At 40.8% G+C, this 118,702-nt stretch overlaps 2 protein-coding genes across 6 annotated transcripts; one reads left to right on the forward strand and one right to left on the reverse strand.

Annotated features, from left to right (window-relative positions):
• Positions 1-16,635: 16,635 nt before the first annotated feature.
• On the reverse strand, positions 16,636-53,837 carry HSPBAP1 (HSPB1 associated protein 1). Of its 5 annotated transcripts, XM_032692598.1 has the most exons (9): positions 53,699-53,778; positions 51,532-51,623; positions 41,683-41,868; positions 35,968-36,152; positions 31,767-31,903; positions 28,428-28,599; positions 21,233-21,316; positions 18,207-18,317; positions 16,636-17,998 (listed from the first exon to the last, which is right to left on the reverse strand). In XM_032692598.1, exons 2-9 carry the CDS (start codon positions 51,614-51,616, stop codon positions 17,441-17,443), a joined length of 1,518 nt encoding a protein of 505 aa, XP_032548489.1. In that variant the 5' UTR covers positions 51,617-51,623; positions 53,699-53,778; the 3' UTR covers positions 16,636-17,440. The 5 variants fall into 5 exon arrangements, with proteins under 5 accessions (XP_032548489.1, XP_032548491.1, XP_032548493.1 ...); XM_032692600.1 differs by lacking the exon at positions 51,532-51,623 and having other exon boundaries at positions 53,699-53,837; XM_032692602.1 differs by lacking the exon at positions 21,233-21,316.
• Positions 53,838-54,139: 302 nt separating this feature from the next.
• SLC49A4 (solute carrier family 49 member 4) lies at positions 54,140-118,416 on the forward strand. The gene is given in 10 exon segments (XM_032692604.1): positions 54,140-54,412; positions 54,415-54,534; positions 73,333-73,426; positions 85,911-86,179; positions 91,671-91,800; positions 96,902-97,010; positions 97,632-97,699; positions 102,580-102,707; positions 113,101-113,283; positions 116,475-118,416. Coding segments are annotated over 10 exon segments (1,428 nt in total). The 5' UTR covers positions 54,140-54,201; the 3' UTR covers positions 116,591-118,416.
• Positions 118,417-118,702: the final 286 nt, after the last annotated feature.

Genomic DNA, 118,702 nt, shown 5'->3' on the forward strand with positions numbered 1-118,702 from the left:
ACAGGGCAGGTGACAGCCACTACTGGACCCGTGGTGAAACACAGCTATGCTGCCTGATCCCAGCATGTCACTGGGATAAACTGGTGTCTCCTCCCAGCTGTGCTGGGGGGAAATTTTGCTGCAGCAGGCTGTGCACATGTACATGAGATCTTTAAATATTTATAAAGTAGTAAATGATGTCGAGGTGATGGGCAAGAGACTCCGAACCAAGAAGGTTCCCAAAGCCATTTGCACACTGGCTCCCTTGGCAAGCCCTTGCAAAGTGGCTTCTGGGACCCTTGGCAATGCCAGCACAGAGCTGTAGTTCAGACTGAGAAGAGAGAGGACACCCCAGGAGGAAATAAAGTAAATAGTCCATAAATAAATCCCCCACATCAGAACAAGCTCCCCCAACCCCTCTCTCTCCCCAGAAGTGGCTGCTCTGCACACCGGCTGCAATTTATTGTTGTCACCATGGGAAATGTAAAGCATAGCAGCTGTTCATCGCTTACTGCTTTATTCCCCTTCCCGCTCCCTTAATTTCTTTGCCGAGACTGCAAATAAAACAGCAGACAAGTGGTGGCTGTGCTGCTGTCCCTGTGCTCAAAGGCAGGATGGGCAGAGATTGCCAGAGGGGCAGAGATGCCTCAAGCCCCAGCATGGCCCCAAAGAGAGGAGCTGCTGCCGGTACCAGGCACGGAGTGGGGATGAGCATGCAGGTCTGTGCCTTGTCTTGGCACACAAGAACCTGTGTGATGGGGCAGAGTGAGCATCTCCAAGCAGTCACCTCAGGGACAGGTCACACACAGGGGACAGGCTCTGGCACAAGGTTTCATCAGGAGCAGGCCAGACATAGGATGGGGTCAGTAACTGGCCCATCTGCCCATGGGGAAGGAAGATGCTTGTGCTGCATCAGGCGCCTCAGCAGCTTTGGAAGGAAAAGCCTGACTGAACCTGCCCAGCCTAAAGCAGAAGGGACCTGCTGTGGCTCTGGGACTTAGGGATTTAATTTCTTCTTCTCTGTGCAATTTTTTCCTCCCTCCAAGCGGGGACTGCAGCAGGCTAAACAAATAAGGGGCTGTAATGTAATCTTAGACATATGCTCTTGAATTCACATTTAGAGTGAAAGCCATAATATTATGGTTTATTTTTTAATTACAAAGCTTGTAAATGTAAATGGATTTAGACCCTTAATTTTAGGAGGCTTCAATTACTTTCCCTTCCTTGTTTAATATTCAGGTGGAAAAGCTCCCATGTTTGGCTGCAGCACATTTGGGGTGTGCAATGGAACTGGGTGAGCCAGGCACTTTTACCAGTCTTCTCATTTGTAGAAATTGGGCCAAATTATGTTTTACTGTGAAGTGCCTAAAATTAATTAAGTGGCAGAGCATAAGGAGTTGGTTTCAGTCCTTCTTGCCCCAGCAGCACTTTGCAAACTGTGATAACCTCCCCGGTGAAAACCAGGAGAAAATTGAGCCCCCAGTTGCCAGTATTTCTTTTGCACCTAAAAAGAAAAACCCTGTATTTCTGGCAATGTTCCCCTATTAGAAATTGTTTGCTTAATATTAACCATGTCAGTTAAATTCCCCATGGTACAAGGCCTCCCTGACTTGAAATTTGAGCTCTGTTCCTGCACAGTACTGTGTTTTGTTTTAAGCAAATTTGTCAAAAGGCTTGAGCACGTGTGTGGGGCTGATGCTGGAGTATGCTGGTGAACTGCTCCTGTTCAAGGTGACTGAGGCTCCAAAACAGTAAAATCTGAGCAGAAACTGCTTTTGAGGACTCAAGTCTCAACCCCCTGCTCTTGGGACAGCTCCTGGTGGGGTCACCCCCACAGCAGGAGGGCACTGCCCATACTGACCCAGCAAGCCCAGGACTCCTGAGCCTTCTGCCTCCTGAGCCTTGTGCCTCCCCCAAGAGTGGAGGTGTCACTTAGGGGAATTGATTCCTTGCCCAGGCAAGGTCCCAGCAGCCACATTGCCACTTGGAAGTGAAGTGTTTATTCAGGGAAGCCCCTAAATAAACACTGGGCATTTGCATTCCCTCTGCTGTACCTGCTGAGGTCTGGGCTCTCGCTCCGGGAGGCACAGCAGTGCTGTGGGGGTTTGGGATGCAGTCCTGGGGGTCCTTCCCTGCTGCTTTGCAGGTGACCCCCCTCCACTGTCTCCATGATGGGACACAGGCAGGTTGAGGGATGCGTCGCTTGTCCCCCATGGGAAGGGGACCAAGCCATTTTCACTGCTCAGATGAAGCCCCAAATAGAGTTAAAACCCCTCCAAAGCAAGCCAGAGGCTGTTGCGTGTCCTGGCTGGCATGACAGTTCTGAAAGCAAGCTGCATCCTTTCTCACTATGACCAGAGGAAAAAATAATTTATTTCCTTTATCTATTTTGAACTGTGTTTAACTCAGGCAGCTCATCCCCCGCAATTCCCACCTTCTCTCGCTTCCTCCCATCAGTGATGTCTGCAGGCAGCTGGTCAAAGCTAAGTGACTCTGCAGAGACACTACACACATACATATTTAAAGCCTTTATTTACCTGGCCAAAATCAGGGAGGGGGCTGCAATCACATCTTATCAGTGATCACTACCTTATCAGGCAAGTGCATGCTCCCACCTGGCTCTTGAGCCACAAGTTATGGATAAAGTAACCTCTAGGTCAGCTCTTGTAAACAAAACTCCAGCTTGTTCCATGCCAAGTAAATAATTTCTCCATGAGAAGGATCTGTGAAGAGACATGCCAAGATTGGTAATATATTCTTTGGATGTATGCTAAGGAATAACTTTTCTCCCTCCTGAACATCATGTTTTAACAACGGCCTCGTGTTGGGTTTTTTTCCTTTTTAATGTTGTATGATTTTAAACCTCTGCATTTAAGCAGATGTACATTTGGCATCCAGATAGACGATGCAACACAAAATAATTACCACCTAATTCCTGTCCATCTGGATATATATATCCACATAAATAATCAGAGCAAGTACCTTGAGAAAGGAGCTGAGGGGGCTGAGCCCATCACCAATGACATGCAATAAACAGCAGAAGAAGATGTCAGAGTCCACAACGTGTCTGTCTTGGTCCTTCACTACAATTCAAGAACACTAAAAATACCCCTGCTTCGAGTTTGGGCTGTTTACACAGCTGTAGCATAAATATTTAGATTTGCAAGAGAAATGCTTTCTCAGCCAAAATCGTTGTGAGATCTCTGGAGTCAGCAGCAGGGGGTTTAGAGAGGCCCAACATTTCCTTGGAAAAGAGAAAATCGATAATAATTAAAGCAGGGAGCTGTGTTTCCACAGAAAACTCGGCACTTATGTAAAACTAACTCAGCTCATGTTCTTCAAGTGCATTTTCTGTCTGTCAGGTGTTCCGTGGGTGACGTGTGTGGCATTGCCCTGGCCAGGAACCACTGTATTTCCATAAATTGCTTTTTTCTTCTTGCATTTTGTTACCATAAAGTTGGCTGTGGACGGCAGATCATCTTTTGACCACCCCATGCCAGGGGAAAGGAAGTCTTTCACTGCTCTTGAGTATTACACAGACTGGTACAGCATCCCTCACCCCAGGGAGGGAATGGAGAACCAACCGGGCTTCTTCCCACTGAATGACTGCAGCCTCCTTTCTAGATAAAAGTCTTTAAGTGGATTTTCCATCTGGTAAACCCTCACTTCAGGAAAACCATAAGGTATAGCAGTTATTAAAAAGAAGATTTTTACTAATGCATCTGCTGTGTCTTCATTATGTCAGGGCATCTCTATGAAGAGATTTGCAGAGGAATCCAGCCATTCATTTCCATACATAATTCCTCAACAGCCCATTTGCTTCAAAGACTTTTATAGACTTTTACTACTACATGAATCCTCAGATACTTATATTTTAAGCCCCAGGGGACCCATTGAAAATGAAATTCATTTTCTGGAGTTTTATGACAAAGGTTTTGCTCTGGATAAAAGCTTCCCGTTATTTCCAAACTTCTGTTCTCCACAAAGATGACTTTGGCGGGTCTGTTCCTATGGCTGCCACAGGGCATGAGGCATGGGTAGAATTTTAGGTTCCAAGAACAAATAAGAATATATTTCTATTGGAAAATACTCCTTGCTTACCTCCATTGCTTTCAGTAGTCCAGACATCTTTCTACGGATATCCAAATGCACACAAACACCTGGGAGTGGGGACTCTGCTTCTTCACATGTTGTTCCCATTACCACCACCTGTCTCCTCACCTGACCCATCTCAGCACAGGCCAGCCCCACCATGGATGGCCATAAATGCCCTTATAGATCCCCCTCACGCCCCCTGAGTCCTGCCTGAGTGATGGTGTTGGGGAAACAGCAGCAGGTAGAAACCCTTTGAAATCACCCCTGATGGGGTAGCAATGGAGGCCAGCTTCTCTGGGTTTTGCTGAGCAGAAACCTCCCATTTCCCAAGCAACGCTTTCCATCCAAATTTGGGCTCTGTCAGAGATGCTCACAAGGCTTTCTGCTGCACAGGGTGCTTTGATGTGGTGACATTATTTCCCCAGGCTGCCACAGCCGGTGCAGGTGATGGGGAGTGGCTGGTGGACTGGGCTGGGTCCCCCACACAGCCCCTTCCCAACTCCCAGCACCAGCAGCAGACAGAGATGAGCAGGAGGAAGTGGCCCAGGGGCTCCCAGACAGCCCGAGGGCAGTTGTGATGTCAGCCCCTAGCCAGCAAGATCCCACCTGGACAGAAAGGACGTGGAGATGGCAAAACTTAATAAGAAATAGGCAAAACTAGTAATAATAAAAGCCTTTCTCCTTATTTCCATGATCCTAGTGGAATATTTAAGCCACACAAGGGCAAGGCAAACTCAGAGAATATTTTATATATTGACTGTGCTTTTTTTGGGAAGGAGCTAAGTCTCTTCTCATTTTGCTTCCTGAGGATTGGGAGCTTCCAAAAGTAAACCATATGCCTTGAAAAATAGACTAATGTGAGTATGAGAATATCACACACATCCACTACCAAAGTGGGCACTATTTGAGGGAGTCCAGGTGTTCCTGGCTTGTGTAACTCTAGGATGATGGTGACCTGTGTGAACTGGAGCAAGCTATGTGACTTGTTGTTTAATAAAAATATAAGCTGTCTGGGTGCAATCCAGGTGCTGCTGCTGAAGTCTGTCAAGATGAGATTTCACTGCCTCAGTCTTCAATGAGATACTGGGAGAAGTCGGATGATGGAGATGAGGCCAACAGAGAGGGTAACAGAGGAGAATTAGAGGAGAGCCAACATGGCCACATCATCAAGGCACCAGAGGGAAAGCCAGACAGTTACACTGCAACAGCATTGACACAGCTAAAGGAAATACTTAGCTGGACTCATTTGCCACAAGGTGTCATTGGAATTAAGAACCAACACGTCCATCAAAGGATGAGGCGCAGCCAGCACTGTGGCTTTTGAGGATTATAAACACCACACTTCAGGGACCTGCAGACAGACAGGCACTTTCTGATTTTCTCCATGGAAAAAACATGCTGGCAGAAGCCACGGCTGGGTTTGGTGTTTGTCTGCCAACATGGTGCCACGGTAATGCACCAAGGATCACTGCTAGCAACTTTCTCCATATGGAGCTTCTACATCAAACCAAGCTTCTTCCTCCATCCCGCTGCCGGGGCTGGATCTCTCAGGACAATGTCCCTGTCCCTTTGCTTGCCCTGCCCTGTGGTCCATAAGCAGCAATGGGGCCACAGTGAGTCCCACGGAAAACTGGGCAGCCATCTCACCATCCCTGCGAGCACCCAGAGGACACCTCCAGACCTTCACAGCCCAGTAGTTCTGCCTCAGAAACTGCAACTGGCAGTAAAACAGGGCAATTAGCCCTAATCATCCTGAATTATCACAAGTCCTCCTCCATCCCCGCTTTTCTGCCTCTCCTCCTCCCAGAACTTTGCTCTCTCATTAATCGAAACAGAACCTTTCTGTCACCACTGATTGCATCGTCCAACATCAGCTGCCTGGAAGGATAAAAATAAAAGATGGAAAGCGTGTGCTTTTGGTACAAATAAATAGGTGCCAGAGAAGGTAATTTAATTATGCAGTGATTGAATTAGGTGGAAGAAACTGCATTGTGCCCACAAAATATCTGCCCCGATGATTGATTTGAGGCATGGTCCCTGTTTGGCCAAGAGATGGGGTTTGGTAGGGAAGGCTGGGAGCAGCTCCCTCCTGATGCCATCAGGATCCTTGTGGATACCTTACCCTCTCTTTTTTTTCCAGCATATTTGGCTGCTGGCATTAAAATACTCTTGTTGCTCACTACAAATTTTCTGTGCAAGAAAAAATGACTTTAGAGCAGATGAGCCTGATGGCTGGGCTGTGTCCCTCCACTACTGCACCTCCTGTGGAATTACATGGAACAAAGTGGAACAATTATTGGACAGAATGGAAAAGCTCACCCTGGATGTGTGCTACTAAAAAGTAAAGGCCATGAAGAGTTTATATGGGAGGGAAAAATATGAATTTATAGCCAATGAAGGGTTTCAGGCTGGTTCCAGAGCCAAGTGCCCTGATGACGTGCCACAGCCTTGGCACACCTCTAATTGGGATGAATTTCCCTGTTGCTGGAGTTAATGCATTATGTATTGGAACCATTTGTGTTCATTTGTAGCAAATAATTACTTTAAAATGTTATAATTCATTTGAGTTATTTGACTTCTCCATTAATTCTATAAATAATTGTTTAAAATACTGTGTTGAGGTTGGTGAAAAGCATCAATATTATATTGTTATTGGTGGAATAGACACAGCAGAGCAGCTCCCTGTGGTTGGGTCAGCTGGTGGCACCATCAGAGGTCCAGCCTGAGCCCTCCACCCCCAACAGCTTCCCACTGGTCCTTCTCAGCACGTTGATGCTGAAAATCACCTCGTGCCTCAAACTTGATGCCTCTCTCTTAATTGTTCTGAAATGCTGTGATTTCCATGTAAAGCTGCACACATGTCCTTGCTTCCCCTTGCTGTAAATTTTCTGTCCCATGACACCTAAAAGCAAAAGCAATCTTCTTAATCACACCACTTGAGAGCACAAACAGAGGTACAAGGTAAGAGGCATAGAGCAATAAGCTCCTCTGTTGTGTGCCCTTCAATCTGGCTTGATAAATGGATATTTTGCCCGGAGATTTTTCATGCATGAGCATTAAAAGGGGAACAAGGCTATTTTCTTTCCTTGCAAGCTGAGACAAAAGAGCCACGCTTTCCAACTAAGCAACATTAGTCTTTATTTCAAAGGGGGAAATTAAATAAATGAATTTGAAAGTGGGAAGGGGGGAAAAGCCTTCAGAAGAGGATTTAATAAAAAATTATTTCTGGGGTTCTCCACAGCCTCCCAATGTTTCAGCCAAATCCATAAAGCATTAGGGAAACACACGGACTCTGGAAGCATCCACCAACTGCCCCTGGCTGGGCACCCGATGCTCCAACCCAGCAAGCTGCCAAAATTTTTTAAAAGTAACCCGTCAGTTAGCAGATTCTCTCTGAAGAATTTACTCTGTGCAAATCCAAAGGGAGAACTTAAAAGCCCTCTATGTTTAATTCAATCAAGGCTTTAATAACATCTGGCTGGATTAGCGTGTGGGTGCTGCTGCGCTCCCAGGAGCGGAGCTGGAAGCGGCCTCCTGGCACCCCATGTTTGCTGTGCTTGAGTCATTTCCCCACCAAGCTCATGCTATTTGCAAGTTAAAAGGATGATGCTGTGGGGTTCCAGCAGCACAGGTCTGTTCCTGCAGGCACCCTCTGGGAGCTGGGGGTCCTGCCAGCACCAATCCTCCCCATTGGCACTGGGAGGCTGCTGGGTATGAGAAAGGTGGAGAAGCCAATCCTGGCAGAGCCACTGTCCTGATCTGGGACAGGAGTGGCTCTGTGGGGTGCCTGGGGGCCAATGGGGACAGGGGGGTGAAGGGGCAGGGGATGGAGGCTCAGCCCCTCTCGCATCTTGTGCCATCACTTTGTCTTTCTGTGGTGAGGCTTCTCCTGGGAAAGCACCTCACACACCTCACACCAGAGAGGGATTTTGCCTCCCTTTAAATCACAGGAAGATGATTTAAGGAACTGAAAGCTTCAAGCCAGGGCTTCTAACCGAAAAGACACATTGATTTTCTGTAGCTGATGGAATAAAAGAATTACTGTGGTGCAGAAAAAAAAAGGAAGCAAACTTTGTTCAGAAAGCCACCTTGGCACGTGCTGTGCATCAGTGGGGCTGATGCTCCCAGGCACTGGAGATGATCCTCCTGCAGCCCCAACCTGCACAAACATGCTGACGTGTTTTTGGGTGCTCTGCAGCAGGAGCAGGCAGAGCCCAACACCCAGAGGGAGGTAGGGCAATGGTGGGGGACCAGCCACACATCCTGTGTGTTGCTGGAAGACCCCTGGGCAGGCAGGGAATTTAGGGAACTGCACTGGGCTGCAGCCCAGCGAGGGGGTAGGCTTCACCCCTGCTTGCCAGGAGGGACACCATTTCCTTGCTGGCTTTTCTGTGGTGTCTTAGACATACTAATCCTCTACCCTCCACCCCTCACACACTCCCCATCAAGGTTATTATCTCCATCTTGCAGAGAAGGGATGGAGGGGACCACGACAGACCAGCACTGGGGCTCCTTCCCTCCAGGTCCCTCCTTTTTGGGGCGCAGGGTCTCGACCCCACTTTGGGGTTTGGGGACCAAACTGCATCCCTTATAAAAGGTGTACAAACACCGGTGGGATGAAGATGGGGAAGCAGTGAGGGGGGGCTCCTCTTGCCTCCTGGAGGTCTCCAGCTGCTGGCAGCTGGATGCTGGTAGGCTTTGCTCTCCCTGCTATGGAAGCCGCTTCGCTGTGGATGAATAATTGATCATGGAGTCAATCGCTCACTTTCTCGCTCGCTTTTCCGGATGAATGTTTCATACCTCCCCCGGGGCGGCGATGCGGCCGGGGCGCTTCAGAATTCCTGGGCTTTAGGGAAGCGCCCGCGCCAGTCCACCTGCCTGGGGGAGAGGGTGGGAAAGGACAGCACATTGCTCAGAAGTACCGTAGAATGTGTTACGGGGGCGTCCCTGGCGCTTGCAGCGAGTTCGGTTTGGTGGCTGCATCTCCCAGAGAAGGGGCGCAAGGCAGGAGAGCTGCGGCCGTGGGAAAAAGCAAACGGGGGTCACTCTGGGGATCAGCAGGAAACCCGAGCTTTCTCAGCGCGGGATTTGGGCGATTCCCCTGCGGGGAGCAGCTGCCCATGCTGGTGGCAGCCTCTCACCCCGACATCCCCCACCCTGGCACTTCGCTTTCTCTCTGGCGCCCAGGTAACCCCCGAGCACCACCCGCCCAGCGCTGCGAGGAGCTGGCAGCTTTCCCCCGGCCCTTCGCGAAGGCACTTGTTAATTCTCTATTCTTCCTTAATTACACAAAAGCAATGACCGTTCTATCATCACTTTACAACGCCTCTATTAAGGCAGAAGTGTTGTGGTTCGGACACTTTAATTAACATGAATGATCTCACCTTTGTCCGTAGCATCTTTTTACACGTTATTATATCAGGTAATTGTTAAACTACTCACTGGTTTGGAGAGGTCTGTACTTTCATTAAAATGTCCTGGTTTTTTTGAGCTGGCAGATTACCCACATTTTTACGCTTAGAATTTTCAGGTGATTTGAGTTAAATCAATCTGGAAGAAACCGGATGATTTATTTAAAGCACTAGTGGTCTCAAACCAGGAAATGGGGTTTGGTCAACGCTTCTCCAAATTTTAGAATTTTCAAGGTGCTCCCAGAGCTGTCTGGGAAATAACTCCCTATTGACCAAAGCTATCAAAAGAATGAACTGAATAGTTTAAATTCGTTTGAAAACTCCCCACATTCGTGGGGAAAAAAAAAAGGCATTCATTAATTTTTAAAATCCTCTTTCTTGTTTCCTCTTGCATGAGAAAAAAAGGCTGGTAGAGAAACCAGGGGCTCTTCCCTCAGGAAACAAAAGCCCTTCCAAATTTTTTGAGCTTTTTAGAAATGCTGCCTGTGGGTTTTTTTGAAGTGAAATTACATTGAAAATGGGGGTCGATTAAATAAAACCCTGCTCAAAAACCCAGCAGAGAAGCCCTTTCAGGGCACACTCAGACATGGATGAAACTGTGGCTTCTGACCAATTTTGACCACTTGAAAATGTCAGTTCTCTAAAATCATGGAAAATCGAAATAATTTTTATGTAAGTGACTAGGACTGGCTAAAGCATCTTGCCTGCATCCCGTCAGCCCTGAAGGTGGGCAGTGATCCTGCTTCACTGCTGAAACATGGCCTGGGGGCTGCAGGAGGCTTGACCTTCCCAGAGGTGGCTCCAGCTCCTGCCTCCTGCTTTTGGGGAGTGATAGGTAAGAGCAAGATGGAGACACAGGCACAGGATGAGAGTTTTGCCTTGGCTCCTCAAGGACCAAAGCACTGGGTAAACCCTGAAATTTGGTCTGAACACCTAAACCTTCCCTCCTCTTCTTCCTGCTTAGAAGCAGCAGCAGTGCTGACTTAGAACAGACCACGGAGAAAGTCCCACTGCCCTTCCACATCAGCACTGGGAGCAGCACCTGTCCCCAGCCCATGGCAAGCACAGGCTGTGGCACGTGAAACCTTTGCCAGCTGCTCACTGCTTGGCTATCACTGGAGAAAGAGCACCTGGGAGCCCTTATGGCCTTGCCCAGATTCACCTGGGGCACACACCCACCCCCAGGCACCGGAGTCCACTGGCAGTCCTGGCTGCAGCCTTGTCTTCAGAAGGGCTTCATGTTGTCCCACCTCCAGCCCGGTCTCCTTTTGCTCCCAGCTACTGGATTGTGGTGGGACCCTGGATCTTGTTCATGGCTCACTCTGTGTGGAGGTGTCAATGGACCCTGGTACCAGTCCCTGCAGGGCTGCACCCCATGGATGAGGATCATCCTGGACTCCCAGCTGGTTTTGCTGCTCTCCAACAGTGAGTTATTTTGCATTGGATGGTGGTGAAGACAGAGCTCTGTGTATACCACACCCTTGCACAGGGTGTGAATCCGGAAAAAGGGGCTGGAGGACACTCTGCATTAAGGGACTGTCTTAATTTTTGCCATATGTTTGACCAACAGGGGTGTGCACCTTCCCCAGGGCTGGGGTGGGTCTGCTGTGGTGTCACCAGTCATGTTGGAGAGGTGCATCTGAGTCGTGTAAACCGTGTGGGGTCAGAGCTGTTGTGCTGTCCTACCTCTGAGAAGAGCCTCTGCCAACACAGAGCCCCCAGTGCTGGGCTGCCATATCTGTGACTCCCAAACTCACCCCCAGAGGTGAAGGAATGGGGACCAGATCTGACCTGCAGCCCTGTGGATGTGCCACCTGGGCCCAGGAGGCTCCTCTGCCCACGTGGGCAGCTTGGTGTGGTGGTGATGAGAGTTGTGGTTAACTGGGTTAATTATATTCATGTTGCTAAGAACACGGTGAATTATGTTAATAGCAGCATCTGGGGAAATTACATCTTCATTAATTGGTCTTGATTGCTTTTTGGCAGATGCGAGATGTTTCTGACTTTAACGTGCAGGACAAAATTTATTGTGATCAGTGCATGCAGTAAATGCACAAATACCATTACCTTGCCTCACTAATTAACTCTCCAAAGAGGAAGGGATGGCAAAGACCTGCGTGGTCATCTCAGCCTTGCTCTCCTGCTCCAGCCAGGACAGGCTTGTTTTCTATTGGTCTGTGCTCTAGTGCTTCTTCTAATAGAGCTTTGAATGTTATTTTGAGTTAATAATGGTAATAATGTGGTTGGCAGATACAGGAAAGCAGTCATAGGGCTGAGGATGCTTCTGATGATGTGTTGTACCCTGCAGTTTGGCCTTCTTGCTCTCTGGCTCTGATCTGCCCATAAGGCTCCTCCTCATGGACATAGCTTGGGGTCAGTCAGGTCTATTCACATGCTTGGTGTCAAATACGTTGATGATTTGGAGACCTTTGATCCCATTGTGAGAAGAAGAGGAGGCTCACCCAGGCAAGGCTGTCCTCAGGGGACCACAGCTGGGTGGAAGAGGGGGCTGTTGGCATATCCCAAACGATGTCAGCCATGGGGAAAGCAGCGATGATCTATGTGCAGCCTGTGGCATCAATCTTTGCAGTTCTTTAGCTTTCAGTCAAGGTAGCAGCAGCAAACAAAGAATAAACCCCATTTCAATGAACTATTGCTACATAGCAGAAACCTCTGTTTTTAACCATGGCAGAGATCCTAATCTCTTTGGATAAAGCCCCAAAGCTCCAAGCAAATGCGGAGTGTGGGGAGGAGGTAATGCATTACCTCCCTGGGGAAAAACAGGCTGAAACTCAGGCAAGGCATTGAGTTCCTCGTAAGTTATGAGGCTGTTCGTCTGGGGATGGCAATAAGTTGTATTATGGCCTTGCTTGCTCTGCCTTTTTTTTCCACAACACCATCTTTCATTTTAATAGTGGTTTTTCAGCCAGCTTTGTTAGGGCTGCTGCTAATTGGGCTGGATTCATGTGTCCCACCAGGGCACAGGACAAGCCTGGCACTGCTTAAAAGAGAAGGGCGAATTTTACTGCCTGGTGCTTTGAGTAGACAGAGCCCAGGCTTTGGGGAGCAGGAGGAAGGGGCATGGCAGCGGTGAGAGAGGAATTTAGGAACAATTTTAACTCTCTGGCTGCCATGGAAGCTGAGAGATACTCTCCCTGTGACAGTGATGGGACTGAGAGTAGCTCCACATGAGTCAAACAGCTCCCGGGGGGATGAAAGCCCCTTTTGTGATTGACCTTTCTGACCTGGAAAGATGTGGGGCCACCTCTTTTGCTGAGAAATTAGGTTTAAAAGTTCTTCAGTGCTGGAAATGTTAGATTCAGACCTTCACAAAGTGTTTTTCATGGGTCATCACAGGGAATCAGAACTCGTGGCTGGGACAATTTCATCAGAGCTTTGGAAGCAGCAAGGTTTGCACCCTCAAAACCTAGAGTTAGATTTTACTGAGAATCTGTAACATGTGCTGAGTGGGGAGCTGGCCATATCCTTTACATTACACTGCCTCTGTAAGTGCAAGGACCAGGACAGGTGTGATGCATGTGAGATTTGGCTGCAAAGCAACACTTCTTGCTTGCGGAACACACTTCTACCTGCTGCAGGGCTCACCAGGTCTCTCAGCACAGGGGCCCTGGTAAGTTAGAGAGCTCCAGAGTTTCTGCTTGTGTTCACAGAGCCCCTGGGAGACTTTCACAAAAAATCGCTCCCAACCCGTCCTACAGCACTTTTCACCTCTGCCCTCACTGGAGCCCTGGGTGCTGCAGTCCTGCCAAGCTGGCTGTTCCAAGGTGACCAGGGTTTCTAGCTCTCAGTCACACCACTAAGATGGACAAACCACACTTGGGATGTCTCCAAAAATACAGCTCTGAAAAGTGGGGCTGTTTAGTCAGAAGTGCCATCATCTCATTGTCACTTCAGTCAGTGTGGCAATAGGTGCCCCCATCTCACTGCAGGTCACCTCTTTGCTCAGAGGACAGAAGAGCACGGTGCAGGAGATCTGGGATCCTTCTCCACACCCACACAGATGAACCGGGTGGTAAAACCAGGCCACTTCTTTGAAAAGGTCTTTCCCCATCAGCCACTGTTGTAGTAAGACCAGAAATGTCAGGAAACTGCCCAGAAAGGAAGCCTGCCCACACCAAACAGTTCACATGTGCAGCTGAGAAACACAGCAAGGAGCTTACTAGTTGGTAAATGGACTGAATTGTAATACTGCTTTTATTTTAAAGAGCAATTAGCACTGTGGAAGGATTTTCTCTGCCTCTTCAAAACGTTTGTTAGTTAAAAGCTCAATTTATGGTTAACATTACATAATAACATATGTCACAGCTCTGCAATTGAGCTGCTCTGTGGCATCAAGAAAACTGTGCCAGAGCAGAAGTCCCGAGAGATGCAAATGGGGGGGAAATAGTGCTGTGAAATTAAATGGTACCCACCAAAATGTAGTGGGGACGTTTTCAGTGAAAGACTGAAATCCTGGGTGATGTAGTTATTTGAAGTTTTCCCTTCTTGCGCACTTGAGCGGTGGGACTGTTTGATTTGAGTATGGATTTTGCAGGTTCTTTTCAGTGAGGGCTGTGCCCAGGGCCAGTGAGGAGCAATGTCAGACAGTTCAGGACAGATAAACCAGGCTGGCCCATGAACCACTCTGTAAACCTGGTATTAGGGCAGGGAACACTCAGAGTTTCTATCAGGCAAGTGGAACAGCCTGGATTGTGTGGGGTAATGAATGTGCTGGCGTAGCCTGCTGCTTGGACTGGCAGTGGGCTGGAGCATGGCTTTAACTTCAACACCAAGCACTGCAGTGGCAATCTCTTACTGCCACTTAGCTAAAGCAGAGATGATGAAAATGTCACCACTGTGACCACCCTAGTGCTGGCTCCAGGCCATGATCTCAACTGTTGCCATGTTCACTGCTCACAGTGAGTGGGAAATACTCTTTCTTGGGGAAGAAAGTTTTCTATCAGTAGTTGCAGAGTGCTGGGTCCCTGCTCTTTGTTGAGCCAGGCTGTCACAAGAGAGATCAGAAATCATTTATTTTTAACGCTATGAATATGTAGAAACTTGTCTGAGCTTCTGCACGCAGTGGCCATGAATTTAGAAACGGCATCAGGAATCATGGCATTCGGCATCCTGTGAATCGGGTCAGAGCTATAAATTTCTCTTATTGGTGCACAAGCCATTTGCCATACGTGACTTTCTGAATTTGTGGTCATTTCTCTCTCTACCCCTGTGTGCTGAGTGTATGGCTGAGATTTTTATATTGCACCTCTGAGACACAAAGTCCTTCTGGTGCTTTTGCCTCGCATCCTAAACAGGCTCACTCGCTCTCCTGCCTGTCCCCTTGGCTAATGGCTTCTGGTCACAGCCTGGCCCTTAAATCACGGGCTGCACCCAGACAGGAATAAACTGTGACTCTCCCCAGACAAGGAGGATTTGATTAGAATGGTGAGGGATGTGACTCTGAACACAGGCGCTCAGCCTTGTGAGAACAGCTGCTCCTACACTGGGCCCAAGATGGGTCCTCTAGCACAGACACTGAAGGCAAATCCTAGAGAGACCTCAGACATGTTCACTGAGCCTCTCCAAGGACAGTCATTTGGAATACAAAGGGAGGAATGTTCAGCGTGGATATCGTGGGGGTATGTTAAGATGATCTGTGTGTTGGGAGGAAAGCTTAAGCTAAGGAAGCTCACACTGTGGAAACTGGAAGATGGTGCTGCCATCCACCTCCTCCACTTTACTGCCTGTGCTTTTCCTCCCCCACCTCTATCTGTTCTAGACATAAAAGCTTTTTTTATTGCAAGATTATTTTTGCTCAGTGAATTAAAATGAAGCATTTGCAACCTCTCCTCCCCAGTGCAAGTGCTCCCGGCAGCACTGCTCTCCACCTGGTCCTGGCCCCTCTGGTCAGCCTAGGAAAGACAAGCCCAGTAGCAGGACAAGATCAGGCTATTGCCAAATCCAGCTCTGCTGAGGAATGGGTTCCCCTATTCCACAGATCTGCCCCCTATGAGCCTGGTGAATCACCAAAGGCAGCAGATGCAACTAAGATGTTTCCTAACTAATTTTTAATCCTTTTGGCACAGCAGTACCAACACAAAAACATGAACTGTATGAAGGCTGTTTATTAAATTCTGGTCTGGCTGCAGTTGTGCAACCCCACTGAAACACTTTGGTGCAGTAACATGAAATAAGAACAGTGGATTTCCTCACATGTCACTGAGAACTGTATCTTGCCAGCAGGTTGCTCTTGAGGCTGATACATAGGTGTTATCAGGGTCTGAGCCCAATTATGAGGGTAGAGCAGGACACGGGAAATTGCACATTTCTGGGTCAAAGAGCCGATATGGCCCCTTCTACTAACTTGGAGCCACTTTTCAAAGCCAAGGTCTCCAGCAAACTACATGTACAACTCTATTTCCATCAGGATAAGTTTTCTGTGCTTGTTAAAGGCTGAACCTTTGAGCCTTTTCAACTTAATCCTCTTCCAAGAGTATTAGGTTTTTGGGGAAATTTTTGAAATGGCAAGGCTTCCCGAATTTCTGATCTACTGGTACATATCTAGAGCACTTACCATCATCCATCAAGGCCCTGCCAACATGCAATCTGAATAAAAGCAGAGAGGAAGCACCTTTGCCATCACGATTTTTCAACTATAAATTGCTGGAAGTTGATCTTTGTGAAAACAGCACTAGCTTCATGTATTTAGTAGGGAACAGACACTGGACAAAGGAAATACCAGCCACAGGGCTGGTGGTGCAGGGCTATAAATGTGGAAACAGGTTGATAATAGAAACTGGTTTGTAAGTGCTAGCAGACATGAGCAAATAGAGGTTTTGAAAGCAAAGGCTTCACAGGAACTGTCCCTGAAGAAACCCTCTGAAACTGAGACTAAAGCAAATGCCACTCTCGGTTGCCCCCTCAAGTAGAAACCAGAGGAGGTGAGAGCATCCCCGAAGATGCCACCAGCTCTCTTCCCCGTTTTTTGACAAGTGTTCATGCACAGCTTCAGTGCTAACCCACCTTCTTGCCTATATTTCAAGTTCCAAACTTTTTATTCAAAGAGTGGCCCAGCCTTCAAAAACAAATCCAAGGACTATTATACTTTGAAGAAAGGATGGTCTTGCTCAGCAACCACTTATAATGAAAAGAAAAAAAATTACTACATTTTTATTGTTACACTAAAGAGTAGGACAGAGGCAGAAAGTCATAGCTGCTTTACTTTGTTCCTTAGAGATGGGGAACAGTGCACATCTGGCTTTAAATAAATAACAACAGTAACTTCCCAATGGCCTTTTGTCTCCCAGACTCAAAAGTTTCTGAACTAGCTGAAGGCCTCTTTCTTGTTAAGAGCGTCTGTCTCACTCCAACCGAGAGGTTTGTGACAAAACTGAGGTTATTTTGCGGAAGGGAGGAAGTAGATGCATTAGTGAGTGCATTGCCTCTTGGCTGAGGTTTAGGTTTATTTGAATTTATTATTTCTGACGCGATCAACCGATCACTTACTGACCATTTTACTTTAAATGTGGTCAAGGACTGCAGTCTACAGGCAGTCAGTCTATTTGCTCCCACTCTTGGTCCCCCTCTACTATGTAGCAATGTCCCAGCACTCCCTCCTTTTGTCTGTCTTCAAATCACATGTTTTTCACAGCTCAGAGCTGCAGAACACTGTAAAGATCCCCTCAGCACAGCATGGTGGGAGTGTAACTGTGTACGCTCTGTTTTGCTCATAACACTGAGCAGTTCTCTGACTAAACACACCTTTCTCTTCCCAGCCATCACTAACCAGTTATTCTTCTTTCAGCATAACTTCAACCTGCCACTTAGCCATTAACTGCGTCTATCTGTACCTAAGAATTATTTGAAACGAAACATTCAATTATTACAGAGCTTTAACACCAGAACAAGGCTGCTGTTTGATTTCTTTGTTTCAGAAATGATAAAACACTCCAGCGTTAAACCCCTGTTCTCTCCAACAGCAGCCGAGCCACTAAATTGATGACATGCGGATTAACCAAACAGTCCAGCAAATCATTGGTAGAAAGGGCTGTTTGTGAGGTGCAAGGACTGCTGTCTGAATCCATTTGATGTGCAGGCATCTCACAGTCATTACTCATTACCAACTCCTTCCTCCTGCGGTGTAATTTTCCAATATGTTCTCCTTCATTTTCACAGGGAAGATCTCTACCGTCGCTTTCAACTGCAACTGCACCCATCGAACCCGTTTCTTGAGACTGTGGTAAAACTTGAATCAGATGAGGCCCAAAGGGTATTTTTTGCAGCTCTTCTGCTTTAGATGTTGAAAAGTCAAATCCATGGGTTACTAATCTGCAGCCGTCTGGCTCACAGCCAACTTCCCTCCTCTTCCTCTTGCATGAGGCAGCTGTCCTCTGCCCTGCACCAGTGCTGCTGCAATGTGCCCCCTCTGACACACTTGTCTTCTGACACTTGAAATACGCAGACACGGCTTGATTCAGGTACTGAAGATTCATTTCATGGGATGTTGCCTCAACCTAAGAAAACACCCAGGATACACTCAGTTAAAAGGAGCCATGTTTCAATTCAGCGCTGCGTGATTATTTTCCATGAATTACTTTTGCTACATGAAGGGATGGAATTTAAAATTCTTTTTCTCAGGCAGCAGAAGGACTCAGGGGAGCTAAGCAAAATGTCAGTAGTTCTTTGTTATTGCTCCTATAATGGGAGCAATAGAGGGCTTACCTCCGTGGGATTTAGCCAGAGATCTCCATCACTGGGATTTTCTGCTGATTTTATGGCACATACCAGCATTCGAGTTATTGCCTCTTCTACACGGGCTTCATGATCTGCATCCTGCCTCGAGAAAACAGAAAGTTTTAGGAGATAGATTAGCTCTTGGGTCTGTGCAGAAAGCTGAAAGGACTTGGGAAGAACATGAATGGCCTTAGTTTGAAAGCCATATTCATGTATGCAAAGTCAATGAAAGGTTTCAGACTTTTGACGCTCCTACTCCTCTGTACAGCACCGACACAGGTCACAGCACAGGCTCATCTGAACTATGATTTGCAAAAAACAGATTCTAGTATGTGTATATAATCTTTTCCCTCATTAGCGTTCTGTTAATTGAATCTGGTGTTTGAAATTACAATACAGTGTTAGCATTTAATTAATGCATGCATTTATAGAGCTCTTTAGGACTAGAATGACCATGGAAGTACATAGCACATTTTTTATATCCCCATATTATGTCTAATTTAAGTACTTAAAACACACAGGATGTTCCAGGAAGGCAGCAGCTATCTATGGGCTACAGAAGCAAAAAAGTGAGTCTTAAGAAAATGTAGGAAATATTTTATCATGTAACAGCAGCTGACATACTTCTGCACTTCTGAACATCACCAAAAGGAAAAACATTTTTCCTCTGAAAGCTCTCCTGCAAAACTAAAAACTAAGTTAATAGCAGGCTGTTTCTTTCAGGCCTTCGCTTCCTCTATCATCCCCCTTAAGGCAGGTGGATACTAACTGATTTAGGATAGCAGAACAAAACTTTATAAGATCTTTTTAAGCTTTCTTTCCCATTTGAGTTTCTTGTATACGGAAGGGTAGGGTGTGTGGAAGGAAATGGCAGACTCTGCAAACAAGATGGCTGGTTTGGTTAATTCAATGACAAGTGCCTAGACATGGATATATAAATTTGCTTTAATGGAGATGCTTAGACATAGGAGTTTTGGACCCGGTCAATCCACAGCCCTGATCAGTCTGTGGTTTCAGGGAACACATCAAGTACATGCATCTTGCCAGTACGAGTGCTGAAGGCAGTAATTCAGCCTGGAACCCTGAGCTGATTTTGGGATAGAAGCAGGGGAAAGTGTTGTTGGCATTTTGTGGCTTTAGATGCTTGGCTTATTAATGACCTTATATAACAAGCCCCCAAAACACAGACTTTGGTATCTACATGTGGAAATTATTTAAGGTGTTGCATTCTTGGTATTCATCCTGGCCTGCTGAATAACAGGGCTGTACTGATTGCATGACAGTATGTTAGGAAGCAAAGAATACTTTGAGTAGCTCACATCCAGCTGAAAACAAATTAAATTTCTACTCTAAACTCTTGCCAATATAATTAATGGTTTCACTGGGACTATAATTGTTGGTGTGATTCACATCTGTCAATATGAAAGCAGCTGGTAACAGCTGCGAGCAAGAACTGCTTACTTTGGTAATGGAAATGTTCTCAGTACTGTCTCTTAGCATCCATGTCACACTTTACTTTTACAGATGGACTGCCCAACACCTAACACACAGTGCTGCCATCATCAGCTGTACAGATAATTTCTGTAAGAAACTTTCACCTGGGCTGAAATAGCTACATTTGCTTATGGCAGCTTCTGATATTTGGGGAGGGGAAGCTTGTGTGTTGTTCATTAGTAAGATCTAGCAAACGCTCCTTTGTTTCTGATGCCACCCACACAACTACCCACTCTTGCTGTCACCAAACAGGATCTTGGTGACTTCTGCAAGATCTTTATGACCAGAAAAGAGTTTAGCTCCACTGATTTTTTTTTTTTTTCCTTGCAACACATAAGAACAGCTAGAAATGCTACAGCTAAGGCACCACCCCAGCACCTGGGAGCTCCCAGCCGAGCACAGCTGATCCGTCCTGACCTGCTTCTCCAGCAGGGACAATTTGTGAGGCACAGCTCAGGGTACAAGAGTGTGTATTGACATCAGGGTCTTTCCAAGCCCAGGGCACACAGCCAGTTCCTCTGAATTACCTCAAGGGCTGCTCAAATTTAAGGCAGGCTTAAATGGCTGCTCTACAATATATAGTTAGTGCTTTCTCTGGCACTGGACACAACCTGACTGTACTTAGGGCTACGAAAGACCTCATACAAAAGTATGGGCTGTGGGCCTGCTGTCCTTGCTAAATACATAGTTTCATCTGGAAAATTTCTCCATGAGAGAAACACCCAAGTGAGTTCCTCTGCTCTGTCAATGCTTGGTTTGATGCTGGTATGAGAAACGTATGGTGTGGTCTTTGAACAGCAGCTGAATGTATGTGTTCCTTTTCCCTGCAGATTCCCAGTCTAATATAATTTTTTTAAGTAGAAAAAAAAGGCAATGAGTATTTTAGTGAGGCAGCTTTCCCAGGCCATTTCAAAAGATTTTTTTTTTTTTGTAATATTAAGCCAGGATTAATAATAAAGTAATTTGAATCAGAAAACTTTCTGGAGCATTGAGATGATCTAGTGGAAGATGTCCCTGCTCATTGCAGGGGGGCTGGACTAGATGACCTTTAAAGGTCCCTTCCAACCCAAACAATTCTACAATTCTATGATATCCCTGGAACCATCACATACATACTGGTTAAGATAAGCAAGAAAAATCAGAGCCTGGGGAAAAGAAAATTAATTAAATACTTGAGGAAATCCATCTTGAGGCAATTCAAAACTATCACAGAGAAACGAAAATTCCAAAATCCTCTTCCACCCCCTTCCTATCACATTAATTTGATTTAAATTCTAATTTAGCTTTGCATGTAAGCATGTGCTTGAGGTGAAGTTGCTGTTGAAATATGATTTCTGCTGAACTGCGTCTTCAGATCTGGAACCCTGAAAGGTTCTTCAGGAAAAAAACGCATCCGTAAGGGTTCTTCCCTCCACAGCCTCTGAACACAACACCCAATAGGGTTGAACTTGGCAGGCAAGGGACAGAAGGCCATGCACACACGGAAGTGCTACATCACCATGACATAAAAAGGAAAATACCAGTTCGATCCAAGAGTTTATGCTGACAGTGATAGGATCAATGGATTCCACATAGTGCCACCAGTGCCTTGGAACGAGCAGGACCTGGAATTGGAGACATCACATTAGGGTACTACGGGAAGGCTGAAGAAAGATAAGGTGTTTTAATTATAGGTCATGTGGGATGCAGAGACAGAATGAGGCAAGGAAATAGGGGTGGGAAGTCATATTTATTTATTTCTTCTAAAGCGCCTTTTCGCAGGACTTAAATGCCCACTCTGTCCTCCCACTGTACCTATACTATGGTGTAAGAAATGGACATGATCCAGAGCTGCCTTTCATCCAAACTCCTTCCCATGTGAGCAGGACTGTAACCTTGTAATTGCTGTAGGTAAGCAAAATCCAGCCCTACAAAGGGGGTGCAGCTGGAGTAGCAGTAGATCAGGACTTCAGAGAAAGTCTCAGCCAAGCACGAATTCTTTTGTAGACTCTCTAACTGAGCAGACTTTCCAGTTCCTTTAGAAGGACTGCCAGCTGGTTTCCCCAAAAAGCACGTATCCTAATGCTCGTCTGGGTGACTAACAATATGTAGCTTTAATTCTGGTAAATAATCGCCAGTATCACATTTGTCACTTTTAGTAGATAGGCTTTTAAAAGAAAGTGCCATGATTTCTGGGACAATCTAGTTTAGATCAGAGCTTTTTAACTACATCAGGATGATAGCTGTGACATAAAATTGATTCTAACCCATGGTTTCTAAGGTACGAGCCATTGATGTTGTTTTGATGATAGAGGACAAGCTTTGCAGATTACTGAACATGAGATTAACATGGCACTATCAAGAAAAGCAAAAAAGATATTTTTTTAAAAGGAATAAAAATGGTCAGAGACAGACAAAAATATACACTTCAGAATGGGGAAAGTGAAGCAATGATCTGTATCTGAATTGCAGACAATTTTTTTTCTTGGTAGACGCAAATTACTTAGAAGCATGTTCTGCTACCCAGATAGCCCTGTGCTTCATTATATCAAAACACGGCTAATGAGAAAATGTCTCTATAGGAAACAGTGATTGTGACTCTAGTCCTGCACTTACAGGACACTCAGAACAGAGTCATTTTTGGGCCAGATGACAAAATGTTCTCCACAGGCTTCAATTTAAGTCAAACAAAAAAGCAGTGGCTCTCTAAAGGTCGAAAACATTTGAAAATTGTACTTTAATCCAGTACAGCATACAAAACAGAGAAGGAAGTCGGTCAGTGGAGGGTCATTATTTTAAAAATATTACTAATTTGTTATTCCTGCCATCTGTATGAAACCTTGACTACAGCCAAAACATGTTTTCTGCATTGAACAGGTTTCAGAGTTGTGCTTTTATCACAGAAACATCCACTCTAAACGGAAAGTGCAGCTGCATTAGCAGCAATGGGTTTATCTGTTAGGAAGTGTTGCCCTACGTTTCACTGACTGCAAAATCACATGAAACCTCCCCCAAACGCTCATCTGCTCTATAAGGGATCTTACACTGAACTCTGCTAAAGAATCTGGGTACCCTCCAAATGACTGGGTGTAATGATGAGGCCTGGAAAACTTTGTTTTACAGCAGAAGAAAGCACAGCTCCTGCAAGTGGCTGTTTGCAACAACAGGATCCGTCCTATGAGATCTGCGTAGGAAAAGCGAGTTTTGCAACATGCTGGAGAAGTGGATGAAGACACCGGGGAATTGGAGTATGGCACAGAGGGACTATGTAGCAAGGGAAAACAAGCCAGAGACAAATTAAGGGAACTGTAAGAATGTTTCAGTCAGAAAAACAAGATGGAAATTAGGCTCAACACTGGCATGCCAATCAGGTACAGAATTGCTTTGGAAAGAGAAGGTACAGCCAGGAGGAAAATACAACTCCCCCAACGTGTCCTGTGTTTTCAAACCTAAGAAGAGGAACTTGGTCTTTTAGAGACTGATCAGATTTTACTTGCCAGCAGGTTGAGGGTAATAACTGCGAAGTTGTGCCTTTCTGCAGCTGGCATTGTTTGCTGATGCAATTTATAGAAGAGCTACAAAGCTGTGACTGAAACGGGCAAAAGAGGTTCCATAAAGACACTTGCTCTCCCTCTTATTTTTGGGCAAGCTTATGCATGTTAAAATAAGGATTTACAGCAGGAAGAAAACTGAAATTATCAAAAAGCAAAAGGACTAAAACTTTAAGGAAGATGAAGAAATGGAAAAAAGTGATTAAAACCAAAAGATACATCTGGCAAGCAAGCAGAACTAACAAAAGATCAAAAACCCCCAACAAAACAAACAAAAAACAGCAAAGAGAGAAGTACAGTAGGATTCTTCTACCTTTACAAACCAGTATTCTTCTAGGTTTGCAAATTAGAAGCAAAAAAACCCCACAACAGAATGAAAACAAAAACCCACCACCACCACTTCTATCAATCCTACAATAAAATAAAGCAGACTTCCATATGTTTATGAATATGGGACACAGATTTAGCTACATTCCAATAGGAAATGTGAAAGTAAACCACAGTTAAATAACATACACACAAATGCAGCGAACATTTTACAGGGAAAAATGTAAAGTGCAATGCAAGACAGAACTATTCCAAGCTAAGAGATAATCTTGTGCTAGCCTGCTTTCTACAGAACATATCTAACTTTGCAGGCTGGGAAGATATTGATCTAAACAGCAACCAATCAGATAATTTTAATATTTAGGCTAGTGATAGGCAAATATAGAAAATGAAGTCAAAGTAGGACAGAAATCCCGGAAAAGATAAAAAGAAATTCTGTAATGGGAGGAGAGAAACCAAGGGAATACTTGGGAGAGCAAGTGGAGCAATGCTGAAGACTTGTACAGCACAGAGAACAGACCAGGTTTGAATTCTCAGTGGACATGATTAACTCAATACAGTGCAAAGGTAGGGCAAAGGTGGAATTGCTTCAAAAAGAGAGCATATCCTGAAGTGAAATATTATACCAAGAAATTTCTGCTCATTAGAAAAAGGTATTTAGGTAAATGCACATGAAAAGGAAGCCAGTGTGATGGGAAGATAAAGCTGTAGGGCCATGGGGGGACCCCAAGGAAATCCCAAAGCTGCCTGTAACCATGGCAATGAAAAATGAAATAGATACAAGCAGAGTCAATTCTGTGGAAGCACCACCCGGGGACTCTGTGCGAGTGCTGCTACCCCAGCCTATGCCCTGTCCCTGCTGGAGCCTGGCTGTCCTAGTCCTAGTAAGATGCTCCTTACCCTGCCTCCCTCCTGAGCTGGTGTCTTCCCACGCACTGAAGCTAAGCTCCAAGGGCCACTGATGTCAGAAACATGAGGACAGCCCTTGGGAAAAGCACAGTGAAGAGGGAGGGAGTGGGGCTGTTACATTCCTTGTCCATGGCAACCCTGGCAGGAGACTGAAGCTCAGGGAAGAAGGTGAGGAGTTAGGAACTTGCAGCTTTCACCTTTGGATTGCCTGGCTTTTGGGGCACTCGAGGGGTTCTCCCTATGTGTTACAGGCTGAGTGCTATTTTTATCACCAATCCCAGTGTAAATTCAGCTCCTGGACTCTTCTGCTTCTTCTGTGATGGAGATGATACTTCTTGTGTCTCAGGGCTGGGTTTGGCTGACTGCCTTCTCTATGGGGTGACTCGGGGCCAAATGAAAGTTTGGGAGACTTTCATTTGTAGTCTTTCAAATGAAAATTCTTTATTCCTTCCCAAAACAGAATTATCAACCATCTACTATGCATAATGCTGTGGACAACTCTGAATGCTCCTTCACTAAAATAGCCTTTTAAAAGTATTTTGTACACTTGGAGCTGTAATGTTTCACTGCCTTTTAAAAAGTTTGAGTTATTGTATTTCTTGACTTGCTACAACACTTTTTTCTTAGGTATCAATTATATTTTTCTTGGTTATTCAGACTGTACTGTTGTTCCCCACTTTAAGCCCAATCTGAAGTTCTCACTTTTCTTTAAAGCTGTCACACAGGGAAATCCCTTCCTGACTTCATGAATATTTCTGCTTGCTCAGTGTTGGGTTAGAAGTCAGAGGTTTATTTGTGCTATTGGGAGCTCTGGTTGCAGGCAGGATCCTGTGGTGTGTTAGATGCCACAGCAGGAGCACAGAAAGAGAAAACCTTGCAGCTATATGCAGGAACTGAGTGACAACTGTATTTATGGACAAAGACTGAGTTCAAGACTTTCAAGAAAGCAGATAAGCAAAAGCAGAGGAGGAGAGCTTCTGAGCAGCAGACCACAGTGAGAGACAACAAGCAGTAATGCTGATCTTTTTCTAAAATCAGTATTTCCCATATTGTGACAATATTTTTCAAGATTGGAAGGGAGCATCCTTCTCAGACTCACTGAGACTCTAAGACTAGTTCAGTCAGGCCTTTCCTTGCACTTCTGCACTGCAGCTCCTCTGGCTTTAGGCTGCACCTGGGGCACAGGGCCAGGACACAGGAGAGCTGAGTGCTGCCTCTAAACAGCAAACAGTTTAGGGGCTCCTGTCTGGGGCAGTGTGAGAGAGAATGGTGTTGCTCATGGGAGCCCAGTGCCCAAGCTACTTGCTCTGCATCAGGAGGGCTCCTTTTATAGCCTGTTCTGAAGGATGAGATGAATGTTCCTGCAGGAGTGTAATTGTATAAGATCACCTTGTAGAGGTGCCAGGTTCTTCCCACTGATGGCACATAGGGCACCTGTCGTGAATGGGGTTTAAGATGAGGATGGCAGATCCTACCCTAACTCTCTTAACACTTGTCCCAGAGTATGGGGTGGAAGGTTCTAGAACAGACATGTTTTACCCCATTTGTGGTCTTTTAGGCAGCATTTGTATATTTGTGAAAAGAATCAAGGTGTCACCAGAAATGCTGCAGAATTTACTCAACTACCTACTTAGCACTGAGCCTTGCAACCACTACACAGGTGACCAGGTTCAAATATTTCTAAGGAGCCCCATCTGTGTGATGCAACTTAAGCTTGTAACTTTGCGGATATAGTCAGGTACTGCCGCAAGCCCTTCACCTACTCAGCTGCCTATTTGAGTAAGCTTGATATCTAAACGTTTTCCTAACTACAAGTTGTGGTAAGACCTCTGTGGAAATGTAGATGACAGCCACAGGTCAAGTACAGGATGAAACCTTATAAAACCTAAAGTCTCAGACAACTACCAAAATTCATAACAGAGGTTCACCTCTGAACAATACAGTGGAAGGGCACAAAGGATGCAACTGAAGTATGCATTGTGCATTGGTACAATGTTATACGAAGGAATTCTGCTTTTAGGCAGAACGGGTGTAGAAAAATGGCTTGTAGCAAACACTGACCAGAAGGTGGCATTAGACACATTAAGTTTTTGATATTCAAAGCTGCACTCACCCTACATGCAGCTGCTCTCCTGAATACCTAAGAACACCTTTGTCTTTATTTTTTCAACCCTTTATTGTTACAATAATCCAAAATGTTCTGTGTTACCCTCCGAGAATGAGTGGAGATTCTACATATTAGCACAAAATAAGGCAGCCCACAAATTCTGCAGTAATTGTATTACTTCTATGTGAAAACAACTGTTAAGCACATATCAAGACTGTTATTATTTAGGGATTCTCTCTCTTGTTAACAAAGGAGTTCTTCTAGGTCATTCCTTTTCTCTCCATCAAATAGGAGCAGTCCCCAGCCACCTGCCCCATAAGCTTCTGGCTGAGATGCTGGATGAAGGCAATACCTCACTGCTCCATCATTGCTTCCACATTACTCCCCCCTCCACCCTGAAATCTAAAAAGTATTCCCTTCATGGAAATGCAGACAACTTGTATTACTGAGCTGGCTCAAGAACTTTATTCCTAGCAAGATTAATTTGTAATTGCTTTAAGCCTAATTAAAATTAAGATCATATTAAAGGTTCACTACCACACTTGATCATTGCAAAGAAGATTATAAATTGAAATAGTGTTGGGGAGCAGGGATAATGCACTGCTGAATGGATGTGGCATTTTTATCAATAGCAAAAATTTTTTCTTTGTGCTTTAAATTACTGAATGATGCAACCTTATGAAGTGCTGAATGCAAAACTACTCATTTGCTTTAGGAGTATGAGTAGGAGCTAATGTAGAGCAAACAATGAAGGTTTGTACAGATGCAAATGATTCCTCATTTGCATCTGTACCAATTGCAGAGCTTACACTTCCCAGTTGACAGGTATCATCCTCTTGTTGGAAACTACTATCCTGCTTCAGCTTGCCATCTCACCAGTTTATGGGAGCACTCCTCAGTCTGCCTCCTCAAAATTAACTGGATAGCAAAATCCATTCCTTAAATTGTTGAAGGCAGCTGGGTTTGCCAGCTAGGGAGAGGGGAACACTCACACAAGTTGCTGAGCTGGCAGGTCAGAAGAGGTGACAACATCTGGTAGGAGAATGGTGAGAGGGCTCTGGAAGCGGCAGCTCCACCGTGTGAAGCGGTCGGAGCAATGAACACTGCAAAATTCCTTTGGAAAGGCCTGACAGCTTGAGATGTGCAGCAGTGCGTTACAAGGACACACATGGCTGAACAAATGAAAAAGGGTAATTCAGGCTTCAAATACAGACCATGTTGATTAAATAACGAAGGACACTACTTACGGCAGGAGACTAGGAATTAAGGGTCCCGAGCCCTATCCTCACACTGCTGCTGACTGCCTGCATGACTGTAAACCAGGCACTTATAACTGAACTTTCTCAGTAAAACAGGATTAATAATATCCTCACATCCCTGTAAAGCACCATGAAACCTCTGGATGCTGTGTGCTCTAAATGCAAGTATCACTGAAGTATTTATTAAAGGAACATGAGAAGGCTATTCCACTACCAAAGTATGAGCTCCTTTGCTAGCTCTACATATTCATTAATCAAATACATTTCATGCAAAATACTGGTGTCAGAGTTCAAGAAAGTTCTAAAGCAGACAGATTGGAGGAGGTTGCAAGAACTGTGATGGAATTAGGCAGCTGATTCAATTACTTCTCCAAATGTTTGCAGTTTTTGTACAAAAAAGTCTAGTAAAACAACTGTCAGCAAAGAAAACTCCTGTGCTGAGAGAAATGTGTCAAGTCTGAGTGCAGAGTGAAGGAAGAGAGAAATTCCACAGTCAATTTGATAAGATTTTCTAGCCTTTAATTAGCCAGTTAAATGACTTACAGGAATATAAAGTAATGTAAAACTTGTATGTAAATGGTACCTGTCCTGGACTGAGTGTAACGACATGGGCTGTTGAGTTCCTAAACTTGGGAAAGCGTTTCAGATCAGGGTTGGCAACGTTGACTTTGCTGAATACGCTGGATTCCTCATAAGGGATCCTGGTAGGATAAAGGAAACTGGTGTCACCAGGTGGGAAGAGGTGCCATCTCTTCCTGAAAATAGAGAGAAGACAAAAATGTATTCAGTGCATGTCACTTACAGCAAAGAACTAAAGGCAGTAGCAAGGTTTTCAATAAAACATAAATCTGTCTTCGCTGTGTGAATCTCCTACGCAGTGAGAACACAGGCAGTGCTTACAGGCTGTCTCCTGAAAGTGTTTTTTAAAATATTCCACTTTAATTTTTTAACTGAAAAGATTTACAGCTTCTCACCAATTATTTCTAAAAGGCAGATAACATAAAATTTAAAAAAAAGCTCTCCCATCTGGTTTCTCCGTCCTCCCTTTTACATGCAGCATTTACAGATGCTCAGAGAATTAAAATCTGCTCTATAAATGAGAGGAAATAGTTTTGTTAGAGACAATGTATTTTTGTTCAGTGAATGAATGGCTTTCAAAATCTATGTTTTGTTTTGAAAGGAGGGCATCGTGTGTTAGGATGGCAACGGTAAAAAGGGTATAGACATGATCTTCTGTTTCCTATCATCACCTGGAGTACTTATGAGGCTGTTAGTCATAAACCCTTCATTCTCAGTAAAAATCACCTTAATGCTCCCATGCCAAAAATGGCATAAATAAACCCCAGACACACTCATAGACATAAGCATCCTGAAACAATCTGTATTTTTGTGTTATTAGTACCATATGATGAAAATGTGGCTTGTGTGGGCCACTGGGTTTAAGAACTTACTGATGTGACTAAATGCCCAGATGGAGCACAGCAGGGTTGTTCTGTTCCTTGTCTGGGGACACTCATGTGCCGGGTTGCTCTCTATGTGCCCAAAGAAGCACATGAATGCACCACAGTGCAGGACCAAGCAGAGCTGAGGCACAAACCTTGTTCTCAAGGGTTAATGTCTCTATCTCACCTACATAGACCAGATCAAAGGAAAAAAAAAAGAATATGCCAGAACTGGTGGTGCCAGTTTTATGGGTACTATAAATGAAATATCTTAGTGGGTACATATGTTATTTAGAAACAGAAGTTTTATATGGTGGTACTTTAGGTGATAGAAAAAACCAGAAGGAATACATAGAGAATTTATTACATTTAAGAGGTGCCAGACAAACATGACCCATACACCAAGCAATGGAAAGGTAAAAGCAGTACTTTATAGCCCAGCTGGACAACTCGTGCAGCTCTCCTCTTTGTTCTGGACTCTAGCAAGAGCTTTTCTTTTTGTTCCTTTTCCTTGGTATTCACTTCTTGCTTTTTGTCTACTGCTTCTGGTTGTCAGTTCTAAGTCACAGATCTGAAAATTGGAGAAAAGCAACTAAATGGCACAAAACCAGAATAGACAGGAACAGAAGAGATAGGAATAGCAGGATAGCCAGAACTGGAGAGACCAGCACAGATGGAAGTGCCATGGGCCGCTGACATTTCTTGGTAATTACCAAAGCTATTGTGGGGCACAAGCACAAAACCAGTTCTTCTGAAACTCAAGCCTTGCTGCAACTTTATTTTGCCCTCCAAGCTAAATTCTCTGAAGGGGCGGAGAATGACTAGGTTAGGAGGCTCAGGGTTAATCCTGCAGGCTCATGACAAAGCAATATCATGAAGCAAAATATTAAGAAGCCCGAGGGATGCAAGGAGGAAATTCAAGATAGCAACAAAGGGCTAAGGAGTCGTCCCTGGCTTTCCTGCAAAGGCAAATCTATTTAAGTTTAGCATAAGCTTATATTCTTTTACAAAGCTTGTCTTGTTTGCGAGTCTCAAAAGGGAATCTTCCTGCTCTGAAGAAGAGCACACAATTCACAAGCTTGTGGAAGTTTGCAATCTGTTTAAAGGCTTTGCTCTTGAAGAAGAAAACAACTTTGTCTTTTCAGGCCGTGCAAAGGCTTTAGACTTCTTTCCCTGAGAGGAACAAGGATTTTATTCTACTAGAAGGGGAGGAAGTATCTTGGGAAGGCAGACAAAACTGCTACGTGATGCTGGGACGCTGGCTGGAGTTCAACACCTGAAGGTAGATCAAGAGGACTTGGCAGGTATCACGTCTGCTACATCACTGTACTTATTTAGCACACCCAGTATTTAGGTGGATCCTTAGAAGATATTTAGGCATTTAAATCTCATGGTTTGCAATGAGACTTCTGGCTCCTGAATACACTTAATTGTCTGGACTTCAATGCACAATGCTTACTGATGTGATCTGAAGTGTACAGGACTGGCTGCAGCACTGTGCAAGGCTGAGGAAGGCTTCTGGAGTGTCTCTGCTGCACATCCACCCAAGGATCTCAGGGCCATTTAAAAATGCAAAGGAAAACCCACCTGGGAGCTAAACAGAGCTACCCTTCTTAGAGATAAGATGATGATGAATTCATTTCCCTGAAGCCTTAAAGCCAGTCAACCTGTGGCACTGCCCAGCTAGAAACCAGCACACCTGAATTCCAATCCTGCACCTTCATCACACCACCACCACCGTGAGTCTACTGTTCTATAAAATGTAAGAATAATTAATCTCATTGAAATCCCACTAGTAATTTACTCCTTCCACTCCATAGTATCAAACCTAAAAAATGTGTACAATGTTTTTGTTACCCTAGCACTACTCTAGCAATAATAGATAACAATAAAAAAAAAAAAACCCTGAGGCCAATATGCAAAGAAAGGAACAAAAAAAAAAAGAATGGGGAAAAAAAAAGACAGCAGGCAAACAGGCAGAAAGATACAGCAACAAAGTCACATGCTCCCACATGAGTTTGGAGCCTCAAATGTCCCTTTCAACTTTGCTCACAGCTGGCTGCTTCCATCCTGATGTTCCCTTTTTAAATTAATTCTAGCAGGCTATTAGAGGCTCTTGCACAGAGAATATTGTAAAAGTCTAAAGGAGTTTCTATTTTTTTGTTTCGGGGCTTTTTATTTTTACCTCTTTATCTCCTAATTCCAAATTCCTGAATTCATAACTACTAGGAATGTTTATTATTGAATTACATAACACATAGATCAGAAAATAAAACTGTGTTAGCTCTATGACCAAGCCGAACTCCAACCCCCTGAAGTTCTGCCATTTCCTGTAGAACAGTTTTGATGCTCTTCAATCACTGAGAGCTCAGAAAACCAAAATAATCAGGACCTAGAATTAATACTCAAAGAGTCCAAAACTAGCTTTAAGCATAGTATAACTCTCCCCTATATTTGCTGAACGTATATGGACTTGTTACCTTCCTTCTACTTGCAACACTAAGTTGCAGCCATAGGAGTCCAAATGGCAGGGGGTGTTTGCTCCTTCAGAACCAATCCAAAGCGTGCTCTCTTTTCCACTTCTTCCAGGAAAACCAAAGTCAGACCACCTTATATCCTACAGCAACAGAAAGGTTATGTATGTAAGCTGTTGATCTGATTCACATCCTACCCTCAGTTCTCAGTCTCCCATCTTCTCCTTCCACTGCTCAGTCACTCCTTATCCACTGCAGCTGTTGATCCTTGGTGGAGTTCTGGAGCATGCGTGGCCTGTGCCCCTTCCTCCAAAATTATCCTCTCTAGCAGCATTTCTTCTGCTGACTTTCTTCTTCTGACTACACAACCTCCTAGATCTCTGTCTCCAGTTCTCATCCCTCCCTTTCACATCACTCAAGTTACCCCTTTGCTTTACAGAAGGACTGTCCAAATGGCCACATCAGGCTTGTTGTCCTTTTCAAACACTCCTTTTTAACTTTCTCCACTCTTAACCATCCACTCAAGCTCAGGATTCCTTTTAGAAAAATTCTGATACATGGCATTTAAAAAAAGAATGAAAGGAAAAAAGTAAAGAAAAATCCCTATTCCCTTTTCAAACCAATTTGATAATGCATGTGGCACATGCATTTGCTCCTATCTCAGCTTTCTCCACGTACTCTGGGAACACAGAGTTTACCCCATCTCTGACCCAGTGTTATGCTGCTTTTTTAAAGTTTTCTTATTATTTAATGGACACATTTGCAACTGCAGAGACTTGAAACTTGAAACAACTTGACCATGTGGCGAGAAAGGGCAGAACAGGCACGCATATGTTAGGAACACAGTCCTGGAGCCTTCCCGTCTGTCGATCCTCCCACAACCAATCCCTTGGGGATGACGAGGCACAGCGAGGTATTTTTCAGACAGTCCAAGAGTTTTGCAGAATGGTTCTGGACAGCTTGGATAAAGCTTTCCCATGTTTCTACAGCTCACCCTGCCACCTGCAGGGCCTGATCATTTGTTTATTGGAAAGCACTTGAAGTATACTGGCCAGAGATATTGGTGCCTTTTGGCTGGAGCCCCAGACTGAGCCACAGGAAACAGAAATTAAACTCCTGGCTTCCTGATGGTCTTGGGCAAATCGCTTCATCTCTGAGCTTTATTTTGCCTTTCTTGAAAAGGCAGAATGGTATTTGTTCCGTTTCAGTAGAGCACTTTGGGGTCATTCACATCACCTGACTTTAGTAACCTAACTTAAGCTTGGCTCCTGCTGTAGTCAAAGCACTCTCAATCACACCTTGGAAAAGCCTCTCCCTTTTTGCCATCTATAAAGAGAGAATAGGAGTCTGGCCTCCTAATTTAAGCATGTAAGCTAGCTGCTCACAGACAGTGGATGACTATCCTTTTTCAAGATCAAGGGATGAGACAAACTAAAGCTAGACATTATGAGGATAACTTCACCATGATTCTGTATCAGGAAACCCTCAAAATGAGCAATAGCCTTCCCAAAAATTAGGTGTTGCTAAAGATTTTGAATTTCAGAGCTATTGATTTTAAAGCTATCATTTGAAAAAAAATGCAGGCAGAGATATAAACATTTGTCAAAGACAGTAAAAGATCAAAAAGAAAAAGTTTATCCTATAGATTTCAGCAGCCATAAAATTTAAAATCCAATACAACTACTTCAGTGAAAAACTTAAGCGTTACACCATCTCTACACTTTAATCTCACACCTAAATAGTTTTTGTATTTTGTTACAATTTAAGTGGGAAGAAAGCACACATAATCAATATTAGATTTAAAAGAACTTTTTCAAAATGTTGCTGCTGTAGTAAATAGTTGAAGCGATTATGGGTAAAATAGTTTTTAACCAATGAACTGAAAAGGAACTGGTAATATTACTGAAACGTCACAGTGGGTTCCTTTTCTACATAAAAAACCACAGTAAGAAGAAATGTACTAAAAGGTGTTCCAACCATAACAGATGGCACATTACTTGTGAATTATATTTATTTCATTTGCTGCTTATAATGAAGTTAATCTGTACCCGTATGTCACTTTAAAAGGTCTCATTTCTATTTAAACTTCATACATGTATCTTGCTTCTGATTTATATCTCAAATTCTGTAATGAAATATCAACTGAACAAAAAACGTTAAGATGCTAGATACTGCTCATAGATTAGAATAATGGAATCATTACCTTAGCCCACACAACTGTAAATGATAAACAGTGCAATCTAAATTTCAAACAACTTCTAAATGGCCCTATTAATCACTATAAATAACAGTGCACTTGGCCTTCTTTTCCCCTTCAAATCACCTTATGTAAATCTAAATAAAATCTAGAAAGAAAAAAAGCAGTTATCATCAAATTCACACAAGAATGGAAGAGAATTTCTACAAAGAACTCTTTTGGCTGGTATAAATTGTGTAGCAGTGTTTCAAAAGCCATATGAGTCTGGAACTGATGGATGCATTTCACTCCCATGCCTGTGAAAATGACAGATGACACACACCATATTTGCTTGCATAACACCGTTGATTTTTTCCTTCCCAGATTCTGCTTTTAAAAAAATCCACGGCATAACCATTACGTGTATCTATTCTAAAACTGCAGTACAATCTGTTGCTTGTTATAGGTCAGGGGATCAGGTTGTGGTATGACACCTGCACAGAAATGCAATTCCTGCAACCTTAACTTTATTCTTGAATGGGGGCAAGGGGAAGAAGGAGGTAGGAGAATTATTGTTTTCTTCAAGTGTGTTTTTAATGACCAGATGAAGCAGCAGGCTGTTGAGGCCTTCTGAGCTGCTATTATCTTGTGCCCTAAAACACAGGAAAATGCTGTCTGTCGAGGCAGTTTAAAAAGAGAAGACCAAGACAGGACCACAGAAAGAGGAAGTCATGCAAAGTTCTGGGGAAGCCTGAAACATCCTTGGAAGTCTCGACTTAGTTCAAGAAACATGAACCAGTATCAGAGTCATGCAGCCCAAGTTTATGTGATCCTGATTGTTTCAGTGTGCTTAGGAAGGGCAGGAAGAAAGAAAGGTAAGATGATCTCTGCGTTCAAACCACAGAACAATGGGAGACAGTCTGAAAAAAGGCTGATCACTGATAAATACCAATTTTACTGGTATAAAAGAATAAAATACATATAAGGAGTATGGGAAATGCTTTCTGACAAAATAATTAATTTGAAGGTGCTTAACAGTTTGTACTCTCTGACATCTTAGTGATACAGTTTTTGCAGGGAATTACAGATTCCATTTCCATCTTTCAAAGTATAGAAATGAATAAGGCTTCATTTACTACTCTCTTCTTATATCTTTTGAAAATGTACACCTTTTGTATAGCTATCCTTCATTTTGCCTGCTTACAATTTGCAAGGAGAAGTAGCAGGAATGTAGATGAACCAATACACAGAAATAGCAGATAGACACAGAGAAAATAAAAGAAAATACCCCAGGTAGGTGTCCTGCATTTGGTAATTACCATAGATTATGTACTTCCATGTATTTTACTGTCTTCACAGAAAATAGAAGTATAATAATGCTGCAGACTCAGACTCCTCCTCACAAACAGTTAATCTAAATACATTAAGGAAAGGAACTGTGCTACTTGAGAAAATGAGCCACAAGCCAAAACATGGAGCAAAACCATGTTACAGCCCTGTTGCTACAAGCAAACACATGCCATCAAATCCTCTCTCCTGAGTGAAGCAGTTAATTTGGGCACCATTCAGGTACCAGGTGGATCTGGGGCAGCAGCAGGGTCTCAAGTTTGCAATATGCCAGGCCTGCCAGCTGCCTTTCCTCTCTACTCCCTATTCCTACTTCACGTTCATACCTTCAGCAGAGGTGCAGAGGTGGTGTTCATTTGCTGAGATCACACACACGACTGGGTGCTCCCCAAGCCTGCTCGGTCACAAAATGATACTGGGCTAAATGGGAAGGAGAGTACTGCCAATCTGGTAGCTGGTTTTGTCACTTGAGGTGTTGCTTTTAAACTTATAAGGAGATACAGAATTGTAGATGGCTGCCACTTGGTACTAGTTCTCCACTAGCCTGACAGTCAAAAGCTTTTATTTCAAAATTTTAAAATAAATGGCCAAAGGAGCAGAGAGGGGATAGCAGTAGAGGTTTCAGAAACTACACTAGACAATTTGCAATGGTTAAACTCAGAAGAGATAATATTAATGGTTTACCTGGAAGATTTCTGGCTTGTCTTCAAATATCCTGGCAATGTATTTGTAGTCAGCGTAAGCCCAGTATTTGGAGGAATCGTAACAACTGAATGGTCCAGAGAGACAAGAAGGCTGCCCACAACTCCAAGCCAAAAACTCTTCAAGTGTAGCCTCCACGTAGCTACAGCTGGTTTCAAACTGGGGAACTAGAGCAACAAAAGAAAAGCCCAATATTACATGAGCATTGAGCATAGAAGCAGTAAAAATAACACAGCTCTGGTTAAATGCAACATGAGAGATGAAGAGGGACTAGGTGGTTTGACTGTGGTCAATAAAATGGTTCTCATCACCTAACTCAAAATTAAAGTCTGAGACTATTGCTTTTTCATTAAGGTTTAAGTGAATGACTGTAACCTTGAACTTGCTGAGACAAAAGCACACCAATAGTTACTGTTGTTCTTCAGCACAGTAACTCAATAATATGCCCAAGTTCCCTAAACAACTTCGCTTCATCTCCCTTCCTAAGTAGGAGCTGCAAATGTACATGTAACTATTTGTGTACTCTTTATTTTGTCTCCATGGATTTATGCAGATGGACATGTTCATATCACCCTTTCCCTAAAGCAATAACCAAACCAGCATGGTAATGCATAGAAAGTAAATTATGGAACCACACACGTGCTGCCAATGATCCATCTAAAATGCTGTGTGCCCTTATTTTTCATTTGGGACTGACAAAAGCATATTGCAGTGTTCTTGGCAGACACAAAAAGTATTTACCAGCAGTGTTTTGCTCCCATCATGCTTTGGTCAGGCTGACTGATACAGCCTTATAGCTCAAGGTCAGGTCACTTGGAAGTTCTACAAGATAACCCACATCACAGTACACTTTAATTGCACTTAATCAAAGATCCTCATTTCCCACAGCCACTAATCGTGCCAGCTTCAAAGAGACATCCAATGTTAAAAAAAATATTACTTTACTATAACTACTACTGGGGAAAAATTACTGCAGCCTGCATGAATGACAATGACAGAGCTGCAATTTAACCTTGTGTAACTTGCACAGAGCTGCACAGAAATGGGATCCTTTCACTATTGTGCAGCAGCAGCAGCTCTTCGTTCTTTACCAGTTTCATTTTGTTACCACAGCAATTCCCATAGAGTATCATACATTTGTTCTTATTCCCTTTGGGCAGGAAAACAGCTTTTATAAACCTTTATCACTATTACTTTGCTATTTTCCATTGTAGTAGCGTAGGTAGTGGTTTCCTTCCCCACACTATCAAATCATTAACTAAAAGTGTCAGATAAGCCTCGCTATTCAGCAACCCATAACCTGGGTCTGTGCAGTAGAAGGGCTCCCTACCTAAGGGCTGCATACAAGTCATATAAATTACCTGCAATAACCAAAAACCTCTATATCTGATCCCGTGTCTGTATTGCAGTCCCTCTCCTGATACCCAGTTATTAATGCAATGCACATCATTTTACTAAGAGATGGTCTGAGGGAAAAATTAGATAAAAGACACAAGCACTACTTGAAGGTGGCTCTATAGCTGTATTACTTTTATGAGAACAAAGAGCGCTTAGGACACTGCCTATTTTCCAAGGTAACTCAGGAGCAAATGTTTTAAAGGCAAGAAACATGCTCTTTCTACCTCACAGTCTCTTTCACTCTGAGGTTTATTAAAAAAAAACAACAACTATGAAATGCAAGACTGTCTTGTAGGATACAATCTCCTTGGGACAGGGTTCTTGCTTTGATTTATAACTTGTTCAGTATCAAGCTGTGTGTGCTTATGGAAAAATAAATAATAAAAAACATATTTGGGCAATCTAAACAGATTGCTTAGATGAGCTTGTAGGCTGCAACAAGGGTGAAAATGTTAGCAATGAGCAAGAACATTATTAACCAGTTTGCTAATACTTAATGACTAAAAGCTGAAGGTGTTTTGTAATTGACAAATTGCAGATTTAGCCATGCAAGTCTAAAGTAGGCTGCCAGTTCTGTCTGATGTCATGGTATCTGAAGGCATAACAGTCCTCCTGTCTCCCACTTAATGCTACAGATTGAAACACAGGGAGAAAGAGAGGGGAAAAATGGTTTCTCAAGAAGGAGTTCCCCTCCTTAGTTAAGGTCTGGACCTGACAGACACCAACTTCTGTTCTTCTCAGGAAGTGTGTTTGCAATGTACACTAAGGCAAATGTAGGGGGGGAAAAAGCATAATAGCCTTAGAAAATACCTAAAACTCCAGCAAGAATGCAAGCGAAATATCTCCTCCATTTCTTTAAAGAAAACCAAACATCTATTCACAGCTGCTGGGGAATTACAATTATTTAAACAAATAATCCAAGCAAGAAATAGCCATTTCATACTATAACAAAGCACAGGCATACTCACAAACAAAAAAACCGGCCATCCACATCCAACTCCAATAACCACCTCAGATCTCAGCTTTATGCAACATTTAATCAGTGTACAGCATTTGTACTGTATTTTCAGCCTCCTATTCAGCTACTGAGTCTATAGCCACCTTTGCATCCCCCCTATATCAAACCTCAGGGGCCTGAATTCTTCTGCCATCCTTAGTGGTAAAACCTCTTGGGCAGATGATCAAGTTGCAGCCCTTTTCTAACCAGCTGCATATCTGACAGCATCAGCTCTATCCAGCATCAACAACAGAAATTTCCTCCAGAGATCTTGTGACTCATAAACTGATCAGCATGACAACTACTTATTCTCTCCAGCTTCTCCACAGTAAACTCATTGTTTATTCATTTTACTCTACAACCACAGAAAATGGTCAAAATAAGAAATGGCTGCACACAGAAATCAGTTTTGTGTAAGCTTTCTTCTTACTTTGTACTTGCTGGTGTGCTCCAGGTAGCCCATCAGACAGATGGGCTATAATGCTGCATTTCCTCTGTCTGAAACTAGACTTCTGCAGCTTTTGCCCATCCTTTATCCCACATGAGAAAAATAAATCTTTTAGCATGGCTGGAACTAGATGGGTAGGGATTTCCTGATTAATAGCACCTTCATTGTTGTTGTAATGAATGCTGGTACTCTCTCTGGAGGTATCTTATCTCTGTCAATGCTTAATGCTCTGATTGTATTTTTTTCCCTCTCTTGTAGACACATACTGTTTAACCTGTGTAATCAGACAGAATACTATCGAACACACAAGCTTAGGTAGGTAGAAATAATTCACACAAATAATACTGCTAGCTCCCATACCTTCCATGTCTCAAATGTGCCTTCCACATCCACATGCCTTAAGAAATTAAAAACCTGCAAAAAAGGCAAATACAAAATCCACACAACTCCCACCCAGTTGCCCCATTTGCAATTCTCACTTTTTTATAGTAAGGAATATTCAGTTTGGGAATCCCATCCAGGTTGCAGATGTGGAACTAAGGAAAGATGAGAAATTGCTATAGTAAGAGGTCTCAAGTCATTTTGGTTCTTCCAGATGAACCTCATAGCTTAAATAACCTCAGAAACTCTGAAGGAACCATTCCAGAGTGACACCAAAATGTACCTACACGTTGGGAGAATGCCTTTTTTTTCCTGTTTCCAACACAGTGGCAGGAGTGGTCCCATCTAGTCTTAAGGCAATAAATCTATTGTAAACATGGAAGGAATATCAGAAAGAGATCGATATGATTTTATTTGTATTTTCTGTTGTTCTCCCTAACCACATGACTGCTACTGTTTCATCTAGGAAAGTTAGCATGAAGAATGATAAGAGAGGCCCTCATTAAAAAATAGTGTTAAGCATTCAAGAGTGAGATCAACCACCTTCCAAATGACAGTGTCACATGAAATGTATTACATTATTTCAGACTTTGAGATGGCTTGGATAATGGCTTCACTAATATATCCTTACGATGCAAATTTTTATAGCATCACAGGTCTCATTCAGCTACAATATAACCCCCGAAGGCTGTACCCATCTTCTTGAAGACAATTCTAGCTCACATTAGCATATAATGGAGATTCCTGGAGACAAATTCATTGCTGCATAGGGATTGATGCCTTTAGGAAAAAGAAAAATGCAGATAGATGCTTCAAGATATAAATACCAATTTCAATCCACACTATATCCCTAGTGACTACAAGTTATTGTTAAGTGATGCCTCTTATTTACTTAGCATCAATCCGTGACTTAGCCACATAACACTCTATCAGTCCCATCAGAAACTTTCCCAGCTGGCATGCCCATTTGGCTCTCAAAAAGTGCCTACTAATTAATGGAGAGTAGGACCAAAATTATTCTTTTACCTGGTAGGCCTTGTGTGTTACAACTGAGATATTAACAAGGTATCAAAGAAAATGTCATATATGCATATACGTGACACCTTCCCTATCAGCAATGGGATGCCTTTCACATGTAGTGCAAGAACTGGTTGGTACCTCACTGAACCACAGAGATATTGCTATGAAGATGTGTACCAACATATTAATTCTACACCTCAGTTATCCCAACTGTAGAAAGCAAATAAATAACATCTGTTTTCCCAGGAATGGCACAGGAATCATCAATCCATGCCCATAAAATGATTTGAAATCCTAACATGCCAGGCATTTCCCTCTAACACTTCTGTTTCATCACCCACTTCTCTTGCAAAAATTGAACATGCAATAACATGGTCATGATGCTGTGAAGAAAGCAAATTTCACACAGTGTTGTTAAGCAAGATAATGTGATGTAATCCTATTACTTTCACTGGAACTGCCAGACCCTCATCTGGAGTCTTTGTGCAGACTTACATTTCAAGAAAGAGGTAGTCCAACTGAAGAAGGTTAGAAGACTATATAAAGAACAGCTAGGTGGGGTCTAAAACACCATGACTTACATAGAACATTTTTTAAAAACTGGATTTTTCTGGCCTAAGGAGAAAAAAATTCTAAAGGGAGCCAGTATACTTTATAGGCCAAAGGGAGAAAGTGCATGGCAAAATGTATTTTGGCATGCAGTTGGGAGGGCAAAGAATGTACAGGACACAAATAAAGCAATGCAAAACCTTTCAAGTGGTTAGCAAATTGTCACCTTGGAAAACATTTCTAGTATCTTCCCTCCCTGGTATGAAACTCTGTCTGTCCATGGACACATTATGACACAGTATTGTAGGGCTACAGACAAAAAAAGTTGTAGTATTTAAAATCAAGTGCAAAAATTGTCTTTCTCCCATGGCATGTTCCTAGATGTCTAGTGAATCTGGAGGGTTAGTGGTGAAGTTACTGTACTGGAGTCAAATGATTTTCTTAACACCTTATACTTCTACAGCATCTTTCATCACAGGACACTAAAGTACTGAAAATCACCAGAGTCTTATAAAGCCTCAGGAGGAAGGTGCAAATTATCATCATTTTACAGATAAAAATCCCAAGGTAGACTAATTCTTTAACACAGTTATGTTTGTGGATATGAAAGCTCAGCTCATGTAAACAATCTAATCATGGGTAAGACTGGACCAAAAATACCACACTACAAAGGAAAACTGAGATGCTTGATTCTTATGTGTTAGTGTTACCCACCAGACTACTAAGAATAAACACATGAGAAAGAGAAAGGAGAGTTTCACTGCTGGCCAAATTCCATGTCCTAAAAACAGCCTGCAGTGAAAAGCAACACACTAGAGAGTGAACAGTGGCAATGGAAAGGCAAACAGTTGCATAACCTAAAAAAGAGAGTTGTGACATTAACGCCTGTCCACCTCATTCTCACCTAAATCCACCGTCTTCAGTCCTAGCCTAAACTGGATTGTTTTTCCATCCAACATCGCAGAAAGGTATTTCACATTCCAGTGCAGGGCTGGCCAGTCACCAACCATGTTACAGAAGACTACAGGTTGCTGTAGAGACATCACAATTTCCTGGGCTTTCTCAGGAGTAAATGGTTTGACACCTTCACCTATGGAAAGAAAAAAAAAACCAGCTGCAGAGATGTATGATTTATGACACATGAAGTGTTACCTACCATCTCCCACAGCGCAGGAAACATTAAGAACTAACACCTCCTTTGTTTATGATTGATTTATTACATTCGTAGATTTTTTTAAAGTCAACTTTATACTGCAAACACTGAAAGAACATTCTTACACTAAAGCTTAAAGCACTGTATTAGCACACGGAATGTGAAGCAAAAAATAAAAACAGGCACGTGCTTAAAATTTTCACTTGTACCTTAGGCAATAAAGCACCACTGTAGCCAAACTGTTTAGAATTAGGCTAACAATAAAATAACCTTGCAAATAACGCCCAGAGTTTAGAGAACATAAATTTTATGAGTTATTCTTTCTGCATGGGATTCTTTCCAAAGTGTAGTGCATTTTCAGAGATAGCAAACCAACTTCCTGTGCATTTGATTTAAACGGAGGAAGAGTAGCATAACCAAACCAGCAGGTATTTTTAAAGTGTTTTAAAATTTCATTGACAGAAAACTTACAAAAAGGAAATTGTGCCGATCCAAGAACTAAACTAACCCAAGATTTCCATTTACTCCTTTGCTGTTAGAGATTTATATGCCCCACTGAAACTGTCAAGCTGAAATGCTGGCAACCTTGAATAAACTCAGCACTTCCAGAACAACTTTTCTTTAGGGACATATTGAGAAGGAATATCTGTTTATTTTAAGTGGAATAACATAACAGTTCCATAGAGATGAGGAGGTGGACTGCAGCTTCAGATCATAAAAAAATCCATTCATTATTTTAACCTCTATTGACGTTAACTCATCCAGAATCTGTATCTGTAAAATGCCTAAGATTTAACACACCGAGTTGATACGTATGGCTCCCTATGACTTCTAGCAGCTTACTTCAAATAAACAAACCAATTCAATCCAATCACTCAATTTAGGGGTCAAGTTACACATGCACAATTAGTTAAATAAATACAGACCAAGAAAATTGCCTTTACTGCTGGGTGCTAATTTTGCCTGTTGCTCCTCCCCATGTGTGGGACAGGTAATGGAGAACCAGCCAGTCCCACACAGGGCAGCCCCGTGGTGCCAGCTGGGGGAAACACAAAGAAAACCCACTGAGAACAAGGTCACTGAGGATGGTTCTACAGGATTAATTCAAATATAAGCTTAAAATAAATCTATGAATGCTGAAGTGTGAATGGCAGGAATAAGAGGAGCCCTGTGCATGCTGTGTGCTGTTATCTCTTTGGTAACTTTTGCAAGTCCAACTTCTTTCGATAGGGTTTATACTCTTGCATAGCTGTGCTTTTTAGTTTTCTAAATTAAGCTGCTATCTTCACACAAATTCAGTGGGAGGTATCAGGGCTGGGGTTTCCTACAGTCAAGGGGTCTCTTCTCCCACAGACTTTCAGGGAAACTGAATCCCTCTCTTTTCACTCATGAAAGCTCCTTCGTGAAGCTTTAAAACTGAAGACCTCTGATATTTTATGTTCACGGAACATGAAATTTTTTAATGGTTTCTCTTTATTAAGGGTGATGACAGGAGGTAGTTTGGATTTTCGTTTGTTTTCCACAGTTCCTCTCATATGCAGAGCAACACTTGACAGGATGGTGTTGCTGTGACACAGAGATGTCTCTGACACTTGGCCTTCAGTCTCGCGCTCCAGCAACTTGCACAACCAGGACATAAGGAGGCCTCACGGGGACCGTATGTCTCACCATATGGTCTTCCCTGCCCCCAGGAGGGGGCTCTGGGGCTTTCCAAGGAATAGGTTAGTATACCTGAAGGAGCAAGTCCAGAGAAGGCAGAGAGACCATCTGCAGACACAAGGGCACGTGCTGGTGCAGCTACCAGGAGCTGGCAGGAGGCATGGTAAGAGGTTAAAGCTCAGCATGTTTCTTTACAGTGATTCTGCTCAAGATCTAAGGCAAGATTCAGTCCAGATCTGAACGCTCCCAAGGGTTTATAAAACTACTTGTCTTTCACCAGTGTAATTATAATATTGTACAGAGGTGGCTTTCACCATGTGGGAGCTGGCTGGCCTTACCTACCTTTCAGATTTCCCAACTCATAAAAATGAAATTATTCCTGCTTAGGTCATGTTTATCACTGCACAGCTGTCTTTTGATGACTCAATTTTTTTTGTGCTTTAAGGGCAAATGCAAGAAAACTGGTGACATTTTTTGGAGGATGCTGTAAAGCTGACTTATTACAAAAGCTTCAGGTTTATCCTGTAATTTCACTCAACGATTGGGTTGTGCCACAAAAGCTGAAATTTTACTGGAATAGATAGAAAGGCTTTTTGAAGCCAACTGTTGATTCCATGTGGCTTTCTAATTGGATTTCCACATGCGTATTGTGCTTTTGCAAGGTGTGGTTTTAACCACAGTGCATACACAGTGGGAAGCTCAGAGCTCCAGCTACTGGGAGTTCAATGCCAAACAAAAAAAAAATTAGGCTAAATAGCCTCTCCTCTACTGAATGTTTGTCATGTCACCACCCCTTCTTCAGTTGTAAACCTATTTCCCTATAAAATTTAGAAAGTATGAAAGAGGACAGTCTGTCTTAGTAAGATGCTAATCATTCCTATCTTCAAACAGTACTAAAATCGTTGCTAAGTAAGTAAGTAAGTATCTTCTCCTGATATAGATAATCACATACAATACATAGCATATAACCCACCGTGAAGTTTGAAATGTTTTACAAAATTTAAAGACTTAAATAAATGTACATTACGGGTTTTTGCAAAGACAAATGGGGATTCTTGCTAAATCTGTGTGAAGAATCTGTAAGCGTCTTGATTCAGTTTTATGTATTTCTTGGCGAGAACAGAGTTAGTTAAACATAATTCTTTCCCTATAATATTTGTCATGCATATCTAAGTGCCTGCTAGAGAAAAGAGACATGATAAAAGGTAAATATCATAGACTACATCAAATAGGCATTACGATAATTTGAAGAACTGTGCTTATGACCAACAGAGATTTCTGATGGAACTATATGCTGTAGGAGTAAGTTAAGAAGTAATTAAAAGATGTATCTGAATACAGAAGACCTGGAAGAGATATTAGCAGAATTATAACTTAAAATGATCTTTTCCTTAGTTATTGTCATTACAGCTTCACAAAGACCTTAAAAGCTGGGCTCTTGCTTCTCAGTATTTCCTAGCCTGAGATGGATGGTAACTGATTCCCAAGCAAAACCTGAGGTTGTAGAGCTTATATATAAGCGCGCACAGTTTGGACACAGATGCGTACAAGTAAAAATGTGTATAAATAAAATGTGTTGCAAAGAAGCAAAATATCCATTGCACATCTTGGGCTTTAAATATGAAATTCCCAGGGGAGATTGGGTAGCCAGAAAGAATTGAAATGCATATTCCCTTTCAAAAGAAAAGCTCTGTGGGAGTCTTCATTTTCTCAGTTGTACTCTGATCCACAAGAGAAAAGGAATACTTTAAATTAGTTCTCTCTATCACAAATGGTGTGGCCTCACAGCACAAAAGGAAGCAGGAATAATTTGTCTCATGTTTTGACTTTATACAAGGCATGTACAGAATCCAACCAGGAACTGAAAAAATGAACCAAGTTTTAGCTCAGGTTTTGTAACTGTGACAGCTTATATAATTGGCCAAAAACATAGGTGTTCTTTAGAAAGGGAACACATTGCAAAATAGGGATCTACCAATTAAAAAAACAAAGCTCTCCAGTCATCTTTACATGAAGTACTGTCAAACATGAAGACTCATCGAGACTTAGCATTGAGGGCAGGTAAAAGAACAGTGATGAATTGGCCAAGTACTCTCCAGCAGACTTTGTGCTCCTAAGAGAAAAAATAATTTAATGTTTCTGATTAACAGTTTTTCTGAATAACTGAGTGGGGTTTGGGAATAAAGAATTTAGCACAGCAGGCAGTCTGTCTAAAAGTGGACTTGATCAAAGTTGTTCAGAAGTTAAATGCACTGTCATTAAAAAGCTAAATGTACTGTCATTCAGTTAAAATAATTTAGCAAATTAGAAGAGTTTATTAGTGCATGGCAGTTGGCTCCTGCCAAAACACCCTGCTGCTAAAATACGAGATTTAATTGAGAGGTATTAAAATTATTTTCTAAAAGAGGGAGTACAAGGAAATCCTGGTAAATGTATTTGGTACAAGCATCACTAAATTGTTTTTCTTGCAAATCTGTAATACTTCCTTATCCTTAGTTCTTAAAAAAAAATTTAAAAATTGGCATTTTGAATACATTAATACAAAGTAGCCAGGTAACTCAAGAAATGACTTGGTTTGGAGGTCAGACTTAATGGTTTCACACTACATTGCCTCTGCACATTAAAAAACAACTTTAAATAATCTGCATGTGATTACAACACTATGCACTATAATCAGCCTACTCTGGGCAAACAGAAATGTCTCTAAATACACACATGTAGTTATCAGGATAGGCTGCACAAACACCTAGGTATGTATTACTTCCTGACCAGTTACTGCTGTTACTATTAGTTTTGACTCTGGGAATGTTAATACTGCAAACACACACAGCCAGCAGGCAGTTAACCTAGATTTGCATAAATATTTTGGTTACTGAAGGAGAGGCAGAAGTTCATGGAGACTCTCTGGACAGACCAGTCTGCACTTGTAAAACTGGCACCTGAAGCTTAGTCTGGTAGCCTGCAGTCAACACACCCTTCCTTCCTCTCCTCACTGTGGAAGGAGGGCATCAAAAGAAAAGAAAGAGGCCAAAACAGGAATTTGGACTCACATTCCAGTCCTCCTATGGTAGAGTTGAGCATCTTACAGTTTTTCTTACAGTAAGTCTAAGTGACTCAAGACATGAAGTAAGATAAGAGTGTGGGCTATGCCCTCAAACCTCAAACTGTCCTTTCGATAAAGCAAAGGAAATTGCTGCCAGACTCCTTAGGGCAGAGTAAGGGGTTGAGTCCAGAATACACCACTGGGAGGGACTTCCCGCCCCCATTCTAAATGACAGTGTGTCATCTCAAGCATACCTTTACGAAATTTTCCCCCTAAATCCTTACAGGCTCTTCCTAGAAAGCTCTTCCTGAACCCCTGGCCAGCTTTTGCCAGTTGTCTGTACTCCTCCCATCCTGTAGCGCATGCTGAGAAAGCAGTCATGTCGGTTTTCAGCTAATGAACTGAATATTGAATGATCTCAGCTCCACTGGTCTCCTCTAGCAGAAGAAATGCTTGGAGGAAAAGACTATGGTCTTTGACCAAAACCTTCCACCAGGAAATAAAAGGGCGGACTTCCCTGGTTTTCCTTATGCTAGGCTACCACAATTCCACCTTTCTGTCTGTCTACAAGGTGTAAATTACACCCACCTGCTGCTGAGGAAATTTAGTGGCAAAGCCATTTCTTCCCAATACCCCACTGGCACTGATTTCTGACACTTTCTGACAACATTTCTGAATAAATGGAAAACCTAATACAAAAATTAATACTAATATAACATTATGATTGAAGTTAAGGGAACTGGCATGTCAGGGAGTTAATGTGTGTATTTCTAAGAAAAAAAAAGTATTTGTTCAAACTGTAAGGTTTATTTCTATTTCTTTTTCTATTCTTTGTCAGTAATAAACACAAAAGCCCTACTCTTAAATAGATGAATGCACTGTACAAAATTCACTGTCAGAAACTGTAACCATTTGTGACTTTCTTGTTGTTCTGTCCTGCAAACTTGACTGAGGAGAACTTCAAAACGGCAACAACAAAAGAATCTAAACCTTCTAAAATACACTGTTTCCCCATAAGCCACTGTAGTAAACAGTCAATAGTATTCTAAAAATATAGGGCTTTTTTTCTACAAAACATTGTAATAAACAGTCATTTATACAACTGAACCTCTTGAATTTGATCCACAAAGGGGTTATGATGGTAGTATACATGACTTTGTTAGCTATTGTACCACACAGAATACAAATTATGATTAATGACTGAGTCAATTAGAGGTGTAATTAATTGTCAGAATGAAATTATACTAGCTATTTTTGAATTACATAAATTATTGAAGTGAAAGAGACCCACCACATGAACCTCAAGAACAGTTTCTGAAATGTACAGTAACCAACATGCACAATAAGGGTATTAGATTCAGCAACTGCCATTATTATAGGAACATTAAACAAAAAGCATGGCTATTATTCCATTGTTTACATCATTCCATTTCTTTCATCACGGGTAAAATAAGCAGAAGTGAGTTTAACCTTTGTTCCAAGTTGCTATTTCTTTTTATAAAGGTTCTCATGCAGCAATATGAATTTTGCCTGTGAAAAGCTGTTAACAGTGTACGTTTTGAACCCTGGGGTTCACATAAAGACTAAAATCTTGTTTTGACATAACGTCAAGGATACACTTGACCTAAAACAGCGCACAAAAATGTAAACTACCAAGCTTTTTTAATTTTCAACCTTAACATTCATTAATGTTAGAATTTTTTTAATATAAATATTACACATAAAAGAAACTGCATTTATTGAAATAGCACAGCCTTGTTACACAGCTTATCTTTCACAACTTCATAATACAACAAACTGCTGCTAGTGATGTCAACATATATTTACCATCTTCCCTTCAGAGATTTTTCTTTCTTTTCTTTTTCAAACAACAACTGCCTGAAAAGTTTCATCATCTATAAACATCAAGAGCTAAATATCAGAAAAGATTAAGGACTACAGGCCCAAGTCCCCACTCAGATCTCTATGAACTCCTGTTCTAATCAGCTGCACCTGCACTCCTGGAGAACGAAGGTGACCTTTAATTTTACAAGAACCTATGACAGTAGTGATGCTTTGAATCTTGGAAGCTTCTTGAAATATGCAAGATTTACTAAAACTTGGTATTTTTCAACCTAGTAGTACACCTGGAAAACTCCTTTTAGTAAAGGACTTTCAATATTTTCTTTTCTTTTTAAACATTAACGTCACTGCCAACCAATGTCTGATTTAATACTAGTATTAGAAGCAATAACGTCTTCTATGTCCAGTCAGCAAAAGCATATGGTACATGGAAATTTAAGAGAACTCCCTGAACATTAGCAGAATTATAAAACTAGAAACGGTTAAAGCTGCACTTTTATACCAAACATCTAAACTACCTTACCATCGCTCTTTTTTAAAACATTTATACCCAAAATCTCATGCTACTGTATCTACTCCCAAGAATCTCATTGTGTCTGTGATCACAAAGCCTAGAATAATTTAAACTTAAATCATGCTCCTCTTCAAAAAAGCACAGATACAGTAATAATACATTTAGCCTCTTCTTTCTATACAGAATTACATGACAGTGTAATATTTTCAAAAAGGCAAACAGCATTTTGTGAGCTTTATGTCCTCAATCCCAAACACCCACCCAGACAATCAGGTCTTCAGAAGACTCATTTGCAGAGCTCATAGCATACCTATGAGCTAAGCATGACTGGCCAGACCAACAGAAACAAACTCTCTAATGTCTACATCGTTAATTACAGCAGAGCAGTAATTAAGTTACCCCTTGCTGATTCCATGAATGACAACAGGAGAACAATGGCACAGCCTGATCAGAAATGAGAAACACACTCATCAGAGACACAAGACAGACCAGTACCAGAGCACTATGACTATCTGTTCTTGCTGGCATCACAGACAATGAGAGCTGCACTGAGGCAGTCCTAGCCCAAGGAGACAGGTGGAGATTTTCACCCTGTATTTCCAATTCAAGCCTAACATCCTCATGCGACTCAGTTCCATAATTCTCAGGGTTTCAGGAAGAGATGAAACCATTAGTCTTTGAAACTGAATTTCCCTAACACAGTTTTGGGAGGTTAAATACTCCATTGATGTTGTCTGCAGTCACTTGCACATGTTGGCTCTGAATAAAATGAAAGAACATGGGGGCGGTGGTCTGATGAGGTTGGAGCTCCAATATAACCTCCCTAAAACACCTCCCTAAAATACCTCAGACATGGAGCCTGAAGGCTGTCTAAGTGAGGGAGGGAAGTAGTCATCAAAATGAGCTTGGATGAAAGACATCATGCAGCTTCCACTGCCCCCTCAAAAAAGGTACAATCATCACCTACATGTTCATTGTTAAGCAGGTGATGAATGGCAGAACAAGCACAAATGGAGTACAAAATGCTTTAAATATGCTCAAAGCCCAAGTCAGGTGTGACTTTTGCATATTCCTTTTGAGAACCACAGTAAAGAGCCTGCAGTGTGGTCTACAGGAAATCTGGTGACATGTCTTTCATTGCCAACCACAACGGTAGAATCCACAAGAAAAAGGAGTGCATCTCCCTAAAGCACCCTGGAATGGGCTCTGTCTCACTGCAAACCTAGAATCATCTCCACTACAATGGCGACTTTGCAATGGGGATACACACAGCCTGCAGTCAAAAGCTATAAATGAATTCCCCACTGGAAAACATTGGTGTTTGAATTTAATAATAAAACTGTTCAGCTTTCATAAGCTGATGTTGTGTCCATATTTTCTTTTCCTGTTGATACTACAAAAAAAGGAAAAGGAAGCACCGTAAAACCATCTTTCTCCTGAAGTACAAGTAAATCGTTGTATGACATTAGAGCCAGTCTACCTACTTCTCAATAAAAAAGAATGGCAAGATGCTGAAAGTTACTGAATACACAGACTGGAAGGTGCCCAAACCAAGCCCAAGACAGAGCAGATTTTAAACAACCTGTTCCTGACTAACTAGAAGGGATGTCAAAACTTGAGGGAAGAATGGCATTTACTCACACCTCACAGGCTCACCTTCAGAGGTGTTGTTCAAGACAGGGTGTAAAGAACACAGTCATTACAGCTCTCTGCTACACTACTGCTGCTTATGGCAGCTCTGAAACTGCATTATCACAGCTCCAGCAGAAATCTAGAAATTGAGGGAAATCCCTGGAAAATAGGCCTTTTTTCAGATGCTGGAAGGAATATTCAGAATTGGCTAGATGCCACTTTTGAATCTTTGAATTAATTTCAGGTTCTGCCCATTTTGTGCCAAAATGCTTCTAGACTTCGTAGGATATAGAGTCACTTGTTGCTTGTCACAGTGCAAGGTATGAGTTGACACAAAAATGACAAGATTGTACACATGATATTAGTTTTTGGGAGAGAGGCATGAGAATCCAGGGGATGCTGAAGTTCAGGTAACTCTGAAAAGTCACATGGAGAACAAATCTGTCAAAAGCACGGTAACTGGAGAGAGCAAACGTGACTTCCTAAGGCACTAGGAACTGGAGATTGGTTGCTCCATAGGGAGGATACTCTCCTGGACTGCCCAGCTCAGCCATGGCATGATAGATATGTTTTAGCTGAACTGGACTCTCCAAATGCCTCAAGTTTATAACAAACCTGTCAAAGCCTCAGTTTATATTCTTAAGGCTTAAAGCTTAAATCGGCACACTATAGGTGCCAACTCTGAAGTGGATCAGCCAGGCCTGCCTCAGGGATGGGATGAGCATTTGGCAGCAATAACAGCTTCAGCCACATAATTTTTGTCTGTCACCACTAGTCTATCAGAGCTCCAGGCCACCAACTCCTCCTTAGATGAATTCCATAATGTTTTAGGCCAGACACAGGCAGACAGGTATGAATATGGACACGCAGCCACCTTGAGAGGTTTTAGATTAGAAATGGAGGCATCTACCAATGGATATGCTATTGGGTTGGGCAGCTGGTACCTGGATGGGCATCTGCTTCACAGTTTTGGATCTAGGTGCCATTAAGTCCATGCAAGTCCTGCTACAGACATGAAAGTTATGGGCCAGGACACAAAATAACCTTTCCACTAGCCTGACTGTATGTGCATTTCATCTGATAATATTCAAATTTCTTTAGCTACATTATAATGAGGTTAAAGCAAGAAAAATTTCCCCACCCCAAATATTACAAATGTCAGTAACGAGAACAGTAAAAATGTCACCACACGGAGAAAAGAGTGAAATTAGCATATTTAGAGAATTATTATACCCATGAGTGAAATAATGCAATCAGCTAGCTGCAAGATAAAGCTAATTTGGTTTCCAACAGTTTATCAACAATGCACTGCTCCTTTGCATTAACAAATTTAAACGGTACCATATCCTGCAAACAAGAATAATTCACACAGAATATTACACTGTGTTAATTAAATAGCTGGAACAGAAAAGGTCAGGCCATGACTGAAAGATGCGCATATGGGTTGTGAAGCTAGGAAAAGATGGAGCGATTTCAAATCAAGCAATCAAAATAAATTATTTTAACCATGATTAAGTCAATAATAAATATACCTAGATTTTTTGAGCCTATTTTGACAGCCCCTTTAGTTTGCTGCTGGTTTTCATAATTTTTTCTTTCTTGCTGACCCATGCAAGAGTCGAAATATCTTTAAACCCACCATAAGTTATCAAAGAATTATCCTGCTTATATTCAAGTTTTCCTTTGACTGTGCAGATAGTGAGAGGCACAAGCAATTTTCGCAGTTAAAAGGACACTGCAAAGCCTTATTTGCTTTATTTTTGGATGGGTTTCCTGCCACTAGAAACATGAAACCTCCACGACTACTACAGTTAATTGAAAAATGTTCAAGGAGAGAAATATTTTTTCACTTTAGTTTACTTCTGAAAATAACAGCACTTTGGCTGAATGCCACCAAATCACTTAAATTATAGTAGTAACATAGCCCTTCTTAATTGAAAGAACACTTTGGCATAGGCTAAACTATGCTGAGGTGGTAATGTATGAAAAAGACTTAGTAAAACAGGGAATTAATCTCAGTTGAAGCCCCAAAGCACTACCAGAATATCCATCAGTCATGATGAAATCTGAATCTCATCCTGTATTTTTACTGTACTTTTGTCACTACAGTTGTAAACAGCAAGCTAAAATTTCAGTTTATTTTCTGCATGTCCCCTCATTATCTAAATGTGCATGAATCTTATTTTTCCTGGGGATTTTCCTGAACTTTTCTAAACAAAATATAATTTGCTTTCTCATCATAGTTCTGCTGATTTCAGTCAGCATATACTTCCTTTTTGCACCTTCAGTCTAGCAAACAGAGCTGTGTGAACTAAACAAAATGCAATGTCATATGTTTCATGAAGAATTTCACGTGAGTCTGTGGGTTTGGCTGCAAAACTGCGGGACGAGCACCACGTGAAATTCAGCTTTGTGCTGCCCAGCACATCAAGAGTACTGACATTGGATCTAAAACCAGCCCGTGGGGACCCCACTGTTCAGCTCTCCCCAGTTACACACACAGGCATTTATCAAGCCAACTTCCAGATTTTGTGACAGAATGCCTAAGCAAGCCACACTGAATTATCCATTTTTTTTAAGGGAAGATGAAGCACTGTGCAGCATACGAGCCATTAATTTTATGACAAATGCAGATGGTTGATATACAGATAAATTCTCACACAACCTAACTAAAATAATATATACTTCACTCTATTTAAATGATAATAGTTTCTAATAAGCACAGTGTCCCCCACGTGATGGCATATTCACCTGAATTATTTCACAATGGATTTCAGTGCAGGTTTTACCTGAACCCTACTGTTTATTCCCCCAGTTCGGCCCATGGCTGATTTGTAACCACCTCAACTCAACACGCTTTCCTTCTCCCTTTAAAAGCACAAACTCCCCGCTGGGGTATTTCCCTGCACGCAGGTACCCACGCAGGTTCGGCTGAGCGGGACGCGTGGGAGGAGAAGCGGCAGGGGAGGCACCGCGGGCCCCGCTACAGCCGCCGCCGCCTCTGCTCCCCGTGCCCGCTGGGCCGGAGCCGGAGCCGCCCCGCGCTGGGGCCCGGGCCGGGGCCCGGGGGCACCTACCCGGCGCAGGGGGACGGCCGCTCTCCGCCCCGGCCATGCTCCTGCGGCTCTTACTGCGGGGGCTCCGCTCGGCACGGCCTTGGGCGGCGGAAGGGGCAGCGCGGCCCGGCAGCGGCGGCGGGGCGGAGCCGGGCGGCGGCGTGACGGCCGGAGCTCCGCGGCCCCGCCGGTGACACCCGAGAGCGGCTCTCGGGAGTCGCCCCCTCCTGTCCCGGACCCCTCTCCCCGCGGGGTGACTGCCCAGTGGCCTCCCCGCCCCGTACGCCCCCACTGCCCGCCGGCGCGGCTCTCTCCCCGGTGGCGGCGGACCCGGCTCTCGCCGCCGCCGCTTCCCTCCTCCCCTCGCCGGCGGAGGAAGGAGGCGGCCGCCGGCCCTCCCCGACCGCGCATGCGGCTGTGCCGGGCCGGGGCAGCGCTACCGCGCTCGGGGGCTGAGGTGTGGGTGTCCCTGTGCCCGGCCCCGTCCCCTGCTCCCCCGCGGGCCCCCGGCAGCGCCCCCGCAGATGGGCTTGGGCTGGAGCACCGCGGAGGAGCGGCGGCCCCTCCTGCCGCCGCCGCCGCCGCAGGCGCGCGCGCCGCAGGCGCGGGGGCCGGGGGGGCCCAGCGGGCGGCTGCCGCCGCTGTCGGGCCGCGTGTACGGGCGGCGGTGGCTGGTGCTGCTGCTGTTCTCGCTGCTGGGCTTCGCGCAGGGCCTGGTGTGGAACACCTGGGGCCCATCCAGAACTCGGCCCGCCTGGCCTTCGGCTTCAGCGGCTGGGACATCGCCCTACTCGTCTTCTGGGGGCCCATCGGCTTCGCGCCCTGCTTCTTCTTCATGTGGCTCATGGACAAGAAGGGTGAGCGGGACCGGGGGCGGCGGGGCCGGGGGGTCGGGACTCCCCGCCCCGCTCCTGCGGCTTCCCCGGGCCAGGCGGGGACGCCGTGTCCGTGTCCCCCCGACACCGCGGTCCTGGGGCCGGGGGAGGGGGCGCCGCCACAGCGGGGACGCTCGGGGCTGGTGGCCTCGACCTTAAAAAGGGATAATTAATACTCAAAAGGCATCATGAGTGCTGTTTCCAGCACGCTGTCCAAACGAAGGCACATCAAAGTCCATTCACAAGGAAGATACTTAAGCTGTTCCTAAAGCTAAGCGGAATTAGGGCATCTGTCGTCGCAGCTGAGGTGTGGGTCTGGAGATGTGTGCCAACCTGGCATTGCCGTGCGTGCGGCTGCTTGACCTGGAGATGGTCCAGATTTCTGGTGACCAGCTTTGAAACAAACACACGTAGATGTTCAGGTCAAGTAATGTCACTGCTCAGGGCGGCCATTGCATCTTAGAGAAGTACTTCGTTTTTAAAAGCAGGCTGGACACGAAGTCTGTGGTTTGCTTTTCGCTGTGCTAGGAAGACGCAAAGACAGGGAACGCAAACCAGAAGTTGCACTTCGGGGTTTGGGAAGGCGAGCACAGGGGACAGTTCCCTAATTTGTGTTCAGGTAGCAAACTTCTGAAAATGGTGTTTGCCTCTGGAGAACTTCTCCAGGGCCTGCGTGGTTTGTCTGTGGTTGCTCCTGGGACTGCTCCAGAGAGGTCAAGTACCTCTGTTTGCCGATTTGAGCTTTTGGGCCTAAATCCACAGAAGCGATTTATTTTAATTCCCGTTTAAACAGACCTTTAAACAGGAGATAGGAGCCAACAGACCCTTGTGGCTCCTGATGTTAAGTGCTTATTCCATTTATTTAAGAGTTAATAGCTTGATTGTGGGAAGGGAAGAGGGGAAAGTGAAAGCTGGGGAGGAAAGTTGTGTTTGAGAAGGACTGTGTCTCAAAATTGTAATCGCAGTTCCTAAATCTGAAGAGGCATTGTGGGAATGAAATTTACTGAGCTGAAAATACATTTTCCAAATGAGTCCATGGTGGCTGTACAGCCAGTCTTCTTTCAAGCCATTTAGACTTAAGTCAGCAATATCTGTCTAGATTGATGTATAATAGTGTTGTTAATTATCTTTGGTTTGTACAGTGAAGACTGACTCTGCTCACGGTATGAAGGAAATAAAGCTAAATGCGAACCTATTCTTATAGAATTGAGTCTGTATTTTTATTTCTACATTTTCTATGAAGTTGGTCCTGAGCAATGCAAAATAATACTGAAAGAGTTTTAAAGTAACTCACTGAAGAAGGAACATTAGTGTTTTGTTATTTTGTAATGTGATTACTTATGGAGTTGCTGGATTTCTTGGTTTCACATGTAGCTTCTTTTAATGAAGATACATATACAGGTGTTTTTCTCATTTCCTTACCTGATTGCTTGGGTGTTTTTCCTACCTTTTCTTTAATCTCCATGTTCGTTGAAGGTACAGATATAACCTGCCCCTTTGGTCTTGCTTTATTGCTTTCCTTGTCAAGAGAATTTTGCTTGGTAACCTGAATAAAGCATCTCAGCTCATTGGCTGTGTGCATGAGGAGTAAGTTCTTTTCACAGCAGCAGATTTTGTGAGGGCCCTGATTGTTTTCTTCTGTTTCTTTCATGCTGTTTTCTGAGTGCGGATGATTCCCACAGAGAATGTGGTGCTGTTCACTTTGGAAGTGATGGTGGAGTCCTGCCACTTTGTTGCTCAGGAGCAAAGAGGAGAGCTACTGAGCCCAGCTCTCCCATGGGGCACACTTCTACTGGAGGCACATTGTGTTGAGTTACCTGCTCTTTGGAGTACCGTGTACCAGAAGGACTCTGCTACTTTGAAGCTGTAAAGTTGGTTGAGTCAGACCTTGCAAGGGCAGTATTTCACATGTTGTTACACCAGATTTACCCTCTGTACCATGAATATAGGGAAGCTACACCATTTACTCTGTGGCTTCAGTCATCTGTCATTGGAGTTGGCTAGTAAGGGAGCTGTCAGGAAAAAATGTATCTGTGAAGTGTCAACATGTAAAACCTGGCATGTATCAGAAATATGACACTGTAGATGAGGCATGTCAGAATCTGAGAGGAGATTTAGCTGTTAGATAGTCCTATACTTCACAGTCGGAGGTAAATCTAACTGGTAAGTAGCTGCCTGCTGTCACTTAAGTCTGATTTTTGTGTTATGATGCTTCACAACAAGTCCAAAAGTATTTGTCTTTTTGGGGTTTAGTTGTTCGTTGCAGCACATGGTTCAAAATATAAATCTGTATCCATTTTTGTGCAGGTGCACAAAAAAATTTGTGTGCCTGCTTCCTATTTCAGTAGTGCTTGTAATGGTTTGGTCACTTTTTTTTAAACCTTTTAACTAGTTAGAAATTGCAAGATTAAATATTCAGGAATAGGCATGTTAATAGTTGTACTTACAAGAAGCATTTCTTGGGCTCTGTGATTCAGTTCCGTCACAGCTTCTCAGAGAAGTGTGGAGTCCTCTGAGAAGAGAGGACAGCAGCGTTTAGTTTTCTAACCTCAAAAAGTTTCTTGGCCTTTTTGACCTTTTCCCTCCCGGCCTTCTGAGAGTATCTCCTGTGTTCTTTGTGGAGATCTGTTTGCAGCTGACACAGGCAATGCAGTTGGAGAATGGGAGAAATACATGGACTGGGAAAGGTGTATAGATGGTATCACTTCTGGCTCCCTGCAGAAGATGCTACTGGCAACTGTACACATTGCCCAAGGACTCTGATGACCCAGAATAGGTCTTGGTGCCAGAAGTAGCATGACAAACTGTCTTGGTTGACTTAAGCCCATGTTCCTGTGGATCTATAGAGATATTGTGGTTTTTATGAAATTTAGGGTAAATTTTCATCAGGAAGGTAGTGATGGTCTTCAGATGGCTGTAATTGCAAAAAAAAATAATCTTACTTGAAGGTCTGAACAGACTCAGAAGGAGTAGACAGTTTTTGGTGGGTGTTAACAGTATTTTAAAGGTTCTTTGAGACACTGAAGGAGTCTGGATTTAGCTCATGTCTCTGTAAGGTGTGTAAATTGAAGCTACTTTGTATTTTCACGGAGCTCTTGTCATTCCCAAAAATACACTTGTTTTGAGATGCATGGTGAGGCTCATATATCACAGCTGGAAGTTCTTTGGGGAATGAGTTCTGTCCCTGCCTCCCAGCTTCCTCAGACATCCTCAGGGAGCTTTCCATGCTCCTTGGCTGGGTGCAGTATTAGGGACAGCAGGGCATCTGTCATGTTTCTTAGTCCTGTTCTGGGATGGGTGCATGTTGAAACTCAGGAATTGTGTTTGCATGTGTCATTTTTGAGTATGTGCCATTTTGGGTGGGTTTGAAAACCCTTTTCCATAGGTAGAATTACAGATGTTGTCTTGGTTGTTTTTTATTTAGTGAAGAAAAGTTAAAAGATGGAGTGTGCCATAGAGCTACTTGTCTTATTATTTGGTGCATTTTCTTCATCAATAGGATTAGAGAGTCCTAGTTTAAATTCTAATTACATTTAGAGTTTCAATAAGACTGAAATTAAATGGGAAATTACTTCAGTGTGATATTGGATGGACCCTTGTTGTTTACATGATTAAAATTAGCTACAATTTGTCACATGATGCTTGAGTGTTTATGTACATTTTGTGCCTCAAGTGTTTCATTTCCTGAGAACTGTAAATACAAGCACACAGAACTGTTAGGATGTTTATATATCTAACTCGAAGCTTACATCCTCCCCTGGATCTGGTTCACCAAGGGGGTTTTATTAAGCTCCTAGTTACAAGGTGAGACCTAGAAGCAGTACATGTCAGTCTTTATTATGTTCTCATATAAGCAAGAAGAGGCAATGAAGAATGAAACACTTTACAATAATTCCCATTAAACAAATTGAATAGAATGGTGATATTTTTCAATAATTGTTGGAATACAGTGAACACAGTTTTTTGGTTCTTTTTTATAAAATTATATATGCTTACATGGGTTGCATAGACAATCTTAGTAATTTTATTTTGCTGAAATTAAATTTATATAACATTGTTATTCTAGTGATTACATTATAAAGTAGAGAGAAAACTTAAATAATCAAATTCTGTTTTTTAATCAAGATTGCCTTGTCTGTTTAAACCGTGGAAGTTTTTACTTGTATGAAGTTATTCCTTTCCTGAATATCAAACTTGTGATTTCTTTGCTGTCTGTTAGATCATGCTTCTCAGTTTCCTTCTCTGAGACATTTGACAGTTCTTATTTCTTTCACCTGGGAATTTTAATGCAGTCTGACCAAATAGTCATGAATATTGAGTATGGGTACTTAATTGGACCTTACTAGTATAAAAATTCTTAATAACTGTTCTCTTTAAATAAACTACGCATGATGGATAAAGAGAATTCTGCATGGCAGCTTTCATTTGGAGTTCCCAGACTGTCACTTGGTGCTGCATGCATGAAAACACTGATTTTACTTTTAGGGAACCTTTGGATTCCTCTACCTCACATGTAGGGTCACTTGGATAGAAGGGAGATGACTCCAAATGAACTTGTTCTCCCACTAGATTTTAACCTAGGAAATGTTTCTGAAATGCCTTTGGGTTTATTTTGAGAGATGTGAAGGTGGGCATGGAGGAGAAGCAGGTGGTTGTTCCAGAAGTTGGTGGAAACATCAGTGGCCAAAGAATCCAATAGATGGGGAGGATTTTCTGAAGTGTTTCCGTTGCTCTTGGCATTTCAGAGTCCTTCTCTGTCATTCAGACTTTTGGACAACGTTGTAGTAAATATAAATTGGAGCATGTTAGTGGTAAATTAGAAAAATGGCTGCTAGGTTCCACTTGTGAAATAGATGGACAGTGTGAAGTACTTTCCATGGTGGCTTTCACAAGAAAATGCAGAGTTTTTGATGGAAGTATCCATAGTTCTGTCATGTCGCAAGTGACCTTTAGCACATGGAGTTTTGCTTAACAGGGGAAGGACAAGAACCTTTCAAGTCTGAGAATTTACACCTGTGGTGAAGAAGCACATTTTCAGCTCTTATTCATTGTGATCTCAGAAATAGATTTTTCTTATCTCAGATGCATGGCTGTAAGATGTGTGCTCAATATTTCAAAATTACCGATTTGATAATTTATGTGTCGAGTTCAGCTGTGAGCCTCAGCTAAAAATGTCTGGGATAAGACTCAGCATAAGGCTGTAAAACTTTAATATAATTGGGTGACATCAAGTCAAAAGGATTTGCACAGTTCAACAATAGAAAAGGTTTATACAGACATTACGGCTTTGGGGGGTTAGTACAGCCTACAGGAAAGAAATACCCATGGGAAAACTTAGATATGAAAATATGGGTAGAATAGCAAGGAGCCAGTGAGAAAGGAAAGTGTACAGAGGGTAATCTTATAAACAACTGATTCTACTGAGTAACATTTCTGTTAATGGCAAAGGTCTTAACTCCAACAAGAGCAGGAGAAGGCTCTCTTGGATTGAATGAAAGCTAAATGTGAACTTAGTGCATCACTTCAAAAGAAGAGCGGGGGGAGAATGCCTTGACTCATGAGAAGTGAAAGGTATGTGTATTTGGTGAAAATGCAAGTGGTTGATGCACTTAAACTGAACACAAAAGAAGTTTGAAGGAAAATACCTGTTTTACCCCAGTCTTTTCTCTCACATCCTGTAGACATCTTCTACTGCATGCTATAAATTATGCGGATTTCGTTATCTTGTAAGTGATACTGATCCACACCTATCAAATCCTGTGAAAGGGATTAATGTTCCTAAATAACAAATCTTGGAAGAAATGAGATGAAGTGTTGCTTTTCATGTGGAGAGATGAAAGGAGCAATTAGAGAGCTGAATATAGGTAAATCTCACTAGAGCATATATTTGATCAGCTTGATTTTACAAAACTTATTTTGATGAGTTGCTGGTGCGCATGTTTGTAAAGACATAATTTTCCTCTATACCATCAGAAGAAAAGAAAAAGGAAGACCAAACCAAACTTAACTTTTATTGCTTAATTTTATATACCGTGGTTACATGAAGGACCACAGAGCATTTGTGCAAGTGCTTGCAGGAGTGAAGACTCATTAGAGAATTGACTGGCTCACCCTCGCTGGAGTCAGACATGCTGCAGAAGAGCTTAGCAACACTGAGTGGTTTAATTAGATCTGATGAGTTGTATTAACTTGGTACCACTGTGATTCATCATAGCAATGCTAGATTGATTCTTAGCAGCACTTCTCATACCTCCTGCTGGGCCAGGTTGAGTCAAAAGCATTAGTCATGGCTGTGGACAGATGTCTTCTTCTGGAGCTAGTTCTTTCTGTTTGGTGGGATCACCCCCCATCTCTGCTTTGTGCTGTGTTCCCACATACATTCTCCTCATTCTGCCCCCCTTTAGGCAACTGCTGTGCTGTTTGTGCTCCTCACACATGTCTTTGGAGTGGTGCTGGGACAACTGTTTGAAACACCACATGCTGAAGCACATCAGGAAGCTGCATGTTAGATTTAAAAGAACTTTTCCATGATGGGAAGTAAAATCTTAACATAGCGTAGCTCACTATGAGAATAATAATGCCCATGCTATCTGAGGGTAACACTCTTGAGGCTCTGCAAACAGACACAGTGAGTGGGGAGGTAATGGCCATAAACTAAAGCACAAGAAGTTCCACCTCAACATGAAGAAGAACCTCTTTACATAATGGGTGGCAGAGCATGCTGCCTAGGGAAGTTGTGGAATTATGTCTCCTCCCTGGAGACATTCAAAACCCACCTGGATACATTTCTGTGTAATGTACTCTAGGAGACCCAACCTTGGCAGGGGTGTTGGACAAGGTGATCTCCAGAGATCCTTTCCAACCCTAACAATTCTGTGATTCTGTGCGTAACTTGATATACCTTGATGTTGACAAATTGATGAATAGGGAAATCATTCACCAGTGTGAAATACAATCCCTTACTTTTCTTATGCAGCTGCTGACACAAGCAGAGGTAAAGCACTTAAGCATCCCAGAACTGGGTCAGGACACAGCCTGATCTAAGAAGGTATTTTGTCAACAGTAGCTTTTAAAAGTTGACTACAGGGAGTTTAATACTAGTGCAGCGTGCACTGATATCTCCCTGTTTATGTCATATATTACTACCCTATAACCTTCTTGACCCAAGTTGGTTCTAATCTGAACTCTTTCACTCTATACTCTCCTGCCTCACTGATGTTGTGGCATTCCATCTTGTCCTCCCATTTCCCACTGCTCTCCACCCCTTGGTTGTTGAGGAGTAGGAGGGGTTGGATGTGAGAAGCTCAGGGCCCAAAGGAGTGAGAAAAACTCTTGGATAGATGGAAAGAGAAACAGAAGAGGAAGAGTATGGGACAAAGTAGTTGGTGAAGCATGGGAGGCATGGATGCAGAAGCAAGATCAGGAGCCAGAGGGCAGGGAGTGCTGGGGATGGGAAAGGTGGAAGAATGAGTTGAGTAAGAGGCACAGGGAAAAGGACACTGAGTGAGCAAGAGGAGGAAGGAAATGTGACTTAAGTAGCTGGCAGCAAATAGTGGGGTGGCAGGTGCCTGCACAGCACCACAGGTCAGCAGCATGGTTTTTGTGAACTGCCTTGAGGGGCGCTTTTAAATCCGGGATAAGGGAATCTCTTGGAGCGCAATTGACCTTTTTGCCTTTACTTATCTCCAACAAAGGCCCCTGTGTTTTGCCTCTTCACAACCCAGCCTCTGAACTCTGCCTGGCACTGTCTCTTGTCAGCCAGAAGGTGAATCGGCCCTTCCTTCACCCTCCCCTTCCCTGTGGTGTCCCGGCCGCGGCCGCCTGCTCCCTGTGGGGCTCTCTGGGTGGTGCTGACGCAGAGGAGGGCGGCTGTTCCTGCTGCTCCTTCTTCTGTGGGTTCGGTGGTGACGGATGTCTGGCCTCGTGATGGAGGCACAAGTGGGATGCTGGGGTGGATGTGACCCTTCTGGCTGGTATCTCTCCTCTTCTGGAAAGCCTTGTAGAATGGGACAATAAACACTAAAATACTGTTTTGTTGTCCGCTGCCTTGCTGCATTTTGAAAGCATTTAAATTTTGCCAGTCTCCTTTCTTTTGGAAGTTTTTAACAGTGTGGCAGCTGTGCTACATAAAGGTAGTTGATATAACATAAATGACAACAATAATTTCACTTTTATCAAAATCCCTCAGGCTTTCTTGTAGACTTTTATGATGACAGTAGTAAAGTACTTAGGAAAGTTGTATTGGATTTGTTTTGCTAGCTGTATGTTTATACTGTATTTATAATTCCCAGCTATTAGTTTAGAATTCCATTAAAGAGAAGGAAGAGTAGATCAGGTGTTGGGTTGCAAAAGCTGAATCTGTTTCCTTTAAAGAAAACAGTCTTTCCTTCAAAGAACTGACATGGTATTTATTTTTCCTATCAGAAGAAGCTAAGTATGAACAAAGACCATTTTCACTTGGTAATGCTGAACTAACACAGCTTTTCTGATTTCTTAATTCCAGTAACAGCCTTACAGAACTGCAGAAACATAATAGTTTTTATTCATTATTTTTGGCCAATATTTTAGGCGTCAATTTCATATTATGTTTCAGGAGTGAAAAAAAAGCTGAAGAAAATGCAAAAATGAGCTTCATTAGTTCTTAACAGAGTTTGGATATTTTCTGCATTGCTGATTTCTACCTGTATATTTTTATTTTTCTGGTAAGAAGTGCCTTGCTTGCAGGAAAGGAGCTATGTAAAACAGGGGTATTTGTATTTGCTTCTCTTTTCAGAGCTGAAGAAGTAGAGAGTGCATAACACAGGCCCTACAATAATCTTCCCTTTTGGGAAAATCTGTTGTCTGACATTGCCAAATAAAAATATTTGGTTTATATAAAATACTTATTTAAAAACACTCAAGCGCATGGTCAGAACTACATTTAAGAACATGATGTTTTGGTAATTGTTACCATATTTTGCTAATTTTCTTGGAGAATGTTTGGATTCTCCAGTGGCAGCCTGTATCTAGCCTCAACTGGCAGGCTGAAGACCTGGTACAAGTTTCTTTAAGAATTTTTTTTTAGTTATAATCCCAGGGCAAGCGAAATTGTGGCTTGCCTGCCTTTCTCTCAGTGGTGATGTTCAGAGCTGTTCCATCACTTCTGCTGGTATTTGGTTTTATTAATGCTTCTCTTGTGCATTTGTGACACTGTAGCTATAATTGTGCTGCAGGAGCTTTGTGACTAATGTTCCAACTTCCTCAAAAGCTACAAATTTAAGCTTTCTCATGCAGATTTTTAGAAGAGAGGATTTTTTTGCATTTTCCTCTTTTTAGAGCTGGAGATCTGTATGACTCAGCTGGGAGTGATGTGTTTTGAAAGTGAGAGGTCTCTGCTTTTTCCAAAGTCCATCAGTGTTTTTCTGGAATAGGGACACCAAGTATAACTGCACCTAGGAACTCTTTCTGTTTATTTGGTATTTTTGATGAGTGCCACCCCTTTGAATACTTGAGAGAGGTGGAATGTTACATTTTTTTAATTAATCACGTGAACCTAAAGAATTGATCAGGAATCTTAAAAAATACAATGGGTTTAGGATCCATTGCAGCATTACAGTGCTACAACTGGTGTATTTTAGAAGGAACTATGTACCCTAATAGTGCCTGATGTATTTTAATGTTAAAATAACACTGAAACTGTTCACACAGCGAAAAATTGAAGCTCACTCCAGTAACCTTTCTGACAAGTCACAAGACCTGCATGGATATTACATCAGTGAGCTCTTACAGCTCTTTTTTCCTCAACTCTCCAGCAGGGATAATACAAAGGAGAAACTTTTTTGTGCTTAGTGTCCTGCTTAGTGGATGTGCTAGGCAGTATTTAGTGTAGGCTACCAATCCTTGCTGCACGGTTGCTTCTTGATACTCTGTTGTGGCAATCAAACTGCCTCTGTATTTCTTGCACCATTGGGTGGTGTGGGCAAGTACCACCAAGATAATGACAGAAACATCTTCCCTCTTAAATGTATACAAGAGACAATTGTTTTTCTTCCCTGTCACCAACAGGTAAGGCTCTGTAGTTAGCTGGTGTGGTAATTGAGCCTGCTGTGCAATTGGAGTCCTTGAAAGGAGTGGGAAGAGGCAAGAACTTCCCTCCCTTGTTCAGTGCTGTAGGGCTCTTGTTCATCGTCAAATACAATAGTAAGAGCTTGACGTGAAGCTTCTTGTCTTGTCCTTTCTGTGTGACTTGTTAGTGAACATCCATAGTTTAGCTTCAAAGTTATGAGGAGATTTAGCCCCCAAGCTGCATTATTGGCTATTTTTGTCACTTGCTCTGCATCTCTCAGTATTATACACTGGCACATGTATGCACACACAGGCTCCATTATGCAGATTTCATTTTATCAACTGGCAAAGGTGGATTCAATGATTCACCTGAATCTTCGTGTTTTATTAGATCCTGGAGTTGAGAGTAGAAAGCAGGTAACTGAAGTGAGGGAAGAAAGACTAACTCTTAAAAGTGTTTGTTGATTCACAGATTTAGTAAGCACTCCAAATAGCTCTTTTCTCTTGTATCCAGGCACTGCGCTGATCTCAAGTGAAGAGAAGCTGTTTTACTAGACTTTCTAATTCTAATGGTCAGACTGGTTCCTGTTTCCATGTGTTTACAGCCTGAATAAACAAGGCAGAGGGGGGAAAAAGAGGTGAAGCAGAGGAGAAGTGGCCTGCCCAATTCCTTAAGGCATGTCAAGAGATGCAGGTCCCGCTGCCCCAGGCCAGTGCTCTTCTCTAAGATGCGCTGAAAGCATTAGGAGAGGTTCATTGCACTTGGATTAGTTGCAGATGAAACGGATGCTTTCTGCAGTAAAATATATAATAACAATAATTGGCTAGAATACTTGTCTGCTTTGAAGCAAGAAACATAGTATTAAAGAATAGCAGATATTCTAATAAAGGGTCTAAAACTGATTCTAAAATCATCATTTTAATCTTCAGGCAAATACCATTCAACTCAGCATTTTGTTTATCTGTTCAGGCAAAATGTCAGTCTCTGGATTGCTAAATAGAATTTACATCACTTGCAATGCAGATTTTTTAATCTACATCTTTTGCCATTTGTTTTTCCATTGTTGATGTTAAACTGTAAGCATGCTTCAAAATCCTTTGCTGACATATGGAAGGAAGCTTCAGTACTTGTAAACTACGTTTTCAAATATCCAAAAGCTCAGATTAGGCCTGTGCAGTTCTTAAAAGTAGGACTACTTTATTTACAGTACCAGACTTTTAAATTGCTCCACAAACTCAGAAATACTTCCTTTGTATTTACAGGTGTAGTCTGTCAGCAGCTGTGGTTAAATCCATGGTAGTGGAGCTAACTGTGTAAGACACCATAGAAAAACTTGGGTCATTAAGTTTGTAATCACTAAGTGTGGAGGAGTTGAGAGCAGAAGATTTGTGATACTGTTCTTGACATATTTTTAGAGATTGACTGTATGCTTGCCTAATATGCTGGGATAATGTTAAAACAGGATAGATCAACTATTCCCATTGGCTTGGCCTCGTTGATGCAGATGAGATGAAAGCACCCTGCAGCCTCTTAACATGGTTGTGATTGCTTGCGATTCTTTCTAGCAGGTGTAGTCAAATTCTTAGAGTACAGAAAAATAAGGACTTTAATATGCTTTCATGAATGGTTGAAGGGAGTTGAAGAGAAAAATACCATAAAGCAGGTATTTACAATACAATCCAGAAGTGCAATCAGAGTATGAAATGCCTAAGTGTCTTGGTTTCCTTACAGTCAGGGTGCACAGAAAGAAAGATGCTCGGGATTTGTGGAGTGGTTGCATGATTGTCGTAATTCTCAATTGCATTGGATTTAGCTTTGCTTCTCACAATTATGTTCTATCAGCCACTATATCTGCTTTAGTGGTTACATATGTTCAGTCAGGATGAGTATCCTCTCTGAAACCCTTGACTGGCTAAATCTTGTGCTTTAAGTCTCTTAGTAGTATTGTGATTTTTTTATAAGATTCTTAACTAACCTCAAAATTTGTGAGGGATGCTCTTCTTACAAGGACCCACATGATGACTTTTATGCAGGGAATGCATGAAAGCATCTTCTTCATCTGAGAGGTACACTGAAAAAAGGTAGGGATGAGCGTTTGCCCTCATACTTGCAAGTTGTGCATGCAGTCTTGCTGTGTCTGTCCAATAAGTGCTAGCAGCAGAAATAACTGTCTTTGGGTCAGATCTGGTCCCTGGCACCAGTCTGTCTACCTGATTTGACAGGGACTTCCCTGTGGGTTCCCCTGCATCAGTGGTGACAACACTTCTGAAATACTGGCTCTACTGAATTTCTGACCCTGATAAGAAAGAATTTATCAAACCACAGGAACTATTTTACTTGAAGTTCCTGTGTTTATACATACAGAGTTTGTTTCCCTCAAATTTAAACTTTGCAAATAATTTATATAGGAATTTCAAAGTCCTCCCGATAACCTGGGTGTTAACTGGGCAGCTATTGCTGACAGATTCTGTTGCAACAGCTGTAAGATATTATAAAGAGAAATTGCCCTTCGGAAGATCATCACCTCTGACATCTACGTTTCAAGAAGTTTCTAGTACATATTTTATCTGGGCATCTCAATCTGCCAGTTCTTCATGTTAGAAATTGGAGCACAGTGTCTAGTGGAATCTGCCCTTGCCCTGCAGTCCTCCACTGAAGGGTAGAACTGGGCTGTGTTATGGATTTGTTCAGGAAAAGATCTTTTTGTATCCTAAACAAGACTGGGGGTTGAAATGAAGCTCTGGGTCTAATTTATTTCAGACAGGTTCTGTATGACAGAGCTCAGTTCTTACTTTTTGATGCCAGGGGAATGCTTTCACCTGCCTTGCAGAATGTTTAAATTGAGTTGGTGTCATTTTCAGTCAGAAAAAAAGTACTCAAGTCCTAAATCTTTCCAGTTGAAATTGACTGCTATCTTGGCAGTGCCACATAAAGCCAGGGAATGGATGGAAGCACTTGGCTTCAGTTTGTTTTGAAAACACAGCTTAATAAGAGGGGTCTGTAACAGGAGCATCAGCATCATGTAGCCAGACAGAAAGGGAGGTCCAGGTTGTGCTTAATAGCACACTGATATCTTGGCCCTTAAACTAGGAATAATTTTGGATTAACTATATATGACCTGGTAGTTGTTCTCTCCTGCATGCAGTCTTGTATTTGGTTCCCAGTTTCTCTTTCTTTTGAGTGTAATTGATGCTATTTTTGAGTGCCTTTGTAGATTCTGAGGCAGGCCCAATATACTGACTTTTCAAGTTTGTTCCATGTGTTAGCAGAAAGACTGGGACCACATCTTGGCTATGAATTTTTTTTGCATCAGTGAAAAGGTTCTTTTCTTGTGAGAGTTGCATTGCTTGATGCAAGGATGCCTCTTCTGAAAGAGGGTTGATGCTTATCCTCCTTAATGATGGTAGTCAATTTGGCAAAGAGCAGGCGCAATGGAAGTTTTGTTCTCTGAGTTTAGTAGAAAGCTAAAAAATTTTTATTTTAATAATGACAAAGAAAACTGATCTTATGAGAATGTCATGGCTATTAGTACAATTTTGCTAGAATTACATTTAAAATCCAAAGGTTTCCAGAAGATAGTCAGTGATGAACAAGGAAGTTCTGTGCAGGGATTTCAGGATTCCACGATAAAGGGAGCTGTTTAATTAAGCCTTTTTTTTAATTATAGCTAAACGTAAAGGCATGTGTCAAGAAGGGAGAGAAACAGACCTATCGTATGAAATGGAGAATTGGTATCCAACAAAGAAATCCATTTAAAAAGGATGCTTGAAAACCAAGCAGGCCATCTAGACAAGACAATCCCAGGATCAAAAAAAATTGTGGAAGATTTGGATCTCAATGCTTTGCTTACTGAACCCAAATGTAAAAGTTCTTTTTTATCAGTTTATTTCATAGAAGGAAACTTGCAGGAGCTGTGCTTTCTTTTATCAAGAAAGGCAAACCAAGAATTTGTTTGAAAACTGAATTTGCTTTAAATTGGAAGGAAAAGCACAATTTAACAGTGAGTTGTTGAAACAGCTGTTGACATTAGTGAGCTTTTAGTTTCCTGGTGTGTGTGGATCAAGGCAAAGTTTTAGGTTTATTTTCTCTTAGCTAGATATGTTTTAGTCAAAATAATAGAGTAGTTAAGAAAATGCTCTCAGTTCAGTGTCAGAAGGGACCATTCACGCTTTCAGCCTGGTCTTTAAAAACTATGAAAATGTGCAGCAGGCTGATGTCACCCGCTCCTAATTAGAGCCTTGTTGTGCTCTATATTTGTGAGAACTGATTTTAGTATCTGCAGCTGAAGGAAGGAAACCCCTCAAACATTAATGCATCCAAGAGTAGGGGATGTGAGCTGTAGGAGGGAAATCCACTGCTGCCATGCCAGGTGGAGGGCTGTCAGCCTTTCCCCCTGGCCAAACTTCCATTAAAAAAAGGAGGAAGGTGAAAACTTTTCTATTTTGCACATCCAATTAGAATTTCCCCATCAGATGAACGCTGCATTAGGAGGGGGAGGGAAAAACCAAACCTAACCAATACCTGCTGTGTATGTGATACTCTGAGCTAGAAGGTGCTGCTTGCAGTGGTCTGTAGCTGGGGAACAGAGTGGGCTGCAGTACACCAGCCCCAGCTGAGGGATGCACAGGGACATGTTAACCGTGTTCTCTTTCTGAATGACAAACTGCAATATATAAATAGTTGGAATGAGGACTTCATTATAGCCATACAACATCTTTTATGAAGTTTCTTAAACTGGGCATGATAAATCACTTGCTGGTTTACAAGTCAGTAATGAGGGAGATAGGGGAATGCATTTTCTTTTCATGGGCTTTAAAAAGCATCCTGGAAGTAAGGCATACTGGAAGAGTTGAGGGGGATGCAGCACCCACATGTTGGATGCTTTTGCTTGATGTTGCTGTGAGGGAGCTGGAGAGCAGCTGGGTGCCACTGGCAGCCACCACCTCCCACTCCTGTGTGAGACCACATTCCTGCATGGTGGGGGGTGGATGCTGAAGGGCATTAAGAGGAGAGTTCAGAGGACTGTGGGTAGGGAGTTTGTGCTAAATCTGTAATAGTGGCAGGAGTTTGGGGGTAGTTGTTTTAAAAAGAAATATAAACCAGCAAATGCTGCATGGACTGCTGAAGTCATAAAGCAGACGGTGTTAGGAGCCACAGGAGGGCTAAACAGTTGAACAATATCAGCTGTTTCACTCATAAATGATAATTAATATGTCTTTTTTATTACCAACTCAATTTCTGCTGCTAGCTTGGACTTTTCTGTACTGTCAGTGATGGTTGGGTTTTTTGAACGTGGCCACAGTTTGCTCAGGAGCCAGTGCCACCTGCGGGGCCCAGAAACCTTCTGCAACAGGGTGCGAATGAGCAGCTACAGAGACAGGCTCCAAAGAACAGAAAACTTACTACACTGAGATAAAGTCTCCTTTAAAGGAGTTTCTTCCCTTTCCAGCCGCGTGTCAGAAACCTGTGATAGAAGGGGACTAGAAACTGAATGATGGATTTAAAAAAGCTGTAGCCTCCCCCATCCCTCCAATTGCTGCTTGCATTTACAGGGTAAAATTAATGAAGTTAATTAAGTCTACTCAAAATCTCTTGGTTGAGTGAATTATTTAGCTCTTTTAAAGTAGAGACATAATTTTCTGCAGGATCCACAGGCTTTTTTTCAGTCTTGGTTGGTTACTCTGGTTTACAGTCCCCATGATGCATGGCTGCTATCCGAAGCACTCTGGGGTGCACCTTTTAGAGTAATACAAGATGTCAATTTCAGATTAAGGACATCTGCAATGTTCAAAGCAAAAATACTGAAATAATTATAGAAATACTAATAAAGTCCAATTTCTAACAAAGATGAAAAAGAGGATGGATCCAGAGAGTTAAAAAGTAAAGCAAAATAACAGAGCAAGATGCTTAGAAGGTAGGAGTATGTCATGTAATTAGCAAAGAAAATATCTAATACACTGCTTATCTGACAGTCTTTTATTCCCTTTGATGTCATCATTTCCACCATGCAGCATTAACCAAAGGAATTTTCAGGGGGGTGTTTACATATTAAGGTGGAAAGAAAAGAAAGAAGGCCAAAGAATATTCTGTACAATCCAAACATTTACAAGTGATACCTTGCAGTGTATAGTATTCAAGATTAGAACTTCAAAGAATGTTTGGAGAGATCAAGAACACGATTGTGAGGCTTTAACTGATAATTTTACTTTAAGATTACCCAGCGTGTAAGGTTGACATTAAAGATAAGCCTAAACTTAGGGCTGGAGGCAAACTTCGGCATCCAGTTCAGTTTTCACTGAATTGTAAGGTGGGGGGTTTTTTTGTTGGGGTTTTGTGGTTTTTTTAAGAAACTTTTGTGCAGATTTACTTTTAAGCTTTCTTGGTTTATGTATTTTTTGCTTTGGGGATATTTTTAAAATTAAAAATCAAATAGAAGTTTTTTGTGTGTAAACACTCATCTTGTGTCTTTAATTTTTGTATAATACTCCTTTACTGCTGTGCCCTGGGCTTGCCCCAGGCCAGTACCTCCTGTGGCACCCCATGAGCAGCACCTTCCAGGCTGTCTCTGTCCTTGTGTCTCATGGAAAGCAGAACACATCATGTTTTGTGAAATGTAATTTAAAAATCTCTGGTTTATATGGAAAATAAGGTGACATGTACATTACTAGAGCTTTCCTGAAATATTTTGGCAGTGTTTCCTAATGGCAAACTTCAGATTTTTCAGTTAAGTCTTGTGTTTCAATTTCCCATCAATAAAATTCTAATTCTTACTGCATACAAGTTCTCATTATGCACAAAAGCAGTGCTAACAGATTCATTTCCCAGGGGAAAAGGCAAAAGCATCCCATATGAGATCCTGATACAAACAGTTGCCCCCACAACATAGGCAGTGTGGTAATGTGGACTTAAGCGTGGCATGAAGTCTCATATGGTGGCCCACCAATCATGAAGACCATAAAGGTTTTGAACATCCATATTATCTGGGCATTTGGTTAGGGCTCTCTGAACACACACACTTGAAAAACCAGTTTAACAGCAGCTGAGCACAAAGTCAAGCAAGTAAGTCTGGGCAAGCATTGGGAAATCCTCCAAGGGAACAGATATTCTCAGCCGATGATACTTCTCCAGGCCATTAGGGATGTGAGGTGTCCTTTGGAGTCACATCACTGCAGGTGACATACCTTGTGTTAATGACTGAGCCATACCAAAGGAAGTTGTACTTCCATTTCAGAAAACCTGTGACATTAACTTATTTTTGTTTGGGTTTTCCTGGGCTGACAGAGAGAAACTTGTCTTTGGTTTGGTTTGTGCTGTGTCCAGCACAAGGAGTTGCATACCCATGAATGAGATTCATTAAAAGCTATTGCAGTAAGAGCAAAATGATGTCTTGACCACTTAAATTACATTTTAGTAGAATACGTGCTCTAAAACTCCCATAAAATTCACAAATTGGAGACAAAATATTTCAGATATCTATTGGTTGACCCTGAGATTGGCTCAGCTGGTTAGAGCACGGTGCAAATAACACCAAGGTTGTGGATTTGATCCCTGTATGAACCATTCACTGAAGAGTTGGACTCGAGGATCCTTGTGGATCCCTTTCAACTCAGAATATTGTGATTCTGTAATTGTACTGAATACAGGAGTGACTAACACAGAGGGAGCACTCCTCTGAAAATGGGTAGTTTTAGAAAGAATCAAAGGATAGGTGAGTTATCATAGAGACTTGTTCTTTTTCCATTTATGTTTTGAGTAGCAATTAGTTTTGCCTAAATGTTAGAGATATTACATATTTGTCATCATTAATAATTTTTATTATGTTCTACTAAGAACATGGAAACCCTTTATTTTCTATTTGTTGCTGTGAAATTGTTTCAAAATTTACAACTTCACAAATGTAGACTCTATCTGTGGTTTTTAATTGTGCATATTTTCGATACTGGTGTTTTACAAGGTTCTGGAGCCCCTCAGGTGTCAATTGTCTCAGCTACTGATGGAAACACCGTAGCAGCAGCAAATACACTGCTGGCAAAAGGAATTGCAATGCTAAGATAAGGTTGTTTCTAATCTAAGTGCTTCTCATTCGAGAATCGCAGTATGAGGAAAAAACATACTCAAGGTATCAGTCAATTGTGGCTTTTTTCTAATGTACTATATTTACAACCTCTGACAATTCGAGCTGAGAGCAGCAAAAACCTGGCCTAATTGCAAGGACTGCAAAAAAATACTCACACTTTTTCCCCTGAATAAATGGTTATTTCTCCGGAATGAAATGCATATCTGCATTACAGAAGAAAGCAATAACAGTGCTGTGCCTTTGCTCATTAAGTACTTGGAGAAGAATGAACAAGTCCACATTTTTCTTCATGTGTACCTAGATTTCAGATCACATACTAGAGCATGTTCCCCAATGCCTCTAAAGGATATGTTGTACATTTTGATGATACTTTTATTACCACTTTTCACTTTCAAGAATGTCTGTAAAGATTTTGGGTATGCTCCTGTGTGTTAGTATGCCAAGAGGAAGCCTTTGTAATTCTGCAGTATAAGTATAGAAAGTTACTCAGGATTTCATAATATGTCAGGAATTCATATCAGCACCAAATTGCTTATGATTTGAATGAGATATGTGTTACTTCTATGAGACTGTATGTAAATAGATATGTATTTAAGCAATATTTTTTTTGCGATGTTACTGGCTTAACTTGTAAAATACTGTTGTCTTTTTGTCTTAGGTCTGAGGGTAACTGTGTTACTAACTTCATCCCTCATGGTGTTGGGAGCTGGCCTCAGATGTATTCCAGTCTCAGACCTAGAAATTAGGAAGAAGTAAGTGAATTAAGTTATTTTTAATATACATATTTTATTCTTTCTGCTAATATAATTTTTGCTGCTACTGCAAAGAAATGTTAGTAAAAATTTTCTGTATGAAGTTGATATGCCAAATGTTTGTTGTGTGGCCATGGGCTTCCATGCTTCTTTGCTTTTTAAATGGATTTTTCTAGTCCTTCTTTTACATTGTATCTGAAGATCAGAAAGCCCTTTACAAACTTGAGTTAATTACGCCTCACCCCATCCTGCATAGCTAATATTAATCTGCTTTGCAAATAAGGAAGCAGAGATTTAGAGAGGTTCAGAAATTGGCCCAAGATCACAGAGGGAGCCATGCCTCAAACCCCAAAAATATATAATTTGTATGCAAATGTTAAATAGTTAGTTCATTTTCTCATATTGGATGTGTGGGATCATGCCATGAGACAGATGAAATTGCGCAAAATGGCCTTTTTCATGTAGTCTCTCCCAGTGTGGATTCCAAAGTAGGCTTGTACTTTATCTACAGTGAAATGATTGCCTTCTGTACACATGCAGTTAAAGAGTTTGTGATAGAAACAGATTCCTTCCTAAAAATCACACAAACCAAACGATTCAATTGTCCTGTCGACGTATCCTGAACCTGGGCATCCTTAATAAATACAGAGTACGTTTTGTACAGCCAGGGAATATGGATCACTTGTTATTCACTTAACTTTCTTTTTCCTCTTATGCTGAAGGAGGTGGGAGTACACAGGCATTACTGCACCTTCTTTCTTCTTTAAAAACAGCAGTAGCACTAGGTCTTTACTAGTTATGCTTGCATAATATGTAAACATGAAGAAAAGAACTTATAAATAAAAGATTTCTATGTGGCTTGGGTTTTTTCCCCCTTGAACTCTAGTCAGCTTCCAGGCAGTCCTTTTATTATTTCAGCAAGTTATTTGACTTTGGGGATTTTTTTGATTCTTCTTAGTATTGCTTACTCTGAAAATCAACTTGGAATCTTTTTAAGTTGGGAAAGAAAGTGTTTGGTGTGAAGTTGAAAGCCGATGACTGGGTGCCATGGATAAAGCAAAAGAAGAGGTTCAGAGAGAGAACCGAGAATGTAAAAAGCATTGACTGTAAAACTAGCCCTGATAAGTAAACTGAGAGCAGTGTGTCAAGTAGGGGAGATGCAATTTCGGTCCTTAGGTGCTTAGTGAGCATATAAGGAAGCACCCAAGGTGCTGCTGATGTTGGTTGCCCAGTGTTGCCTATTTTAACATGGTGTTCAAGGACTCTGTGAGCAGGGGAGGCTGAACTAACCATATTGTGCTACCATTCACAGTGACCATTTTAAGGAAAATGTACTGTTAAGATGGCCAGGAAGAGCTGTTCTCATTGTGCCCTTTTCCTTAAAATGTTAAGGGGTACTCGACATTCAGTTTGTTCATTCTCATCAATCTTGGATTAAATATCGATAGCTTTAAGTGGGCCAGATGGCTTAAATGCAATGAGATGTGGTGTCTTATGTAGCTTTTCATTTATGATTTATGCCAAAAGACATGTGCTGCCCTAGGCTTTACCAAAACAAGGATGAAGGCTAAGAAGATGAAAATTCCCAAATGAGATTTAGATGTGAGGTATCATTTGGGGAGTGGGAAAAAGAGTGTCCACAAAATCTTGATCACCTTTAAACAAAGCTTTCCAGTGTAGCTGCAGGAAGGACACCTAGGAGAACAATTAAATACATGCCTAAGGAGAAATGTTCACAGAACAACTTCTTTAACTAGGAAAGAAAAGGATTGTGTAGAGTCTGATGAGTGAGATGTATAAAACATGATGTTAAAATTTATTGAAAACTATATAGGGGGAAAAAAAGAGTATGAGCAGAATCCTGATGGAAAAGGTTAATAATTTCATATATTCATGCTGTGAAAATATACATCATCTCCAGGTGAAATTGATAAATTTGCCTGCTTAGCCTACTCCCAAAAAAGAGACATTTTCAAGAATTTCAGCTCTATATGAGGAAGTAGTTTGATCTTTTACACAGTTTGATTAAAAATCTAGAGAGAATTAATTAAAGCTAACTGTGAAGCAAAAGGATAGTTTTCAGTGAAATTTCTTGAGACATTGTAAATAATTGTACAGACTGTGTGATGTTTTGTCAAGTAACCTGCATTGTTTTGAGGGCTAAGGCTGAAGGCCAGTTTTCATCCGTTACTTCAAGCATGGTACCAAATAAAATAATATTTTTGAGATGAGCATTACTGCTTAATACATTAGCCACAGCTTACTGAGCACTAAATTATGCACTTATTCTGAATATATGTATGCATTAATACAGCAACCTGAATGTTACAGAGCCTGTCAGGTGGACAAGATTACACACAAGCTAATATCAAAGCATTTCAGAAGACAGTGTAAATCGAATTTCTTTAAATGCTTTTGCATGTTTTGTAGTATGTTCCTTCAGACCTTGAGTAATTTGCAGTAATATGCTGAAGGATTTCCATGGGACAATTATGTCAGAGTTAACATGCATAAAATTATAAGAACATTCATGACGTTTGTAAGGTTTAGGTTGGGTTTTTTCTACTTTGTAGCTGTCTCTGCTCTCTAAACTCATGTGATTCAATGTTAGGGAGAGCTACTAAAGCCCATCACTATCAGAGCAATCACACACATAAGGAAATCACTGTTAAGACTGACATTTAATCCTGACTGCTTTATGCTCCTTATCTTACGCAAAACTGTAATATCCAAGTGTGTTCTTAAGCTCCTTTATAGTCTAATTATTCCTTTAGCTGTAGTGTGTAACATCAGACTATCTTCTGTTCTCCAAGTCATATTTTAAACACAAACCTTAACCTCTCTTTTCAGTTCATTTAATGCCCATATATGTGAAGGAAAATTCAGGTTGCACATTGGAGTGTGTCACTTGCAGCAGCTGTGAATTTCCTATGGTGAATTTTCATTCTCTGCCAGTGTATGACCTAAAACTGTACAGGGAATCCATGCCAAAACTGCACATGGCAAAAATGTTGAAGTGTGAACTTGCATGTGGGATGGAGGAACCAGCCTTTACATGAACCAGTTAAATCCCTCTTGTGTGCACCTGTGCCCTTACCTGCCTTCCTCCCTAACCCACTACCCTGTGAGGTTAATGTGTCTATCATACAGACAAGGACATTAAAAAGAATTGTTCTTACACACCCTGCACTTCTGGTTTTATCAGATGTGCCTGATATGTGACAGTGAATTTGACTTTTAAAAATAAAACCCCAAACCTTTGTTCCTTTCTAAATATTATGAAAACCTTATTTTCCACACCTTTTTTTTTAGTTCACAGTTAATGTAAATTATATAGAACACTAAAAAAAAAAAAGTTATCAAATTGTACCTTTTCCTGAACCTTTTTCCCTTCCCTGAAGGTTGCAAGAACATCACTAGTGCTTTTTGCCTGCATTTTGCTCAGTTCTTTTTGACTCCTACTTGTCACCGAGTGAATATTTTCATTTGACTATTTTAGAATGTGATTATTTTGTCCTGAATGTTAGCATTACTAGAAGTCCATTTTTTTATAGACTAAATCAGGGTTGTCTTTTTCCCTTCACATAACACTTCATATTTACCTCATATTCTATGTTTAGGAATAGATTTACATACATCTTAGGTCTTAAATCTGGGCAAAAAGCTATTTGAGCTGAAATGTGTAAGAAAGAAGGAAATAAAATGATGCAGTCAGCTCATAGCCATGCATCTTTGGCTTTTAAGACTGACCATGTGATGTAAGACTTTTTAAATGTTTTGAAAGACAGGATAATTAAAGACATGAAAGTAAAGGATGTAACGTAATTTGTCACTTGTATTGAATATATTAATTAAGCAGTTTAGTAGAACTGAGTGTGCTATGGACTGGTAGTGTTTGTCCTTCACATTAAATTTCACAACAGACAAGTAGTTATTGAGGACCTTGAGTCACAGCAGTGAGAGGGCTCTCCTTGGCAGTAAATACCATTAAAATGTTTGTTGGGAATCCAGCAGAATGACACAGAGAATGACAGTCGTTTATGAGAGTAGTTGGTAGATCCTGTAAAGGGGTCTTTTTGTTAATCCTACTAGTTCTTTGGATTTTAAATCTTTTTGCCTTCTCTTGGATATAATGTTAACTCTTTCCGTTACTATATTTGAAGAATTGCTCTTACCACATCGTTGGTACATTTTGTTTCTATTAGCTCTAGTTGCAGCCTAGTTTGTATTTTATTCTTGTTAGACTTAGTCTTTAGTAGTTCCACATTTTCCCTTTTTCATCCCTGCAAGCCTAAAGAATGACATGGGATCATCTCATTATTTGTCTTTTCAGATCCTAAGACTATCATAAGCCACTATTCTTATGCATGAAAAATGCAAAGGGGCACCTCAGAAGAGGTAATTTCAGTAAAGACATACTAGGATTCTCATATTCCCTGGCAATACTGAACACACCTCTGTGCTGAAAAAAAAACAACAAACTGGAGCATCTGTGGAGAAGAGGGATTAAAATGTTCCAGAGAATGAGAAGAGCCTTTTAGGAGAGGATGGTAGGAAAATCTGCCTGTAAGAAATAAAGACAGAGTATGATGCGTGTTTCGTGCTCCTTAATTCACTGGGGAAGAGGAATGAAAGAGGATTTAATGTAAAGTGAGGTTCTGGGAGTAAAAAGATGAATAAACATACCTGTTTGTATATGCTGCAGCTCAGCAAGTGTAGGAGGAAAATGTTACGATGGAGCACTTGCCTGGCGCTGGTGGTGCTGGTTTGTGCTTCAGCTGCAGTGCTGGGGGAAGGCTGAGCTGGGTTAATCCATGGTATCAGAAAAAGAGGTCAGTGGGGAAAAAAGGAAATAGGTCATTCATGGGTAGGTTCTCATGGGGAATACTTAATTTTATTAAGTAATTGTAACTCAACAGTTTAGCTTGTTTTTATTACTTCCACCAGCTTCATCTTGTACACAGGGTTTATTTTTTGACCTGTGCTCCAAAGCATTTGTTGTAGATGAGAAGTTCTGTGAGTTGTTCCTAAGCAGCAGTGATTTTTTTCCAGCTTTGCTTGTTTGTTGATGGTAGTGGGAGGTGATTTAGTGTCCCTCTATCTGCCCAGTGGTCCTGCCTGCCACTGCTTGAGCTGCATGCCCTGTGGCACACCAGCAGCCAGTCCAGTGGCAGCCAAATGGGCTTATCCTTCAGCTTAAACAGCCTGGGTGAAAAAAAAAGACGAATGGTCAGTTTTGGTTATAAATGCTCTTTCCTTTTTCACCTGTGCTGGATTTTGGCTGTGGCACTGTGGTTGTCATCCACCTCCCCCAGCAACCAGGGTGGCTGCTGAATTAGCAGTTTACAGACCCTGTGTAAATTCTTGGAGTGATGAATCCAGGACATTAAAGGAAACTCTTGAAATCTCAGAAAGGGCTTGATGTTGGAGCAGTATTTAGTGGGCAGCTTCTACAAGGCCTCAGCTAGTGTAAGCCTTTGCTGGGAAGGAAGAGAATTTATATTCTCTGTGGGATATTTAGTTTCATGTCATATAATGGTAGGTGGTATCCTCAAATGTAGAACACTTTTAATTTTTTTAATCCTATTTAAAATCTTTGCCTTAGTTTGTGACTCATGTTGGCTAATTTCTGTCCTTAAAGAAGAATTCATATTAATTGAATTTATACTAAAGTTGCTGCATTATAAACAAAACACCCTCTTGCTCTTTCACTCACTTAAAAAAAATTATTCAAGAATGTTTAAATAGGTCTTACTTATTCCATTTCTTAATTTGCTGCATCTCCTGTTCACTTCTACTCTTTTACTAAAAAATCCTACTTAGGACCTCTTTTGTGCTAAGTAATCTTAATCAGTTTTCTCCCACAGCAACCCCAATAGCTGATCCTGGTGCACTTTCCTGATAATTTGTTTCAGTATATTTTGCCTCATTAGCCCATAATGTAATTGCCTACTTTGTGTTTACAACAATGTTGTTTACTTTGGGTCTGTTCATATTTGATGAATATGTCTTCTGTTAGTGTTGCTTTAAAGATGTCTTCTTTTAGTAATGGGTTAGTGGAGAGGGCTAGCTTTAAAAGAAAAACAAAAACCCACAACCTTTTAATAAAAAAATTTAAAAGGAAGCTTTGATTTTTTGTGTGCCCTCATCCTTGAAACCTGGATAAAGTGAAGAAACCCTCTTCTCAGCTGTGTGACGGTTGTGATGGCTGCACAATAACACAGTCTGAGGATGTGAGTGAATTTGTCACCATACTGCCAGGGATCTCAGTGTACTCCCCCCTCATCCCTTTCCTCTGTCAGAATGTCTGATGGAGATGTCAGGGCCTTGGCCTGAGATTGCTGCTTCCTCTCCTTGCAAATCCTTGTCTCTCTCGGCAGGCTCTCAGTAATAAGTTTTGGAGTAACTCCGGCTTTCCAAACCTTTAAATTTGAAACCAAACCACACTACTTTTCATAGCATTTATAAATGGGTTTGCTGTTTTCTTTAAGCGTGGGAGAAGAGGCATGAGGCTGGGATGCCTGGTAGATCCTATGGTCCTTTCAAGTCTGGTCTCATAATGGTGTGACTGACAGTGCAGAGACCATGGTTTGCACAAGGAGTAAAATATCTGCCCAATTCCTGATGAAGATGGCTAAATGTACATTTTTAAGTTTTTCTCTTTTCTTTTTCACTCTATTGTTGGAGATAATGTACCACACAGTGACTCAGGCTTTCTTCTTGTAATAATATTTCTTACTGATGGGGGGAAAAACAGCTTGAAATTATTCCACATATCAATGGTTGCATGCATCAAAAACAAGCTGAAAATGCTAATGGCCTCAATCCATGAATATCCAGAAGGCACAAAGCTTTTGTAGTATAAATATGTCATTTAATGAAAATATTGAAAGGAAGTGCATTTCCATGAAATTCATCTATCAGAATGTTATTTTTAATAGATGAATTCATTGCTTTACCCAGAGGTATTTTTCTTTCCAGTCTTTTTCCGGACATAGAACCTTCTTACACTCTCTTTGGGTTATGAACAAAACAGCATCTGCATTGGTTCTCCCCATACTTGTTGCAGTGAATTGCTGTAAAGCATGAATTTTACCTCCCTAATTCTGTCTTTGCCTTAAAAGTACTTTAATATGTTCCACTTAATAGAAGGTTCTTTTATTGTATTTATTTTTGTGAGTCTAAAAGAAAAGCTCCATCCACTTCTAGTAACTTGATTGTGAAAAATCAGAAGTGGTTCTTGACAAATCTGGCATCAATTCCCTCTGAGGGATAATAAATCTCCTGATGTATTATATGAGTACGTCCATGTCTTTTCCTATGCCTTTTTCTGGGCAAGCAACTTGCATCATACATCAGTGTAGATGCTCTAAAATAGGAGGTATTTGCTTGCTTTGTTGCCATGTAGTGACACTAAATTCAATAGCACTTGAAAAGTGCTCTGAAGTTCTCCAGTGGAAGGGTCTCTTTTATTTGCTTCCAGTAGTTCCCACAGTGAGCTAATCGCTACATAAACCTATTTGTCTTCCAAATTAGCAGGAGTTGAACGATCCACTTCTTTCAATGAGTGAAGTTGTCAGGCATGTGAAAGAAATATTAGCCATCCATTTCTGTAAAACATTAACTTCTTTATCCAGAATTGCTTTTTACATTAATTGTTAGGATCAGCAGTTCATCTACTAAACTTTTCCATGCTAAAAGCACGCTACAGCGCTGTCTTCGTGCAGCAGCAGACTGGCACTCTAAGTGACTTGGTCGCTCCTCACACTTGGCCCAACAGTGGCAAAACTGAATTATAATTTATTTTCATTCCTTTTGTATAGAAGTTTGAATAGCGACTAAGTGGTCAGTTCTACAGGCAGCTAATGGGAGGAACATGGTAAAAGTTTCAGGGAAAAAATCTGCACCAAAATCACATTTTTACAGGGCTCTTGAGCTCTGCTCCCTCCTAGGAACTGGGTTTCCCAGCTTACCAGTGGTCATCATGTTTAGAGAGTCAGAGCAGCACTCTGGGGCTGACAGCCCTGCTCTTCCCATGTTGTCTGCCAAAGAAAAGCTGACAATGCTTTTTCCACACTGTTGATCAGTGTTAAAATACCAGCTTCTCCAGTCTTAGCCTTCCCAGAACAAACTCAAATTAACATGTCTTGGAGCTGAGCTGTGGGGGCTTATTTTGGTGTTGTGGTTTAAATCCGTTGTGTTAAAAGTAATTTTTTGAGTAAGTAATTTTCCTCTACTGTTACCTTTGTTTCCCCATCTGACTACAGAAACTAATGAGATTTTCTTTCATTTAAAATTCTCTTAAGTCCAGGCATGAGACATACAGTGGTAGAAACACTAAATGTCTGGGGTTTTTACCTAGAAAAAGTGTTTATGTTACACACAGCTTTTAAATAGCTTAACAAATCCAGTACCTGATGTGACTGTGACCACGTGTGCAAAGTTTCAACTCATACAGGGAGAAAAAGATAAATAAAGCCGACTGTAAATGGAAGTGCTTTCCCATCTTAACTGGATGGTATTATCATCAATCACTAAAACCTTTTTCCTCTACAATCTCACTTTTTTTTTCCATACCCAGTTTTCTTAGTGATATTGTAATTTCAGCATTTATAGCCTTCCATGATTTTCTTTGTTGCTACCTGTTAGGATATTGCAGTAGTGATAGCACAGAATGAATAAAACAGGTATAACCAGGTTAGTTCTTAATACTAATGTAAAGTCTTCTGTCAGGGAAGTGATGAAAACCGTATAATTAAAGTTATTTATAATGTGACTTGACAAAAAAATTGGAAAAGAGGTGACAATATAATACAGTAAGTGTTTTTCTTCTCTAATTTCTATTGCTGTATTTGAACTGTCCCTTGTACTAGTTTTTTTGCAGTTCAGTTTAGGAACAAAAGTGATCTTTATTTCATGTAAAAGGGGTATGTGTGAATATGTCTGTGTGTTTTGTTTATATATAGATAAATACATAATATAAATGTATAAGTTATCCATTACTGTGATGCTCTGGCAATGATATTACACACTAGCATTTACTACCAGTCCTCAAATAATTTTTCTTCTTTTTTTTTTTTTTTTTTTTTTTAAAGGGCTCATGCTCAATTTGAAGTTCAAAGTTTGGTAGAGCACACAGATTCATTAGCAAAGAGATCATGTGCAAAAACCTTGACATTTCAAAATGAGTCCTGACCTGGCTTCTGAAATGGTTAAAACAAGATATTTTGGGTAGATGTTTACTTCCCCACTTTTGCTTTAAACGAGTCAGTCATCAATTATTGTGTAAGTTGAGGATGAATTTCTAGTGTAGTTTTTTTCCAATATTCTCTTCCATGATTGTGATTAAGAAGCCTTCTACTCTTGTATTATTTTCTGTCATTTGAACTCAATAGCTTTCTACTTTTTGATACATGGAAATAATTAAATGATGATGGATAAATAACGCATCTGAAAACAGCAGAGCTGGATAAATAACAGATGAACATTACTGTGCTACTGTAATGAGACTGAAAAATATTTTTCTATCTGGGTAAGGCTGTGAGCTAAAGTTACCTTTTTAGCCCTTTTCTTAGGAAAGAGAAATCTTGTTATGCAGAATGAAACTGGAATAGTGACAGGAAAAAAAATGCAGTGCTCTTTGCACCCTTTTGGTAGCAGAAACAAGAAGAAAATTAGGGAATAACAGAAACAAACCTGTCTTGGTCTTGGAGCAATTTTTAGCGCTGATGGTGTACAAGAGGAGACTCATGGGCTGTGAGACCAAAATCTAGCACAGCGCTGATAAGATGTTGTAACAAACAGCAAAAAACCACCAGTACTGTTGTGTTCATATTTCTCTGTCAAATGGAGAGGCTGCTACATGCATCTCCCAGAGCAGCAGCTTAGTAAATGCTCTGAATTGTGTTTTGAATCTCTCATCCCTGCCTCTCTAGGGAAATGAGTTAAGGTTGTGCAGAAGAACCATGCAAATAATCTTTTTCTCAGGAAAAAGTAGCTTAATTCAAGCCAGTATTGAAAAAGAGATAAAATGGGGCTTAGGCTGTTATCATATGCAGAGTTATTGGAGGTAGTAGTCTGTATATTGATGGCAATTTAGTCTGAAAAATATGTTAGACTTGAAAAATTAGGCAATATGAAGATACGAGATGTTCTACCCTGGATGATAATGTCAAGCTTGGTAAATGTCAGAAATGCAGATGGAAAGACCATGGGAAAATCCATGGGAACAGACAGCACACCAGGCAGGGCAAGGCTGGAGGGACAGCAGCCAGGAGAACACCAACAGAAGAGATCTATAGAGAGACAAAATTGGCTTGCTCTTTCTAAAAAACCCCAAAAAACCCAACAAAACAAAGGCAGAAAGATAATGCAGAATTAAAATTCTGAATTACGGTACTACTTTCTCCCTTGGGATCTGCAAAGTAAAATTAACATCTGTTTCTCCCTCAAGTATGAAGGCTGATTATAGATCTTTATTGAGATGGTAGAGTTTGATAAGCAGAATCTTAATCTGAAGTACATGATAAGAGTATGTATAATTCTCACAGTCGATAAATTGTGGGGTTTGGTTTGGTGGTTTGGGGGTTTTTTTTGCAAAACTTTTCTTCTTCTACAAGATGAAATGCCTACATGTTATTTTCTGATGATGCAGTTTCCCAAATATACAATAATTAAACCAAGATTTAAACATTAAATTTACTTTGGAGCAATATTTACAAAAATAAAATCTGTATATTATGCAATAGTTACCTCACTTGCTACTGAAATGCAGCTGTTCCTGGGGATGTGCCATAGCTCTGCAAATACCCTGGAACAGTTTAGAAGAAGTTTGAGAATAACTTCCTGTAGTGACATAAGTAGAATGAAAATACCCAAGTGCACAAGGATACCTTGGTTTGTCCAAAGTACACTGAAAAGTAATCTTAGGGGATTGATGTACTATCCTCCAGAAAACTATATCAGTGTTGTTTAGATAGTGCTTTTTATGTATTTAAAACTATTTCATTTTGGTTTAGAGTGTGTGTGTGTCTGTCACAGTTTAACAAGCATTCAGAAGGCCTGACCATGCCTTGGTGATGTCCATCTGAAGCACATCATGAACAGTAGTAATGAAATCTGTCCTCACTCAAAAAAATATGTAGGAGAGGATATTATATTACTTCTGTCCCAGCTCAGAAGAGGTTTCCTTCAGATGACATATATTAGCTTTTGTTTTCCTGTATACTTCTTATAAATTTTGTTTAAAAAATTAATTTCTAATTATCTGAGAATTAGTAGTATCCATTCCTTTGTATTGCAGTCTCTCTTGTTAATTTGATGAAGACTTTGTTGGCATTTCTTTTACATATTTTGTTCCTTTGTGTGCCTGCTACACTGTATGTTTTTCAGCCATTTGTGGCTTGAAACACTGCCTAAATGGTGGCTTATGTTTCCCTATTTTCAGGCCATAGCTTTTTATGTCTGACAACTCAAGTCTTGCAGCAATAACACTGAGTTCCTGCTATGGTTAGAAAAACACCACCCATTTGAAAATATCATCTGCCACCATTTCATTGCATATTGAATAGATCTACTTTGGAGGGTTGCAATGCCTTGTTTGACTCTCTAGCTATTTTTTAGACATGAAATTTTTATATAAATTCAAAAATACTGTTGCCTTTCACGGCTAATCACCTTTTGGAAAAGTCAAAGTGGAATATTTCTGGCTGACTTCCACATGTAGGAGAGCCTTCAGAAAGTCCTTTCTGTATGTGCTCATTGATATTAAGCCAAACTTTGCAGAGACTTCACTGCTTGGAAGTACTATCTCTGTTCTGTCACCAGCCTTATCTGTTAAATCCCAATGAGTGTGAAAAACGAGAAAAATCTGGGTTTGCTTGGCTGTTTCAACAGTATGTTGAGAATGGCCAGATTGCTGGAGAAGACGATTCTCTTGGAAACCCTAACAGCCCGGCCTCCTCATCTGTAGGCACATAGAGCTCATCTGAGTGTGTAAATAAAAATAAATAATGCAGTGAAAAAATATGCAGATTATTTTGCTGAACTGTTTCAATTTTGGATCTGCCATAACTAATTTAAATCTTCTATTGGGATTTATGCATGCAAGGGGTCAGATTTAAGATGTTTGTAGTTTAAAGCTTTTCTGCTACTATACCTTTTCTACTTTTATATCCTATCATGGTGCCTTTTTGATACAAAGAAAGTCCCTTTTGTTCCCTTTTCCTTTTCTGCTTTGAAGAGAACATTTCCTTCTCCATTTATATGAGGTAATGAGACCAGAGTAGCTCACGATTCTTTAAATCAATCTAATTGGGCTTCTTTTAGTGTATAGAATATCCTTTTTTTGCACAGGACTTTCATTTCTTTGTGCAGTTGCTCCATCTCCAGCACTCAATATCTCACATGCCTTTTTAATTAAAAACCCCCCAAAAAGGGGCAAGCAATTGTCATCCAAATGGCTGTGGTCTATTCTCTATTCCAGGCTGATTCACGGAGGGCAGCTGTTAAATGGCTTGGCGGGGCCAACCGTGATGAATGCGGCACCATTTCTTTCCACAACGTGGTTTTCTCCGGACGAACGTGCCACGGCGACAGCCATCGCCTCGCTGCTCAATTACCTGGGCTCTGCTGGCGCCTTCCTGGTGGGGCCTCTGGTGGTGCCATCTCCTAATGGGACAGCTCACCTCCTGCTGGCATCGCAGAGCAACACGGAGCACATCAAGGACCGCATCGAGGCTGTGCTGTATGCAGGTGTGGCTTAAAAATAAGTATTAAAAAAATAAGAAAATATTAAAAATGTGCGTGTGTTCATGTGTGTTTGGTACTTGTGAACCAGTACCCTCTAGTGGCTGGTTTGCACAGGAACCGGCTTCTGACTGAGTGAAAATAATTAAGTGGTAATGTATTGTACCATCAGAAGGGTTAATTTTTTCCCCTTCTATGTAGGAAAGATTTAAAAATAGCCTGTTGTACAGGCTGACTCCAAAGGAAGTAATTCAGTTGTTTATATCGGCTGATCTTGGGAGAAGTGTTTCCTAGGAGAGCTTACACTTTCCCTGAGCTTCCAAACTGGTTTTTGCTTATTGAATTTTCATTAAAAATATGTGTCCATGATATGTTGGGTTTTTTTCTGTTGTGTCTGTAAGGATGGAAATCCAATAGTCTTTTAGCATTAAATATCTTCCCTGCATTAAATCAGCCTTAATTTATGATTTGCATGTGCCTTCCAAATGTGATTAGATTATTAGTATTTAAGAATCTAACACTGAAATTAAAATGAAATAGATTTTATTTTTAGCTAAAACCACATAATTCATATTGGTGAGCAATTTCAATGAAGTGGCAACAGTTTAGTGGAAAAAACCACTGATATAAAATTCACCTGATATAGCTTGGATTTTATGTCTTTACTCTTTTTCTTGCAATGGCTTCTACAGCTCTTTATGTCACTTACAAAACTCAGCAGCAAACTTTAAGGAAAATGAGTTGGGTAAGTGGCTTAGGAGCCTGTGTTCTGATTCTTAAAGGATATAAATTGGTATAGGATTCAGAGCAGATCAGCTCTTTACCATGTCATGATGGTTGCACATTTGATTGGGATTTCCCCCCCCTTACGATTGCAGCCTCTGAAATTCAACCAAGAGATAGCCCTAAATGTTCCAGAAGTCTTAAAGTACATATACTGTGTAGTTTCTATGAAGGTTTATGGGATTGAGTTAGCTGTTTGTGATCATTTATTCCTGGACGTTATTATTGCGGAAATTTTGTCAAGTTAATATTCCTGTTGGGAGAGGGTCACTTTACTGTTCATTTTAAAGAAAGTGTCATAGAAGTTGAATCACTATTTCACCAAGTATTTTTGAGTAACCTACTTTTTACTTGACTCAGATGGAACAACAGTTAAATTTGGGTTTGGTTAAGCCTTGTTCACTAGTAAATGTGATGTTAGACTCTGGAAATCTCATGGCAGATGAGAACGGCTAATGTGAAAGAAGGAAGAATGAAAGCAAGTGAGGTTTTGTCCTGAGGAGCAGTAGATAAGGGGAGGAAAACTCTAGCAGTTAGAGAAGTGCTTTAGCTCTACCTCTTCAGATTTTCTATGGAGCGAGAAGAATTCATCTGCCTAAAGAAAGTACTGCTTTGTGCTTGAAACCACTGGTTTGGGTCTGGTAGCACTAGAAGTATTGCTTTCAGCAGCCCATTAGATTCACATTCTCTTCTGTTCTCTTTAGGGAAGTTTTCCTAAGCATTTTCTTCAGAAACAGGGATGGATCTTGCCACCAAGGTTAGGTGTGTCTTGCCTGCTCCATGTCTTAGCATGGCTCCTCATGCCTGTCTGAGCTGACAAGGGCTTGGGAACACCCCATAGACTTGTTTGGAATCACTGGTCCCAGCATGAGATGAGCCTACAGCAGCTCTTCATCTTCCTAGGAAATGTGTTTTGAGGGGCATCTGCACTTTTCACTTAGTATTTGAAAGTGCTTTGAACAGAGGTAGATTCTGTGTGCTTGTGTTTGTGTCCTACAGGGTGCATCTTTTCAGGAGCTGCAACCTCTTTAGCTGTTTGGGCAATGACAAAGAGCTGGTTTGTGAATGGTACTGGCCTGCAGTGAATCACAGTGATGATGGCAAAACCTCCAACTGGCTTAAAATTGGCAAGAGCTGTCAAAGAGGAGGTTGCGTGGAATCCCTCGTGGGATTTCTCCTGTCTCACTTCAGCCCTGTTTCCCTGGAAAGCTGAAGGCACAAGGTCCCTGCTGACTGCCTCCTCTGTGCTCTCTTGTGCCAGGTGGGCTCCAGAGGTAGAAGGGGAAGGCTGCCTACACTGGGCGACTGCCTCGTGTAATGTATAGACAGTTCTGTTCACCTGTGGGCCAAAAAATACTTGGTTGCTGTGGTAGGGTACTGTTTGTCCCTTAAATCTGCTGGGCAGAAAACTTGCCTCAGATTGACTTCCAAGATTACTAGCAAACGTTCTGGAGAATGTAGCACAACAAGGAGCTGACCCAAATATCCCACTTCTTTAGCAAGTGTGGCCAGGCTTAGTATGACTTCTCATTTTGGATCCTATGGGAAAGCCAGTTTCACAGGATAAGCACACTGCATTTCTAATGGAGTTGTGTTTATGATGGAGCTTGTTGCTTTTGTGTGAGGTAGTATTAGATAAGCAGCCTTCAAAAGTTAGATGATGTCTTTTAAAAGGCAGTAATGATGTGAATTGTTAAGTTGGGATCAGTAGTGTGCCAAGAGTTTTCAAATTTTCCGAGGACTTAACCTCAAACATGATTACGAAGCAATTGCTTATAAACCCATTCTGAAACTGCTCTGTTAACTCCAGTCTCTTCTGTGTTTTAATAAATTGCTCTTCCTTTATCTCAAATGCGGACTAAGAGCTCAGTTGAATTACCGCAGCCTCTTTCTGTGTCATCTGTGTCGCTGCACATTCTGGTTCACAGCTCAAATAGTACAGATGTAGCAAATCAGGATTGAATTGTATTACCTGAATCGCACAAGGAAGCTTGAATTATTCTGGACTGCAGCCAGAGCTCTCAGCCTTGTGCTTTCCTAAATAACAATGTAAAATCATTTTTTGTTAAAAAAAAATAAAATGCGTGCGTGCGTGTGTGTAAAGGGCCCTCATTCCCCCTTTACATTACAGGACAAGGTGGGGAGAAAGGTTTCTGAGTTTGAGTAGGGTTTTGTGCTATGAGTAGCCTATCTGAAGGAAAAAGATGTTGTATCAAGGAGGCTTTTGTCTCTATTAAACCTCTTTTTTTCTTTTTCCTCTTTGGGGTTTACACAAGCAAGCAGCAGGATGTCTGCTTCCTAGGCTAAGATGCAGGCATCTGTCCACTTTGGCAGTCTCAAGTCACTGTGGTGTGGTACACAGCTTTTGTAAAGCATTCCAGGTTCACTCCTCAACAAGAGATATACAGCTGTGTTTCTGCACACTGATTTATGTCTTGCCCAATTCTGAGTACATTGCTGCATCCATTGTCCTCTTCAGAAGCCGGCTACCCCTGTGGAAGAACTTTAAGACAAGTTTTAGATTGTATTTTTCTTTATCTAGTCTGAAAGAGTAAATGATGAGGGAGATAAAGGTGTGGGTTTCCTAATGAGGAAGCAATTCATCACGTAAGAAATTGGATGTGTTTGGCAGTACCTGGTCTTCTGATGTAGGTGTGATACACAAAGCTAAGATGGCACTGAAGACTTCTATTCTTCAATAGAGGGAGCTGCTTTAGTTTCCAAAGGGCATTCTGCACTTTCCTTTTGTGCATGAGGGCAGAGCTAGCTAGGCATATTTGTTATCCTGGAAAGGATAACAAAGATTTGTTATCCTGGGAAACGTTGCAGAGGTGCAAGGAGGTACTACAAGGCCAGTATGCTGAATTTAATAATTAAAGAAAAAAATAGAAGATGTTACTATACTGCTTCTGCTGCAGCAATTTGACTGGCAGAAATCTTGAGGCCTCAGATGGGCACCTGTTATAAAATATTGCTGTGACTTAAAAAAATTATCATAATTTGCATTCTTCAGAAAAAGATCTAACCTTTTCCCTTATAGCACTGCAGTATAACAAAGTTAAATAATTAGTACCTTGGACAAAACTTACAAGTTTGTGTGATCACATTCTTGTTGGCTATACCTGTCTGCAGTCTGAAATCTTCCTTTAATATGTGATTAAAATGTGCGTATGCATGTACATATGTATAGCTATAAACCTGTATGTAGACCTAGAATCAGGAGAGGCAGATAAACAGCTTTTACTAAACAGCTCTGTAGTGACAAAGCATCTCATCCCTTTCTTAGTTCGGGGATGATCAGTTATGACCAGTTCTTTATTCACTGCTCATGGTTTCAGAAACAATGTACACAAAGATAGAAATTAATCTGTTTTCCAGAGAGCAGAGGAGATAGAGTGAGGTCTAGTTGAAGTGCCCTTGGCCCTTACAACATGCAGTTAGACTACAGAAGGAAAAGACACCACATGATTCAAAATGAATCTTTTAGTATTTGATCGTGAAGAATGGCATTGTCACATTCCCAGTATGCCTTCAAAGGAAATTTAGTGTAGACTTTTTTCCCATATACTGAATAAAGCATTCGTTTCCTTTCCCCATCTCCAGCTGATCCATTTAGTCTCTGTTATTTGTTTCCTGAATTTATTTTCTTCTGGTTTAGCAGAAGACCTGGCAAAGTGCCATGTTCATATTGATTTATTAAAAAAGAGAGGAAAAAGAAAATGAACGCAATTGAGTATCCAGCTCTGCTGGAATTTATTTGTGGTGTCAGTGAACACTTCTTTGTTATAAGATCACAGGTTCTTTTAAGATAACACACTTCAGCCATACATTTTTCTCTGCAGCAGCAAAGAATATTGTTTTCAAAGGGGATGGGAGAAATATTGGGATTGAAGACTATGGAGAACATGATATACATTGCAAAATGCCTGTAAAACTAATTAGACTGACTGTGGGTAGAGTTGTTTTTCCTCAGAATGTCTGCTCATGGGACTTACTGAGTATTTTCTGTGAAGTGCTCGTCACTTTTCAAGCTCAGTTCCAAACTTCTGCTATGAAATTTTTCAAAGATTTAGAATACCTACTGCTGAACAAGAGGAGCATCTGCAAACAGCTGTATTCTTTCTTTTTTTCCCCCTCTTACCTGTACTTTTTTCTGTTCTTGAGCCATGGCTGCTCCTGCACTTTTCTCTTTATTTTCCTTTGCCATGTAAAACTGTTTGTGTCCGAACTGCTGCCTTGCTTGACCTTTCATTTGCCTTCATCATCCTGTGCAATGAGTAATTGTCATTCCATGCCCTGAGGCTTCCCCAGTCCCATCTGTTTAAAGTCTCTGGCCTGCTGGTACCTGCACTGCATTACTTCCATCGTGAGGAAATGTGCCCAAATCTTCATATTGCAGTTCTCTTTAGGGAGAAAAAGCAACAGTGTCCTTTTGCTTCACTGAGTTCCCCATGTGTGAGCCTGGTTCTCTGCAGCTCCTAACACTGGCATGCACTGCCAGTCTCATTGATTCTCCATCTCAATTTGAAATCTTGTTTGGGGAGGGAAAAAAGAAATTCTCCTTCAAGTTACCGAGTTCTGTTGTCAGGGGCGTTAAGGCACTTGTGGTGGGATTTATGTCTCGGAGGCTGGCTGGTAACAGCAGTGTACCAAAATAAGTCTGTCGATGCTAACATCTGTTCTCGGTTTTGTTTTTCTTTGCCCTCTTGCTTAGAATTTGGAATGGTTTCCCTGATATTTTCCGCAGCGTTGGCCTACTTCCCCTCGCGCCCTCCATTCCCTCCCAGCGTTGCTGCAGCGAGTCAGCGGCTCAGCTACAGGAGAAGTTTTTGCAGACTGTTAAGGTAGGACCTCGCTGGGTTCCACTTCAAAGCAGATCAGCACCTAAATAAATAAAAACAAGTGTGCTTTAATCTTCTCATGGAGCAAACAAGTTGGTTTGTAGTGCTTTTAAACAAAATAAAATTAATTATTCATGTTGAGGCATAAAAGGATACTAACTGCTGAAAAGCAGACATTAAATTTTAAATCACTGGGTATATCTCAAGGCTTTGTGCCAGAGTCCTTTAGCACCAACAGTGCTTTACTTATCCTCTTGTCACAGGTTTTTTTATACAATGCTTCTGTTACAACAGGTTATACAAGGTTGTTAACAGTGTGCTGCGAGATAACAATTAGCAACACTGGGCAAACCTAACTAACTAAGCTGCCTTCATCTGTGCTTATTATATTGGAATGAATTTGGAGTTTACTTGTCATTCGAAGGATTATTCAGCCATGGGAGCAATGAACGAACTATCTGAAACTGTGATTTGATCAATTAAATCTCATTAAGTATGTTAAAATATGAAGTGGGAATAGGAAAAATGTCTCCAGATGTGTTTCTGGACAGGTTCAAAAACTAACTAGGGTCCTTTAAGTTCTTAGGTTTAAAAAAAGAAAGAAGTTACAAAGAAAATGACAACTTTGCAGCTTTTTGCACTTGGGCTCTTTTGGTAAGACACAGACCTACTTCCCCCCAGTGTTTGTAAATGTCTTGTGTAATGAAAATATCATATCAAAGGAACAGCTAAAAGAACTGTAATATTAATGGTAGGTAATTGTGAATGCCTGTGCCCTGTACATGATACTGCAGAGATGAACTTCCTGGGGCAAAGAACTGCTCCCATGGTACCGAGTGTGACTGACTTCACAGGGAGGCTTCAGACTCTTGTTGTAACTGTTTGTTGTTTGATGCAATGATAGAAGCTGAAACTGCATATAAAGGGCTGCTTGAAACTTGATAGTAATGGAGCATTAGCCATTCAATTATTACAGCTCTATTGTGGGCTGTACTTTCAATAAGTGTATTTAGAGGCAGCGAAAACAACTCATCCCCTGTTGTCATTGGTTTTGGGGGTTTTTTCCTTTTCTTTTTGGAGGTTTCTTATTTTGTTTGGGGGGGTAAATAGCTGGCAAGATGCTTAATCCTGAATGTTCATCCTGGAGCACGGTGTCAGTCGGGAGAAAGTGTGAGTACAGCTGACTGGTTAAGTCTGCAAAGTGACCTACTCAGGATCTTAAAAAATAGCAGTTCCCCTAAGGACACTTAGCACATATAGTAATGCTCTTACTCACCCAAGCTGATGTGCAGTTGGACCCTGCCTGAGGCTGTGTAGTAAAAATGTTGCCGTTGAACAGAAATCCAAACAGCAACTGGCTCCGCAGGTGAAATATAAAATTTCCGTTGACAGTGCTCCATTTGGGAGCTTTTTAACCAGTAGATTCCATGTTAAAAGGGTTGTAAACAGTGGACCTGAGATACTGTAAGGTCAGGATATAAACAGCAGAGGTGGCTTACTATTCTCAACCAGTGAAACTGAAGAAAACAAACTGTATTGTTAAATAATGAGCATAGTTTATAGTGTCTCCAAGAACCAAGAGGGTTTTTTTTTAAACATGGACAGGTAGATAATTATATCTCCCGTCCCTCTGGTCTTTTTGCATTCTTCGATGCTACCCTTTATCAAAGGCACTTCTTCGTTCCTCTGTACATGAAATAATCAACAATTCATCATTATACCTGCTTATCTTGAGGAGCCTTTCAGCAACAATCCATCAAAGCAACTGGGTTTTATAGAAGAAAATGGTGTCTGCCATGCTTCAGGAGAAGTTCATCATCTGGCTCATTAGGCTTCTAAGCTCTGTTGCCCGCCTAATCTAGGCTTCATAATTCTTAGCTCAGAGACCCTTTCTTTTGACTTAGTAGTGTAGACTGTAGACCTTCAGTGTAGACTGAAGGTAACGAGCAGATGAGTACTAAGAAATCATGATTTCCCCTTGCTGTAGACTTACCCTCTGGTATAAGAACTGTATGTAAGGCATTTGGGATGTGTGTGAGCTGGTGGGCTGACTCAACAGTGCACCAAAAACGCTCATGAGAATTGAGATGTTCATCATTTCCCTCTTCTTTCCCTCAGGCTGCAGTTTTATTACTTCAAAATAAAGCAGCATAGCATAATGTTACCATTGAAGTCAGTGACCTTTTTACCTTGGACACCAAAAGAATCTGTCACATCCTTTCAGATCCCACACTCCTTCATGCCTTCAGGTCCTTGGGCAGTCATCTACACAAGCTGCTTCTTGCAGAGTTCTATTATACCATCAACAGAGGTCAACCATCCCCTGTAAGCCATTTTTTGGGACTTTCTTAGGAAACTCAATTCTTCCTTCTGATTTGGAGGATTCCTGCTTCTGACAGAATATAACAGTTAGCTAATCTCTGGTTATCTCCTGATACCAACTCTCTCAGCCTGCAGTGGGAGACGACAGATTATTCGTGGTTTGGGTGCTAAGCCCAAATCTTTCAACAGTCTATCACATGCTGTGACAAGTGTAGTTTGAATTTCTGTTAGAAAAAGTACAGTGCCCTTTATCAGTTTCTTGGGTGAAGCAAGAAACTTTTTTTTTTCCCAGTTTGGAATATGCCGCAAACTTCAATGGAAAAAATCCTAATACAAGTAAATAGTTGATAAATATTAAAATCTGTAGTAAGAAAACTTGTTGTGATTTTTACTTTGAGGTAATTAGATACTTTTAGCCAGTTATGTGCCTTTTATATTTTCAAGGGACTATGTAAGCAATTTTGAAATTTTGTAATAGGGTTTTTATGCATCATTGTTGCTTTAATGAAACTTTCATCAACATCACAATCCAGTAATGGAAGCTGCTCAGAGCGTGCCTGATGTTAATAGGCACTGTCAAAGTTATTCTGAAAATGATGACTGACTTTGATGGGGCTCCCCTCTGAACCAGTCTGTCTTACAGATTCTGATAGCATTAGATAGGTTTCTGAAAAAAAAAAAAAAAAAACAGGAGAAAAAATCAATTTGTATTCCAGCAGAGTGGTTTAAGAGAGGCTAATGCTGATGTCCCGTCATCACTGATACGATGGAAAACAGTGTGGGTTCACCAGCTGATGGTGTGACAGACAGCACATTTTTCTATTTTCAGTGGAGTAATTGCAAAATTGCAAAAACAAATACAAGCGACTAGAGCCATGAAAAGCAGAGCTGCTGCTGAAAGATGTATGTTTCAAACAGCTTTAGCACTTAATGTAGGCAGCACTAGCTGTTGCTGGACAAGGGGGCAGAATGATGTCTGGGGATCTTTGTCAATGTCATGCACCCTTTGTCCAGGTCACCTCACTTCTGCTGGAGACTAGGCAGGGTGGCAGCCTCTGTCATTGGAGGATGTCATGATGCAGAGCTGGTTCTCTAGGATTGGTACTAGGAGTTGGATGGGGCACAGAGCAGCTATCCCACATGACAGTCTATCTTGTTGCTTGAGTTACAGAAAAAAAAATACACCACGGGAAATTTTGGTCAAATACATTACAGAGTTCTCACTTCCTCAAAAGTAGCTCTTTAATGAAGCTGAGGTTCAGGTAGCCAAATATTTTGAATATTCAGCAAGTGTTATATTGGAAGACTGCATTCAGACATGTTCCCTCTTTGCAATCTACAACATGGCTATTTAAAGTCCATGTAAAATTCCTTTTTATTTTATTTTACAGATGTTGAATTGGCTCTCATGTGGATAGTATTAAATAGCATCGGATGCCAAGATGATACAAGATAGACTAGGATAAGAATATGGCATTCTTAAGAGAGAAAAAAAGTTGTCAGGAAAATGATAGCATTCAGAGAAAAATAACCAATGGGTAGAAGAGATGAAAGTTTGTGAGTTGTTTTTCTTTGCATTAAAAAATAAATTTGACACAAATGATATTGAAAGCAGAGGATATGTTCATGTGATGAAAATGTGTTATTCAAGAAGAGGATGTGTGAAAAAGAAGAGTGCAAAAAAACACTGGCTGGTGTGCTGTGCGTGGATCATCTAGGGGAGTAAAACAGTGTAAGCTGCAAACCTCTGAATGTTTTGGAGAGTAATCGAATTTCTTTCTCTCCCTCTTGGCTTTCGTAACTGGGTGCTATCAAATTGCCATTGCATGCCAAGGAACTGGTACTGATCAGGATCAATTTTACATAAATAGTTTGGGACTGGAGGGAGCCACATTTTGTGGTTACACAGATACCCCATGGGATAACTGACCTTGAAATCACCATAGAATCTCTTCACTTTAAAGTATCACTGTTGCAGAGTCCAAAGTATATTTTCTGGTTTTCATCCAAAATTGAAACATTTTTTGAGGAAAATCTGGATGTCTCTTAGCAAAGATTTCACATTTGCTTTCAGTTGCAGTGAGTGGGGAAAGCTGTTGGCTAAACCCCTGTTTAGCTGAATATGATGAAGATGGTAACACAGTTTTGACTGTTTCACCTTCCCTGAATGCTAAAGGTTAAATAATTTTATTTGGGAGGAAAAGCCAACACGTTGACTATTTAGAGCAGAATGTTATATTGTATTGTCTCTGGGTTTTGCCTGTTCAACTTGTCAAAATTTTCCACTCTTGCAACTGTACCCGTCTAATTTCCAGAGCTCTCCCTGCTTTCACCAAAACAAAGAGAAATAAAACAGGGTTTCTTTTTGCTTTATTTTTTTTAAAGTTCAGTTCAAGAGGCATGAAGCTCTGATTTTATTCTTGAAATATGCTTTTCATCATTTAAATTAGTGCTTATTATTCCTAACCTACACTGTGGTTAAGGAGATTGCCCATGCCAGTGCACGGAAGAATTCCTTGTGGAAATGAGAAACACATGAGCCCAGCATGTTACAGAAATCTTTGAACCATATGGAGAGACTGGCTTTTTCTATCATCACAGTGCTAAGGCAGTAACATATCAGCCACTGGAAATTCAGTGATTTTCATGGCTCATTCCTCTGTCAGACCTTTGCTATTTTTCTTGATGGGCAGAATATAGAAGGTGTCATTTACTGTACTGGCTAATCTTGGTGTGATTTCTAATATAACCTGCAGCTAATTGCAATGTTTTATCTTCACAGCAATTTCCGATTCTTGATGATTGCTTTAGCCTATGCTATACCACTGGGTGTTTTCTCTGGCTGGTCTGGTGTTCTGGATTTGATATTAACGCCTGTTCACGTAAGCCAAGTAAGTATCTCCTGACTGATAATCAGCAGCCATTTTGTAAATGGCACGTTTTTACTTTGCAAGAGCATACAGTTTTATCAGGTTTTTATGTTTAAGCAGCTATTAATACATATGGACCACTTTTCTCCTTGAAATTTTAAACAAAATAAACCGTAGCTTTGGCATCCCAAACTGTCACAATTCTCCCTTCTGACTCTCCATCAGTGGCGAGTGTTTTCAGAACTGTGCACACCTCTTGACAAGAAGGAAGAGGCAGGTAAACAAACTGTTTGTTGGCTGCTGCACCTTTAGGGAAAGAAAATAATGTGTGCCTGGTGGAAAAGATGAAGTGGGGAGAAGATGATTTCTAAGCTTTTGATAGAGTATTATAAAAAAACAGAGGACATTACTCAGATTCTATAAAGAGAGGTCACATTTAGGGCATAGACTACTTAGTCATACTTCCTTGTAGTGAATTTATTTCCTTTCCTAGAAAAAGCCTTGCACTTCAGATTGTTGTCAAGGGCTGTTGTTAGCAGTTTGCAGCTCCTGCACACCATTTGTTTTGAAAGTAACATTGTCTTATTTTTCTCAGCTTTAATGCATTTCTCTCTTTTGTTTTGTTTTGTTTTTTCCTGTCAGGTAGATGCAGGTTGGATTGGATTTTGGTCTATAGTTGGAGGTTGCGTTGTTGGCATAGCAATGGCAAGGTAGGAATAATTACAAGTCCTTCTTCATTTCTTCAGCTGTGATTGTCATTTAGCTTATCTTCATAGTAACATAACTTGTTTTCTCTCTTCTTCTGGAAACTTGAAATGGAAAATGCATTCTGGGGTTATGATGTGTTTCTTGTAGAGGAATAATTTGTACCAGGTTAGTGGTTGTTGGGGATTGAGAATTCCGCATGCATATACCTGAATTTGGCAAGTCAGACTGTAACTCCTGACAAGGGCTTCCTGTATGCTGCTTTTAAACACAGCTCTTGTGAATTCAGCTGCCTGGTATAAAGGAGAATCTGTTGTAGCACATTTGGAAGGCATTGAAGAAATTAATGTCTGTCTCCTTCCATCAACACTTTTGGGCGTACTGATTCCCAAAGGGATATAGGGAATGCAGTACAGGCAGCATACCCACCATAATTTTATGCTCCTCCACAGAGAAATTAGTCTGGGCCCATTTTGGCCAAGTTACTGGATTCCTGTTTAGCCTATTTTCTGCTGTACTCCTACAGACTACAGTATGGGTGAATCTATGCATTTTTATAAATCCAGACGCAGCTTGCTGTGGCTATCATGAATGATGATGACATGGGGAGAGGAACAGCAAAGCATGGATTGCCCTTCCAAAAGGTTGCTGCTTTTTCTGCGTTGAGTTTCTCTTTAGAAAAAGAGATGGAGGGAGGAAGAAAAAGTCTTTCAGGAGATACTTGAGCAATGAGTTTATAAAACTGTCTAAAACCAATCACACATTCCCCTTGCATTGTGATACCTGAGCGTTGTCCTGACTTCTCTATGTCCACTCTTTAGACTCCAGTTCTGCAATGAATTTAGCACAAGTGCAGAGATCTTTAATGGTTGCAGTTGTTGCAGGATTATGGACACAGGGAGGGATCTTTTTAGGACAGAAATTGAAACTCTCTTTTTTTCACTTGCTATTTTATGTGCTTCATCAGAGTACACAATGCATAAAGAAATGTGAGGTTTCTCATCCTGACGTTTTGCAGGCTGCCTAGCAACTGCAACAAGGAGAGGAAAAAACTCCTGACCTAGGGAAAAGAAATAAGCGCTTCTCTCCCATCCACTCCAGATGCAGGCCAAAGGACTCTAGCCAAACAAAGTTCATGCCCTGACTTCCTCTGAAAAGAGTTGCTTCTGATTAGCTAAGCTCAGATAACGAGGTTTTCTCTGTAAGAGATGCTGAAAACCAACTGTTGTAAATGACGCAGATGTCATAGATTGCACGCTGAAGCACAAGTAGTGTGCTAGTTTAATCTTTTCCATCATGAATTAATCTCTAGTCTATTTGCAACATTTCAGTAGTAGAGGGGCACCCTTAGCAGCTCACTTAACTTTTTAGGAGAGAGTCTGCTGACTCAATGCCAACATGCAAATCTCAGTCTTTATGGTAGATTAATTTATTTAATATATTGCCTGGGTTAAGTTTCAGGAAACGCTGACAGTCACTTTAACTGCTTCAAACCTTTGATTTCAAACCTGGTTGAACACCCATATTTTGTGGCATTCAGTAAATTTAGGAAATACCAGCAGTCTGTCTCCAAATATGTCTTTCTAACTTGGGCAATGTACAGTTCAAATGGGAGGGTTCGCATACAGAAAGGGAGGGAGGAGATGATTTGTCACTCCTGATGGATGACTCTCCCTCCTAGGCCTATTCAGCATTTATCTGTGTAGGGTTGAATCAATGACGAGTCTGACTGTAATCTGCTAAAAGTTGTAATTAGGAAAATTAAGTAATGATTCTTGTCAAAGCTGACAAGTTGATATATTTCAGTGTCAGAACTGTGATTTGCCAAGCAAGCAGCTCTCTCCCTTAACCACCTCTTAAGAAGCTGTTAGTTTTGGGGTGGGGGGTTTTTCATTGGTTTTTTTTTTCCCTGCTAATTTATCAAAGCAAAATTGCTGCAGTTTAGGCATTTGCTCTTTTCATTTTTGTCAATGCAGATTCTATCATTTAGAACTCTTAGCAACCTGAGAGCAATGCCCTGGAACGTTAGGTCCTGCACATCACAGTAGGTGTTAAATCATCTATATATAAAGTAATGCCCAGTTTGGAAATTTGTTTCTCTATCTCATTTTCAAAGTGGTGGAAGTTTTCCTCAGCATTATACATAAATCCTCCTGATCTCCACCCACTGCTGTCCTGATAGCTGTGAACTTACATGTTTAGCTAATTTGTGTGATGCATTTTTATAATTGAAAAGCCTGGCCTTTTGGGCAGCTGACAGGTGCTGTACCCATTGCTGGCAGCTTTCAAATGCTACTGGTTTGAAGAAAAGCAGTGTCATTGCATAGAAGCATATTCCCTTTCCTCGGATTTTTAAAATATTTTTCCCCCCATTTGCCAATGATCACAGATATTTTTGAGGTTTTGTCCTCTGCGGCTCAGTTTTTCTTCCCACTTCTAACCTGCAGTGTAGTCAAAGTGCTGAAACTTTATGACATGGTGATAATTTCCTTAGCAACAGACAGTGTTGTCAGCAACACAAGTTTGTGATTTTAACTGTAGGATACAGCCTTGGGCTGGATCTCCTGAGATGCTGGAGACTAGTACCAGCAGTAGGCTCAGAGGTCTGTGTCTGGGTAAGTATACACCTTATCTCCTCTTGTGCCTACTGTTTTAGCAGTTGCAGACATCCCTTTACATGCTAGATGATGAAGAAGGATTTAAACAGAACAGAGGGGTTTGAAAGCAGATACCCAGGTCAGAGGATAAAAATAATTTTTTAACTGAAACAAGTATTCTGAAGAGTTGACCGGATTTACAATCTTCTTTATTCTCCTGTAACGAAACAAGAAGCAGAAGTCCCCCAATTACCAACTTCAGGCTAGGTTGCTATTTTATTTCTTCCCCATTATTTCTGTTGCTGGCTGAATTCAGTAGCTGCATAAACCTTTACCTTTGGGGGACGTTTGACCCTTTCGGACTCCTGTGATACCTGAATGCTCCTTAGAGCACACTGCTACCCAAACCAGGATCTTTGTGTCAAAAAGAGTTGCAGCTGCTCAGTAAAGGTAGATATTTTCTCCACTGAACTGTTGTGAATGGTTTAGATGCGTATCATCCTCCCATCTCCACGTATCCCTGGTGGTAGGATAGAGATAGAGGATCCCCTAGAGATTACCTCCAGACCTGTTGTCTGTGAATGTCCCTCCCAGAAGGCTGATACTTCTCACACTATGTTTCATTAGACAGGATCTACATCACTGCACTTGCCTGTAAGGATGGAGAATAATGATGTTGTCTGCCAGCAGGCAAGACAGGGAGTCTCTGTGGAAGAAGCTGAAAGCTTACACTTTGAGGTGCTTCTGCAAAGCTTTTAAAATTGCTGATTTTGACCCTAGTGATCCCAAAGAATAATTAAAGAAACTGCCAAACCAGTGAGATGATCTTGATTGCTGGATTGGATTGTCAGAGGAAAAGCAACAGTAGCAGCTGACCTCTGCTATTGGAGATGAATGCATAAGCCACTTCAACACTGCAGTCATAAACTTTTAAGATGATATGCAGCATTGATCTCCCACTACTGCTTATTGAATTACTGACTGCTAAATTCAATGTGGAATTAAGCACAGGGAGAATCAAAACAAGAGGAAAGAAGTTGGTTTGGGAGGGTGAGGGGTGTTTGATTGCATTACTCCTACATCTCTTATGGTATATGGGGAGCTGAGGTTCCTAGTTTTCAAAATGTTGGTAGCATTGTCTCTTTTATCAATTAAGCTATAAGGCATCTGCTTGTAAAGTGATCTTTGTCAGGGCAGAGAAGGCAGTTAGCTGATGGATGGACAAATTTCATCACAGATTGACCTAGGTGGATTATGCTGCCATTAGCCTAATCAAGGTAGGAGGCTGTGAGGGTAGAAGATATGCTTGAGACATACATACCTAACCTATCCATCCCAAAATCACATCTCCTAAGCAGGAGATTATAGAAAATTACTTGTGAATAAATGACATGGGCTTTTCTAATATATCTTTTTTAGTAGCTAGGTTGAAATCCCTGTTGAAAAGAGCAGTTGCACTGATAATTATGCCATGCGAGCACTGCTCAAATGCATCTCCATCTCCTTGAAAGAAAAATTAAAAAAAAATGAAAAAAACAATTGTGTCATCAGGTGGTATAACAGCCAGAATACCCAAGGGCTTGTGGGGCTGTGCTCCCCAGACTGTCAACGGGGTATGTGTCGGAGAGGAGTGACACCAAGCTTTTGGTTTCTGGAACATTTCAACTCAAAACAGCCACTGGCAGTGACCCCCTGTATAAAGAGTTCCTCCTTTGCCTAAGCCACCAAGAGCTTCGTCACCAGTGCATCCAAGGGCTCAGGAGCTGTTCCTTGTCACCTTCAACTTGGGATTCTGGTATTTGGAGTTTTGTCATTTCCCACAAAAATTAATCTGGACACTTAACTATGTCTTGAATGAAACACAGCAGCCTCCTCATATGCTAATGGAGTTCTGTGTCTGCCAAGGGAGACTGGCAAACACTGACAAAGCAGCGATGGATGTAGTGGTGTGATATTGTGTCCAGCAAATGCAGAAGGAAAAAAAAAAAGCAAACCATTCCTCTATACCAAGTGTTTTCATTTGATGCCTTGAGAATTGTTCTGGTTTGGTTGTTATTTCCTGACAGCTAAAAAATCCGTTGCTCTTCAGCTTGACAGCTAGAAATATCACCATTCTATAAAAACACCTTTTTTTTCCTATTCCTGAAAATGAGAAACAACTTTTAGATTCTTTTTATAGTCTCCAAAATGTTTAAGGGGAATATACTGAATTAATTGTCAAGCATCGCATTTAAATAAAAATATGAAAATCAGCATTTGTACTGCTCTGATCTGTGCTTTTATTTCAGGTTTGCAGATTTTATCAGGGGCATGCTGAAGTTTATACTGCTGCTGCTTTTATCTGGAGCAACATTAGCATCAACCTGGTTTACTCTCACCTGTCTAACTAGTGTCACTCATCTGCCTTTAACCACAGGTATTGACAATGATTTTAATTCCTATTATTTATAATTGATATTGCAGGCAAGTATTTGCAGTCTTAATGTCTTATAACCTGGTTTGTTATCTTTAGTAATACAGTAGTTCTGTTAAGACAAAAAGAATATGTTTAGAAGACCTACTGAATCAGAAATATTTTTACCAGCTTTGGATGACTTCATAACAAGGTTAAAAACTTACAAAGCCCAATAATAAGATCCCAGAATACACATTTAAATTTGATTTGGGGACAAGGTGTTTTTCTTCTTTGGGTCCTTTGAAATAAATGAGGTGAGAAACAAATCAAGAAAAATCAGATGAATGGGTGTAGTGTTGCATATAAGAAACAGTGTTATGTCTGGGAGTTTAGGGGATTGAAACTTATATTAGTTATTGGAAACATGTGGTGCATTTCAAACCAAGGTGACCCATAGTATTTTCAGCCATCTAAATCTGTCCCTGCGCAGTACTGTCCTCTTTTTTTTGCACCTGCATGCAGGTTCAGGGAACTCTTCCAGCCCAAAATTAACTCAGCCTGTGCCTCAAAAAGACAGGAAAAAAAGCTGTTGGCAGGAGTGGGGGGAAAGCTCAGAGGTCTACTCAGACTGCCAGCAAGCTGTACCCTTAGTTGAAAATTAGTGCTGCTTAGTTCTTAAAAATCTGTCCTTCACCTATTATCTGCACCAAAGGACTGATCCACCTGTAATTCCAAGACCTTCAACAGAGTAATGAGTTACAGTAAAACCTAAGCCATTGAGATTTAATAATATATTTATTTAATAAAGAATTCTGTAAATCCATTTTAAATAAAGCACCGTCTTTGTTATAGGCAACTTAGGCATTATAGGAGAAACAAAACCTTTTTTTTCCCATTTTTAATTAAAGAGTTTGGTGTGGAGAGTATATAGAATACTGTTTTACTCAAATTAACTTTGATTTTCAGTGAGTGCCCTTGGTGCATTGCAAATGTCACAACTATAAACTAAAGTGGGTACAGCAAATTGAAATACATGATCAGTTCAGGAGCAACACCATCTGGATGGATAGGTCCAATTTGTGCTTTATCTTGAAATTTCAATGTTTTCAAAAAAATTCTGCTTAAATAAAACATAATTTGATCAATAAACAAATGAAATTTCATGATGGCTGTTGTCATACCAAATGACTACACTTTTCCATCAAATCTAAAATAAATGCAATAGAACCTTTTTTCTTGTGCTTGCCTGCTTTGTCACTACAAACCTGCAGTAATGTAAATTTTTACAGTAACTCTATCCTCTGAGTTGATGCAACAAGCCAAATACATAAATGTCTCTTCAAGTCTATGCATAAGAATGAAGCAGAAAGGTTTCAAGAGGTGAAAGTCATTACGTATGTACTCACCAGTACTCCAAAATAAAACTGATGGAGCTCTCTCTGATTTTACTTTATTTTTTTTTTGTGAAGAATTCAGCATGCGACATGGGTTCTATAAGAATTTTTACTTGTTTATAGCATGTAGGTGCATTGCAGTGGTTTTTTTGGAAAGGTGATCCACTGTCAGGACATGAAAGTATGTAAGGTATTTGAGGTTTGATATACAGTATCCTAAACTAGCATCCCTTGATAAAAATCTGGGGATTGGGTTGTTCTTTTCATGCAGCTGTTATTTCTCTTAAAATGGATGATTCCTTAGATTAAGTTGTAATTATATTTTAGAGTTTTATATCAGCAGTGTTCTTATATATGTCTCTGTAAATATTGAACCCTTTCTTTTAAAACACAAGCTTGTTTTGAATAGAAGTGCCAGCAATGTGGTGCATTCCTCAAAAAAAAAAAAGTCAGTCAAAAGCATCAGAGTCTAATGTGTAAGCACCAAATAAGATCTCTTTTTTCTTATGTTTAAATTTCATAGTTAGGTGGTGGGGGAAGGTTCATATCAGGCTCTTCTCATTAAAGTTCATATAAAAGAGATGTAATGTGTCTGTTCAATTTAGCTTCTTGTACACAGAAAAGCAGTGGTATATCTTTATGAAATATGCTGTTATGGATGAAAACACACAAGCTATTTAAGCTAATTTATAGGCCTTCATGCTAGATTATTCCTCAATGTAATGATGCAATATGATGATGACCTCTGCATTCACAGTAATTGGGAGAAACGGTACATTTGAATTGATTTGGATGAACTTCTTTTTTTCTTCTCCTTTTAATTAAAAGTTTGAGATGTAGAGTATATCAGAGTACAAACGTATGAGGTCAAATGCAGGCCGTGGGCTGGCAGCTTTGGGAAGTGATTTGTGGTAGCTGGTAAAGGTGGAAGTCAGTCTGCATCCTCAGTGGACTGATGTTGACAGTGGGCTGCCGGGTAGTTATCCTCTGTGTGTTTTTGTAGAGGTGGAAGATGTGCAAAACAAAAGCAGCAGTCATTATGGAGATTTTTTCCTCATTCATTTTTTTCTTTTTTCTCTCTTTTTTTCTTCTTTTTTCTTCCCTTCTTTTTTCTTTTTCTCACAGTTTTCTTTTTATCTCTAGTTTCTTTTTTTGTTTGTTTGTTTGTTTGTTTTTTCAGAAGAGGTCCATGTAATGCTTTGTATCCCAGAGACACTTTTCAGGCAGCAGTGAACACCTGCTGCAAAGCAGGGATTGTTGTTTACTGAGGGCAGCAGGGTTTGATGTTGATAGAAGGTTAAAAGGCTCCTTCACTTCTTCCTGCCCTGTGGCAAAGAGCACAAGTGTTGGGCTTGGCAGTGCTACAGAGCCACTGATGGATCTCAGTCCACACTTTCAGCCTCATTCAAATGCTGAGGCAGACCAAGCAGGGTTCAAAACTGATATGGAAACTTTTGCGGGTGTACATTTGATCTTTTCCAACTATCTAGCTCCCATTTTGGGAGGGACTTCCACCTCCTCTCGAGGCCTGCCTCCAATGTTGTTCTCTTGAACAAGTCAGACTTTGCCCTACAAAACCATACACATTGCCATCTTCAGCAATACCTGGAAACTGCTAAAATATCCACATGGTCTGACAGACTGCTGGTACCGTTAAAAGGGAGCTCTTCCATGGGTCAGGAAAGGCATTTTGATGAGGAGGCAAGACACAAGGAGCCCTTGTATTGGCCCAGGTGTTATGGCAGGAAGCTTCACCACAGAGGTAAAGGCTGGTTAGATAACAATCATCTGCCACATCTCACCTGACAGCTGCTTGATCCATGAATAAAGTTTGCATCCATAGGCAGACCTTGATAGAGGTTTCCCCAGGTCCAGAACCAGTCTTTCCTTTACCATGTGGATATTGGGTGATTCCCCAATACCCGGCTCATTTCCCTCTTTTGAAAACCCTCTGCCCATCTCCCACCTGGTCTCCAGAGCAAGCACTTAGGTGGATACATTTACATGGAAGCAGACTTTTTAAATGCTAAAAAGATGAGAGTTTGGCCAATTATTCATCCTAAAGGGAAGGGAAGAAAATCTCTAAAGATTTGTTTTTAAAACACAAACAAACCAACCCTTCTCTTTTAATCAGTATTCTTTGTAGCAGTTGTAGTAATGTCTGGTTTAAATATTGGGGGAGGAAATTTGAAAAAACGATCACAGCAAAATGTATTTTCCTGACCTTGCTCGTATAATATTCTCCTAATTCCTTGTAAATAGGCACAACATCATTTAAAGATGTTTACTGCAAAATGTAATTACATAGAATGGAGACCTTTAATGCAGATATGAAAAATCAATGACTGCACTTGAGAGTTTTTTTTAAATTATACTGTTTAGCATTGTTTGTATTGAGTAATGCCTACATTGTTTTACATTTGCGTAATATGCTCCATTTTTCCTCCAGCCATGGAGGAAAACAAGTTTTCTGTCAGTTGTTGACTTTTTAATGTATCTCCAAAAGATTTTATAAAAAGTATATTCAGAGTCATATACATGAACTGTAACAACTAGTGTGGGGAAAAAAGAAAGCAAGGCAATAATGATACAGTGCCATCATAGCTACTGTATCATCTGTCTAAAACACCTCTCATCAGCTAATCACAGCTCTCCAAAAACCTTGATTCTGGAATTGATTTATATTATAAGCAAGCCTGAATTTTATTTTAAGAAATTTTAATTTTAATGTATATTATTTGCATTTCAGCTTCAAAGACAATTTTGTGTACACATCGAGCACTGAAATAGTTTTCTCCATTGAAGTCCCAGCGCAGCTGCTGATCTGTTTCTCTGTGCCAAGTTCATTGTTAGTTTGCTTTGTACTGAACTTCATTATGTGAATTTATGTACAATGGGATACTTCGACCCAAAATAATTGTGTAAGGCATTATAATGCCAGTTTCGGTATCTTGCCACTTTGTATTGCTGGTGGTATCTCTGGATACAAATACTAGCATTTTCCAAAAATTGATATGCAATGCTAGTTGCTCACAGCTCAGATTGAATGTTTTCAGCATAGCATGTCAAGAATATTCTAATATTTATGAGCACATTCAGTGGAATTTTGCTTTACAAAATCTTTTCTAGTGCTGCATGGCAGACACTCTGAATATGGTGGCAACTCCATGAGTTGATGACTATATTTAGGTTAGGCAGCCTACACTTTTATTTTCAGGTTCAACAGATTGAACATTATAAACACATCTGTCTCTCTGTCCTCATCTACAAAGCACAGTATTGAAAAAGAGAGATGTTAATAATTTAATACTGATTGGTTTATTGTTTCAGTTTAATTTCTTTACTATAAACAAAATGTGCTTGGTAAGTATAAGGCAGGGAGACCAGAGGATAAAACAGTGGCCTGAAAACACTAACTTACTTATGGCTGTGGGCAAATCATTATCCCCACTCCTGTTGTGCTTTTCCCGCTCATAGGATGGGAGTAATGACCTTTGTTTTGTAGACAGGTTCTATAACTGCACAGATAGAAGAGTGCCTAAAGAAGAACTAATTTAGGGGGCTTACTTGAACACAGTTTTAAAAACAGTGTTAAGCAGTATACAATGCTTGAAATTTAGGAGGAGCATTTCAGGGATGAATATCTATGAATCTGGCCACCTGAAATATCCACTGATAGCAAACCTCAAATACTGTGTAATTTCCAGCCCCCTCTTTTATATCTTGAGGCTTACTCAGTAATTTCTTTACTTCTTAGTTCTCCAAACTGAATGTTCTGCTTTCGAAGACAATTCCACTTGCTTTTCTCATGAGAAGTATATAGAACAAATCAAATTTGATCAGATTTTTGGTTACTTTCAAAACTATATCATGAGATAACAATTTGATCAGTGTGTGCTGGAATGGAAATCCAGACAATGAAACATATTGATGTTATAAACGTGCACTACAGAGACATCTTCCTTCTGTTCTGTTTTTTTCTTCCTGTAAATGAATTACAGTAAAATTTACTGTCTTACCTTGAGGGAGTCACATTTCTCATGGAAAAATTAAGGGGGACTTCTTCCATGACTTTTCTTACCATGGCCAGTGGCCAGAATTAGATTATAGGGAGGTTTTATTCTACTTTAACAGACTTTAGATTTTGATAGGAACTAAGTTTGAGTTGTTGAGATCATTCATGGGGATACTGAAGCACTGAAGTCAATACAGACTGCATCCACATGAGGCATTATCCTTTCACTTTGATATTTGGAATATAGTTATAATGGGTATTAACAGAGTGCCCTAAATCTTCATAGGTTTTGCTTTAAATTGTATGCTGCACCCAAGAGAACCCGTTCTGTTGTATTTACTTTCGTGTTTATCCACATAAAATTTGTGTGAGTCTTGGCTCAGTGTGTCTCAGAAGAGAACTGTTACAAAATGTACAGAGTTCAAGAGATTCTGGCAGAGGACTTTGGAAGAAAGTACTGCACCACCTGCTTGCAGTTGATGCAGCATTGCCTGTGTAAATTTATCTGAAAACTTTTTTTTTAAATGGTAATATTTCATATTCTTTGTTAAAAATCAGCCAAGATACATGTGCCAGTGGTTGATAAGAAGTTGTCACATCACTGGAGATCCTTCCATCAATTTCATTTGGATTTGGATCAGGCTCTGTAGTTATACATTTAGTGATGTTATACTTTCAGAGTAAATTGCTAAACCTGTTGCAGAACATCCTGGAATATTATGGGAAATTGTTTGAATGTCACGGATACTTGAGTCTCCTGCTGTGTTGCAAGCTCCTCTGGGGACACCAAGTGAATTCTGTCGTTTAAATTACTTCCCTATTTGAATTCCTAATTTTTTCCCTGATTATTTTTTATCAGTATAAAGCTTTTGCCACAGCTTGTGGTTGGGAGAAAAGAAAGTCTTTTTCTGGGATACAGGCATATATTTGCCATCCAGTAGCTGAAGGCCTGTAGGAGATAAGAAACCAAGAAGGAATCTTCCTTCTTACCACTTTTTCTTCTCTTTGTGCTAAGCCACTGTATCACCATCAGTCCCGTCAGTACATTGATTCATCTAATTAGTAACATCTCTAATTGTATTATCAAGGCACATTTTATTCCTTGCTTCCTTCCTAGCCAGGAGATTGAGTGCTGAGGGAATAGCATGGATTGCCTCATACCTCAAGCATGAACATGACAAGATAAAGCATGGCTTGAGCCTCGTGCTGCAGCAGCTCCTGGCCAGTTCTCTGAAGCAGCTGTGGTTGGGATGGGTGTTTCCCTTTTCCTGGTCTTTTTGCAGTAACCAGCCTGAGAAATAGCTGCTTAATGCACACAAATATGTTCTAAATTATTTCAATTAATGTCATGTTTTAGGAAACCTAACCCAGTTCCATTGTTGATGTCCACAGCTGCCACTGTCTTGGATATACGACTTTGCACATAGCTTCATAGGCAGCTAATTCCTTTTCCTAAGAAAAAGTGGTCTTTTTTTATACTAATAGCATGACATACTTCCCTGCTGTATGCCTATCCAGGCTAGTTGGTAGTTCTTAGGACATAATGTTAGTTTCTTGGTAAATCATCTCTTTTTTTTTCTTTTTCTTTTCTTTTTGTCATTGCTTTCATATTCATTTTTGATGACTGTCATTAAGATTTTCTTAATTGAAAGAACATTTGCTGTAAGTTTAGCAGCTGTTCTTCTGCAGTATAAAATCATGGTAATTATTTGTGTTCATTCAATGCAAGGTCACTGTAATGGAAAGCAAATGGTCTCTGTTAATAGGTAGTGTTCTCCCTGCTATCTTGCTGGCCGTGAGCTGGAATGTGAGATATGTTATTTAGCGTGTGAAATAAAAAGCAAAAAACACTTTTGAACTCTTACTTTACTTCTTTCTGTTACTTATGTTTCTGAAACTGCATATCTTCTCTTCGAGTTTTTGTTTAGTTGACTGGTTGGATTTGTGCCTTAGTTGCCAAGTGAATGAAATAAGCTTGTTTGTATATCACTGAGGACGACCCTGGGTGATTTACAAATACATGAAATAAAAAACAGTTTCCCATCACTACAATATGTATCCATTAAGGAAGGCTTTCAGATGTGCACATCTCTTTCACTTTCAGAGCTTCTTTTTGTGGCTTACCAGTTAAAAGCTGTCATTTCCATTCGATGTTAGAACTTAAATTGGCATCTTCTGGATGCTGTATTCTGTCTGTCCTGTTACCGTGACATTTCTACTGATTAATTCCAAAGATGAGTGTACCTATGAATAGACCTTGTTTCATCAGTATTACCTGTGGTCGCAGCTGAGGTGTTGTCATTGGTATTCAGCTGGCAGTTTTTGGTGTGCACACACAAGGCAGGTAACACTCTGGGGCAACCAAAGGATGATGCTAAAGCTGCTTTGCTCCTAATAGTATGGAAGTGTGAGGTGTGTGCTGGTGGATGCTGCTGAGTGTCATGACAAGGAAATATGAGGGTGTAGTTTCTAAAATGCAGAGTTACTGCACTTGTTCACTTATGGTCTGGTTCTCTTAACACATTTAGTAAGTGATGAGTAATGATGTAGTTCAACTAGCATATTTTAAACCTACAGATCTATTTTGAAGTCTCCTGTTTGTTTTATGGAAACTTTGGCACCTACTAGATTAACTACAATTTGAAGTCGTAATCTTTTAAATGGCTTCTAATCTTTGATGGATATTTTTTACTTAATCTCATTGACTCTTGAGTTTCTAGAAATTATACATCTATGGACTGCCTTTAATCAGAGGCATGTGATTCCCCTTTCCTGGCTGTTGCTCTTTATGGCAGATGATTCAGCCCTCTTGGAGAGGTGTTGCCTCTGACACTCTGTACACAGCTCCACTTTTCATGGTGCTGCTGTGGCTTTCAGCAGCTTTATGGCTATTTCTGCTGTTTGAGTTTCTGATACAGAATTACAGCTGGCTGACACCTTCTCTTCTTTGGGGAAAGTTCCGAAATGTTCTCTAGAAGTAGCAAGTAGTTACCTATAGATATCTTCAACTGAGTGTAATAAGGGACAGATGTTCATTTGTCTTAAGAGATTCTTCTATTTTGTTTATGTGTTGGTTTCTTAAGAAAGTACAAAAATTTGAAATAGGCGAGTATGTTTGGATTTTCTGGCTACCTCTGATAGCAGTTAGAGACAGTTAGAGCAATATGCAGTGGTGTTTGAGGTAAGTGGGAGTTCAAAGAGTGGCTCATGAAATTTTAAATACTGGTGAGGACTTGCAGTAAAAATCTATGGATCTTTTAACTAGGAAATCAGTTCTTAGTGTGTTAGCTGGAAGAGCCCATTAGGAAGAACATCCTAATACTGGTTTGGTTTTCTTTCTTCCTCTTTGACAATGCCTGGACATACCTTGCATTGATTTCTTTGGTTTATTCTGCAGTTTATGATAAGAGAATTTAAGAGTTGGGAAAGTTACCATGGTTTTTTTGGGAGGAGGTGGTTGGTTTTTTGGGGGCTGGTGGTTTTTCGTTTGTTTTTTTCTTAAAAGCTCAGAGTATTGTGGTATATTTTAAAAAGCAGGGGCCAGCTCTCCCTCCCTTTTCTTGTCTAGAGAAATCCTTTGTAGAGAAAGAAATATTTCTTTGTGCCTTGGAAACAAACCATATCAAATAGAGAATCTGATAGACAACCCTTTCTGCTTTTTAATGCCTTTATCTCTTTCCCATGATTCTTCACATTTTAAGAAACAGTGATTTTTTTTTAATTTTTTGAAGGTGGAAGTTTCCTGCTTCCTAACAGTTTCTCAGTTGAAAGCTTGAGCGATGCTTAACAGAAGATGAAACAAAGCTGTTTCAGTTCTACCCTTTCCAAGACAGAAGAGTGTAACTTAAACTGAAATATAACTATATATACCTATATGAAAAAAATTGTCTAAGGATTTTGTACTATACTGCAGTGAAAATATACTATAAATAATTTCTCTGTGACTTTGTAATACTTTTGTATCTGAACATTTTTTCTTTATGTTTTCTTATAATTTTGGTGGAAACTTCAGAAATTATTCCAAAGTTTTCTGGTTTTTTTTTCAAACTGAATAATTTCTTTATTCTTTTTGCTTGATCAGTAACCTTGAGTTGTTGAGTTGCAGGCCAGGAAATCTTTCCCATCCCAAAACAGCACTAAGGAAAGACTTATTTAAATTGCTAAACTGGTACTAAATTTTCCTGAAGTTTTCAGTTTTCCTTTTTTCTTTTTTTCCCCAGAAAGAGTTATAATAGATTTATTAAATGATAATATAGGCTTCTCTGTTAAGCACTGTAAAGTATTTGACAGTGTTAGAAATTGTAGAACAAAACAGCTGAGGCTACTGAGGAAATGTCTATATTCTTCTGTTGATTTGTCCAAGAAAAACAATTTGTTGTACAGCAGTGAATAATCTGCGTTATCAAATCTATCCCGTTCCTGTCAGGCGCTGGGTGCCCTTCATTTCCTTTTGCAGCCAGAAGGGATTCAACATGTTGCAACTCAGGCTGTGCTGAATACTAATGTCTTGATATCTGGTAGATCATTAGTATTTATTTGTAAAATGGAAGCAGAATTAGTTTTGACCTTTAGAGCTAAGTCAAAAGGTTAATCCATGTCCATTTCCAATTTGGTGCATTAATTGCTCCCTGTCCTAATTGTTTGGAGGACAATATTTTCTGTTTGTTTCAGAGGTAAATCAAACTGTAGGTGATGCTCTGCATTCATAATTTTGTTGTTTGTTTTACTTACAAGTGAATTCCAAATCACTGAGTGTATCTTCCTGGGTTCTGTTTAAATAAATAAATAAATAAATAAATAAATCAGTATTTCTGATATTTTTTTCCAAATCAATGCATGCATTCTGCCTAAAGCTAGTGGGATGTGATATGCTTTATGATCCACAGAGGATAAAAATAAGTTTATGCATTTTTTGCTTATTCAAATATTAGTATTCTTGGCAGCTCTGAATAGGGGTGAAAAAATACCAGCATGAAATTGATAACTGTTTTTGTTTGTGTTATAGCTACACTGTACACATCCTGCATTTTGTTGGGTATATTCCTCAACAGCAGCGTACCAATATTCTTTGAGCTCTTTGTGGAGACAGTCTACCCTGTTCCAGAAGGAATTAGCTGTGGAGTTGTCACCTTTTTGAGTAATGTGTTTATGGGAGTGCTTTTGTTTTTCCTCACATTTTACCATACAGGTAAGAAATACAAGCCACGTTGAAAATGTAATTCTCCAGTAAGACATACCTTCATCAGTTAAAACGGAGGATTTGCTCATACAATTTCTCTAATAACAATTGCTCTAATGGGGCAACAAGGAAGGAGAATTTTAAATGTTCTTTCCTATGTGCATGCTAATAAAAATGAAATTACTTAGATGCTAGATACATTCTACTTAAATTTACTGAAGCCAGGTACATCAAGATGGACATTGTCATCATATTTTTTAAAGGCCTAGTAATGTGACCATTAATAATGGTTATATCTGTGGGTGTTCAAAACCACAGTAAAGCTAATCCAATCTCGTACTTCTGGGTAAAATTGTATTGCCCAGGAGGGGCAGAGCAGAAATGCCCCGTTTATGGTCAGCTCTGTTCAGTGGTCAGATGGACCATTGCAGGGGAGAGAGCAGCTCTTCAACGCTGCTCAAAGTTAAAATAGCCATTCCTCTAGACAATCCTGTGGCCTAATCCAGCACATCAGTGTTTTGCTTTATGTTCTCATCAACTTCATACTTTCTCATCTCTCAAGTATTGGCTTCCTTGTAACTCGTAATTATAACTTACAACTTGCTATTTAGTAGGCTATAATACATATTATTACTCTAAGCTGTAAAATAAGAACCCAACTTGCTTTCAAAGGGAAGTGGTCTTTATTAATGTCTTTCAAAGATGCAAATTTTTGGTTTGTCTTTTGTCATTGTGGTAAACGTTTGCATCATGATGCAAGACTTGTAAACCATTAGAAAATATGAGCTTTTATGTATTATCATGAGAGCATTTACTTCTTAAAATGTTGTGTTTTATCACCAAGAGGAGCCTGACAAATTTCAGAATGAATTCTGCTAGAAATTATCAAGGTTACAACTTGGGGCTGTTTTTCAGCATAGTTTGTATCTTTCTGCCATGGAATTACAAAGTAGGATGACAACACTGTTCCAAATTGTGGTCTGTGAACACAGAGAGAATTTTTTTTTTTTTTAATACTGTTGTTCAACTGCATCATTGTAAAATCTGAATGCCAACCAGGTTAGCCTTGGGTGATATGAGAGTTAGTCTTTACATTTTAAAGTATGCTTTTAATATTAATTTTTTTAATATTAATTGGTGTGAATTATAGTTTCTGACATCCATACCTGAACTGGAAAGATGACACAGAATATTCTGATAATTTTTTCAGCATTTTTCAGAGTAACAATCCAGCGTTTGGCATTACTTAATAACTGAGGATGGGAATACAGTGTCCCACTTCTGATGGAAGAATTATGATTAGGTGAACTCTTTCCCTCATAAATTTGGGGCCATTTTTGGTCTCTAGTATTTCTTTCCCTAGCAGGTATCAGTAAATGCAGGTAAGGATAAACCTGAAATTGGTATATCCGTATACTTGGAATATTTTCCCTATTTCTTCAAAGGAGAAAACAAAAAAAAAGTAAAAAAATGTAATTTGTGCTTAGGACATTCCATTCTTTGATTGAAAGTACAAGAGAGTATGTGGTCACTGGGGGGGTCAGTGCCAGTGGGTGCTGTTGGCTCCTCTGATTAAAAAAAATCCTTTAAGGGTTTGATAATGATCTTAATCATTTGCTTTCATTTGATTCAAATACATCCTCTAATGGCATTTAAGAAGCTTACAGATAAATCAGAACTCGGTCAAATTCATCTTGTTCCTTTGGTCTTTCCTTTTAGGCCAAATAATCTTTCAGCAGTTTTAATTCTGATTTCTCTTCTCCTCTGATATTGCAAATGCTGTGGAAGACCCAAAGCCTGGAAGCTTTCCAGTGCCCTCAAGATTTTGGTTCATCTACCACAGTGGAGATGTAAACCTTCCTAAAGCTCAGCCTCCCTGCTAGTGCTGTGTCCTGCACCCGAAAGCTGCAGCCTCTGGATGTGTTTTCCTTTGCCTTTTCTGCAGGGACTTCTGAGAGAAAAACAAAAGCAAACTGACCTTTGGCTTCATGCGATCGATGCGTTCGCTGCATTGCCAGACCTGTCACAAATTCTGGATTAAAAAAGATAGGAAGGATTCACAAGTTAAATTTGTGTTAGGAATTTTGAGTTAAAGTCTGTTTAATCCAATTAAACAAGAATATTATACGGAAAATAATAGCAAAGCATCTGACTATTGACTTCTGGCAACACATAACACAGTCTTCTCCAAGCCTAGAAAGATTTTACTTTGGTTTTAATAACATTACTACCTAAACAAATCCCTATGGGTTTATGGTGGATCAGGGAGGGAGTTGTTGAAGGTTATTGGTTTTGGAAGGTTGGTTTTTTAGGCTTTCTGACTTTTGTTGTTTGCGTTGTGTAATATAAATCATGATTTTTCTTTTAGCAATATAAATTACAGATTTAAGAATGTAGCAGTGCTGAAACCTTGATTTTGATTAAGAGACCTTGAGGGAGAGTTTAGGTTCTGTAAAATTAAATTAGTAATAATAATAAAGGAAAATTTAAAAAAATAAATAGAACAATATCTCCAGTGAAATTAATATTTCTTCAGCAAAATGACAGATTCTTTTTAAAAAAGGAAATTGTGGTGCACTTAGTTTGAAAAAGAATTGAATAAAACTGTTAATTAGTAGGCAAATATCAGATGATAGGATTTCTTGAATATGGAACACTGCCTTTTAAGAGCAGTACATTACGTCTAACAGCTAAAAAGAGGCTTCTGAGGAGTTGTTTTTGCAACTAGTTTTAAATTGAATTGATTGTACTAAGCACAAGTTTCTTCTGAGGAATTGGTTTTCCCTCCTTATACGATGTAGCAGGTTTGATTCAAAATCAAATCCAGCTTTTTTCCTACACTTTTGTTTTAGTTCTCAATCCATAGAAATCAAAGAACTAATGAGTAGAATCTTTGGAAGTGGTTTATTCTCCATTAGCAATGATAGATTTTATTTTTTTTTCCCTGTTCTCTTCATTGGCAGGTTGCATAAGGAGGATTAACATTAGCTGGAGGCACTGGCTATAAATATATATGTATAACTTGAGGCATCCATGGAGAAGTCTCGTAGACCTTATCAACCATTGATCAATCAAGGGCTGTCAGGATTTTGTTCAGAACACAGCAATTTCCTTCAAAACAGCCATCAATCCAAGTTTTGGTCACTTTAAACACAGAACATGTTTGATAATTGAGGTTGGGTCTCTGTTCTGCTTTACAGAGTTTTCGTGGTTCAACTGGTGCCTGCCAGGATCGTGTCTGCTCAGCCTGCTCCTCATCCTGTGCTTCCGCGAATCCTACGACAGACTCTATCTCGACGTTGTCGTCTCTGTGTGATAACGCCAGACTGGTGAGGGGTTGGAAGAGACTGGAAGTCAGCTTTGCAGTCTGCACATCTGCCTGGATTTGCACAGCTGGACAGCAGAAACACAAAGAAATTACAAGACTTAATCGTGGCTTTATTTAGAGAGGGTGAGGGATGGGTTGTTCTTATGTTCAAGACCACCTTGATTTGCTGTAAATGTGGAACTTGAGTGGTGATAATGATGCCAAAATGCACAAAGAGAATATATCTGCTGTACAGATCCCAGTGCCAGAGCTGGGGCTCTCTATTTAAGGGGCTGTCGATGTGTTGCAGTGAGGTGTACGTTTTGTGTGTGTGTGTGCCTGTGTGCTGACTTACGGTTATATGCACCAGGGTACCAGTAATCTTTGGAGTCTTCTATCAGAATAGAAATAAGGAATAATCTTAACAAAAGGAAAAAGAGAAAAGAAAAAAAATCTTTTCTTTAAGATCTCTTCTAAGTCACTAGTCATTTATATATTGAATGTCCATTAAACAGTACACTACATTTACATTCTAATAAAGTGATTTCTGATATAAGACACTGGTACCAGGGTTTTTAGCCATACTGAATATCCCAAATAATCCTTACAGTGTTGTTAGAGGTGTTTGTAATCACCCTGGAGCACAAGTAAACAATAGCTTTAGCTGCCACTGAATCCCAACTTGCACCCACAGTCATCTCTGAAATACCACCGTGGTTCCATATCTCCTGAATATGGAACATTTGTGGTGTACTGGAGAGTCGCTCTTGCTAAACGTTGTTCTAAAAGCCACCACTGTGTCACCTTTCCATCCCCTGTCTCCAGTACTGCCTTTTTTACTGTGAAGACCTGTTTGTGACACTGAATACTGTGGATGTGGATGTCTGAGTCCTGCTAGTTCTCTTCTGATACTTTAAGGTGTGTGTGTATTTTAGAAATAGTTAATGATTGAGGGTGCCTAAACAATATTGCTTGTAACCCAAGTCTTGAGAAACCACTGTTTCCTAAAAAAAAAATCTTTCTAGTTGATGAGGTGTGCTGATAGCGAAATGACAATGAGAAATAACTCATGAGTTCTGGCATAATATGGGAAATTAATGCCAGCTCTTTTTATCAATACTAATCTGTGGTCATTCTGGCCCTTACTTGAACATAAATATTAAAGACACTTTGAATAGTTTTTTAAATCAATTTTTAAACCTGCTAATAATTTCTTAATTATATTCTTAGATTTCAGTTCAACATCATTTACAATATTTCTGTGTGTGTGTGTGTGTGTGTTCTGGGCTTTATTGTTACGGGGGTGTGTTCGTGTGTGTGTGTGCGTGCATATTTATATCTATGTATACACAAATAAAACTTATATATATAACATATATATATAAGTTATATAAGGGTATGTGTTTACATAGGTTTATTTTAAGTGATCCTGTCTGGGGATGGTGGTTTGCCTGTTTGTAACTAAGCCAGTCACTGCTGTGAATGGAAACACGAGCATACGCTGTCTGCGACATGAATTTTTTTCAGGGGGCGAATGATTTCCTGTCGTGGCAGCTTTATCACAGGTGCACGTGTTGGAGGAGCCTGGTGTGCAGGATTCTATGTCTGCAGAAGTCTGAATCAAGCACCCTCTGCTCCAGTGTGGGGCTCTTCTCTGTGGCCCTGGGGTGACACCAACGCTGTAAGCTCACTCAAATAAACCCTGAACTGAGCGCTACTTTTCAGACACGAATCTGTTCGTTCTGCCTGCTCTCCTTTTGCAGAGAGAATACGCCACTACAACCTTTAACTCAGGAGTGTGTCTGTGCAGTAAAATAAAACGAGCTGTTCTCTGCTTTTATGTTTTCAGAGCAATGGATATATTTACTGAGTAACTGAAAACGGATTTAGCTCATTACCTGTATCAGCTACTAAATGATCTTTTCTGTCTTGAAGCAGACTCTTTGTGGAAATGGAGCTAACCTACATGGGGATTACTAAATCAGTCTAAAGAGCATGTTTAGATCCACTGGCATCATCCTCTTACTGTTTTTTGGATGAATGGTATTAACTATCCAACTTCTTTTTACTATGTTTTAGTGCCTGGAATAGTTTCAGTATCCAGTAGTTGCTGCTACCTAT

This window comes from Chiroxiphia lanceolata, chromosome 7, assembly GCF_009829145.1.
Source record: "Chiroxiphia lanceolata isolate bChiLan1 chromosome 7, bChiLan1.pri, whole genome shotgun sequence".
NCBI lineage: Eukaryota > Metazoa > Chordata > Aves > Passeriformes > Pipridae > Chiroxiphia > Chiroxiphia lanceolata.

Excerpts from the sequence above, each read along its gene's own strand:
- HSPBAP1 (XM_032692598.1), bottom strand. The coding sequence starts at position 51,616 with ATGGACTTAATGGCACCTAGATCCAAAACTGTGAAGCAGATGCCCATC. Across the intron at positions 18,318-21,232 it reads TAAACTCTTGGATCGAACTG|GATGCAGATCATGAAGCCCG; the intron begins GTATTTTCCTTT and ends TTCTCGAGGCAG. Across the intron at positions 17,999-18,206 it reads TCTGGCTAAATCCCACGGAG|GTTGAGGCAACATCCCATGA; the intron begins GTAAGCCCTCTA and ends GTGTTTTCTTAG.